Raw genomic sequence first — 124,925 nt, 5'->3', positions numbered from 1 at the left:
ACCGTCTCCTATAGGGACGTGAGAAATGGATGGATGGGAGGAGTACACATGCCTCCTCTAGCCTTATTTAGTTTGTAACTTCATGTGACAGGACTGGCGGAGCTTCCAGCTGCTTTTCTTGGGAATGTCCAAGAATAGAGTGAGGAAAAGAGGAGGAGGTGGAGGGGGAGGGGTTAAGGGAAGGAGAGAAAGAGTGAAGCAGAGGCAGGGTGAAGGCCTAGGGATCAGCTGGTTCCATCTGTCAAGGATAGATTAGACATTTGGACAAGCAGAGGTGACATCAGTGGTCCAAAGGGAGGCAGAGAGAGGAAGCAGAGAGGAAGGAGAGAGGAGGGAGAGAGGAAAGAGAGAGGAGGGAGAGAGGAAAGAGAGAGGAGGGAGAGAGGAGGGAGAGAGGACAGAGAGAGGAATGAGAGAGGAGGGAGAGAGGAAGGAGGGAGGAAAGAGAGAGGAAGGAGAGAGGAAGGAGAGAGGGATGAGAGAGGAAGAAGAGAGGAGGGAGAGAGGAGAGAGCAGGAAGAAGAGAGGAAGGAGATAGGAAGAAGAGAGGACGGAGAGAGGAAGAAGAGAGGAGGGAGAGAGCAGGAAGAAGAGAGGAAGGAGAGAGGAAGGAGAGAGGACGGAGAGAGGAAGAAGAGAGGAGGGAGAGAGCAGGAAGAACAGAGGAAGGAGAGAGGAAGGAGAGAGGACGGAAAGAGGAAGAAGAGAGGAGGGAGAGAGCAGGAAGAAGAGAGGAAGGAGAGAGGAAGGAGAGAGGAGAGAGCAGGAAGAAGAGAGGAAGGAGATAGGAAGAAGAGAGGACGGAGAGAGGAAGAAGAGAGGAGGGAGAGAGACGGAAGATGAGAGGAAGGAGAGAGGAAGGAGAGAGGACGGAGAGAGGAAGAAGAGAGGAGGGAGAGAGCAGGAAGAACAGAGGAAGGAGAGAGGAAGGAGAGAGGACGGAAAGAGGAAGAAGAGAGGAGGGAGAGAGCAGGAAGAAGAGAGGAAGGAGAGAGGAAGGAGAGAGGAGGGGATGTGTTAGCTGAGCGCTCTCCTTGGTATGAGAGGAAGGGGAGATAGATTGACTGCTACTTACGAGGTGCCACTGCAGTTGGGGTGGATGATTAGGGGCCAGCCAAAATGGTGTGTTGTTACACTTTGGGTAGCTCAAAGTCCGTGATGACAGATAACAGAATCTGCATTGAGTACGCCAAGACCTTGGTTTCCCTAACTATATTATACAGTAGTATACCGCATACTTCTGAACCGCACTGCGCAAGCAATAGAAACGTAGATAAAGACTTTCAAATGTGGAATTTACCATTTTCTGACTTTCACTTTCATGCACAGATTAAGATCATTTTCCCAATATTAAGGCATTCCTATGCAACGCACAAAGCATTTCTGGACAAATTGACTTATTTTAATGGATGGTGATTTTTTTTACATGATGAGGCTGTTCAAATGTGTTACTGGATTCAGCCAGGGACCCTCTTGTGTCTGCACTGAACTCTGACTGACGCCATGGATAAGGTTATGGAGTGGTTACATTTACTGTAATGTATGTCTGTGGTTGAATCATGTCAGGATATTATGTCCATTTAAGGCATGTGCAAATTGACTTATCCTTGTAATAAAGAAAGGACTTATTTTATAGTATTAGATTTGGCCTCAAATTCAGTTGTGGTTCTCTGTACTATGCTTTCATTTTGTGATGTAAATCACTTTTTTTTAAAATACTTTAAAGTACTAGACTGAAAACATTATACACACACCATGTGTAGTGTTGGTCCCATGAAACATGAGCTGAAATAAAAGATTCCAGACATTTTCCATACGCACAAAAAAAGCTTATCTCTCTCAAATGTTGTGCACAAATTTGTTTACATCCCGGTTAGTGAGCATTTCTCCTTTGCCAAGATAATCCATCCACCTGACAGGTATGGCATATCAAGAAGCTGATTAACCTGTCTGGGCTAGGGGGCAGTATTTTCACGGCCGGATAAAAAACATACCCGATTTAAACTGGTTACTACTCTTTCCCAGAAACGAGAATATGCATATTATTAGTAGATTTGGATAGAAAACACTCTGAAGTTTCTAAAAATGTTTGAATGGTGTCTGTGAGTATAACAGAACTCATATGGCAGGCAAAAACCTGAGAAAATTCCAAGCAGGAAGTGGCCTGTCTGCGAATTTGTAATTCTCCATTTGCTTCTCTATCGAAACTACAATGCCCGTGGGGTTATGTAGCACTTTCTAAGGCTTCCATTGGCTCTCTAAAGCGTTCAGAAAGCGGATTGAGGCGTCTCCTGTCTCTGGGCAGATAATAGGAGCACAGTTTGTCAGTGGACTGCCTGGTGACTAAGAGATTGGAAATGCGCGTTCACGAGACCTCGCCATTTTTTCTCTTCCTTTTTGAATGAATACAGCATTGTCCGGTTGGAATATTATCGCTATTTTGTGAGAAAAATACCATAAAAATTGATTTTAAACAGCATTTGACATGCTTCTAAGTACGGTAATGGAACATTTTGAAATTTTTTGTCTCGAAATGCGCTCGCGTGTTACCCTTTGGATAGTGACCTGAACGCACGAACAAAACGGAGGTATTTGCACATAACTATGGATTATTTGGAACAAAAACAACATTTGTTGTGGAAGTAGCAGTCCTGGGAGTGCATTCTGACGAAGAACAGCAAAGGAAATCCAATTTTTCTAATACTAATTCTGAGTTTAGTGAGCCCCGAACTTGGCGGGTGTCAAAATAGCTAGCCGTGATGGCTGAGCTATGTACTCAGAATATTGAAAAATGTGCTTTCGCCGAAAAGCTATTTTAAAATCTGACAGAGATTGCATAAAGGAGTTCTGTATCTATAATTCTTAAAATAATTGTTATGTATTTTGTCAACGTTTATGATGAGTAATTTTGTAAATTCACCAGAAGTTTTTGGTGGGAATACATGTTCTGAACACCACACGCCAATGTAAAAAGCTTACTTGCATGAGGCTATTTCCACAAGAAATGTTGTTTTTGTTCCAAATAATCCATAGTTATGTCCAAATACCTCCGTTTTGTTTGTGCGTTCAGGTCACTATCCAAAGGGTAACGCGCGAGCGCATTTCGAGACAAAAAGAAAAAAAAAGACTTAGAAGCATTTTCTCATAAAATAGCGATAATATTCCAACCGGACAATAGTGTATTCATTCAAGGAGGAAAAGAAAAAACAGTGTGCTCGCGGGAACGCACATATCCAATCTCTTTGTCCTCAGGCAGACCACTGAGAAACTGAGCTACTATACTCTGCCCAGAGACAGGAGAAGGCTCAATCTGCTTTCTGAAGGCTTTAGACAGCCAATGGAAGCCTTAAAAATTGCAACGTAACCCCACAGATACTGTGATTCGAAAGAGAATCAAAAGAAGAACTACAATTCTCAGACAGTCCACTTCCTGCTTGGAATTTTCTCAGGTTTTTGCCTACCATATGAGTTCTGTTATACTCACAGACACCATTCAAACAGTTTTAGAAACTTCAGAGTGTTTTCTATCCAAATCTACTAATAATATGCATATTCTCGTTTCTGGGCAAGAGTAGTAACCAGTTTAAATCGGGTAAGTTTTTTCATCCGGACGTGAAAATACTGCCCCCTATCCTAAACAGGCTAGGGATGACGTTGTGCGACGAAACATCGGACCCTATTCATTTTCAATGGAAGGAAAGCGATGAGAGGTAGAACGGGCAGGGGATTGTTGGGCGATTCCAGCATGGGCGAGGGCGTGTGAACAGGGTGGGACTAAAGAGCTTTATGCAAATGGTTGCAATATTATGACGTGATTGACCAATTGAAGCTCACCATAGCTTCCAGACCCTACTGGATTGGTTGTTCATACCTAGCACACTACCAAGCATGCTGTCGGCTTGCTAGCACCCACATGACGAGCAAAGCTAGCGTGGTTAGGCAAAGTATCGCTGTACAGTCAATCATGGCCGTAAGGTTGCGTTTACATAGGCAGTTTAATTCAGATCTTTTGCCAATTTTTTGGCATGTGTGAACAGCAAAAAATCAGATATGGATCACATGTAAAACTGAGTGTGGACAGTAAGAAAAAAAAGGGATATAGAAAAAAAACATCTCATTTGGGTGTAAACACAGCCTTCTGTCCTTCATACTGCAAGCAGAGACATGGAAATGGTATCCACGAGTTCATCTGACTCTGAGAAAAATGTCAAACGAAAATACGGCTTAAAGGGATAGCTGAACCCAATTACAAAATGACAAATTGGTTTCCTTACCCTGTAAGCAATTTAACGTCAAAGTATGACCATGCTTTGGTTTAGTTTCCCTGGCACTGTTTCCACATGCTAACGTTTTAGCATTTGTGGTACAAATCCCATTCCGAGTCATGGGATCGATATTAGCATTTTTCGCACATCATGTCCAAATCATATGAAAGTATTTAACATTGATTGTGAAGCTCAACAAAGTCACTTGTAGATGATGTGGACATAATCTTGCAGTATCCCATGAACAACTACAGAAAACTGTTTTATTTTTTAATGAATGCTAGTCTGTGTCACATGTCATCACTGAAATTGATCTGACAGGTGGATCGGATTTGTCCCTCACTTCCCACTGTGTTTCTCTGTTTGACAGTGTGCTCTGCATCGGTCTGTTTACAGGAAGTCATGACATCTAAAGAGACAGTAATAGATGCCTGGGTCATTCCATGAAATAAAGTACATTTTGTAATGCAACATTGTAAAAAAACATTTTTAAAGAGCTCGTTCAACTTAATAAAAATAAAGAAATCCGATCTCAAGGGGTCAAAAAAAAGACAATTGTCAGTGCCAATGAAGTGTCATTAAAGTAACCGGGTTGACCGTAACAGGGTTGAGGTTTTCATCTTAAATCAGCCATAAATCCCCTTGTGACGGGGGAATGGAAGCTTGCTTAGCGAGTACCATTTCCTCCCGATTCGGCCATACCTGCCGCGAACTCAGGACCTCTGCCTTGCTAGCAGACGTGACCGCCTTCCTGAAGAACCTTACCAGTCCGTGCCAAGCAAAAAGCTAGCTATTCACTGGCTATTCGCTGGCGTAAGTGGGGACACTTCAGGCTGAGGAGTAAGTTTCACACATCCCCATGGCGATACACAAGATTAACAAACAAAATGTAACTGTTAAAACACTTCTAGCCTAGCTATCTATGGGTAACAGGGTTGACGTGTTATGCTTGACACACTAAGTTTTCCACCACAAAACACCAGAAAATGTCCAAAAAGAGTACAACCAGCTCAGCTGCTTTTACACTATGATTTGACTAGTAGATGTTCAATTTTTCTTTTGTAAAATATATTTTTTAAAGGAATTGTCAGTTCACATAACAGGTTTGACCTTAAAATCAGGTGCAGATGTAAATTAATCACTAATCACATGATATAAATAATAATGTTCTGAAATGACTTTGTCAGAGCAAAAATAAAGCTTGGGCTTTACAATGATGGTGAAAACATGAAGACATTTTGGGGCTGAGTGATTTAAAAATCTTCCAAGAAGTTGGAAATACTTGATGAGGGTCATGCTGATTCTTGACACTTAGCAAATTTTTATTCATATATATAAGTCGTAAGTCTGATTACGATTGCCAGTCTATAACACACACCAATGGGCCTTGGGAACAGATACTGTATATTTGCAAAGCCAACGAAACTCAAGATCTTGAAGGATTACTATGAGAGAAACCTGATCGGGCATGGAGAGCCAATGAAGTGGATCGGGAGATTAGTGGCTGACAAGGTCACTCCTTGTGATTGGTCTGTAAGAACAGCCAAAGAGCAAGCAGCGAGAGAAAGATAGAACACAAACACACAGACACGAAACTGATATCTACAGTTAAATTTAAAATATCAAGATATAAAAGTCTTCAAAAAGTAGTTGTTGACTTCTATGTTCTTGTATAATTAGATGGGTTTGATATCCTTGTTGAGACCTATGATCTGTCTGCGTTTTGGCGTTTCTCAATGAGGAGAAAAAGAGATCGGTGGGATAGTTGATTTGATGGCACCGTTGTGCGATGAGAGATCATAACTTCATGTGCATGTCGTTTACAGATGTCACAAGTCCCAAGGCCGTGAGTATAGTGAAGAGTGCAGACTGAGTGAAGACATAAAATCCTTCCCCCTCATGTCCAGCCCATCCCACATACAACCCAAGGCTAGTGCATGTGTATGTGTGTATGTACATGCTTGTGTGTGTGTGTGTGTGTGTGTGTGTGTGTGTGTGTGTGTGTGTGTGTGTGTGTGTGTGTGTGTGTGTGTGTGTGTGTGTGTGTGTGTGTGTGTGTGTGTGTGTGTGTGACAGACAGTGTCCATCTGCTGTTAGATGGTCAATTGAACACTTGCCATAGTAAATGTCATTGAGACTGCTACTCTTGTCCTTTAGCTAAATATGGAGGGAGCTTAAGGAGAGGGGGGGAGTATGAGTGAGGTGGAGGTTTTGTGGCATTGCAAAGTAAGCAGCAAGACGATTGGTTGATGCTAGTCCAGGCGAAGGGCTTCTTGCCCAATCCTGATCATATTCAGACAAAAGTTACCTAGATAAGGGGTACTTATTGGGTAGTCATAGTACTGTGTCTATCAACGGTGTATCAGAAAGCCACTCTATCCCTGGACTTCCAGCTTTCTCTCTGTTGTCTGTTGCAGCGGAGACAGTCACCATGGTAAGAGTCAGTAGAGGGAGAAACCGAGAGCGAACGAAGATAGGAATCTTTAATGAACAGATGTTTTAGGATTGTTTCGCTCATTCTGATTTTTTTCGACAGATGATGTGGGATTTTTTGCTGATATTTTGTTCATTGTGGGGAATAGAGTGGAATTGCTGAAGATGGATTTTACTGATTGATTTGAAAATGGACTAGTCCTGCCTGTGATCAAACAACACACACACACACACGCACACGCACACACACACACCAGCTGGCCCAGCAGTGGAGTACAGCTAGACCAAACAATTTACGTAAAGAGAGCTACTGATTTGACCGTTTAAGGCTCTAGTTTTGTTCTTGTAGCCCACACACCAAGATCTTGCCTTTTTATCAATTTGTTTTTTATTTTTTTATTTTTCTATTTGCTTGTATGAGTGATATTAAGTTGCATGTACCATAGAGCAAACATCATGCGGTATAATATCGACTGTATGTACTTCAATTCACGTGGTAGTGTATGCCGTTGTTAAGGTTTTTCCAAGGCCACCATGGTCACCAAAGGTTACTGAGACAGTGGTGCTGGCTAGACAGAACACGGTGACAAAGTGATTGATAGTGACAAAGTGAGTGATTGACAGGTGGATGGCCAGCATATCTATGTCTATGTGTCACAGTGTAGACATAGACACTAGTAATGACTCTGGCATTATCTTTTGACATGCCAGAGGGAGGCAGGATAATGAATGTGAGGGATTGGTTTGCGGGGGGGGGGGGGGGGGGGGGGGCTGCTCAGAGTGAAGGGAGTTGTTAAAGAGGATGAATGAATCAGTGTAGGGGCAGACTGGTGGGACATGGCAGTGATTAACTATCAACTCTCCCTGGAGGTGTATTAAGTAGCTGTCATATTGTTTGCTGTTGAACCCATATGGTTCAAGGAGCAAAGACAGACAGACAGTCCTATATTCCTTCATTACTTTTCCTGGAAATAATCTATATTGCTTTTCTGCTGCTTTTTAAAAGTTATACAATACGTTCATTAATGACATGTAAAGGAAATAAATAATGTTTTTAGATTCTTATTTTCTACCATGAACCTGTACAAATATGTGCAGAACTGTTGGTTCTGTTTATGGGTCATTTGTTCTAGACTGAAATGCTAAATGAAAATAAGGTGCTAAAAGTGGAAAGTTTGTGAACATTTAATATTTTGTTAAATTGTCATAATGTTGCTGGTCATTTAGCTTGATGTAGATGTGTGAGGAGTTGCTGCCAGTCAATGGTAGGTAGGTGGAGGTGATGACAGATTTATGGGGGGAAATAAGTTGCACAGTGGTTTAAGGCACCGCATCTCAGTGCTAGAGGCGTCACTACAGACACCCTGGTTTGAATCCAGGCTGTATCACAACCGGCTGTGATTGGGCGGCGCACAATTGGTCCAGCGTCGTCTGGGTTTGGCCGGTGTAGGCCATTCATTGTAAATAAAAATGTGTTCTTAACTGACTTGACTAGATAAATAAAGTATTTTTTACTAAATGACCCATCCCATGCAGTGTGATATCATCTGCCTGCAGCTATAGGGTGTCCAGACTGTGGTCTGAATCCTACATGCTCTCTTCAATGACAGATCTACGGCACAGTTGCAGTCAATTAGAATTGAAGGCAGTCAATTCAGGAAGTAAACTGAAATTCCAATTCAATAATTGAAAAAAAGGGCAATCTGTTTTAAATTACTTCCAAAAAACGATTTAAAAAGTATTTCCATTTTTAAAGTTTAAATTCAAATAACTTATTGAATTGACTACCTTCAATTGGAATTGACTCCAACCCTGCTCTACAGTACTTGTATTAATCTTCTCAGAAAGGTTTATTTTAATATATATATATAGAATTATATAACACCACAGGCACAGTGAGCTAGTACATGAGAGAAAACATATATATGAATCCAACTTCCCCTATCCTCCCCCTCTAGCCTACTGAAACACAGAGTGATGCCCGCTCCTTCCTGAGCGAGGATATGATTGCCGGTAAGCCACGTGTGTAATAAATAGCCTATCCATATGTATGCTTGTTCCTAATTTTATTGAGATACATGATTCACAACCATGCTGTGTGTATCACTTGACATTCAGCTATTTGGGTCGTGTTTATGTAGTCATAGTCATACTCCCAATGTCAACAAAATGTGTCACTTTAAAATGCTCTGATTGTACCAAGAGCACATTAAGGCCAACAGGTGAGAATTTCTCTCAGTAAACACCGACTCTCCCCTCCAGAGTTCCAGGCTGCCTTCAACCTGTTCGACAGTGACGGTGGCGGTGACATCAGCACCAGGGAGTTGGGTCAGGTGATGAGGATGTTGGGCCAGAACCCAACCAGAGAGGAGTTGGCCCTGATCATCGAGGAGGTCGATGAGGATGGTAAACTAACTGACTGGGTCAAATGTCAGGAGATCATTCAAATGTCTGGCCATGGTATTTCTCCTATTATTCATACATCCCACGTCCCTGCTTCATCTCATGAGCCCCTGGCTGTCTTCCCCTCCTCCCAACACCAGGTAGCGGCAGCATCGACTTCGAGGAGTTCTTGGTCATGATGGTGAGGCTCCTGAAGGAGGACCAGGCCGGGAAGTCCGAGGAAGAGTTATCAGAGGTCTTCCGTATTTTCGACAAGTATGTCGTCCCCTGAATCATAACTCCTGGAGTCTCCTCCTTATTGACATGACACAGAGGTTTCTCACCCGTGGTTCACCATAACCAACCAGGGATACCATACGGTATCTGGTGGATGGATACTCACAGGACCCAGCCTCGTTCGGAAGCTCTAATGACAAATACAGCAGCTATGTGTTACATTATTCGAATGTATCTCAACTGATCTATCCTCTGCCCAATACAACAGAAATGGCGACGGTTTTATTGACCGTGAGGAGTTAAATGACATCTTGGCCGCCACTGGAGAGCCAGTCACAGAGGAGGAATGTACCGAGCTAATGACAGACGCAGACCTAAACAAAGACAACAGGCTTGATTTTGATGGTAAGACACACACTCCCACACACACAGGCTTAATTTGCTGCAATGTAAATATCATTCACATTCATGTGTTGTGCCAACTGAACATAAACTTGTAGATGACTAATATTCAATGGTAAACGATAGCATAGAAACTTTGACTAGTGATTGGTTTGGGATTAACAGGGGCAATTTGGGTGCACTGTCTGTGGGTAAAAATAGACTGGAATGCACACACACACACACACACACACACACACAGTTGACTGTTTAAACTATGGTAATTTCTGTAGGCAAGTTTATTTCTTTAATTAATATTAATGACCACAAGTCTTGACTAAACTCAACTCCCGCTGTTCTGGGTTTCTCTACAACAAATATTCACAACAGAATACAACGTTGCGGTCTGGGATCACGGAAGTACCACATCCACATGACATAAACATTAACATGAAAGGGCTCATATAACATCGGTCCTCTGGTGACTGGACACATACAGGGTTATAGGGGGATACTATATATTGTGCTTGGGGTAAAAGGTTGTGGTTTGATGATACAGTAAGGTGTTTTCCTATCACACAGAAAGGGGGGTGGATCGGGAGAAAAGTATTCTCAGTAGTAGTTGGTGGGAGAGGATCCAATGAACCCCTTTTTTCTGTGTTCCAGAATTTCTGAAAATGATGGAGAATGTACAGTAACAAGACCAACATTCCTTTGTGACCCTTTCCATTTGTCACTTCTCCTGCTTGAAGAAAAGAACAACTGAATGGAAAATCAAATACAAAATTTAAGCCACATTTTCTTTTTGAGTCTTCCCAACTACTTACAGTAAAGAGCCTACCCAAAAACACTACAAATCAAATCAAAGTTTATTGGTGGCATACACAGATTTGCAGATGTTATTGCAGGTGCAATGAAATGCTTGTGTTAATATCAGTAATATCTAGCAATACAATAAAAAATACAGACTAAACAAAAAGTTTCAAAAATATTAAAAAATTAAGAAATATTTTAAAAAATAGTTAAAGTCCAGAATATATACTGAACAAAAATATAAATGCAACATGGAAAGTGTTGGTCCCATGTTTCATGACCTGAAATAAAAAATCCCAGAGATTTTCCATATGCACAAAAAGCTTAATTTCTCTCAAATTTTGTGCACAAATTTGTTTACATCCCTGTTAGTGAGCATTTCTCCTCTACCAAGATAATCCATCCACCTGACAGGGGTGGCATATCAAGAAGCTGATTAAAGAGCATGCTCATTACACAGGGCGGCTGGTAGCATAGTGGTTAGAGCGTTGGGCCAGTAACCGAAAGGTTGCTGGATCGAATCCCTGAGCTGACAAGGTAGAAATCTGTCATTCTGCCCCTGAACAAGGCAGTTAACCCACTGTTCCCAGGCCAACAATGAAAATAAGAATTTGTTCTTAACTGACTTGCTTTGTTAAATAAACACAGCTGCACCTTGTGCTGGGACAATAAAAGGCCACTCTAAAATGGGTTTTGTCACACAATGCCTGTATTTGTCATCAGTTTTGAGGGAGTGTGCAATTGGCATGCTGACTGCAGGAATATGAAATGTCCACCAGAGCTGTTGCCAGAGAATTTAATGTTAATTTCTCTACCATAAACCCAGGACCTCCACATCGGCTTCTTCCCCTGTGGCATCGTCTGAGACCAGCCAACCGGACAGCTGAGGAAACTGAGGAGTATTTATGTCTATAAGAAAGCCCTTTTGTGGGGGAAAACTCATTCTGATTGGCTGGGCCTGGTTCCCCAGTGGGTGGGCCTATGCCCTCCCAAGCCCACCCATGGCAGCGCCCCTGCCCGATCATATACATAGGGTATAGAGATATATATAGATAGATATATAGATATATAGATATAGTAAGGAGTCTGCCCAAAACAACTACAGTAATGATTCTACCCCAAAACACTACAGTAAAGTTAAAATAGGGTTTGAGAAAAGACAATAACTTAAGGTTATTTACCCCCTCCTCAATGCTGCCGATCTCAGTCATGTTGACTCTGTGGCTATAAATATACGTCCAACCCTTTTAAGACGAAGGGTCTTTCCGCTCCCCGCAACCTAACACTTCCCACCCAGCTGTCTCTTTACACCTGCTCCCTCTCAAGAAATGCTACACCCCTCTGGCCCCTCGCCGTCTCTCCCTTCGCCCTTCTGTGTCTCTCCTCTCGCCCCTCTCCCCTCGCCGTCTCTCCCCTCGCCCCTCTCCTCTCTGCATCTCGCCCCTCTCCTCTCTCCTCTCTGCGTCTCGCCCCTGGCTCCTTTGCGTCTCCTCCCTTTTTGTCTCGCCCCTCTCCTTTCCGCGTCTCACCCCTCTCCTTTCCGTGTCTCACCCCTGGCTCCTCTCCTTTCTGCGTCTCTTCCCTCTTGCGCCTCAACCCTGTACAGAGTACTTTCAAAATAAATCTGCTTTCATCTTTAACATATGTTTCCATCTCCTTGTTGTCATGTTGATCCAGTAGACTGGATCATTGTCTGCTCTTCTGTATCACTCCACTCTACCGTTTCTCTCATAATGCAACACTATCAGCCCTACCCTAATGAAACAGAATGCTCCAGTACCACTCCCCCTCCCCCCACCACAGCTACTACTACTCCCATCCCTTTCCACTCTCCCCCACCCTGACTTATGACTGCAACATCTCAGGTATCCTAGCCCCCACCTGCCTTCCCTTGCCACTCTCCCCCACCCTGACTTATGACTGCAATATTTCAGGTATCCTAGCCCTCCCTCACCCCGTATATTCCACGTTCTCCTCCCCTCTCCTATTCCCATATAATAACTATTCCCACTAGTCAATGTCCTTGGTTTCTGAAAACACCTTTGTTCCAAAGTCCACAGAAGAAAAAAAACGGTCATCCTGATTGGCTCTGCCTAATCCTTCTGAGGTCCTTTGTTGTAGTTTTTCATGTGATGAATCTTGAAAGATTCATGAAAATGGATGAAAGAGAAATAGGCATACAACATTAGGTTAAGAAGCATGCAAAGTCAAAAACAGTTAACCAAAATAAAAAAGACAGTACAGATGAAGAAAACTTTCAGAAGCTTCTAATTGAGTAGCTAATGCAACTTGCAAAATCAATGATCTTTTCATCTCTTGAGAGATGTCATCCATGATGATCAAAGAAAGAGATTGCAGCAGTTAACAGTGACAAGAATGCTCTGACACTGCTCTGTCTCCATGAAGAGGTTACAAATACCATATCTGTATTGTAAGATGCCATCCCCAAGAGCTCTGACACCGCTGCCGGATGCAACAGCGTATCTTGAAGATGTCTGGAATAAGAACCTAGAGGTTTGTAATGTGTAGTAGCAGCACCCCACCAAATCCTTATTTTGGTGGATATCCTCTGCTCCCTGAGTATATAGCCATTATACCCCCCCCCCCCTCGCCACCACCACTAACAACATCCCACCCCCTTCTTCCCCATAATACCCCAGTATCCCACCGCTCCTCCTCCCTCTAAGACATCAGGCCTTATTATCTCTGCTCAGGAAACCACCACCATACAAGGAGAGTCAAATATTGAGTGGTTGGCCTGTTTATTGGATACGATACTGTGATTAAGGGCGTGCTCTGTCTCCGTCCTGTCCCCATACAACCATAAACCGTCTGCTATTCAGGGCATAGCACTGCCAGCTTCCAGCTTCTGCTTTTCCACCGGGTAGGGTTTCACGCACAGAAGGAAACGCCATCCCACAGTCATAACCCACTCTGGGCCCACCCTTCTTTATCAGCAATGCAGAGGCCTACCTTGGTTTAAAGTATGGTAACAGCAATCACCATATTTGCTTGAAATCACAAGTGCATGCTTGGACATAAGCTACACCTTGTTTAAGAATGTAATATTTTCAGAGATTGCTTAAAAGGGCTGGCTTCATTCCCTTCTGGAAATCTGCAAAACATGTTTCAACTTTGAGAGTGGAGCCGGAGAGGGAATTTGTTTAGGTTGATGAGCAAAAACATTGTGTCTGACAGGGAATACATAGGCATACTGTTCTATTCAGGTACCTCAAACCTGCTGCACTTACAACAGGGGTGTCAAACTCATTGCCTGGGGGGTCTAGTCTCTGCTGGTTTTTGTTTTTTCCTTTCAATTAAGACCTAGACAACCAGGTGAAGGGAGTTATTTAATAATTAGTGACCTTAATTCATCAATCAAGTACAAGGGAAGAGCGAAAACCAGCAAACACTCAGCCCTTCGTGGAATGAGTTTGACACTTGACTTACAATCAGAAGAAACAACTGGTAGATCCATACTTATAAAAAGTCTTACTTCAATGCCCAGACATGTTGTGTGCCTTTCAATAGTGACATGTACCTGAAAACTTCCCAAAATGTCCTAATAGCTAAGTTTACCCCATCAATTAAATGTTTGCAGATTCAAGACCACCTCTCTCCACTTTTATTGGCTTGTGGGGGGCCTCAGAACCCTAAAAAGTTCAAGATTCTAAATCTGGAGTCCTGTGAGCATCAGTGGGCGTGTCTTAGGTGACCGGTTTAAAGTGTGTCTAAACTCACTTGACGTCTAGTCTTTCTGTTGAGGTGCACGCGGATCGACCACTCCTTTGGGCTATATTTCCGTGGATATTTAGGGGAAAGCTAATTCGCAACCATGGTAAGAACAATGACTTGAACACACGCAACCAATTACACGAATAAAAACATGATAAATAGCGAGTTTGTATAGGTTAAATGTGCAATGTTAAATTTGGACGGGCAAAGAAAGTAGGGCAATTAAGATTAAATTAGCCTAATTTTGAAATTATTTATTTGAGAATAATTTCAACAATGTATTGTCTCAATATATATAAGGTATAAATCATCTGAAATAGTACAGTAATTTGCTTAGCTCATGATTTCTCAATCATCTTGATAATAACAATCACGAAATTGCTTAACCAAAAATAGTGTGTGTGTATATATATATATATATAATATATATATATATATATATATATATATATGTGTGTGTGTATATTTTTGGTTAAGCAATTTCGTGATTGTTATTATATTTATTTATTTTACTTCACCTGTATTTAACCAGGTAGGCAAGTTGAGAACAAGTTCTCATTTACAATTGCGAAGTAGATATTTATCTATCTATATCTGGAACATGAAAGTTGTGTGGGCGCAGGGTAGATATGGGTACTTGTCAGGCACACAACCTAAAAGGGAGTCCGACAGCAAAGCTGCGGATTGTGCTGATGCGACAAATTCCATCGGATTGTATATCAGTATGGCCATATACGGGGGGGGTGTAATGTGTTGAGCCATAAATAGCATGGCACATTTTCACTTGGCTTAAGAGCTGTCAGTAGGCCTAACCTACACCTTTTGGGCAGGGCACATGTGACTGTCAATACAAACGCACTAATGCTAATAGACAATAACTGTTGCCCTAAAAAAAATATATAAATGTTGTCTTGGAGAGATGGTCACTACAATGACTTGACACATGTGGCGCTGTTTTTCCCTCTAGACTGACGCGCAACAGGAGGCCCGCTCATACTTGAGCGAGGAGATGCTTAACGGTGAGTAGGCCCGTAGCAAACCCATGTTGCCGATAATTTATGTCAGGTCTAATGAATATAATAATTCGTTTCCCGATACTTATGACCTAATCATTCCAGAGTTCAAGGCTGCCTTCGACATGTTTGACACCGACGGTGGCGGTGACATCAGCACCAAGGAATTGGGTCAGGTCATGAGGATGTTGGGCCAGAATCCGACAAGAGAGGAGTTGGATGAAATCATTGAGGAGGTCGATGAGGATGGTGAGAAACTGCTGAATCTAAAATAGACTGTTAGCCTACATGAATGTGTGTGTGTATATAAACCTAAATGGGACGCTTACATTTTGGCGCGTAATTGGGCTTCTTTTGGGGTAACCAATGCCCGTGTTGTGCTCAGGTGACCAGTGTTTCATAAGAACCTGTTTACATTGTCTATAGTTGTTTTATTCGAGCGTGATACATAATCTGGCCCTTCACCTCAGGTAGCGGAACCATCGACTTCGAGGAGTTCTTGGTCATGATGGTGAGACTCCTAAAGGAGGACCAGGCCGGCAAGTCCGAGGGAGAGTTAGCGGAATGTTTCCGTGTCTTCGACAAGTACGTTACAGGCTTGTGGGGAGAAGGGGTTACCGTTTACATGTGTGCAATTACAATCAGCTTTCAAATGATGTCGAAAGGCTGTTTAAACTCCTTCCAATGTGTTACTTATGCAGGAATGCCGACGGCTATATCGACAGAGAAGAGTTCGCCATCATCATCCGCAGCTCTGGCGAACAAATCTCAGAGGAGGAAATTGATGAGCTGTTGAAGGATGGAGACAAGAACGCTGATGGCATGCTGGACTTTGACGGTATGACATAGGGATGATGCCTTTGACAATAATAATTGTGGTGCTGACTGGCCAAATGGCCTATATATGACCAGCATTTTCATAATGGATACTGACGGGACTTTTTAATTGACCCTGAAACAGATTTAAATGTTTTGTTCATAATGGATTATTTTTCAGAATTCCTCAAGATGATGGAAAATGTGCAGTAAAACGGAGACTCATGGACATTCCTCCTTCCTTTGACCCCTGCTGACCTATTCTGATCCTCTATTGACCCACTCCAACCCCCCTCCCCCCCATCTGGTCCATTGCCTCCGTTCATCCACCTCGAAACAACTAGACCTGTTCGACAGGCACCTGGTGGAGGTTACCAGAGCTTTTGAGCCCTTCCTGCTTGTGATTATGACGCCAAGCTGCTTGCTGCCGTTTCCCAAATCAGGTGGGCAAGGCCGGGATGTGAAATTAACTGCAACTCCACAGAATGGCTCAGTGCATCATAGGCACTCAGCACAACAGCCTGAAGCTGGGAGCTTAGTCAGGAAGTACTCTCATGGGCAGCTTGTGATTGCTGCTTAGACCAATGTCAACAGTAATCACATCACTGTAATAACATTGTTTGAAAGAAGAAATTAATAAACACATGCTCACTGGAAGTTGGTCTGTAGCCTATTATTGAGGAATATCAAAATGTTTTTCATTTTCTTTGATTCATACGTCCATTTTGTCTTTGATGCCGTTGTTACTGTTTTGGACCATAATAACCAGCCAGATTAGAAAGCAGTAAAGCTAGGCCTACTTACTCACTGCAAAATACATATATAAAATCAGGGGGAAATCCAGGCAAGTTTTAAAAATGTTGATTATGCAAACTAAGTAGCCAAAGGAGTCCCTATTAAAATAGAGTACTGATAGTGGGTTAAAGGCAAGGTTTCCTAAAGTTGGTCCTTCCCCCCAGGGGTGCGCCTTTTGATTTTTGCCCTAGCACTACACAGCTGATTCAAATAATCAAAGCTTGATGAGTTGAATCAGCTGTGTAGTTCTTGGGTAAAACAAAAGGTGCACCCAGGGAGGGCTCCAGGCCAGAAGATACACTCAGTCCTGCTCTTTTATTAGGACCATGTGCATTCATTTGCAAACAGAATTGTTTATTCAATGATAACACTATATATCCACTGTCTAAAGGTGTAGGAGCAAGTTAAATGGTTCCGGAACCAAAACCCATCCATGGATTCATATAAAGTCTACATTGACCTCCCCTCTGGGCTAGGCCCATGTCCTGAACATTCTCAGTAAAGGATGGAAGACCATGTCAAAAGGTGTGTTACTGTATTCATTTCACAATGTCACTACGCCCATCCTTAGTGATAAATGGGACAATCCTCACATAAGAGCAAAGTTAGCTCACATGACATGATTGATACTGCAAAGCAATATCCTTCAGCAGACATTGAGACTTTAATGAGAACATTCTATTATTTAAAAAAAAAAAAGTTATACACCAGATAGGTGCAGTGAAATGGGTCAGCCATAGTAGGCAGCCCCCCTAAAACAAAATAGGGTTAAGTGCCTTGTTCAAGGACACAGACCGTTTATTCAGTGTCAGCTCGGGTATTAGAAACAGCAAAACGCTCGGCTACCTGCCATCCTGTTATTTGTCTATGCTATTAGATTGCACATGTTCACAAATAATTTGTCAATCCACTGTCCCAACTGAAAGGCAGCAACATTTCATCTAGTCTGCCAGAAAGCCACACAAAGATGATTTTGACAAAGATATGTATAGAAGGCATTTGACATGAGCACAAACATATCTGAAGTCACAAGTGGATGGTCAATTAACATCTCTACGGCCACATCTGCTACAAAATAAACGTTAGATCCTTATAAAAACATGTCAAATAATCAAAGCAGAATAAACAGCACGGACAATGCGAAAGAAAAAAAGAAAAAATCACGTTGAAGCCCATATCCCTCTACAACCACAGGACCTAAGAACCATAGTTTGCTTCATCAAAGGCCTTGCGGGCTCTCTTCAACTCCTCGTTCATCGTCAAGAGGTCCTTCACTCTGGCAAACTTCCTTGGATCTTTCCGGATGAGGAAAACAATGTCTTCCACCTGGACACGGCCCTGGCGTCCGATGGACATGGCTTTGTGTGTCATCTCCGTGACAAACTCGATCACAAGGTCCTCCAGGATGTCCACTGATTCAGTGTAGGGATTCTGGTCGTCTCCAAACCCATACATCATACACCGAAGCTCTTTAGAAAACAACCGTTTTCGCTTGCCGTGGCTCCCATCGGCTCCACCCGCCCCGTCATCCAAATCCTCGTCAAAAACGGTTTCGTCTTCCTCCTCCGCCATTCTACCAGCGCCAAACGGTGTACTAGAGCTAGCAATTGTAGCTAGCGTTAGCTAACTAATTAATGACGTGGCTAACTTAGCTGGCTAGCTACAAATCCCAGTGTCAAAAGGTGTTTCGCAAACGTTGCAGGAAGATGCAATTGGAATCCTGAAACGGTTAGTGTCGAGGTGTTTTTTGTTGTTGCTTAATATCAATGATAAAAACCTAGGAGCACAACAACAACCAACCCCGAATTAACGATTTCTTCTTCGCTGTAGTTGCCACCGGAAGTACCTACAGCAATTGTCTAGGCGTTATTTTGCTTGGAAAAAAAATTAAATACTGCCACCTAGCTGCAGTGAGTGGGGCTCAAATCAAATGTTATTTGTCACTTGCGCCGAATAAAACAAGAGTAGACCTTACAGTGAAATGCTTACTTGCAAGCCCTTAACCAACAATGCAGTTTTAAGGAAAATGTGTGTTAAGTTAAAAACTAAAAACATAATTAAAGAGCAGCAGTAAAATAACAGCAGTGAGGCTATATACAGGGGCTCCCGGTACAGAGTCAATGTGAGGGGGCACAGGTTTTCAAGGTAATTGAGGTAATATGTACATGTAGTTAGAGTTAAAGTGACTATTTATAGATAATAAACAGAGAGTAGCAGCAGTGTAAAAGTGGGGGAGGGGGGACAATGCAAATAGTATGGGTAGCCATTTGATTAGCTGTTCAGGAGTCATGGCTTGGTGGTAGAAAATGTTAAGAAGCCTTTTGGACCTAGACTTGGTGCTCCGGTACCATGCGGTGCGGTAGCAGAGAGAACAGTCTATGACTGGGGTGGCTGGAGTCTTTTTGACCATTTTTAGGACCTTCCTCTGACACCGCCTGGTATAGAGGTCCTGGATGTCAGGAAGCTCGGCCCCAGTGATGTACTGGGCCATATGCACTACCCTCTGTAGTGCCTTGCAGTCGGAGGCCGAGCAGTGGCCATAACAGGTGGTGATGCAACCAGTCGGGATGCTCTCTATGGTGCAGCTGTATAACTTTGAGGATCTGAGGACCCATGCCAAACCTTTTCAGTCTCCTTAAGGGGAATAGGCTTTGTCGTGCCCTCTTCATGACTGTCTTGGTGTGTTTGGACCATGATAGTTTGTTGGTGATGTGGACACCAAGGAACTTGAAGCTCTCAACCTGCTCCTCTACAGTCCAGTCGATGAGAATGGGGGCGTGCTCGTTCCTCCTTGTCCTGTAGTCCACAATCATCTTTGTCTTGATCACATTGAGGGAGAGGTTGTGCTCTGCCGTAATTGAGTGGGGCGCACTTGATTCAGGTCGTCCTGGACCGGGTAGGGAGAGTGATCCATCGCCTCTACCTCTCGCATTGTGACTCTTTCCATTGGACCAAGATCCCAAAATCCACCATGCACCAGCGCGCTTCAGGAGAGCAAAATCAAATGCATCGGTTAATTCGCTTGCACACATCCAGATGATGCTGTGTACCATTTTGTGTAATGATGCTTTCGGTGTGATCAATGCGTCAGTCCACATACAGCGTACGGTTGGTTTGTACTGCAAAGGTTTTCTGAAAGCTTCAGGGCTTTCACCGAATTGTCCCGGAAAACGGTTCATTACACGGAGCTCCATTATCTGTTCACAATGCTGGTCAGCAATAAATAGCAGCGTGTGATTATCAGATTGACGGTTTTTTTCACCACTGTTTTTATCAAAACTCCGTGGCGCAGCGTTGAGTCGTTGCTTTATTTAGGATGCTTAAGACAGAAGCTTATATTATACAAAAAAAAACGAATTATTTGAATAACAGCGCAGAAAGTGTGGTTTCACACAAACAAAATATATAAATAGTGTGCCTTCAAAGGGATTGGATGTTGCCTCACACATACCTACTTATTAAAAAAGTTGATTTTAAAATTATTCATAAATATTATCCTGAAAACCACTATATGAAGAAGTTGGAAAAAAGGCATACATTCAAATTGTACCTTTTTGAAACGACCACCCAGAAACACCGTTGCATCTTTTTTGGCGCTGTATCTGCGGTAAGACACCGAGATAAAGTTGGTTTTATTTTCACACATTACACATTCGGACATTCAACAGACATTCATCAGACATTCGCCAAAAGTAATTTTAAAATGGTAAAAATCAATAACTAATTGATTGATTGATTGTCACAGAAACGTAAAATAGATATGGTTTATTCTATAAATGTCTAGCATACTTTTACAACCTTTGTTTTGAATAAAAATTCCAGTTTTGATTTGATGGAAATACATAAAAAGTTGAAAATGCCATTTAAAGCTGTATAAATCAATAACTAATTCACAGTTTGTCACAGAAACATCAAACTAGGTGTGATTCATTCTGTAAATGTCTAGCATACTTTTACAACCTTTGTTTTGAGTAAAAATTCCAGTCTTGATTTGATAGAGGACATGTAGTCTGTCTTGAGGGTGTGTGGTCAAAGTTCTAACGAGTCTGTTATACCCTATCAGAAGGGGCCTGGCATAAAATTCTGCATCTTCAGTCATATTAAATGACATTACAGGAATAAGCTACGTGATGAAGGGGTCAGGCCTGACTAACAAAGAAGACAGGGGGATGGATCAAGAGGACCAAGACAACCACATGGACATTCCACAGTGGCGATAAGGAAAACCAAGAGTGAACCTTTTTATTGGAATTTGTATTCAAAACAAAGGTTGTAAAAGTATACTAGACATTTATAGAATAAACCATATCTATTTTTATGTTTCTGTGACAATCAATTAATTAGTTATTGTTTTTTTTTTACCATTTTAAATGGATTTTGGCGAATGTCTGTTGAATTTCCGAATGTGTGAATATGAAACCAACTTTAACTCGGTTGGCAAGACATCAGTAGATTTATAGTTGAACATATTTATTAAGATTTTACCCTATTATGGAGAGATGTACTGCTTGGATTATTTACCCACGATAGAAATAATTGTAAACAATTTAATGTAATTAATTTCATTATTCTTTTGGCCACATTTCATATTCACAAGAGTACATTTACAATGAAATTAGACCTAGCTTTACAGTAGCCGACGGGAGCAAAGTATACGGGAATTGTACTTGAGTCTAGTAGGTGGCGGTAATGCAACATATTGGATGCCAACCCCTGTTAAACCTCATCGAAGAAGAAGCAAACAACGGGGACTTTTCAAACTTTGCTTACGTTACCGCCGCCGTTCGCCAGCTGAGCTGGTGAGTTCAACCAGATGGTAGCCACAGTTTTACACGTTTTTATAAGATCTCAGGTGCAGCTAGCTGACAACCGGAGCTAAATAGCAAGTTATCAACTACCAGCCCGGTGGTTTGCCCATACATACTCTGTGTTTTGTGCTTTCCGGTGTCATCAGCAATGCAATCCATTTAGTTTGGCCACTGGATTTTCTGGTGACATCGCTGCTACAATGTTAATCATTCCATTTTTTTTGTAAAATCTGCATGTTCATGTATAGTATTACCATCACACACATTTAAAACCTATGCCTGTGCCAACACAAACATTGGAGTATGCTTACTGATAAGACTGGTCAGACAGATTGTTCAACTCAGTAGTCTGTCACATGCTCGCTGCAACCTGGTCTCAGAGCATTTCGTATTATTCTGTATTTAAACCTGAACTCTTTTGTATGATATGAATTACAAATCGTATTATTTGTTACGATTTTGCAAAATGAACAATATGTTATCAATCTGCAAAATGTATGATATGTTACAAATTGTAGCTAGGTGGCTAATGTTAGTTATCTCGCTAACGTTAGCTAGACTAGGGTTAGTGTTAGGTTAGGTGAAGGGTTATCTAAAATGGTTAGGGTTAGAGGAAGGGTTAGCTAACATGCTAAGTAGTTGCAAAGTAGCTAAAAAGTAGTAAGTACTTAAAGTTGCTAAAATACTAAAGTTGTCCATGATGAGATTCGAACTCACAACCTTTGGGTTGTTAGACGTAAGCGTTATACGCCCACCCCAACAAACCACCCAATGTTTGCCTTAAGTAACCATCTGTCTTATGTAAGCCATACCAGAGATATTAGAGAAAGGAGGAGATAGGAATCCCATTGGGCAATGAATGGAGGAAAGTCAAACGCCCCACCCAGCAGACTAGACCAATCGAATTCACGTTGTCTTGCTGCATCACGCAGTTGCTAAACTGATCATCACGCAATCCCTCCTCAAAGTCAGGGTATGAGTTGAGACACATGGCGATTTTATATATTTTTTTCCCCCCCCCGGAAGTACGTAATTTCACAATTCCAAAAAAACTATACAATACTACATATAGCAAGTTCATTATCACACATCTTGGAAAAGATTTGTAATATTGTACTAATTGTTGACAAAATTCATGCTAGTGTTGGGTTTTTGAGCTAGTGCCCAATTGACTCTTGTTCACTGCTTGAAGGAGAACACTCCTTAGTCCCAGAATCACCCAGAATGCACCACGCTGCCCATTGACATAGCATGGGCAACATACACCATGAGCGTTAATACGATTCCAATGGAGTTTCCCCATCTCCTCAAATGTATCTCTGACGATACCAAACGTACCATATCATACATAATGGAGTGTCTCGGATTTACATACAGAATAATACGAAATGCTCTGAGACCAGGTTTCATGCTCAGCTAGCAGCAAATTATATCAGTTCTCTATTATATTATCAACTACTCCCATCTTTCTCTCTCCCTCTTCCCTCCCTTTTCCCTGTCCAGCCTTCAGCACAGCGTGGTACATTGCTCCCATTTGAAGATGGTGCCCCTGCAGTAGTTCCTGCGGGGAAGAGTGAACCTGAACCATGGCTTGCCCTGTCCAGGTCCTATGCCGGGCAGTCCGCACTGTGAGCCTGTTCCTCTTTTTCTATGTCTTCTCCATCGGCATTACTTTTTTTTAACAAGTGGCAGATGAAGGTGAGTCTGAGGCTGGCTCACACTCCTCAAGAGACATAGCATGGTATTTTAGGGCAGGTAGCCTGTTGGGTCAGTAACCGAAGGTAACTGGTTAGAATGCTCAAGGTGAAAAATCACACCTTCTCATTCAAGGGTTTTTATTTATTTTACTATTTTCTACATTGTAGAATAATAGTGAAGACATCACAACTATGAAAAAACACATATGGAATCATGTAGTAACCAGAAAATGTTAAATCAACATTTATTTCATATTTTAGATTCTTCAAAGTAGCCTACCTTTACCTTGATGACAGCTTTGCACACTCTTGGCATTCTCTCAACCAACTTCACGATGAATGCTTTTCCAACAGTCTTGAAGGAGTTCCCACATATGCTGAGCACTTGTTGGCTGCTTTTCCTTCACTCTGCGGTCCAACTCATCCCAAACCATCTCAATTGGGTTGAGGTCCCCAATCCCCAAAGCCAACACCTCCTTTGGCCGCCTTTCCTTCCATTTCTCTGCTGCCAATGACTGGAACGAGTTGCAAAAATCACTGAAGTTAGAGACTTATATATCCCTCACGAACTTTAAGCATCAGCTATCTGAGCAGCTCACCGATCGCTGCAGCTGTACACAACTCATCTGTAAATAGCCCATCCAACTACCTACCTCATCCCCATATTGTTTTTATTTACTTTTTTTGGTCTTTTGCACACCAGTATTTCTACTTGGACATCATCATCTGCACATCTATCACTCCAGTGTTAATTTGCTAAATTGTAATTACTTTGCTATTGTGGCCTATTTATTGCCTTGCCTCCTTACTCCATTTGCACACACTGTATACAGATTTATCTATTGTTATTCATTGTACTTTTTGTTTATCCCATGTGTAACTCTGTTGTTTTTTGTCGCACTGCTTTGCTTTACCTTGGCCAGGTCGCAGTTGTAAATGAGAACTAGTTCTCAACTGGCCTACCTGGTTAAATAAAGGTGAAATAGAAAATGAAATAAAAAAAGGTTGGGTGATTGTGGAGGCCAGGTCATCTGATGCAGCCCTCCATCACTCTCCTTATTGGTCAAATAGCCCTTATACAGCCTGGAGGTGTTTTGGGTCATTGTCCTTTTGAAAAACAAATGATCTCACCTAAGCGCAAACCAGATGGGATGGCGTATCGCTGCAGAATGCTGTGCTAGCCATGCTGGTTAAGTGTGCCTTGAATTGTAAATAAATCACTGACAGTGTGACCAGCAAAGCACCATCACACCTCCTCCTCCACACATGTGGAGATCATCCGTTCACCTACTCTGCGTCTCACAAAGACATGGCAGTTGGAACCAAAAACCTCAAATTTGGACTCATCAGATCAAAAGACTGATTTCCACCGGTCTAATGTCCATTGCTTGTGTTTCTTGGCCAAAGCAAGTCTCTTCTTATTATTGGTGTCCTTTAGTAGTGGTTTCTTTGCAACAATTCAACCTTGAAGGCCTGATTCACACAGTCTGCTCTGAACAGTTGATGTTGAGATGTATCTGTTACTTGAACTCTGAAGCATTTATTTGGGCTGCAACCTGAGGTGCAGTTAACTCTAATGAACTTATTCTCTGCAGCAGAGGTAACTCTGGGTCTTCCTTTTCTATGGCAGTCCTCATGAGAGCCAGTTTCATCATAGCACTTAATGGTTTTTGTGACTGCACTAAAATAAAAAATTGTTATTTACATTTTCAGGATTGACTGACCTTCATGTCTTAAAGTAATGATGGACTGTCATTTCTCTTTGCTTATTTGAGCTGTTCTTGCAGTAATATGGATTTGCTCTTTTACCAAATAGGGCTATCTTCTATATACCACCCCTACCTTGTCACAACACAACTGATTGGCTCAAACATATTAAGAAGGAAATAAATACCTAAAATTAACGTTTTAACAAGGCACACCTGTTAATTGAAATGTATTCCAGGTGACTACCTCATGCAGTTGGTTGAGAGAATGCAAAGAGTGTGCAAAGCTGTCATTGAGGCAAAGTGGGGCTACTTTGAAGAATCTCAAATGTAAAATACATTTTGATTTGTTTAACTTCTCTAGGGCCAGTGGGACGATTTCGTCCCACCTACGTAACAGCCAGTGAAATCCCGTGGCGCGTTATTCAAATACCTTAGAAATGCTATTACTTCAATTTCTCAAACATATGACTATTTTACACCATTTTAAAGACAAGACTCTCGTTAATCTAACCACACTGTCTGATTTCAAAAAGGCTTTACAACGAAAGCAAAACATTAGATTATGTCAGCAGAGAACCCAGCCAGAAATAATCAGACACCCATTTTTCAAGCTAGCATATAATGTCAGAAAAACCCAGAAGACAGCTAAATGCAGCACTAACCTTTGATGATCTTCATCAGATGACACTCCTAGGACATTATGTTATACAATACATGCATGTTTTGTTCAATCAAGTTCATATTTATATCAAAAAACAGCTTTTTACATTAGCATGTGACGTTCAGAACTAGCATACCCCCCGCAAACTTCCGGAGGAATTTGCTAACATTTTACTAAATTACTCACGATAAACGTTCACAAAAAGCATAACAATTATTTTAAGAATTATAGATACAGAACTCCTCTATGCACTTGATGTGTCCGATTTTAAAATAGCTTTTCGGTGAAAGCACATTTTGCAATATTCTAAGTAGATAGCCCGGCATCACAGGGCTAGCTATTTAGACACCCAGCAAGTTTAGCCCTCACCAAACTCCGATTTACTATTAGAAAAGTTTGATTACCTTTGGTGTTCTTCGTCAGAATGCACTCCCAGGACTGCTACTTCAATAACAAATGTTGGTTTGGTCCCAAATAATCCATTGTTATATCCAAACAGCGGCGTTTTGTTCGTGCGTTCAAGACACTATCCGAAAGGGTAAAGAAGGGTGACGAGCACGGCGCATTTCGTGACAAAAAAAATCTCAATATTCCATTACCGTACTTCGAAGCATGTCAACCGCTGTTTAAAATCAATTTTATGCCATTTTTCTCGTAAAAAAGCGATAATATTCCGACCGGGAATCTGCGTTTAGGTAAAAAGACGAAAGAAAATAAAGCACGTGCATGTGCCTAAGCCCATTGTCCTCTGATCGGCCACTTGCCAAAAGCGCAAATGTGTTTCAGCCTGGGGCTGCCTCGATATCATTCAGGTTTTTCCCGGGCTCTGAGAGCCTATGGGAGCCGTAGGAAGTGTCACGTTACAGCAAAGATCCTCAGTCTTCAATAAACAGAGACAAGAAGAACAAGATCTTGTCAGAGAGGGCACTTCCTGTAAGGAATCTTCTCAGGTTTTTGCCTGCCATATGAGTTCTGTTATACTCACAGACACCATTCAAACAGTTTTAGAAACTTTAGGGTGTTTTCTATCCAAAGCCAATAATTATATGCATATTCTAGTTACTGGGCCTTGTTACTGCCTTGTTCAGGGGCGGAATGACAAAGTTTTACCTTGTCAGCTCGGGGATTTGATCTAGCAGCCTTTCGGTTACTGGTCCAACGCTCTAACCACAAGGCTTCCTGCCGCCCCAATATATTTATTTAATTGCATACATACACACGTACGGTTGAAGTCGGAAGTTTACATACACTTAGGTATGAGTCATTAAAACTCGTTTTTCAACCACTCCACAAATTTCTTGTTAATAAACTATAGTTTTGGCAAGTCGGTTAGGACATCTACTTTGTGCATAACACAAGTAATTTTTCCAACAATTGTTTACAGACAGATTATTTCACTTATAATTCACAATTCCAGTGGGTCAGAAGTTTACATACACTAAGTTGACTGTGCCTTTAAGCAGCTTGGAAAATTCCAGCAAATAATGTAATGGCTTTAGAAGCTTCTGATAGGCTAATTGACATCATTTGAGTCAATTGGAGGTGTACCTGTGGATGTATTTCAAGGCCTACCTTCAAACTCAGTGCCTCTTCGCTTGACATCATGGGAAAATCTAAAGAAAAATTGTAGATCTCCACAGGTCTGGTTCATCCTTGGGAGCAATTTCCAAACGCCTGAAGGTACCACGTTCAGAAGATCGAAGATCGTACTTTTTGGAGAAATGTCCTCTGGTCTGATGAAACAAAAATATAACTGTTTGGCCTTAATGACCATCGTTATGTTTGGAGGAAAAAGGGGGAGGCTTGCAAGTCAAAGAACACCATCCCAACCGTGAAGCACGGGGGTGGCAGCATCATGTTGTGGGGGTGCTTTGCTGCAGGAGGGACTGGTGCACTTCACAAAATAGATGGTGTCATGAGGAAGGAAAAGGATGTGGATATGTTGAAGCGACATCAGTCAAAGTTAAAGCTTGGTTGCAAATGGGTCTTCCAAATGGACAATGACCCCACGCATACTTCCAAAGTTGTGGCAAAATGGCTTAAGGACGACAAAGTCAAGATATTGGAGTGGCCATCACAAAGCCCTGACCTCAATCCTATAGAAAATGTGTGGGCAGAACTGAAAAAGCATGTGCGAGCAAGGAGGCCTACAAACCTGATTCAGTTGCACCAGCTCTGTCAGGAGGAATGGGCCAAAATTCACCCAACTTACTGTGGGAAGCTTGTGGAAGGCTACCCAAAACGTTTGACCCAAGTTAAAGAATTTAAAGGCAATGCTACCAAATACTAATGAGTGTATGTAAAATTCCGACTTCAACTGTATATACACTACCATTCAAAAGTTTGGGATCACTTAGAATTTTTATTTATTTTTTAGTTTATTGCTTCTTTAAATCAGCACAACAGTTTCCAGCTGTGCTAACATAATTGCAAAAGGGTTTTCTATTCAATTAGCCTTTTTAAAATTATAAACTTGGATTAGCTAACACAATGTGCCGTTGGAACACAGGAGTGATGGTTGCTGATAATGGGCCTCTGTACGCCTATGTAGATATTCCATTTAAAAAAATCAGCCGTTTCCAGCTACAATAGTCATTTACAACATTAACAATGTCTACACTATATTTCTGATCAATTTGATGTTATTGGACAAAAAAATTGCTTTTCTTTCAAAAACAAGGACATTTCTAAGTGACCCCAAACTTTAGAATGAATATATATATATAGAATGAATTGCATGCAGTGCCATGTAGCCCAACACACTGTTTGCGGGGTCTTGTTCCCACCTCTCTCCGTCTCTTTCAGTGCTTCCACTATCCACTGTTCATGACGCTGGTCCACCTCACCATCGTCTTCTGTCTCTCTTCCCTGACCCGTTTGGCCATGCAGTGCTGGACAGGGAAGCCTCGGGTTATGGTGAACTGGACAGACTACCTCTCCAAGGTTGGCCCAGTCGGTGAGTGTGTGCATCGCTACATACGATGGCTGATTTTTAAAGGGCACTCTTTGCAGATATTAGGGGGTATTCATGCCAAACGGTTTGAGTTGTTTCTGTTAGTGCAGATTACTTGACATAATCAACAATGGACTTGGTCTACATCACACAAGGCATAGTCAATCTGTGATAAGAAGCCACAATCTCCTATTTTCCTCTCTTCTAATCTAGGCTGTAACTACTTAAATGTCAGATATTACTGTTACAAAATGTCTCTACTGTTGTCATGAATCAAAATGGTCTAATGAATATGACCTAACGATATGTGATTTTGTTTTTGACATTCAAAAGCATACAGTTGTTGACCACCTTCCGATCTCTCTCTCACTGACTCTGTTATTGACGTATAGATGTCATGAAATCCTTTGGTGCTAGGAATATAGCAGTATGCCATGGTGTGATCAACAGTCCTTCAAAATTCAAAAAGTCACTCGCACATCTGAGCTATCTTCTTCTTTGCAGGTGCATAGTAACAGTTGGATAAGATGAGAAAAAAAGCTTATTAAATATCAGTGATACTATCAAGAGCAGTGTGTTGATCAACAGTCCTAAAATGCTGTCTCTTTCAGCCATGGCAACAGCACTCGACATCGGACTGTCCAATTGGAGCTTCTTCTTCATCACAATCAGCTTGTAAGTGTGTGTGTGCGCTTACAATGTATACCTACCTGACTTTGATCTGTGGTTTGCATGACTGGCATTAAAATGTGTCTTTGGCTGTCTTCTCCAGGTACACAATGACCAAGTCTTCTGTTGTGCTCTTCATCCTGTTCTTCTCATTGGTGTTTAAACTAGAGGAGCCGGTAGGCCACCTGAGATAGGATAACGGTTGTTGTTTCTTCTTGGTCATTGTTTATCCAATAGTATTCATGGGTGTTGCACGACACAAAACAGCTTAGGTTGGGATTCAATCCGATCTCGCTTTGTCCCGCGAGGAACGTTTTAAAATAGTACGTTCTTTTAGAGACCACATTCACGGTTAATGCTGAATATGTAACCGCTGCCAACGACTCAATTGGAAATTACTTTCAAATGGTGCATTGTCCAAATCCGCGATCGGATTGAATCCCAGCCTTTGTGATAAAATGCCCCTTGATGTTGCTGAATTTTGAAGGAAATAAGTACAATGATCTGTACTTGTGTTAAAAATAGAACAGGTATTGAAGGCTAATAATGAGTCACACCCCCCCCCCACACTCATAATTGTGCTCATGCAGCTCCTAGGTGGGAATGGTCTTCACATGGCCATTCTCATTAAATGCTTTACCACACCCCCTCCAACATTAATCTTTGTGATAACTGACTTATTCATTACTACAAAGGCAGCAAGACCTGCCTAGTTGATGTCCCTGGGTTTTAAAGCTTTCTATCTAGACACTCAGTTTCCATTGCTAAAGACCTGATTGATTTTCCAACAAGCTCTCCACCTCAACACTCCCTTTTCAATGTTAAGAGCCATAATGATTAAGTGAATGGATTATATTTTTAATGGGTAGGAGGAAGTTTAATTTCCTTTGTGTATTTAAAGGGATAGTTTGGGATTTTTCTCAAAAAAGTTGGCAAAGGTAGTTTTGCGAGTCCCATTACCTTTATGTAAACGGTGAAAGGAAACTGCGTTAATCAATGCCTCTGAGTTTGTTTCTACGCACTTTGTGAAATGTCTGCATGTGGACAAAAGCAAGGCTTCTGTTCTGACCCCCCCCCCCCCCCCCCCGACCCTCCACCAAGTCCCCCCGTTTCTCCAGAACCCATTATGATGATGATGGCATATTCAATGAACTGATGAAAACTAACCCAGCGCTCCAGGACAAGTTGTCCACAGAAATAAAGGAACTTAAAATCAAGAAATTCAACCAAGACAAAAAAAGACAAGGCCGAGGACAAAGTCTACTTCTGGAGAAACCCTGACAAAAGAGGATGTTGACCCCTGCCCATGTCTCCTTGCTTAATAAAGGGTTATATTTTGTGCCTACAACTCAGTGCAACAATTTTGATGTTAATTATGGATAGGGGGCAGTATTTTCACAGCCGGATAAAAAACGTACCCGATTTAATCTGATTATTACTCCTGCCCAGAAACTAGAATATGCATATAATTATTAGCTTTGGATAGAAAACACTCCAAAGTTTCTAAAACTGTTTGAATGGTGTCTGTGAGTATAACAGAACTCATTTGGCAGGCCAAAACCTGAGAAGATTCTGTACAGGAAGTACCCTGTCTGACCATTTCTTGGCCTTCTTTGCCATCTCTATCCATTACAGAGGATCTCTGCTGTCCCGTGACACTTCCTACGGCTCCCATGGTCTCTCAGAAGGCGGCAAAAAGCTGAATCGTGGCTTTGCTGGCTCTGGTTGAAACAAAGTAGCGCGTTTGGGTAGTGGCTGGTTACAGTACTGTGAGACTCAGGCGCGTGCCCGCGTCGACAGAATGCTTTGTTTTCTTTCCTCCGTTTACCTAAACGGAGATTCCCGGTCGGAATATTATCGCTTTTTTACGAGAAAAATGGCATAAAAATTGATTTTAAACAGCGGTTGACATGCTTCGAAGTACGGTAATGGAATATTTAGAAATCTTTTGTCACGAATTGCGCCATGCTCGTGACCCTTATTTACACTTCGGATAGTTTCTAGAACGCACGAACAAAACGCCGCTATTTGGATATAACGATGGATTATTTTGGACCAAACCAACATTTGTTATTGAAGTAGCAGTCCTGGGAGTGCATTCTGATGAAGACAACAAAGGTAATCAAACTTTTGTAATAGTAAATGGGAGTTTGGTCAGGGCTAAACTTGGTCGGTGTCGAAATGGCTAGCCGTGATGGCTGGGCTATCTACTGAGAATATTGCAAAATGTGCTTTCACCGAAAAGCTATTTTAAAATCGGACATATCGAGTGCATAGAGGAGTTCTGTATCTATAATTCTTAAAATAATTGTTATGTTTTTTGTGAACGTTTATCGTGAGTAATTTAGTAAATTCACCGGATGTTTGCGGGGGGTATGCTAGTTCTGAACGTCACATGCTAATGTAAAAAAGCTGTTTTTTGATATAAATATGAACTTGATTGAACAAAACATGCATGCATTGTATAACATAATGTCCTAGGGTTGTCATCTGATGAAGATCATCAAAGGTTAGTGCTACATTTAGCTGTGGTTTTGTTTTTTGTGACATTATATGCTAGCTTGAAAAATGGGTGTCTGATTATTTCTGGCTGGGTACTCTGCTGACATAATCTAATGTTTTGCTTTCGCTGTAAAGCCTTTTTGAAATCGGACAGTGTGATTAGATTAACGAGAGTCTTGTCTTTAAAATGCTGTAAAATAGTCATATGTTTGAAAAATGGAAGTTTTCGGATTTTAGAGGAGTTTGTATTTCGCGCCACGCCCTATCATTGGATATTGGAGCGGTGTTCCGCTAGCGGAACGTCTAGATGTAAGTTAAAGTAGACATGTTTAAGTTTTTTTTGTGAAAAATCCATTTAAGAGAATACTTTAGCTCCCCTAATCGTGGTATTTCTACTGAACATGTAGGTTGCTCACCTGCACATACTCCGACTCCTTTTAGAAGTAAGAGTTATTTTGTACCTCCAGCCAATCACAATCACTCTATGGAGACATATTGCAGACTTGTTGAAAAAGATGTTGTTCATCTCCTTAAGAACAAACAGGAGAACATATCTTTCCATCATTTACCCTAACCCTAACCCAATCTGATACATCAGTCCTTACCCTCCCTGCTGATAAGGGTGGGTCGGTTGGTCAATCTGATACGTCAGTCCTTACCCTCCCTCGGTTGGTTGTACTCATGGATAGGACAGTTTATGTAAATGAGTGTCATAGACAACTGTTTGACAACACCATTTACAAGAAACTCAGAAGTGACCCCACTGCCCAATTTCAGAACACGGTCTTTACTGTCCTAGATGGGGTTTATGTTCTGGTCAGATGAACACGACTTTTTGGCTATTCAACACCCTAAAATTGCTACTTTTTATACTTTGCCTGAAATTACACAAGAATGTTACAAAACCTCCAGGGCGCCCTATTGTAGCGGGCATTGGTGCAGTAACGGCCCCTATTGTAGAGGGCATTGATGCAGTAACGGCCCCTATTGTAGTGGGCATTGGTGCTGTAACTGCCCCTATTGTAGTGGGCATTGGTGCAGTAACGGCCCCTATTGTAGAGGGCATTGATGCAGTAACGGCCCCTATTGTAGTGGGCATTGGTGCAGTAACGGCCCCTATTGTAGTGGGCATTGGTGCAGTAACGGCCCCTATTGTAGTGGGCATTGGTGCAGTAACGGCCCCTATTGTAGTGGGCATTGGTGCAGTAACGGCCCCTATTGTAGTGGGCATTGGTGCAGTAACGGCCCCTATTGTAGAGGGCATTGATGCAGTAACGGCCCCTATTGTAGAGGGCATTGATGCAGTAACGGCCCCTATTGTAGTGGGCATTGGTGCAGTAACGGCCCCTATTGTAGTGGGCATTGGTGCAGTAACGGCCCCTATTGTAGTGGGCATTGGTGCAGTAACGGCCCCTATTGTAGCGGGCATTGGTGCAGTAACGGCCCCTATTGTAGCGGGCATTGGTGCAGTAACGGCCCCTATTGTAGCGGGCATTGGTGCAGTAACGGCCCCTCTCTCGACTTTTGTTGACTTTTTTTATTAGACCACTCTCAGAACAGCTCCCCTCCTAAAGGACACCAGCAGTATGATCTCAGAACAGCTCCCCTCCTAAAGGACACCAGCAGTATGATCTCAGAACAGCTCCCCTCCTAAAGGACACCAGCAGTATGATCTCATAACAGCTCCCCTCCTTTGTAAAGGACACCAGCAGTATGATCTCATAACAGCTCCCCTCCTTTGTAAAGGACACCAGCAGTATGGTCTCATAACAGCTCCCCTCCTTTGTAAAGGACACCAGCAGTATGGTCTCATAACAGCTCCCCTCCTTTGTAAAGGACACCAGCAGTATGGTCTCAGAACAGCTCCCCTCCTTTGTAAAGGACACCAGCAGTATGATCTCATAACAGCTCCCCTCCTTTGTAAAGGACACCAGCAGTATGGTCTCAGAACAGCTCCCCTCCTTTGTAAAGGACACCAGCAGTATGGTCTCAGAACAGCTCCCCTCCTTTGTAAAGGACACCAGCAGTATGATCTCAGAACAGCTCCCCTCCTAAAGGACACCAGTAGTATTATCTCAGAACAGCTCCCCTCCTAAAGGACACCAGCAGTATGATCTCAGAACAGCTCCCCTCCTAAAGGACACCAGTAGTATGATCTCAGAACAGCTCCCCTCCTAAAGGACACCAGCAGTATGATCTCAGAACAGCTCCCCTCCTAAAGGACACCAGCAGTATGGTCTCAGAACAGCTCCCCTCCTTTGTAAAGGACACCAGCAGTATGGTCTCAGAACAGCTCCCCTCCTAAAGGACACCAGTAGTATTATCTCAGAACAGCTCCCCTCCTAAAGGACACCAGCAGTATGATCTCAGAACAGCTCCCCTCCTCCTAAAGGACACCAGCAGTATGATCTCAGAACAGCTCCCCTCCTAAAGGACACCAGCAGTATGATCTCAGAACAGCTCCCCTCCTAAAGGACACCAGTAGTATTATCTCAGAACAGCTCCCCTCCTAAAGGACACCAGCAGTATGATCTCAGAACAGCTCCCCTCCTCCTAAAGGACACCAGTAGTATTATCTCAGAACAGCTCCCCTCCTAAAGGACACCAGCAGTATGATCTCAGAACAGCTCCCCTCCTCCTAAAGGACACCAGCAGTATGATCTCAGAACAGCTCCCCTCCTAAAGGACACCAGCAGTATGATCTCAGAACAGCTCCCCTCCTAAAGGACACCAGCAGTATGGTCTCAGAACAGCTCCCCTCCTAAAGGACACCAGCAGTATGATCTCAGAACAGCTCCCCTCCTAAAGGACACCAGCAGTATGATCTCAGAACAGCTCCCCTCCTAAAGGACACCAGCAGTATGGTCTCAGAACAGCTCCCCTCCTAAAGGACACCAGCAGTATGATCTCAGAACAGCTCCCCTCCTAAAGGACACCAGCAGTATGATCTCAGAACAGCTCCCCTCCTTTGTAAAGGACACCAGCAGTATGATCTCAGAACAGCTCCCCTCCTCCTAAAGGACACCAGCAGTATGATCTCTATCATTGAATCTCTTGATCCTCTCCCTGATAATACTTTTGTTAGTTACGTTTGATGTTGAGTCGTTATACACAAATATTCCACACGAGGGCGGTATTGAAGCTATGGACCATTTTCTTCTGCAACATGACCCTGATGAACTACCTTCCAGTCCTGCATTCTAACATTGGCTGAAATAGTACTCACACACAACTACTTCATGTTTCTAAATGATTTCTTTATTCAGACGAAGTGTACTGCTATGGGATCCCCCATGGCTCCTAACTATGCTGATTTGTATGTGGGTTACATGGAGAAACAGTATTTTCAACCCTCTCAAAAATATTCTCTTGCCTAACATCATTATTTGGAAACGGTATATTGATTATATTTTTGTTCTGTGGAGGGGTGATGCAAAACAGCTCCAGGTGTTCCATGCTTTTCTTAACTCCTGTTCTGAGCATCTTGAGATTTACTATGCAATCTGATAAACGTCAAATCAGTTTCCTTGATCTTCTGATCTTGTGTGAAGATAATGTTCTATACACTGATCTTTACAGGAAACCTAATGATCGTAATAGTTTGAGGGCTGATAGATGTCACCCACTTCCCTTGAAAAACAGTTTGCCCTACAGCCAATTCTGTCAAATCAAAAGAATTTGTAAAAAACAATCAGATTGACAGAAATATGGCTGAGACGCAAAGAAAATTCAAGGAGAGGGGATACAAAAATGGTCAGATTAATACTGCCATTGAGAAAATTCAAAACAAAACATGACCTTTTTCAAGGTCAGTCTCGCAAAAATAAGCATTCTTGCGTTCTAACTACCCGCTATTCAAAGTGCTCTGAACAAATTAAGGGAATCGTTCAAACATTGGCACATTCTACGATCCGATGATAGTATCGGTAATGTGTTTTCAGACCTTCCCTTGGTCGTATTCTCATGGAGCAAAAAATCTCAGAGATCAACTGGTAAGCTCTGATTTACCACCCCAAGATATCCCTGCACAGCGTGTATTTGCGCCCCTACTGGATGGAAACTACAAGTGTAATGGCTGTGCTCAATGCAATGGCCCTTTTATAAATGTAGATCCTTCAAACACCCCCAAACAGGGAAACAGATCCCAATCAAAGGTGTTATCACATGCTCCACTAAGACAGTTATTTATCTTATAACTTGTCCCTGTGGTAAAAATGATGTGGGTAAAACAAAGCGTGAATTAAAAGTACGTATCTCAGAGCATCGTAGCACCATTAGGTGGTAAAACTCGACTTACCCAGTTGGGGCCCATTTTTTTGGAAGCAAACCACTGGATTTCGTCTCTACGTTATATTGGCATCGAACACGTCCCCCTCCCTAGGAGAGGGGGTGACCTCGTCTCTACGTTACATTGGCATCGAACACGTCCCCCTCCCTAGGAGAGGGGGTGACCTCGTCTCTACGTTACATTGGCATCGAACACGTCCCCCTCCCTAGGAGAGGGGGTGACCTCGTCTCTACGTTACATTGGCATCGAACACGTCCCCCTCCCTAGGAGAGGGGGTGACCTCGTCTCTACGTTACATTGGCATCGAACACGTCCCCCTCCCTAGGAGAGGGGGTGACCTCGTCTCTACGTTACATTGGCATCGAACACGTCCCCCTCCCTAGGAGAGGGGGTGACCTCGTCTCTACGTTACATTGTCATCGAACACGTCACCCATTGTATCTATGATCGTACGCTATCCATTTATGTTTTTTTGTATGCTATTTTAATATGAGAATTAACCAATGATATCAGGCCACACCCGGCCATGATTACAGACACCTGTGTGTCTTTTGACACTATATAAACTAGTCACCCCACAGTGTTTGTCATTATACCCTGATGAAGACAGCTTGTCTGTCCAAACATTGGACATAAATATTTTTGCATCTGAGCTCCTAGAGTGTGCGGCTCTCCTTTATTTTTAAAGTGTTCCACTCCGCTAGCCAGCACCTCACCTAAATAGGTGTGCGTTTCTTTCACCTCTAGTTTCTCCAGAACCCATACCTGATCGGCCTCTGTTCTGACCCTCCCAAGTCACCCTGTTTCTCCAGAACCCATACCTGATCGGCCTCTGTTCTGACCCTCCCAAGTCGCCCTGTTTCTCCAGAACCCATACCTGATCGGCCTCTGTTCTGACCCTCCCAAGTCACCCTGTTTCTCCAGAACCCATACCTGATCGGCCTCTGTTCTGACCCTCCCAAGTCGCCCTGTTTCTCCAGAACCCATACCTGATCGTGGTGGTCCTTCTGATAGCCAGCGGTCTGTTCATGTTCACCTTCAAGTCGACCCAGTTTAACATGAAGGGCTTCATCATGGTACTGCTGGCATCGTTCATCGGCGGGATCCGGTGGTCCCTCACGCAGGTCCTGATACAGAAAGCAGAGCTAGGTCAGTTACCACCTAATCTCAGAATTCCAAACCTAGGGAAACCGTGTAAGTCGGGAACATTGTTAATGTGGGAGGCAACCAGTCTGCCTATGGAAGCTAGTTACAGACCGTCATTGTGTTGTTGTTGGGAAGAATTGGCCTTTTACCTGCATATTGGACAATAATTCAACAGATGGGATGAAAAAAGGGAATCTCATGCTCATCTGAACACTTACGGGCCATTTCTCATGATGTCATTATTGTCACAATGTTTAAAATCAACATTTTAAAGCATAGTTATTGGACAGTTGCTCTTTTGGATGGCACTTAATGAGAATTCAGTGTGGAGAAGGGAAAAAAAGACACTTACAAAAAAAACATTTTTAATTTTTTCCCCGCTTTTTAAAACAATAAAGCAGTAATTGTCCCCCCAAAAAGCATATTGATCGTGTTGGGTCTTGGACTTTTCTTTTTGTTCCCTGATTAGGCATTCAGTCCCGTAAACACCAGCCTCTTCCACATTCTACTCCACAGGGCTCCAGAACCCAATAGACACCATGTACCACCTACAGCCGTTGATGTTCATGGGCCTCCTCCCACTCTTCCTCTTCAATGAAGGTGAGGCTTTTACTCTGCTCTCTAACCTGTTTATGATAGTACATGCCTGCCAGTCTGGGCATGACATAGAGGCACTATTTTGTGTGTCAGTGCTGAATGATTTCTCTCCATCTGATTCTTTCGGCAGGACTGAGCCTGAGTACCTCAGAGAAGCTGTTCCGTGTGAATGAGCTCTCTCCCATGCTCTACTCTCTGAATGAGCTGTCTCCCATGCTCTACTCTCTGAATGAGCTGTCTCCCATGCTCTACTCTCTGAATGAGCTGTCTCCCATGCTCTACTCTCTGAATGAGCTGTCTCCCATGCTCTACTCTCTGAATGAGCTGTCTCCCATGCTCTACTCTCTGAATGAGCTGTCTCCCATGCTCTACTCTCTGAATGAGCTGTCTCCCATGCTCTACTCTCTGAATGAGCTCTCTCCCATGCTCTACTCTCTGAATGAGCTCTCTCCCATGCTCTACTCTCTGAATGAGCTCTCTCCCATGCTCTACTCTCTGAATGAGCTCTCTCCCATGCTCTACTCTCTGAATGAGCTCTCTCCCCTGCTCTACTCTCTGGCCACACTGAGTATAGGCGGGTCACTGGCCTTTTGCCTAGTCTTCTCAGAGTTCCTGCTAGTCTCAAAGACCTCCAGTCTCGCTCTCTCCATAGCAGGGAACTTTCCGGTATGGAGGAGAACCCTGTATATCACGTCACTCTCTCTGTATCCTTCTGCACCAAGGGTTGGAACCATACTTATTTTCCAATCGTTTCGTTCTGAACAGACCCGTTCTTTTTTTGGATCCGTTCCACGGTTCTGACCAGCAAAATAAAGTTCTGAACTAGTTCAAACCCCCCCCCCAAAAAGTAACGGTTTATTCCTTTTCTGTTCCTTTTCAAACCTCTGAATTTTTTTGTTTTTACATTTAGCTCGACATTAAATGACTTACCAATAAGTTAGAATTATACCTACGGAGGAGGGACTTCTATGAAGGAACTTTAAATGTCTTTGCACTTAAGAGAGTTGGCTTAACGTTGGACCAGCTAGCTAGCTAACAAGCTTGTGTGTGCAGAGCGCCACCAGAATTAAACTAAAACACATCTTAACTTTTTGTAGTTAATAATTCCAATGTGAAACGGAATAACGATAGTATCCTTAACTAGCATTGAAAAGGTTAATCCATCTCTCTCCCTAATTTCTGAATCACGCTTGTAAAGTCAGTAGGATACTTGACATTGCTTCGGAAGGGGGGGGGGGGGGGCATGATGACGGGGGAGGGGCATGATGACGGGGGAGGGGCATGATGACGGGGGAGGGGCAGGATGACCCACACATGCACACACACTGGTAAAGATTTCCATCTGGCAGGCAGACAGTGGAATACGTTTGAGTAACAGGGTGAGGGCTTTGCATAGGCACTGGTTTTTTTATTTTTTTTTGGACTGGAAAAAAATGCCCAGAAAGTAAAATAATGTTATTACCCCGTTCCCATGTTTTTAATATAACGTTTCTGTTTCCGGAACAGTATAGATCACTTTTGTTCCTGTTTCTGATTCTGTTCCCTGAACCGGTTCCAAACTCTGCTCTGCACACACCTGCTCCCTCACTTGAATTGGTTATTTTCACATGCACCATCTCTCCCTCTGTCTCACAAACACTCCTGGTTTCACCTCCGCTACTCTCTTTAGTCAAAGTGTGTTTTCCATCTCTCCCTAATGTACACTCCCTGTAGGTGGTGTGTACCCTGCTGCTGGCAGAAGGCCTGATGGGGGACAGGATGAGTGGACTGTACTGAATGGGTTTCGCTGTCTGTGTGTCTGGTATCTCCTTACACCTGGGACTGAAAACCTACTATTCCAAAAGTAAGCTGTATGTGGTACCATACACTGTAAAATGAAAGCAAATTGTTGTCAATCTATTCCTGGTGTTGTCGGTATATGAGGTATGTTGTAATTGCTTGTTAAAGAAGCCAGCTCTGCCGACGGTTCCGAGGTTAACAGAAAGGTTAAGGTCAGTCTTTCAACTAGCTAGTCTTCACATACAGTAATTCTGTCTTCTTTTTCTAATGACTTCCAGGTAAAGTTCACTCGTTGATACTGCTGCCCATCAAAAAACAGCCCAGACCTGGAACCGCCGTTATTACGTCAGAAGGAAGACGAGGGGGAGGAGACAGCTACTGCGGACGATGATGAAGAGCAGGAGATTCTACTCTGAATCAAACAAAATGGTGGACTGACTCATGTTCCAGGGACGCCACAGAGGAACAGAAGGGAAGGATTCTTACGCTCTTCTACAGCCAACATTTTGTTCAAAACCTATCACAGAGTTTTACCAGCGGTAAAACAGACAGACACCCTAAACTGTATCAAATGCTGTATCAAATGATATACTGTTGCTGTCTGATGTGAAACAGGAGTTCTAGCGTTATAATATGTGAAGTGACCAAACCTCAGGTTGCCTTAATAATGATGGAAAGGTTTACTAGAAATGAAGGACTACTGATGTTCAATGCACTTTTTCAAATGCAAATGATTTATTTATTTAACTGAGTTACAACAAATTGGTTGTAATTTGTACTTGGGGAAGGGCTGTGATTTGAGATTGAATAAACTGTGTTTTTGTTGACGCTACAATGAGCTGGATGATCTTAATTTAAAGTAAGTAAAACATTTGCACAATTATTCAGACCATTATGAATCATTTCTTCACCGAAGTCTTTCCCATAGCGCCACTCAGGGTGTGCTAAGTGGGGCTCACACCGGCTGGCCGACCATGCAATCACTTTTAACGTCTCTTTCTCATGATGTGCACTGCTAGGCGCCAGCCCTTCAGCCACTTTTATTAGATTTTCTCATTTGGAATCTAATTTCATGTGGAGATACCTCCCTCTCATAAACCTGATTTTAGTTGGCTTAACATTTAAAACCTGTGGCGAGACCTCCCTCTGACACCTGATTGAGTTCACTTAACTTATAAAACTTGTGGTGGTGAGCACTTCCTCAATTCCCCCAGGTGGACTGAGACACGACCAGTCACTGTGAGTTTGGATATGTGGTAACAATGACAACGGGCAGACTGGGACGAGAAATCGGCCCGGGCAATTCTAACTCAAAGGCCCATTATTTTCCTCGAGGCTCCCATTATTAGCCAAATAATGAGCATTCTGTGCAAAACCCCCAATTTAGACAGACCCACTGAGCCGAAGATGGACCAACTCATCTGTTATTTGCCCGAACTGTCCTATGGCCAGTCTGCCTCTGACTGACAAAATGGAAATGGGGTAACACTGACATCTGAATTGGCTTTGTAACCAGAGAACATGAATAAGAATGTTTACCTCTAAAAAATGAATAATATACTTTTTATTTGACTATTCACTTTAGTCTTTGCCATTTACTGCTGTCATTAGTGGTTTGGGTTTTGGTCCTGTAAATGTTTATTTACTTTGACATGGCAATGTAAGAAAGTGCAGCTCTAGTTTCTACACAATTCATATTTTGTGTAAGAAATATTATTCAAGCCTATTCAGAAAGCAAAACTTATTTACATTTACTTTCCTGGCTTTCATACACTAATCTGACAGTTGCCCCAGAGTTTCCCAGGTAACTTGTTACATGCAGCCTGTCAGAAAAGGGGAACTGGTCCCGTGTGGCTCAGTTGGTAGAGCATGGTGTTTGCAACGCCAGGGTTGTGGGTTCGATTCCCACGGGGGACCAGTACGGAGAAAAAATGTATGAAATGTATGCATTCACTACTGTAAGTTGCTCTGGATAAGAGTATCTGCTAAATGATTAAAATGTAAATGTAACTGTGCCTCCTAATCTGCAGTGCGTAGTCCTACTGCTTCAACTAGTTAATTCACTGATGACAATATTCACCGGTAATGACAATGAGGAACTATGCTATTAACTACTGTCATAACCTTTGTTTTCTGGTCTCCAGGTTCATCATGCCTCCGACCTGGCTTCCCAGTGCTGATGGGGCTTTACCTGGTGCTGCTGCCCACCTCTTCCCAGTGCTGATGGGGCTTTACCTGGTGCTGCTGCCCACCTCTTCCCAGTGCTGATGGGGCTTTACCTGGTGCTGCTGCTCACCTCTTCCCAGTGCTGATGGGGCTTTACCTGGTGCTGCTGCCCACCTCTTCCCAGTGCTGATGGGGCTTTACCTGGTGCTGCTGCCCACCTCTTCCCAGTGCTGATGGGGCTTTACCTGGTGCTGCTGCTCACCTCTTCCCAGTGCTGATGGGGCTTTACCTGGTGCTGCTGCTCACCTCTTCCCAGTGCTGATGGGGCTTTACCTGGTGCTGCTGCTCACCTCTTCCAGTGCTGATGGGGCTTTACCTGGTGCTGCTGCCCACCTCTTCCCAGTGCTGATGGGGCTTTACCTGGTGCTGCTGCCCACCTCTTCCCAGTGCTGATGGGGCTTTACCTGGTGCTGCTGCCCACCTCTTCCCAGTGCTGATGGGGCTTTACCTGGTGCTGCTGCTCACCTCTTCCCAGTGCTGATGGGGCTTTACCTGGTGCTGCTGCCCACCTCTTCCCAGTGCTGATGGGGCTTTACCTGGTGCTGCTGCCCACCTCTTCCCAGTGCTGATGGGGCTTTACCTGGTGCTGCTGCTCACCTCTTCCCAGTGCTGATGGGGCTTTACCTGGTGTTGCTGCTCACCTCTTCCCAGTGCTGATGGGGCTTTACCTGGTGCTGCTGCCCACCTCTTCCCAGTGCTGATGGGGCTTTACCTGGTGCTGCTGCCCACCTCTTCCCAGTGCTGATGGGGCTTTACCTGGTGCTGCTGCTCACCTCTTCCCAGTGCTGATGGGGCTTTACCTGGTGCTGCTGCCTCAGGCGGGGCTCTGGTGCGCGCAGTGCTGATGGGGCTTTACCTGGTGCTGCTGCCCACCTCTTCCCAGTGCTGATGGGGCTTTACCTGGTGCTGCTGCTCACCTCTTCCCAGTGCTGATGGGGCTTTACCTGGTGCTGCTGCCCACCTCTTCCCAGTGCTGATGGGGCTTTACCTGGTGCTGCTGCTCACCTCTTCCCAGTGCTGATGGGGCTTTACCTGGTGCTGCTGCCCACCTCTTCCCAGTGCTGATGGGGCTTTACCTGGTGCTGCTGCCCACCTCTTCCCAGTGCTGATGGGGCTTTACCTGGTGCTGCTGCCCACCTCTTCCCAGTGCTGATGGGGCTTTACCTGGTGCTGCTGCTCACCTCTTCCCAGTGCTGATGGGGCTTTACCTGGTGCTGCTGCTCACCTCTTCCCAGTGCTGATGGGGCTTTACCTGGTGCTGCTGCTCACCTCTTCCCAGTGCTGATGGGGCTTTACCTGGTGCTGCTGCCCACCTCTTCCCAGTGCTGATGGGGCTTTACCTGGTGCTGCTGCTCACCGCTTCCCAGTGCTGATGGGGCTTTACCTGGTGCTGCTGCCCACCTCTTCCCAGTGCTGATGGGGCTTTACCTGGTGCTGCTGCTCACCTCTTCCCAGTGCTGATGGGGCTTTACCTGGTGCTGCTGCTCACCTCTTCCCAGTGCTGATGGGGCCTTACCTGGTCCCTCTCCTCCTCCTGCTGCTCACCTCTTGGGTTCACAGCCAAGGTACCATGTACTTCATTACTAATACAATCAATCCTATGTATCAGATCATGTAGCAGCCTTCACTACCACGTGACTGTAGTAATGGATGTTTGGCTGCTCAAGGCAGATTGTGTTATGGATAATTCCAGTTCCCTCATTGATAGCAGTTTGATATAATGTAGGTCTAGATGTGCTGACTAGATAAACCCCCTGGGCTTTAGCTGTAGAAGCATACAGAGTCCCGGGCACTGTACATTCTCTCTAGACTGACATGTAGATGTCTGACATACAGTCTCATGTCAGAAAAATGTATTCCTCATGTTAGCAAAATGCACAAACTTTGTGCGCTGTTTTATTATCAGTGTGCAACAGTGCTCCCTCTCAGAGCACCCAGTGCAGTGATGGCTGATGCTTTCTGGGTCTTTGGCAGCACATGGGTTGTTGTTGTTATTCATGGGAGTGTAGGGCCTTGACCCTCAGTCTCCCGCTCCACTCTGATCCTCTGCCAGAACAAGAAGCAGGGACACTACTTCAGCGTTTCCATATGAACAGAGACCCTTTCCCCTTACCCCTGTCCCAGCCCTCACCTCTCTGAATGACGTGATGCCTAAAGTCAGGCATCAACAGTGAGTGCTGTGATTCATGTCTGCAGTCCCCTGCGCCCCTGCCACACAGTGCTGTTCGGGCCATGACGTCATGCGCATATGGTGCCTTCAAACTGACCTTCGACCCCAGGCCTTAAACGGATTTCCTGTCCCTCTGGACTATCGCAGTGGAGAGAACACAGGGCCTGCTTTGAGCTGACCGGGACAGCTTGAGAGGAGAACAGAGAGAGACACATGAAAGAAGAGGATTGTTAGGAAGTCCCCAATGGAAATTATGGCGATGAGACGAAAACAAGAGACAGATTTGATTGGGGAAGGAGGAAGAGGGAGCGGAGGCTCCTTTTCCTTAACTGGAGGCCTGAAAACGTTTCACAACCTACTCAAAAACCTACAAAGAAAATGCACATCCACAGATACACAGCCCTGCCAACACAGCTCAGTTGGTCTCTCACAACAAGTAATCACTGCAATAGACTTATGTTTTAAAGGTAGATTCAGCGATATGACATAGATGCAGAAATTAAACTGCATACTGGGTCAATTTCCGCAATAACTAAGAGCATTGAAGTGCGAGGCTAAACTTCTCTGCTGTTTTGGTGCCCTGGCTACCAGGCTGTAGCAGTGTAAAGTTAACCCCTGCATTTTAGTGATGGGGGGGGAATGTATACACTTACAAATTAGGAAATTCTTTTGACAATATATGGTATCATTTTGACAATATCGCAATACATTTTTTTGGTGCTAGTTGGCTGTACCTGCACCAAAACTCCAGGATTTTTCCTTCATAGCTTGTTCTCATCTTTTTAAATAGGGAGAAAGTTTGTTTTCAGCACTTTTATTTCCATCACTGATCAAAACTCATTCTCTCATGGCTCTCTCTCTCTCGTTCCTCTGCAGCAGACATATGGTGAGCAATACATTTGGTTCATCGAATCGCATCGGCACCTACAGTAAGTATTGTGATAATATCATATTGAGGTCCCTGGCAATTCCCAGCCCTAGCAAATGCGCAGATGCTGTGTGTGACTGTGTGAGAGAGAAGTCTTGCATCTCGCTCATCTCAATATCTGCAGTGCTGCTCGTGGAAACGTCATTTTGCTGAGTCTACCTTTAACAGAGCTGAGATTTACTTTGAAGTGCAAAGTGTAGCAAGAAAGGTGCAATCAGACATTGACACCGACATGGAAGATTGGAATGCTGTGAACCAAGAGGTTGGGAGTTCAAATCCCAGGTGAGGACATGTTGAATATGAATGACTGTGTAAGTGAACATGCGCAGCGTAAAAGCGTGTGTCATATGTACGCTGAAAACATCATGTTAAAAGCACTGTGAGAGGTTCCACAGTCTTTCTTTTAGATAAGATGCCAAATAATAATTTCTAGTTGAATGAACATATGAGACAATTTGAGCAAACACATAATACATTTTTGCCTACGTTTTAAAATGTTGGAGCTTATTTTGGATACAATATTTGCTGTTGTTGATGTAACACCTTGAGAAGTTGAGTAAACTTTAAAAAGCCCGTGGAACCAGCTACTGAATAATAATTAGTTGAAACAACTAGATTTTCTTTACAGAGTATTGTGTGTGTGTGTGTGTGTGTGTGTGTGTGTGTGTGTGTGTGTGTGGGTGCGTGCGTGTCGGCTATACTGCAGGGCATCTGAAGCTGACAGTGCTACCTGAGGATCGGCTGCAGATGAAATGGAAGGAGTCAGATGGGCCGGTCCAGGGATACAAGGTCCACGTGAAGACCATCTTAGGTGAGAGCCACTGCTGTGGACTGTGAGAGTGAGGAGAGTTGATTCTAACTAAGAGTTGACTGTAAGGAGAGTTGATTCTAACTAAGAGTTGACTGTGAGGAGAGTTGATTCTAACTAAGAGTTGACTGTGAGGAGAGTTGATTCTAACTAAGAGTTGACTGTGAGGAGAGTTGATTCTAACTAAGAGTTGACTGTGAGGAGAGTTGATTCTAACTAAGATTTGACTGTGAGGAGAGTTGATTCTAACTAAGAGTTGACTGTGAGGAGAGTTGATTCTAACTAAGAGTTGACTGTGAGGAGAGTTGATTCTAACTAAGAGTTGACTGTGAGGAGAGTTGATTCTTACTAAGAGTTGATACTGTTGGGTCATTGTGACTTGCTAGAGTTTGATTAAAAAGCACAAACTTGCAAAAAGGGCTTTCAGCATGAACAGTATAATTATCCAAAGTACAGCTAAATAATTCTAGGTAAGTGCCTCAGAAATGATTTTCCATTGTTGCATTTCCTTTCTTTGCTTGTTTTAAAAGGATTTTCCAGAACACTGCATGCATCCACTCAGCTTCCTGTTCTCCTCACAGTAAAGTTGCCATCCATGCTAAACTCCATGAACTCTGGAGCCAGAGCTGATAAAAGCCAGCCATCTATAACTACAGCTCTCCTTTCTTGAAATGATCATGTTATATGTCATATCTCTTATCTCATATTCTCTCTGTCGTAGCTGAATCCAGGCAGGTCTGTAAGAGTATTGGTCAGAAACAGTATGCTGGAAAATAGACATGAGACATGCATGCCTAATCTGCAGCTCTCTGGAGAGAGGGAGATGAGGAGAGGGGGGACAGAGAAAGAGGGACCAATTATGAAGGGGAGGAGGAGGGACCAATTATGAAGGGGAGGAGGAGGGACCAATTATGAAGGGGAGGAGGAGGGACCAATTATGAAGGGGAGGAGGAGGGAGCAATTATGAAGGGGAGGAGGAGGGACCAATTATGAAGTGGAGGAGGAGGGACCAATTATGAAGTGGAGGAGGAGGGACCAATTATGAAGTGGAGGAGGAGGGACCAATATGAAGGGGAAGAGTCTGTCTATCAGCTCTCTGTGTGTCTATCAAGCTGTGTGTCTGTCAGCTCTCTGTGTGTCTGTCAGCTCTCTGTGTCTGTCAGCTCTCTGTGTGTCTGTCAGCTCTCTGTGTGTCTGTCAGCTCTCTGTGTGTCTGTCAGCTCTCTGTGAAGCTCACCTCCCAGACAATCACTGGTACGGCTGATTAGCTGTCCTCAGTCAGATATCAAGAAAAGCGAATATAAGGGGGACCTACTACTCTTCAAACCATCCCATCCTACTACGAGTCTCAAATCACTGTATTCTCCTACCATCATCACCAATGGGAACCGTCGACACGGATGGCTATCTTCCAGTGTGAACAACAGTAGAAGAGACAGTCCAGACCCTTTCAGACAATCGGAGCCTTACAAGCGTGCCGCTGAACGGCCAACCCACATCCTTCCTAAGAAGGCCTGGTTCAGACAGAGATAAATGGCGAACAAAGACACTCGCACAGGCGACGGTTTGTGTGCAAAGTATATAATGGCGAGAATAGTTCTGAAATGTGTCAACAATAAGTGTCCCTTTTTCTTTCTTTCTCCCCCACTCCTCTTCATTTTTGGTGTAACAAGCCGCCATATTTGTCAATCCACTAGGGACCTTTGTCTCATGTAAAGGGTGTATGTTTATTCTGTGTTATTATTTAGTTAGCTAGTAAATAAATAATTAAACACATTTATGTAGTACTTATAAAGTTTCATTTGGGAGATGGTAGCACTTCAAACACCCTCTTCCGTGGTGCCCCAAATCCTAATGAGTTAATTGTTACATGATTCCACACTGCCAAAGCTGACTCTCTTTCCTCTGTTCTCTCCTCCCAATTCTATCCGCTGCCTTTGACACCGCAAACCATCAGATCCTCCTCTCCACCCTCTCAGGGCTGGACGTCTCAGGCTCTGCACAGTCTTGGATTGCATGCTACCTGACTGGTCGCTCCTACCAGATGACGTGGACAGGATCTGTGTCTGCACCACGTACTCTCACTACTGGTCTCGGTTCTAGGCCCTCTTCTCTCTATACACCAAGTCACTCAGCTCCATCATATCCTCACATGGTCTCTTCTATCATTGCTACGCGGATGACACGCAACTACTTTTCTCCTTCCCCCCTTCTGACACCCAGGTGGTGACACATCTCTGCGTGCCTGGCCGATATCTCAGCATGGATGTAGGCCCACCACCCCAACAAGATGGAGCTGCTCTTCCTCCCGGGGTGGGCCTGTACACTCCAAGATCTCTCCATCATGGTTGACAATTTCACGGTGTCCCCCACCCAGAGTGCAAAGAACCTTGGCGTGACCCTGGAGGGCAGCTCCCGCTCAGCCTAGTCAAAGATCTTCTCTGTCCTGGCATCCCAAAGGTGGAACCAGCTTCCCCCTGAAGCTAGGACAGCAGAGTCTGTGTCCTCTTCCGAAAACATCTGACAATTTTTGCCCCCTGCTAGCATTGACTTTGTTGATACCTACTTTATTGAGGAAATATTTTCTTATTATGACTAAGATATGTAGTTGTCCCACCTAGCTATCTTAAGATGAATACAGTAACTGTACAAGGCTCTGGATGAGAGCGTCCGCTAAATGACTAAAATGTAAATGCGTTGATACACTACATGTGTGGACACCTGCTCGTTGAACATCTCATTCCAAAATCATGGGCATTAATATGGAGTTGCACCCCGCTTTGTTGCTATAACAGCCTCCACTCTTCTGGGAAGGCTTTCCACTAGATGTTAGAACATTGCTGCTATAACGGCCTCCACTCTTCTGGGAAGGCTTTCCACTAGATGTTAGAACATTGCTGCCATTCAGCCACAAGAGCATTAGTGAGGTTGGGCACTGATGTTAGGTGTTCCAATTCATCCCAAAGGTGTTCGATGGGGTTGAGGTCAGGGCTCTGTGCAGGCCAGTCAAGTTCTTCCACACTGATCTTGACAAACCATTTCTGTATGGACCTCGCTTTGTGCATGGGGGCATTGTCATACTGAAACAGGAAAGGGGCTTCCCCAAACTGTTGCCACAAAGTTGGAATCACAATGTCATTGTATGCTGTAGCGTTAAGATTTCCATTCACTGGAACTAAGGGGCCTAGACCGAACCATGAAAAACAGCCCCAGACCATTGTTCCTCTTCCACCAAACTTTACAGTTGGCACTATGCATTCAGGCAGGTAGCGTTCTCCTGGCATCCGCCAAACCCAGATTCGTGCGTCGGACTGCCAGATGGTGAAACGTGATTAATCACTCCAGAGAATGCGTTTCCACTGCTCCAGAGTCCAATAGCAGCAAACTTTACTCCACTCCAGCCAACACTTGGCATTGCGAATGGAGATCTTAGGCTTGTGTGCGGCTGCTCGGCCATGGAAACCCATTTCATGAAGCTCCCGACGAACAGCTTGTGCTGATGTTGCTTCCAGAGGCAGTTTGGAAGTCGGTAGTGAGTGTTGCAACCAAGGACAGACAGTACGCGCTTCAGCATTCGGTGGTTCCGTTCTGTGAGCTTGTGTGGTCTACCACTTCATGGCTGAGCTGTTGTTGCTCCTAGACGTTTCCACTTCACAATAACAGCACTTACAGTTGACCGGGGCAGCTCTAGCACGGCAGAAATTTGACAAACTGACTTGTTGGAATGTGACATCCTATGATGGTGCCACGTTGAAAGTCACTGAGCTCTTCAGTACGGGCCGTTCTTCTGCCAGTATTTGTCTATGGAAATGGCATGGTTGTGTGCTCGATTTTTATACACCTGTCAGCAACGGGTTTGGCTGAAATAGCCAAATCAACTAATTTGAAGGGGCGTCCACATACTTTTGTTGATGTAGTGTATCTCTGTCCTCCAGAGGTGCCCCAGCTGGAGCTGATGCTGACGATCACACGCGGTCAGGCCACAGTGGCGGCTCTGGACTCCAGCCAGGAGTACACCCTCCAGGTCCTAGTACTTAATGGCCCCTGGTGAAAGTCATCACCAAGAGACTTTTCACCAGTAAGAGGAGAGAGGAGAGGAGGAAGAAGAACAGGGTTAGACTGAGTGAATGCATTGGACTTAGAATGGAATGGTGGAGGATATTTGCTATGGTGGGGTCGATAATGCATAGGTGTAGTTAAAAAAGGAAGCGAGACTATTTGGGCTGGGAATAGCCAGGCCTCACGATACGATATTATCACCATACTTAGGAGCCAATATACACTGCTCAAAAAAATAAAGGGATCACTTAAACAACACAATGTAACTCCAAGTCAATCACACTTCTGTGAAATCAAACTGTCCACTTAGGAAGCAACACTGATTGACAATAAATTTCACATGCTGTTATGCAAATGGGATAGACAACAGGTGGAAATTATAGGCAATTAGCAAGACACCCCCAATAAAGGAGGGGTTCTGCAGGTGGGGACCACAGACCACTTCTCAGTTCCTATGCTTCCTGGCTGATGTTTTGGTCACTTTTGAATGCTGGCGGTGCATTCACTCTAGTGGTAGCATGAGACGGAGTCTACAACCCACACAAGTGGCTCAGGTAGTGCAGCTCATCCAGGATGGCACATCAATGCGAGCTGTGGCAAGAAGGTTTGCTGTGTCTGTCAGCGTAGTGTCCAGAGCATGGAGGCGCTACCAGGAGACAGGCCAGTACATCAGGAGACGTGGAGGAGACTGTAGGAGGGCAACAACCCAGCAGCAGGACCGCTACCTCCGCCTTTGTGCAAGGAGGAGCAGGAGGAGCACTGCCAGAGCCCTGCAAAATGACCTCCAGCAGGCCACAAATGTGCATGTGTCTGCTCAAACGGTCAGAAACAGACTCCATGAGGGTGGTATGAGGGCCCGACGTCCACAGGTGGGGGTTGTGCTTACAGCCCAACACCGTGCAGGACGTTTGGCATTTGCCAGAGAACACCAAGATTGGCAAATTTGCCACTGGCGCCCTGTGCTCTTCACAGATGAAGCAGGTTCACACTGAGCACATGTGACAAACGTGACAGAGTCTGGAGACGCCGTGGAGAACGTTCTGCTGCCTGCAACATCCTCCAGCATGACCGGTTTGGCGGTGGGTCAGTCATGGTGTGGGGTGGCATTTCTTTGGGGGGCAGCACAGCCCTCCATGTGCTCGCCAGAGGTAGCCTGACTGCCATTAGGTACCGAGATGAGATCCTCAGACCCCTTGTGAGACCATATGCTGGTGCGGTTGGCCCTGGGTTCCTCCTAATGCAAGACAATGCTGGACCTCATGTGGCTGGAGTGTGTCAGCAGTTCCTGCAAGAGGAAGGCATTGATGCTATGGACTGGCCCGCCCGTTCCCCAGACCTGAATCCAATTGAGCACATCTGGGACATCATGTCTCGCTCCATCCACCAACGCCACGTTGCACCACAGACTGTCCAGGAGTTGGCGGATGCTTTAGTCCAGGTCTGGGAGGAGATCCCTCAGGAGACCATCCGCCACCTCATCAGGAGCATGCCCAGGTGTTGTAGGGAGGTCATACAGGCACGCAGAGGCCACACACACTACTGAGCCTCATTTTGACTTGTTTTAAGGACATTACATCAAAGTTGGATCAGCCTGTAGTGTGGTTTTCCACTTTAATTTTGAGTGTGACTCCAAATCCAGACCTCCATGGGTTGATAAATTGGATTTCCATTGATTATTTTAGTTGAATGTGCTGACAACAAAATCACACAATGTAAAGAAAAAAGTATTTAATAAGATTATTTCTTTCATTCAGATCTAGGATGTGTTGTTTAAGTGTTCCCTTTATTTTTTTAAGCAGTATATGTATTGCGATTCTCACGATTCTATTTGTACTGCGATTGTATTGTGATTTGATGTTCCAACTCGCTAATGTTCAGTCTCTAATGAAGTTGACGAGCTCAGGGCAAGGATTTCTTTCCAGAGAGATGTCAGGTATTGTAACATATTCTGTTTCACGGAAACATGTCTCTCTCGGGATATACTGTCTGTGCCAGTCCAGCCAGTTGGGTTCTCAGTTCATCGCGCAGGCAGGAATAAATATCTCTATGGGAAGAAGAAGGGCGTGGGTGTATGTTTTATGGTTAACTACTCATGGTGTGATTGTGATAACATACAGGAAGTCAAGTCTTTTTGTTCACCCAAACTAGAATACCTCACAATCAAATGCCAACTGTATTACCTCCCAAGATAATTCTCTTTGGTTATAGTCACAGCCGTGTATATCCCCCCTCAAGCCGATACCACGACGGCCCTCAAAGAAATTCACTGGAGTTTATGCAAACTGGAAACCACATATCCTGAGGCCACATTTATCGTAGCTGGGGATTTTAACAAAGCAAATTTGAGGAAAAGAATGCGAAATTCTATCAACACATTGACTGTAGTACTCACGCTGCTTAAACACTCGACCACTGCTACTCCAACTTCCAGGATGCCTACAAGGCCCTCCCCCCACCCTCCTTTTGGAAAATCTGATCACGACTCCATTTTGCTCCTCTCTTCCTATAGGCTGAAACTCAAACAGGAAGTACCCGTGCTAAGGACTATTGTCGTCTGGAATGGAGGACCAAAACGCAGCAGGAATGTGGATGCTCATCTTAATTTATTTATAAAATAAAGTGAACACCAAAATAATAAACACGGAAAAATGCCCGAACAACAAAACAGTCTTGTCACGCTTACATACGCAAAACAAGAGACAATCTCCCACAAACACTACACCAAACAATTACCTATATATAGGACTCTCAATCAGAGACAACGAGAAAGCACCTGCCTCCAATTGAGAGTCCAACCCCCCATTAACCTAAACATAGAAATACAACAAACCAGAAAGAACATAGAAATACCAAAACATAGACCAAAAACCCGGAAATAATAAATCAAATGCCCTACTACATAAAACACCACCCCGAACCACATAAAACAAATACCCTCTGCCACGTCCTGACCAAACTACAATAACAAATAACCTTTATACTGGTCAGGACATGACAACTATTCAACGCTGGTCTGACCAATCGGAATCCATGATTGTTTTGATCATGTGGACTGGGATATGTTCCAGGTAGCCGCCGAGAATAATATTGACGCATATACTGATACGGTGACTGAGTAAATCAGGAAGTGTATAGGAGATGTTGTACCCACGGTGACTATTAAAACCTACCCAAACCAGAAACTGTGGATAGATGGACACATTCACGCAAAACTGAAAGCGCAAACCCTCACATTTAACCATGGCAAGGTGACTGGGAATATGGCCGAATACAAACAGTGTAGTTATTCCCTCCGTAAGGCAATCAAACAGGCAAAACGTCAGTGCAGAGAAAGTGGAGTCACAATTCAACAGCTCAGACGTGAGACGTATGTGGCAGGGTCTACAGACAATCACGGACTACAAAGTGAAAACCAGCCATATTGCAGACACCGACGTCTTCCTTCCGGACAAGTTAAACATCTTCTTCGCCCGCTTTGAGGATAACAGTGCCACCGACGCGGCCCGCTACCAAGGACTGTGGGCTCTCCCTTGCCGTGGCCGATGTGAGAAAGACATTTAAACGTGATTACCCTCGGAAGGCTGCCGGCCCATACGGCATCTCTAGCTGCGTCCTCAGAACTCGCGCAGACCAGCTGGCTGGAGTGTTTACGGAAATATTCAATCTCTCTATCCCAGTCTACTGTCCCCACATGTTTCAAGATGTCCACCATGGTTCCTGTACCCAAGAAAGCAAAGGTAACTGAACTAAATGACTATCACCCCATAGCACTCACTTCTGTCATCATGAAGTGCTTCAAGAGACTAGTCAAGGATCATATCACCTCTACCTTACCTGACACCCTAGACCCACTTCAATTTGCTTACTGCCTCAATACATCCACCGACTATGCAATCACCATCACACTGCCCTATCCCATCTGGACAAAAGGAATACCTATGTAAGAATGCTGTTCATTGACTATAGCTCAGCATTCAACACCATAGTACCCTCCAAGCTCATCATTAAGCTTGAGGCCCTAGGTCTGAACCCCACCCTGTGCAACTCGGTCCTGGACTTCCTGACGGGCCGCCCCCAGGTGGTGAAGGTAGGAAAAAACACCTCCACTTCACTGATGCTCAACACTGGGGCCCCACAAGGGTGCTTGATCAGCCCCCTCCTGTACTCCCTGTTCACCCAAGACTGTGTGGCCTCGCAAGCCTCCAACTCAAATCATCAAGTTTGCAGACAACACAACAGTAGTAGGCCTGATTAGCAACAATGATGAGACAGTCTACAGGGTGGAGGTGAGGGCCCTGGGAGTGTGGTGCCAGGAAAATAACCTCTTACCCAACATCAACAAAGGAGTTGATGTTGGACTTCAGGAAACAGCAGAGGGAGCACCCCCCATCCACAGGACAGCAGTGGAGAAGGTAGAAAGCTTCAAGTTCCTCAGTGTACATATCACTGACAAACTGAAATGGTCCACCCACACAGACAGTGTGGTGAAGAAGGTGCAACAGCGCCTCTTCAACCTCAGGAGGCTGAAGAAATTTGGCTTGGCACCTAAAACCCTCAAACCTTTACAGATCCACAATTGAGAGCATCCTGTCCGGCTCTATTACCACCTGGTATGGCAACTGCACCGCCCACAACCGCAGGGCTCTCCAGAGTGTGGTGCGGTCTGCCCAACACATCACCAGGGGGAAACTACCTGCCCTCCAGGACACCTACATCACCCGATGTCACAGCAATGCCGAAAAGATCATCAAGTACAATAACCACCCGAGTCACTGTCTGTTCACCCCGCTATCATCCAGAAGGCGAGGTCAGTACAGGTGCATCAAAGCTGGGGTTGAGAGACTTAAATTCTGTTAAATAGCCATCACTAGCACATTAGAGGCTGCTGCCCTATATACCACTTTAATAATGGAACACTAGTCACTAATAATGTTTACATATTAGGCATTACTCATCTCATATGTATATACTGTATCTAAGTCTATGCCGTTCTGACATTGCTTGTCCATATATTTATATATTCTCAATTCCATTCCTTTAGATGTGTGTGTTGTTGTGAAATTGTTATATATTACTGTACTGTTAGAGCTAGAAACAGAAGCATTTCGCTATACCTGAAATAACATCTGCTAAACATGTGTATGTGACAAATAACATTTTGATTTGATATATCCTGGTCTAGAATGTATATTTGCTAGTGTCGAATGTATATTTGTAAGTCTTGAATGTATATTTCCAACTCTAGAATGTATACAGAACAAAAATGTAAACGCAACATGTAATGTGTTGGTCCCATGTTTCATGAGCTGAAATAAAAGTACACAGAAATGTTCCATACGCACAAAAAGCTTATTTCTCTAAAATTTTGTGAACAAATTTGTTTATATCCCTGTTGAGCGTTTCTCTTTTGCCAAAATAATCCATCCACCTGACAGGTGTGGCATATCAAGAAGCTGATTAAACAGCATGATCATTACACAGGTGCACCTTGTGCTGGGGACAATAAAAGACTAGTCTAAAATGTGTAGATGTCACAAAAAATACAATTCCACAGATGTCTTAAGTTTTGAAGGACTGTGCAATTGGCATGCTGACTGCAGTAATGTCCACCAGAGCTGTTGGTCAAGAATTTAATGTTAATTTCTCTTCCATAAGCCACCTCCAAGAGCATTTTAGAGAATTTGTCAGTATGTCGAAACAGCCTCACAACCTCAGACCACGTGTAACCACGCCAGCCCAGGACCTACACATCCGGCTTCTTCACCTACAGGATCGTCTGAGACCAGCCACCCAGACAGCTGATGAAACTGAGGAGTATTTCTGTCTGTAATAAAGCCCTTTTTTGGGGAAAAACGAATTCTGATTGCCAGGGCCTGGCTCCAAAGTGGTTGGGCTTGGCTCTCAAATGGGTGGGCCTATACCCTCCCAGGTCCACCCATTGGCTGCACCCCTGCCCAGTCATGTGAAATCCATAGATTAAGGCCTAATAAATTTATTTCAATTGACTGATTTCCTTATATGGACTGTAACGCAGTAAAATCATTGAAAATGTTGCATTCTGTTCCTTTAGAGCTCCCAACCACTCCAGAAACAATTAGCCAGAATAATGAGTTGGTGACAGAGAAGACTCAAAGAGGAAGAATGAGAAGGATCGCTGGACAATAAGGAAGAGCAGGGGACAACACAGGGGAAACCAGCAGAGGACGAAAACACAGACAGGGAGAAACTCAGGAAAACGATCCCCACCCAGCCTGTCACAGGTACACTGACTCCTACCCCACCACTCAGGAAGCCCTCAGGAAACCTTCACTTCAAAAAAACACAATTATTATTACTTTTCCAAGATGTACAAGGTAAAATGTTTGTTTTAAAAGCCTCTGATGGCTATTTGTGTATTTTCTGTGATGTAAGTGAAGTACCCTCTTCAGTGCCCTTAGTATACATCCTCGCCTTAGTATACCATCCTCGCCTTAGTATACAATCCTCGCCTTAGTATACCATCCTCGCCTTAGTATACCATCCTCGCCTTTTGTCACGCGGAATGACGCTGGAGCGACGAAGCAGGTACGGGGAGTAACATTTAATAAATAACGGACATATCACGAGACAAGCACAGCGTCAGAAAACAAAGACAAAAAACAATCAATGCAGAAGCGGGGAACAGAGCTGGGAAACTGACAAATATAGGGGGGGAAATAACTGGTGATGAGTGAGTCCAGGTGAGTCCAATAACGCTGATGTGAGTGACGAGGGAGGACAGGTGTGAGTGATGGATGGCAGGAGCGTGAGATGCAGGGTAATCTGGCGCCCTCAAGTGCCAGGGGAAGGGAAGAGCAGGAGCAGACGTGACACCTTCGGCGCTAAAGGATCAAGTTAAGTCCTAGAAGAGGAGTGGGGGTCTTACAGTGTCATCCTCAGCACTTCAATCGTTATGCTAGTGAGCGGCTATTTCAGATCTGAGGACCGTGTTTCCTAAGGAGGGGAGCTCAGAGAGGGAAGGGGAATGATAGAGCCTCCTGTATGCCTCTAGGTCAGAAATGTACTCCCTCTCTCCTGTAATCCTACAGTACTCTCACACACACACACACACACCATACCACACACACACAAACAATCAAAAACACAATCACTCAAACACACAAACAATCACACACACCATACCACACAACTTTTGTGATGTTTCACAAAAGTTCTGAACCTTTATATTTTCATAGTTTCTACAGATTGTAAATTAAAGATACGCTAAGAGTATTGTTATATTATTGATTGATTATGACTTTTCAAATCACCCAGTATTGCAGTCTGCAGCGTCAGTTCTAGGTAAATGTTGCAATTCTTCAGCCATTCCTGGACCTGTGACCAAAAACGAGCTACATATGGACAGTACCAAAACAAATGATCTAATGATTCTGTTTCTTCGCAGCAAAGCTGGGATGGTTGTGTCCCCCATATATATATGACATTCTTTTGGTTGCAATTATTTTGTATAATCATTTAAATGGAGAAGTTCTTAAGTTTTTAATCCGGCTTCGTTTTGTGTATAAGTTCATAAACCGTGTGCCACGGAATCGGTACATCAGAAATCTCTTCCCAACTATTTTGCGACCTGTATGGCACAGCTGTACATTTGTTGGTCCTTAAATTAAGCTGGTATACTTTATTTATCACCATTTTCTTTAACCAGTTTTGGTCTTTAATGCAGGGCCGACAGACAAGTTCCTCACCTTCTCCCCTTCCACTTGCCTCTTCCATTTTTGCGAAAATGCTGTAATTTGTTGTAATTTTGGGTAGAGCAGACATTTCCATATATTTTTGTTAGCTGCATGTGTGACATATCTATGTATGATATAATTTACAAAGATACAGTAAAAAAAGAATTACAAAATTAATGTTCTTTTTTCTCGATTTGAACATTTGAGTTTAACCATAATATTTGTTGTAATATTTGTTTATTATTTGGATTAAAATGAAATTGCAACCAACTTTCTAGGGCTTGTTTTGAAAATAGAGATATTTTGGAGATAATACAATTTTCAAATAACCGAAAGTGAGAGGTCGTAATCTGAATAAAGGGGGAAAAAGGACATTCTTGAACACGGGGTGAGCCATTCTTACTAATTTGCTAGAGAACCAGTTCGGATTTAAGTCTCGTCACACTTTGATCTGTTTCACCTGGCTTTGTGCTTGTCTCCACCCCCTCCAGCTGTCGCCCATCTTCCCCATTATCCCCATTGTATGTATACCTGTGTTCTCTGTTTGTCTTGTCTTGTTGAAGGCTTACAGCGGTTTTCCTGTACTCCTGTTTTTTCCTTTAGCCCCTGTTTTCTAGTTTTCCCGGTTTTGACCATTCTGCCTTCCCTGTGCCTACCTGCCGTTCTGTACCTTTTGGACTCTGTTCTGGATTACTGACCTCTGCCTGGCCTTGACCTGTCATTTGCCTGCCCCCTGTTTTTGTAATAAACTTTTGTTACTTAGAACTGTCTGCATCTGGGTCGTCTCCTGAGCCATGATAAGTATATATTTTGTATGACTGCAGCTTTTAATGAGAGGTCTAATGCTTTAATATTTAATCATTTCTGCCCTCCGAATTCATATTCATTATATAAATAGGCCAATAGAATTTTGTCTGGCTTGCCATTCCAAATAAAATTGAATATTGTTTGTTAATATAATTTAAATACAAGACGTTGGGTGTAGGCAGAGCCATAAACAAACAGGTAAACTGGGATATGACTAGAGTTGATTTTTTTTCTTCCCACCAATAGACAGGTATTTTCCTATCCGTGGTAGCAAGATCTCATTGATTTTTGCTATGTGTGTATTACAGTTTTCCCCAATTGTTAACACACGATTACTGAAACTACATCTCAGGTACTCTAAACACGAAACAGCCAATTTCCCCAAACCCCACAGACATCTTTCAAAATGAAACACAGCAATCAAGATCATGTACTCACTGCTCAACATTAAACTCTACATACAAATGAGACACACACACAGTGGTGGAAAAAGTACCCAATTGCTATACTTGAGTAAAAGCAAAGATACCTTATTAGAAAATGGCTCAAGTGAAAGTCACCCAGTAAAATACTACTTGAGTAAAAGTCTAAAAGCATTTGGTTTTAAATATACTTAAGTATCAAAAGTACAAGTATAAATCCTTTCACATTCCTTATATTAGGCAAAGCAGACTGCCACATTGTCTAGTTTGTTTGTCTTTTGCCAGGGGCACGCTCCAACACTCAGACATCATTTACAAACGAACCATGTGTTTAGTGAGTCCACCAGATCAGAGGCAGTAGAGATGACCAGGGATGTTCTCTTGATAAGTGTGAGAATTAGACAATTTTTCTGTCCTGCTAAGCATTCAAAATGTAACGAGTACTAAAATGTTAATAGTAAAATAAAGTACAGATACCCCCCCAAAAAAATACTTGTAGTACTTAAAGTATTTTTACTTAAGTGCTTTACACCACTGCACACACACACAGCAAATGAATTTAACTTAGTGACAACCGAGATATAACACTGTGCCATATTCAAAACACTACTATTTGAACTTATTTCAGTGTAAAGACTAATATTTTGTTGTTATACTGTAAATTGTTTGTGTGTGACTCAAACAAGGAAGGAACCCAAATGCATCAATCAAAATCATAAGTCAAGAAATAAATACTCCATTGCGAAAACATAATCAGTCATGTCTGTTGTTTAGGTCCAGCAACAGATTTTCATCAACACCCCTGGTGATATTCTCCTTGGCCAGACAGCAGGGAAACATCTTCTGGCATGACTCACCCACCCCTGTCAGGACTCTGCTGGAATGGCACCACAGACCTCCATTTCCTGGAGAAGGGCCATACATTCATGGGGTTTGTGAACATGCACCTTCCACCGCCGTGCTGAAAGCAACTCATCAATGGGGTTGAGAAATGGGGAATATGGTGGGAGATAGAGAATTGTAAACCTGGGATGGTCATGGAAGCTGTTGCGGACCTGAGCAGCCCGATAGAAACTCACGTTGTCCCAGATTAGAACATACATTTGCTGCTCAGGATCACCTGGCCCTCTCTGCTCTGGCTGAAAAAGATTGTCATGTAAGGTGTTCAGGAAATGAAGGAGATGGACAGTGCTGTATGGTCCAAGGGTGGCATGGCGGTGGAGGACCCCATTGTGGCTCATAGCTGGGCATGTGGTGACATTTCCCCCGCGCTGGCCACGTACCTCAATGATGACTGACCAATGACGTTGACCAATGATGTTCCTTCCTTTCCTCCTCGTCTTCGCTAAATGGAATCCAGCCTCATCTATGAATGAGTTTCTGGGGGACGGGATTTGCATCCAACTCCATGATTCTCTGAAATGACAGTAAATACTATAATTGCTGTATAGTAAAGTTCACTGACAACATCAATAAGTCTAATGTTTTAAGAGTGTAATACTAGTACATGACTTACTTGCACATATTCCTACTGTTTATCCTTCACTCTTTGGGAATTCGTTTCATATATGACTGTGTAGATTTGCTTCATCCAGAGATGGTGTTTCTGAAGGATGGGGGCTATGGTTGATAAGCTCACTCTGATGTTATGGAAGATGACAGGATTACAGCCTCCTGTTTGTCTGTAAATACACGTGTTCTACCACCATGTACGTCGTGGTCATCTTTCAGTTCTATAACAACTAAATAGCATACAGTACAGTAAACACTACAGTAATACAGTATACAAGATAAACATGTTATAGAGTAGTATAGCTCCCAGTTTCCTCCATACAGTACAGTAAACACTACAGTAATACAGTATACAAGATAAACATGTTACAGAGTAGTATAGCTCCCAGTTTCCTCCATACAGTACAGTAAACACTACAGTAATACAGTATACAAGATAAACATGTTACAGAGTAGTATAGCTCCCAGTTTCCTCCATACAGTACAGTAAACACTACAGTAATACAGTATACAAGATAAACATGTTACAGAGTAGTATAGCTCCCAGTTTCCTCCATACAGTACAGTAAACACTACAGTTATACAGTATACAAGATAAACATGTTACAGAGTAGTATAGCTCCCAGTTTCCTCCATACAGTACAGTAAACACTACAGTTATACAGTATACAAGATAAACATGTTACAGAGTAGTATAGCTCCCAGTTTCCTCCATACAGTACAGTAAACACTACAGTAATACAGTATACAAGATAAACATGTTACAGAGTAGTATAGCTCACAGTTTCCTCCATACAGTAATACATGAATCATTTACTTTGTTTCCCCTTCCAGTATGTATTGGAATCTACAGTTTTTACTGTGCTTTATGTTGTACTACTGTCAAGTAGTAAAAGTACTAGAGAGGTCCAATGTCTGCAGTACAAACCTCTTCTCATTTTGGAACGTCCGGATGATGGATGTTACAGTGAAGCGGCTCAGATTGGGCTGCACTCTCTGCCCAGCCTCTCTCAAGGTCAAACCATGGTTGATCACATGGTCTGCCCAGCCTCTCTCAAGGTCAAACCATGGTTGACCACATGGTCCACCACAGTTGCCCAAATTTCATCAGAGATTACTCTCCTTGTTCTTGACCTACCTCCACCTCCACTTCCACTTCTGCTTCCACTTCTACCCCTATTTCTACCTCCACCTCTCTCTGCCAAGTTTGCTTCCATTGTTCTCCAAACACAGGAGTACTCACCTGTGGTCTTTTTATCCATACCAAAGGTTTGATTGCAAAGTGAACATTGATGCAATTAGTGTTTGAACATGTGAAGAGTGAAAATGATCAATTGGTAATTGATCTTAGCTTGTTGAACAGTGTTGCTTTTCATTTGAACACGAGATTTTAGTTGTGAAAGTTGTGCCAAATGTAGAGAATTGTGTGTTGTGTTTTGTCAAATGTTTGTGATAGAATTTCAATATCTGTGTAAAGCAAAACATGTGTCAGTAGTATTGCAGATTTGGTGTCTGGTTCTGCTAAATGAGATACAAGTTTGGGTCATTGTGCCTCATGGGCCAGATTTAACAATTGGGAAAACCTGTAAAATGTATTTTTGTGAGATCATTTATTAATTTTGTGATATGAATACCTAATATGTCCACATCCCTGTCAGACCATGTTATTGGTAAACTACAGGGTCCACATCCCTGTCAGACCATGTTATTGGTAAACTACAGGGTCCACATCCCTGTCAGACCATGTTATTGGTAAACTACAGGGTCCACATCCCTGTCAGACCATGTTATTGGTAAACTACAGGGTCCACATCCCTGTCAGACCATGTTATTGGTAAACTACAGGGTCCACATCCCTGTCAGACCATGTTATTGGTAAACTACAGGGTCCACATCCCTGTCAGACCATGTTATTGGTAAACTACAGGGTCCACATCCCTGTCAGACCATGTTATTAGTAAACTACAGGGTCCACATCCCTGTCAGACCATGTTATTGGTAAACTACAGGGTCCACATCCCTGTCAGACCATGTTATTGGTAAACTACAGGGTCCACATCCCTGTCAGACCATGTTATTGGTAAACTACAGGGTCCACATCCCTGTCAGACCATGTTATTGGTAAACTACAGGGTCCACATCCCTGTCAGACCATGTTATTGGTAAACTACAGGGTCCACATCCCTGTCAGACCATGTTATTGGTAAACTACAGGGTCCACATCCCTGTCAGACCATGTTATTGGTAAACTACAGGGTCCACATCCCTGTCAGACCATGTTATTGGTAAACTACAGGGTCCACATCCCTGTCAGACCATGTTATTGGTAAACTACAGGGTAATGTAAAAGTAGTACATTTTTTTGTGATCCAATACGTAATATATTACACCGATCATCATTTGGTTCTAAATGATCTAGATCCTCTTTGTTTGTTTGTTTTTTACATGTTGTTTATGTTTGGATGTGTTTGTCAGTCATTTGTAAGTGTCTGTACATAAATGTCTTGCCGTATGTAGAGAGGCCTGTCCCTGCCTGTTTCTCAGGTGTGAAGAACGCAGACGAGGCAGAGTTGAGCCTCTGGAGCTCAACGTCTATGTGAATGACTTCCCTCTGCTCAGCAAGCTGGTGGACTGACTGGTGCACCTACTCTGTGGGAAGATAGAAGAGCACAGCATCACTAAAAGTGAGTTTGGTTCTTCATTAGACCTATATTCATTTACACACTTAACCCATATAACCTGACAGGCTGTTCGTCACTTCATTTTACAACAGAAAGCACAAGAAACACCCTAGGCTACCTACAGAGAGTAAGGAACTACACCAAGCTGAGCTCTCACTCATTCCCTGATTTCTGATCAGGAAATCAGAGGCCAACAGAGGACCCTGTGCGGTCCTACCCCGGCCCCACAGACCTGGAGTTCTCTGAGCTGGGCCCCAGGGAGGTGCTGCTGAGCTGGACTGGACCTGCCCGACCCGTCCTGCAGTACAGAGTGGTATTGGACAGTGCTGAGGGAAAGAGCACATTGTCATTTGCACAATGGTTATTGTAGTTATGGAGCTTTAGGAATGTAGTCCGGGGAAAAAACGCAGTTGTTTAAACATGTATTAGCTGGTTTGGCTGTGAGCTGAACCATGTTCAGGTGGTTGTGAATGGGTCTCCAGTGTGCTGCTAGCTGGGCTCTCCTCACAGACCCACTACCTCATATACAATCTTCCCGCTAGTTATTATGGAATATTATGTACATTGTAATACAGTTAACTAGAGTACTGTAAGTGACACACACACACACACACACACACACACACACACACACACACACACACACACACACACGAGAATGGGTCAGGTTGTTACAGTGGTTATGACCTCTGCTGGGGTCAGTTCCAGGCAGTGAGAGACGGACGGTACTGCAGACTCTGCTACCTGACGCACGCTACAGCATCCTGGTCACTGCAGACTCTGCTACCTGACGCACGCTACAGCATCCTGGTCACTGCAGACTCTGCTACCTGACGCACGCTACAGCATCCTGGTCACTGCAGACTCTGCTACCTGACGCACGCTACAGCATCCTGGTCACTGCAGACTCTGCTACCTGACGCACGCTACAGCATCCTGGTCACTGCAGACTCTGCTACCTGACGCACGCTACAGCATCCTGGTCACTGCAGACTCTGCTACCTGACGCACGCTACAGCATCCTGGTCACTGCAGACTCTGCTACCTGACGCACGCTACAGCATCCTGGTCACTGCAGACTCTGCTACCTGACGCACGCTACAGCATCCTGGTCACTGCAGACTCTGCTACCTGACGCACGCTACAGCATCCTGGTCACTGCAGACTCTGCTACCTGACGCACGCTACAGCATCCTGGTCACTGCAGACTCTGCTACCTGACACACGCTACAGCATCCTGGTCACTGCAGACTCTGCTACCTGACACACGCTACAGCATCCTGGTCACTGCAGACTCTGCTACCTGACACACGCTACAGCATCCTGGTCACTGCAGACTCTGCTACCTGACACACGCTACAGCATCCTGGTCACTGCAGACTCTGCTACCTGACACACGCTACAGCATCCTGGTCACTGCAGACTCTGCTACCTGACACACGTTACAGTATCCTGGTCACTGCAGACTCTGCTACCTGACGCACGCTACAGCATCCTGGTCACTGCAGACTCTGCTACCTGACGCACGCTACAGCATCCTGGTCACTGCAGACTCTGCTACCTGACGCACGCTACAGCATCCTGGTCACTGCAGACTCTGCTACCTGACGCACGCTACAGCATCCTGGTCACTGCAGACTCTGCTACCTGACGCACGCTACAGCATCCTGGTCACTGCAGACTCTGCTACCTGACGCACGCTACAGCATCCTGGTCACTGCAGACTCTGCTACCTGACGCACGCTACAGCATCCTGGTCACTGCAGACTCTGCTACCTGACGCACGCTACAGCATCCTGGTCACTGCAGACTCTGCTACCTGACGCACGCTACAGCATCCTGGTCACTGCAGACTCTGCTACCTGACGCACGCTACAGCATCCTGGTCACTGCAGACTCTGCTACCTGACGCACGCTACAGCATCCTGGTCACTGCAGACTCTGCTACCTGACACACGCTACAGCATCCTGGTCACTGCAGACTCTGCTACCTGACACACGCTACAGCATCCTGGTCACTGCAGACTCTGCTACCTGACACACGCTACAGCATCCTGGTCACTGCAGACTCTGCTACCTGACACACGCTACAGCATCCTGGTCACTGCAGACTCTGCTACCTGACACACGCTACAGCATCCTGGTCACTGCAGACTCTGCTACCTGACACACGTTACAGTATCCTGGTCACTGCAGACTCTGCTACCTGACACACGCTACAGCATCCTGGTCACTGCAGACTCTGCTACCTGACACACGCTACAGCATCCTAGTCACTGCAGACTCTGCTACCTGACACACGCTACAGCATCCTGGTCACTGCAGACTCTGCTACCTGACACACGCTACAGCATCCTGGTCACTGCAGACTCTGCTACCTGACGCACGCTACAGCATCCTGGTCACTGCAGACTATCATAACCGAGAGGGAGGGAGCAAATCGGCACAGGACAAGACCAGTGAGGCTGTCTTACACTGTAATAATCATTCACAGTTATAGTCATTCACTATCACCTGGGATGTCAGATCACACATGCACTAGTATACTTAAACTGTCTGTCTGTCTGTCAAGTAAAGAGCTTCTGTCATATATTGTGTGTGTGTGTGTGTCTGTCGGTGTGTGTGTTTCTGCACCAGGCTTTGATATGGAGGCCTTTGGTCTGACCCAGAGGGCTCATTCATCTATGGAGGGTCTTGCAACCAACCTTTTTATCTTCAATACTCTACCCACCTATACTGTGTACAGAGACGTCCAACTGGCCCAGAGCACAGGGTGAGACATTCACACACAGGCAAACACACACACACACGTACATCCTCTTACTTAGCGGTCCTATATTGTCCCTCCTGTCCACAGGTTCATCCACCCAGCAGGCCTCTCCCCAGAGCACACCATCAGTATAGTGTTCTGTCTGCTGCAGGACACCCGTAGCTCTCTGGCAGCTCACTGACAACAACTTCCAGCCCAGATGGGCGTGGCACTGGACCTCGAGTCTGAGGAGAGGGAGGGTGTTGGGTTCAGCCATTTTGAGTGGTAGTTTTTATTGTGATAGTGTTCGTTGTTGTGCTAGTGGTAGTTTTTATTGTGATAGTGTTCGTTGTTGTGCTAGTGGTAGTTTTTATTGTGATAGTGTTCGTTGTTGTGCTAGTGGTAGTTTTTATTGTGATAGTGTTCGTTGTTGTGCTAGTGGTAGTTTTTATTGTGATAGTGTTCGTTGTTGTGCTAGTGGTAGTTTTTATTGTGATAGTGTTCGTTGTTGTGCTTGTGGTAGTTTTTATTGTGATAGTGTTCGTTGTTGTGCTTGTGGTAGTTTTTATTGTGATAGTGTTCGTTGTTGTGCTAGTAGTAGTTTTTATTGTGATAGTGTTCGTTGTTGTGCTAGTAGTAGTTTTTATTGTGATAGTGTTCGTTGTTGTGCTAGTGGTAGTTTTTATTGTGATAGTGTTCGTTGTTGTGCTTGTGGTAGTTTTTATTGTGATAGTGTTCGTTGTTGTGCTAGTGGTAGTTTTTATTGTGCTTGTGGCGTGTTGACTCATCACAGTGGATCACTTCCCCCCCAAAAAAACAAATGATGATTATTTAACCGCTTTGTTTCCTCCTGCCACCTTCCTGTCTCTGTGTCCCACTACAGCTGTGAGCAAGATGCTGCTGTACTAGTCTGGATTGCAGAGGGGAGGTTCAGGAGCTGACCTTCGACCTGCCACAGGTCCAAAGGCTGTTCTACGACATCGTCCACAAAGTCAGAGAGAGAAAAAGACTCGATATGTACATAACTAACTGTACCGTCACTAACTAACTGTAGCGTCACCGACTGTACCTAACTAACTGTACCGTCACTGACTGTACCTAACTAACTGTAGCGTCACTGACTGTACATAACTGTACCGTCACTAACTGTACCTAACTAACTGTAGCGTCACTGACTGTACATAACTAACTGTACCGTCACTGACTGTACCTAACTAACTGTACCATCACTGACTGTACCTAACTAACTGTACATAACTAACTGTACCATCATTGACTGTATATAACTAACTGTACCGTCACTGACTGTACCTAACTAACTGTACCATCATTGACTGTACATAACTAACTGTACCGTCACTGACAGTGGCTAGTGTTCAGCAGACCATGTATTGTGTTTGTGTAACTCCTCTAATGTATTTGGATCAGTCTGAAATGGCTCTGACCTCTGACCGTAACCTTTATCTTTTCCTGGTGTTTTTCACAGCACCAGGGGAGTTGAGGGGAACATGGGATGAGTGGACCTAGAGTAAAAATGAATGATCTCTGGTTATCTCTCTCTATTCCCCCCCTCCTCCTCCCCCCTCATCCATCCATACATACCGTACATCCATCTGTGTTTCAGGGCTTCCAGGGTATGCCAGGACACCCAGGGTCTGGTGGGGGGGGGGGGGGGGGGTTAAAGTACTGAGGTATAAACAGAGCAACAACAATCAGCCCACCACAGAAGTTTGGTGTTCACGGTGCTACCTCGTCATCTAGTGATAGTGGTTGATCGTAGTTTGCCTTTTGATTGACAGGGTCTTTCTGAGAATAAGGGTGAGAGAGGACAGAAGGGAAGTTTGAGTTTTAACTTACAAGTCCCTGTAACACCTGACTTTCAGATGGCCAGAGCTCTCTTGTTGACCCATTGATTGACAGACATGCTCTGTGTTTTAGGGAGAGTCTCAGTCCATGGCAATAATCTTCCAGCTAGTCACACAGGCCTGTTGTAACGGCTGTCTTCGTCGTCAGATGAAACAGAGAAGTCATCGTCGGAAAAGGTGGACCAATACGCAGCGGAGTGAGTGTTCATATTCAATATTTAATTAATAGAAACACTTTAAACGACCGACAACCTACAGTTCTGCTAGGTACAAAACTAAACAGAAACACTTACCCACAAAACCCAAAGGAAAAACATGCTCCTTATGTGTGACTCCCAATCAACAACAACGAACTACAGCTGTGCCTGATTGGGAGCCACACGGCCCAAAACAAAGAAATACAAAAAACCTAGAAAAAGAACATAGAACGCCCACCCAATGAAACACCCTGGCCTAACCAAAATAAAGAACAAAAAAACCCTCTCTATGGCCAGGGCGTTACACCTGTGAGCAACTGGTGCACAGTACGTATCATCGTACATTCACAGCATAAGCTTTCCCATAGTTATGTATACTGAACAGAAATATAAACGCAACATGCAACAATTTCTACGATCTTACTGAGTTACAGTTCATAAAAGGAAATCAGTCAATTGAAATAAATTTATTAGGGCCCTATTTTATGGATTTCACATGAATGGGCAGGGGCACAGCCATGGGTGGGCCTGGGAGGTATAGGAGGACAGGCCCAACCACTGGGGAGCCAGGCTCACACACTGGGGAGCCAGGCCCAGCCAGTCAGAATGAGTTTCCCCTACGAAAGGGCTTTATTACAGACAGTAAATACTCCTCAGTTTCATCAGCTGTCTGGGTGGCTGGTCTCAGATGATCCCGCAGGTGAAGAAGCCAGATGTGGAGGTCCTGGGCTGGCGTGGTTACACGTGGTCTGCTGTTGTGAGGCCGGTTGGACGAACTGGCAAATTCTTTAAAATAATGTTGGAGGCAGCTTATGGTAGATAAATTAACATTTAATTCTCTGACAACAGCTCTGGTGGACATTCCTGCAGTCAGCATGCCAATTGTATGCTCCCTCAGACCTTTAGACACCTGTGGCATTGTGCTGTGTGACAAAACTGCACATTTTAGAGTGGGCTTTTATTGTCCCCAGCACAAGGTGCACCTGTGTAATGATCATGCTGTTTAATCAGCTTCTTGATATGCCACACCAGTCAGGTGGATGGAATCTCTTGGCAAAGGAGAAATGCTCAATAACGGGGAAGTAAACAAATTTGTGCACAAAATTTGAGAGAAATAAGTTTTTTGTGCATAAGGACAATTTATGGGATTTTTTATTTCAGGTCATGAAACATAGGACCAACTTTACTTTACATGTTGCATTTATATTTTTGTTCAGTGTACAATGACCATGATCCATTGAGCGCCAGCTTGTCCAGTCTGTGTGGAGCAGACACAGAGACCTCGTTGACGGAGAGAAGAGAGAACGTGCGAAAGGGATAGAAAGTAGTTACTGTGGGAGGTATCTCTACCTGAAAATATATGATCTTAGTGATTGATAGTTGATATTCAGCAGTCATAAAAGTATGCCTTATTTACTTTGAAGAAATACTAAAATAGTGATTTTGTCAGACAGCATAGGCAGCAGCTCTATAGAGATGAGATTATGACTTGGAATGAAAGTCATTGAATAAAACAAATATTTTATTAAAGTAAAGTAATGTGAATAAATGATGGTTACTAAGTGATAAGCAGTAATGGGAAGTCACTACCATCATGGATTTTTTTATGAATTGTTTTATTCTGTGTTGTTACAGCATTCAACCCACATAATCCATAGTGCACTTCATGTCAAAAATAATTATCCAAACCAAATCGAAAACATTGATTATTTTTTAATAATCGAACCAAAACCGAACTGACCTCAAAAAGCAAAGGCATCGCAGGAGCTGTCGGACAGACGGGACCTCCAGGCATCGCAGGAGCTGTCGGACAGACGGGACCTCCAGGCATCGCAGGAGCTGTCGGACAGACGGGACCTCCAGGCATCGCAGGAGCTGTCGGACAGACGGGACCTCCAGGCATCGCAGGAGCTGTCGGACAGACGGGACCTCCAGGCATCGCAGGAGCTGTCGGACAGACAAGACCTCCAGGCATCGCAGGAGCTGTCGGACAGACGGGACCTCCAGGCATCGCAGGAGCTGTCGAACAGACGGGACCTCCAGGCATCGCAGGAGCTGTCGAACAGACGGGACCTCCAGGCATCGCAGGAGCTGTCGGACAGACGGGACCTCCAGGCATCGCAGGAGCTGTCGGACAGACAGGAGAGATCGGTCCCCAGCAGTGGCTGTCATAGAGGTGCTCAACCACAAACAGGTATAACAGCCATATCCGGTACCATGTGACAAGCTATGATCATAACATTTCAACATCCAATTGATTTTACTATTTAAAAAATGTGTTTGGGTAAAGCAGGATACCTAGATACCTGTACAACTGAATGCCTTCAACTCTAATTCCTTAATTATTAGCATCCACATCTTCAGTGCCTGGGGAATAGTGGGTTAACGGCCTTGCTCAGGGGCAGGAAGACATATTTGTACCTTGTCAGCTCAGGGATTTGATCCAGCAACCTTTCAGTTACTGGCCCAATGCTCTAACCACTAGGCTACGGTCTCTTATCTGTTCATGCTTTCATCTGCATCTAATTTTACAGAGGACCCATATCTTCTATATATCAGCCTTGAGCACACTTGAAAGATGGATTTTCTTGTGACATTGGGGTCCATCTCCTATCATCTCCTTCATTTTAAGTAAAACATTTAAAGTGCCAAGAGCACTTATGCCATTAAACCTGATGGACAGACTGGGGCTGACGAAGCACCACAATAGAGCGTATTTGGTGACTCAGAGACACATGCTCCTCTATAAAGGGGAAAAGGAAGTTGACCTGCTCTTCACCCCTTCCTCTTCTCATGAAACACAAATGTTTCAAGTGTTTCCTCTTACATAAAAAATGATTAAATGTACATTTGTAAGTATTTGAATAAGTCAACCAAGTGTGTTAACAAACTTTCTAACATATTGTATAAGCCAACATTTTAATGGAAGCAAGTGGATATTTTGTTAGACAGTATTTGTAGTAGTTAACTGAAGTATGTTCCCAACTTCACACTGAAAATGTTTGTATGTCTATTAATTACGATCCATGTTTTTTGTTTTCATGCACTGTTTGTGTATGCATGCGCAGCATTTGACCATGAGACTGGCTTTCACAGATATAGTCTTAATGTTTCTACAGCAGGATGACAATGAAGAGTAAAACAAACATGTCTATAAAAGTGCACTGGTTCTAACTTTCCTAATCCCCAAACAGTGGGCAAGTTTTTACTTCAATGACATAATGATTATATTATGTAGTTTTTGCAAGACAATACTATTAAATAGGCTACTGTTACTGGGGAATAACATTGGCAGTTGAGTATGATCAGAATTATCCAATATCTCCAATCAAGAGACGTATTCTTTGTTGCAAGAGCGCCACCTAGTGGTAGCTACATTGCTAGGAATCATTATTTTAAGAATTTGTTGCAGGGGTGGATATTTCTGAGAGCACCCGCATCCGGATCAACATTTCAACATGGCAAGCCGAAAAGGTTCACATCAGAGCCGGGGAAATGGTGATAAATATTCGGTGTTGTTGCCAACTTACAATGAACGTGAGAATCTACCTCTTATTGTGTGGCTACTGGTGAAATACTTCGGTGAAAGGTTAGTAGTCGTTTTTTTAGCTACACTAGCTGTAGCCCAGAGTGAATGACAAGATCTGTAGCCCAGAATCGGCGATGAGCTGTCAATAAAAATCAGATTTGCTAGGGGACAGCCAATGGCTTACTTTAACAATCTGCTGCTGAGATTTTCAGCCGGTCATTTGTAATATAATTTTATGAAATAAACCCAGATTTTTTTTCTTTATTTTTCTTTAGAACATGACTTATAAATACCTTAATGAGCTTATTACAAATGCCTTACCTCTTCATAACAACAAAAGGAAGTTGTGGGTGGTCCAGTCAATTATTTAAACATGCAACATTGTACGCCATAGACATCAAGAACTGCAATCACATTTTACATGTTGTGCCTTTTTAAAAGAGTAATTCTTGTAAATTAACTAACTCAATTTGAACAGTTGTCAGATTAGCATTTTATTTGTTGTGTGCTGAGTTGAAACATCTGTTTGCATGTCATTTACAGTGGATATAACTATGAGATTATTGTAATTGATGATGGAAGTCCGGATGGGACACTTGAGGTGGCAGAACAACTGCAGAAGATATACGGAGAGGACAAGATAGTAAGTGATTGGAATAGATATTAGTAGTTGTAATTTGACATTCACATACCTGCTGACATAACACATTCTTGCTGGGTTTTTTTTTTCTCCAGCTCCTTCGACCAAGAGCAAAGAAACTAGGGTTAGGCAAGTGTCACATACTCATTCATCAAAGTGAACACCAGTGTTGCATCTGTATTTTAGCACAATATCTCAGACACACTACACACACATCTGCTAATGTCATCTGATTCTTCCTTCAGGTACTGCCTACATCCATGGCATTAAACATGCTACAGGGAACTATGTTTTCATAATGGACGCAGACCTCTCCCATCATGTGAGTGGATCTCCTGTATATCTGGCGGGGACAATACAATAGCAGACAAACAGGGTGGGATAGTGGCTACGGACCCTGTACATTCAATATGTTTTAGTCCAATACTATATTTAGTTCATTTTACTATTCAGGGGGTAACTTGTGGTGTTATAAAACTTGCTTGATGGAATAGGCCTATTTGTATACGAATGCTTCATAGACAGAATGACTTTTGAAATCATGCATGCTAAAATACATCCTGTTTCTCTTTGTTTGCAGCCTAAATTTATTCCAGAATTCATAGAGTAAGTAATCTATTTGAATTTATCCCAAAATGTGAACGTGTATTTTTCTGAAATGCACACATTCACTAGTCCGCTGCACACATTCACTAGCCCGCTGCACACATTCACTAGCCCGCTGCATCTCTACCATATGATCGTCAGTTGCCAAATAGCTGATGTGAATGTGTTTGTCTCCAAGGAAACAGAGAGAAGGCGGGTATGATCTGGTGTCAGGCACCCGGTACAGAGGAGATGGTGGCGTATACGGTTGGGACCTGCGCAGGAAGCTCATCAGGTAACTGCAGTGGCACACGCTCACTTCTGTTACATTACGATTGTTGGCTGTCATTTCTCCTGCTTGTGCAACCACCAAACTCTAATGAGAGTTTAATTAAATATTCCATTTTCCTCATATCTTTCTGTCCTTCCCTCCCTATCTCTCTTACAGTCGGGGAGCTAACTATGTCACACAGGTGTTGCTGAGACCTGGGGCATCAGACCTGACTGGCAGCTTCAGGTAAGTGGCAAAATGTAAATAAGTTTGAAGAACAGCAGGTACAGTTATCACACCTGCATACCGGTACATCAGCCTCTATCTGTGAACTATTGTCAGATGAAAACCTTGTAACTCCATTTATGTCAAAGAATAAAACATGTTTTACATGTATTGAAAGCAGTACTCTAAACAGGACCAATAAAATGTATTCAAAATAGCTTCTAAAGTTTTGTAATTATATGTTTGTTAACGGGAAAATATGGCTTTTTTTTTTTTCAATTTCCTGAAAAGTTTCTGTTTTGGAGATGAGAGGTTTTCATTCGTCAGCAACGTAGTGGGTGTTATCTCATGCTGTGTTTGTTCTGATGCATGATGACATCAGGCTCTACAAGAAGGAAGTACTGGAGAGTCTGGTGGAGCGGTGTGTGTCCAAAGGCTACGTCTTTCAGATGGAGATGATTGTCCGTGCTAGACAGGGGAACTACACTATTGGAGAGGTGAGGCCTTTCAACCCTTTGTGTGTTTTGTGTCGTTGTACCATTTTGAACGCTTGTCATGTCAATAGGTTGAACTATATTCTTTCCGTCTTCCAAACAGGTTCCAATTTCGTTTGTGGATCGTGTTTATGGGGAGTCAAAACTGGGAGGAAATGAAATAGTATCATTCCTGAAAGGACTGCTTACTCTCTTTGCGACAACATGATTTATGATGCTCTAGGTTTGAACTCAGCAGCACTGCTTATATGATGGTTTCTTTGTCATTTAGTCAGGGCGTTTAGTGCAGTAATTAGCCAACATCAAAATGACAGACTATGCCCTTTTTTATGAATCGTTGATTATTGACAAGAAAAGCACAGATGGTAATTAATTAGAAGAATTAATCTCCCCTCCCTCTAGTCTAGATGTATCTCCAAACCAGTGGAGGCTGCTGAGAGGAGGATGGCTTATAATAATGCCTGGAACGGAGCAAATGGAATGGCATCCAAACCATGTGTTCTGATGTATTTAATACCATTCCACCTATTACGCTCCAGAGATTACCACGAGCCCGTCCTCCCTGGTTAAGGTGCCACCAACCTCCTGTGCTCTAAACAGACAGGTTTTGAAGCATAATTCCAGGTGAATACAGTCACAAGATCCTTATGTATACTTATAGATGGATGAACTTATTTTCACATTTTTCAAAAATTTGTATTCACCCTAAACTGAGAGACCTTTGATTGTTGTAATAAAAACAAAATCAATGGTAATAAATAGTTTACCTTATTTCCTATTATTTTGAATTGGTTGCTGCATGGCTCTTTCCTTTATTGGAATCTATGTAAACTGTAAAATGTGCATAGGCAGCAACAAACACAATACACATTGTTAGTGTGCTAATTAGTCGCATTGTTTAACCTGCACTGTGTTAATCTGGTTTCCTACACTAACAACGGTGAGTGTGAAAGTATTTTCTTTCTTTACCCAGTGATCTGATGTAAAATGCAGATAAAACACAATATAGCAGGATGATTTGGCTCCTGCATGTTTCAATATTGAGAGGACAATATTAGTTTGGAATGTAATGCCCAGAACATGGTGCAATGGGGAGAAGTCAACCATGGCCTTCAATGGGCCTTGCCTTTGCTGCCTTGGAATAAATAATCCTTAAGCATAAAAAAGATGAGACCATAACTAATCACCCATTAATTTAAATCCAGTATTCACATGATATGGTCCCTCCATCCCAATCTCCCAGGGGCCCATGCCAAGATGGGCAGAGAACAATTTGCACTCAGGCTTGGGAAATGCCCCAGACTCGGGAAAGTAGTCCCGGTGAGTTTAGTGTAATGGGAACGTAGCATAGAACAGCGCCACCTACTGTTCTCATAGCACTCTGACGTTGGGCAAGTGCAAAGGCACTGTGAGTACTGAGGCACTGTATACATCCGACCCTCTGCAATGAAGGAAGCCAGATGTAGTCCTATAACGCATGCGTTCATTGCCATGCTAAACTAGAGTGCGCCAGCTGTTGGTTAAATCTGGCAAATGCAGCTCGAGCTTGTTTACCCCTGTCCCTCAGGCATAGAAACTACCGACTACCGACCTGACAGACGTTGAAGAACGACCTAGGACAACAGCTGAGGCCTGTCTTGAAAGGTAAGAGCATATAAAGCTAATTGATTAACACACTAATTGAGTTGTATAAGGCTCGACTCACGATTTCACAATGAGTTTTTTTTTTATGCTAATCAAATACCTATGTCACTTCCGCCCTTTCAATTGCGCCATTTTGGATAGGGCAGTTTCCAGGCTGCTAGGGGTGTATTGTCTCTATAGGAAGAGATGGGAGTGCGTTATCAGTGAACAGTCACAGAGTTAACACATTTTTGGATGAGGGGGTTCCTCGTAATATTTACTACAATGTTAGCCGCACTATATGTTCCTACAATGGGCGTTCTAGGTGTTTATCTAGCTAACTAAATGAGTTTCAACGGCACTTCATACCCGGTAGCCGAGAAGGATAGTCTGTGTCGGACAGTAGTGAGAGGAGTCGAGCTCCCTCTCTCGGTGTGGTGTGACCGCTTGGAGAGAAGACGGCAAGGCGGTTAGCCCCGGTTGCTTATTCGGAGCAATAGGAGTGGACGCGAGAGTGTCTAGCGCATTGTCTCCCGGTTTCTCTGAAGTGATATAATTTACTACAACAAACACCGGATTTCAAACCAGGTAAACACGTCATACTCCGCTGTTCAGATAACCAAGCTAGTTAGGATACACCGCTAACGTTACAGCTAACTGGGTTTAGCTACGGTAACGTTATGATGATGCGTTGTTCGTTCATAGTTACGGTCGGGGAAGAAGGAAAAAAATATATATATATATATATACTCTAACATGACATGGGTAGATACTTGAGGATAACAAATGAAACAACGTGGATTATTACGATATAGTTAAATAACGGTACAATCAAGTTTAAATACAAATATGATAACGTATATCATAAGTTGTTGGTGAACATGACACCGCTTTTTGGCTCACTAAACTTGGGACACTGAGTTGCGCTCAGAATCAGCACCGAACTGAAGAGAGGTTGTACGGGGCACCTTTTCTAACGCTCGGGTTGGCAGCTGCTAGCTAACGTTAGCGCGCTAGTTCGCCGTGTTTTACGTACACTTCCCTTTGTGGTGGCTCACTACTACACCAGCTACTGCTAGCAAGCTACTAGCTGCTATCGATCTGACGTTTAGTTAATAACATATTACCAGATCAGATGTTATTGTGGCGTAAAACCATGAGGTATGATGCATGTAGTAATCGTGTTAGAAACTATTTGTATCCTCTTTCATTGGTCAACCAGATGTAGACATTAAACAGTATTAATCATTGACTTCAATCAAAGCCATAACCAACATCGATAAGGGGGAGATGGTGATAGCTCGTGAATAACCTCCTCTACTCGCTTAGTTTATTACTAGTCACATTTCACCTATATTAGGTCCCTTCTCTTATCAAATGTAACCGTATTTTTCTAACATTATATAATATAATAAAAAAAAAAAAAGTGAACCGGGATTTATAATCAAGTCTGGTAACGTTACCAGATTCATTCAGCAACTTGAGAGAGAGACTAGGTGACACGGGGTTATTATCCGCACATCGCAGGTTTGATTTTGACTGTCGTGATGTCATATGAAAAAGTAGTCTCGCCTCCTTTTATTCACGTCACACAACTATCACAATTGCTATGTAATACAATGTTCCAGCTTTTATTATGTACGTTGTCAACATTGTCTTGGAGGTTAGTTGCATACTCTATTGATTCAACCCTCTGTTCTCATGGTCCCTGTGTGAGGGCAATCAGGAGGAAGACTGGTGGTGAACCCGATTGAACCTTATGGCCATTTAGGCTAGGTGTTCTACTTAAATGCCAACTCTCTTTCTGTGGTGTTTATGGTCATAGATGACCCTTTGCTGACAGGATATGACTGATACAATCAACTTTTGCTTTTGGTAAGCAATGTGAGTTTGGAGGATCAGAGGTGACCAGAGCAAATGTCATCATTGATTCTTAGGACAGACAGAGCTCCGTTGTATATTAGAGATAGGACATAAGGTTTATGGGTAAAATATAGACTACTACTATCTTCCTCTCATCAGCTGTTGAGAGTGGCTATTCTCTGCCAGCTACCCACCCGGCCCCTACTCCCCTGTTGACACATTGTAGATGTTGGGCTCCGTTGCTGACTCAATAGGAGGCGCCATTCCGTGATTGCAGAGAGGCTGCAGAAAAGGGGGCAGGCAGAGCAATGGAGGCCTTACATAATGGAGGCAGAGCTGTCCTCTAGCGCCATCTATAAGCCATGGGAGAAAGCATCGGCAGGAGTAAGCCCAGCCAGCAAGGTAGTCAGGCAGCCAGACAATATTCTGCTCAGCAAGGTAGTCAGGCAGCCAGACAACATTCAGCTCAGCAGCAATGTTCCATCTTCTGTAATATACAACAAGAGCTATGGCATCGGTGGGTGGGTGGATGAAGAGTGTTTGGCCTTGTACTGCTTGTTGCTAAAGCATCTTGTCCTGACCTTTTACCTGAATAGAGAATCAATTCTGTAGTGTTACCATTGTCCAGCATTGACTGGAATATAACAAACCAAACAGCCCAGACAGACAGACGCATAAAGGTGGTGGTAGTAGTAAGGTCATAAAGGATAGAATTGAGTGATGCTGCTGAGGAAAACCACTGATGGATTTATGAGGAAAGGTGACTGACAGGCAGCAGGTATTCTTGTGGCATTCTTCCATAGGAGCAGTAGAGTAACAATCACTGGAGTGGATGTTAGCTCTAGTGTTATTTGGGAAGTGTGTTTCCATCACCCAGGGTTTTTGTTTTGGGTCTGCTGAACGCTGCTCTCTAATGTTGACCTGGGGTGTATTCACTAGGAACTAAATGGAAGCAAACAGAATGTAACAGGGGCGGGACCTAACTGAATTTGCTTTCATTGCGAAACGTTTTCCATTTGGAGTAAACGTTTTCCGTTGCAAAACGTTTAGCAACTGTTTACTACGGTCTTCGTCTAATGAATACGCCCCTGACCTCGCCCGTTGCTCTCCACTGTCCACCTACCTGTGTCCCTCCCTTCTCCAGGTGGGCAGAATGTTCCAGCTCCCGGTCAACAACCTGGGCAGCTTACGGAAAGCCAGGAGAAATGTCAAGCGGGTTCTGGGAGACATTGGTCTGGAGTTTTGTAAAGACCACATTGAGGTGAGCAGCACATAGTTTGATCTGTTCTGCTATCCATGTGTGAGCATGCCCTTGATACACTTTATCACACTGAAGAGATAATAGCTCATTCATTAATAGCTAAGTAATGAATCAGTCTAGAAACATTTCAGCCATCAACTTAGGAGGCCTCAAATTTCTCACGTCTGTTTGACGTTATAATACATGAGCCCAGTCCACAACTATAATAGGTCGTCGACTCCTAGCAAATCATCTCTATCAGACTTGACGTTTTGTATTGATTCTATATGAATTGTGATTAATCGTGTATTTCTCTCCCCTTAGGACTACAAAGACTATGTCCCCGATAATAACGAGTTCTACATGAAGCACACCACCTGGGATGATGTATGTGTGTGGGATCCTTCACTGACCAAAGCCCAGGTGAGTGGCTCACTGCCTGCCTGGGGGGGAGGGCTCACTGCCTGCCTGGGGGGGGAGGGCACACTGCCTGCCTGGGGGGAGGGCACACTGCCTGCCTGGGGGGAGGGCTCACTGCCTGCCTGGGGGGAGGGCTCACTGCCTGCCTGGGGGGAGGGCTCACTGCCTGCCTGGGGGGAGGGCTCACTGCCTGCCTGGGGGGGGAGGGCTCACTGCCTGCCTGGGGGGGGAGGGCTCACTGCCTGCCTGGGGGGAGGGCTCACTGCCTGCCTGGGGGGAGGGCTCACTGCCTGCCTGGGGGGAGGGCTCACTGCCTGCCTGGGGGGAGGGCTCACTGCCTGCCTGGGGGGGAGGGCTCACTGCCTGCCTGGGGGGGAGGGCACACTGGAACACCTTTTATTTTAGCGTTGTTGCTCATTTGTCTCTTAAAAGCTTTTAACTGGGTTATTGTCTGTTTATTTTGAATAAATAACATTTTATTTACATAGAGTAAATGTCATCACACGACTGACCACTGTCTCTATCCCCCCTGTGTCTCCCAGGACTACAGATCAAAGCCTTTCTGCTGTTCCGGCTGCCCCTTTTCCTCCAAATTTTTCTCAGCGTACAAGAGCCACTTCCGCAACGTCCACAGTGAGGACTTTGAGAGTCGCATCCTGCTCAACTGCCCCTACTGCACCTACAATGGGAACAAGAAGACTCTGGAGACGCACATCAAGCTGTTCCACATGCCCAACAATGTGGTTCGCCAGGGCCCCGGGGGCATGCAGGGGGCGGTGGGTGGGCTGAAGGACAGCATGCAGCTGGGCAAGAGGCCTGGAGAGAGCATCGAGCAGGCGGTGTACTACTGCAAGAAGTGTACCTACAGGGACCCGCTTTACAACGTGGTGCGCAAGCATATCTACCGAGAACACTTTCAGCATGTGGCCAAGCCCTACCTGGTTAAGCTTGAGGAAAAGACCACGCCCAACGGTGCCGCAGCAGGTACCACCACGGGCACAGGGAACACAGACCGCAGCAGCAATACTAATACCAATGCTAACGCCAACAGCAACACCATCCACTGCAAGCGCTGCCTCTTTTTGCCACGCACCTATGAGGCACTGGTGCAGCATGTTATTGAGGACCACGAGCGAATCGGTTACCAGGTGACCGCCATGATTGGTCACACAAACGTGGTGGTACCTCGCGCCAAACCTGTCATCGTGGTATCCCCGAAGACGGGGGAGAAGACTGTCATCGGGGTAGGACCTAAAGGTCAGCTAGTGACCACCACAGTGGGGGGAGTCCGCTCCGTTTCTACCCAGAACCTCAGCAGGATCGTCATCCCAAAGTCAGGCCTGAGCTCAACAGGACTCCTGTCTGGGGTTCACCTGAAGCAGGGGGCTTTTGGGTTAAAAAGTGGGACTACCCAATCCTTCTCTATAGGTGGGCAGCAGGTGAGAATCACTCTGCCTGGCAACGCAAAGGTGTCTGTGCCCCAGCATTCTCAAGCAGCCAAACAGAACCTCACTGGTGGTTTGCGGAGCCCCATAGTGGTGAGTTCCTCCTCGTCTACGCTCAACTCCCGGGTCCAGGCGGCTGCCGCCACGGTGGCCTCGGTCACGGCCAAGGGGAAGGGGGGTAGCTCTGTCCTGGGCACGTCGTACACACAGAAGTGGAAAATCTGCACCATCTGCAACGAGCTCTTCCCTGAGAATGTGTACAGCTCGCACTTTGAGAAGGAGCACAAGGCGGAGAAGGTCCCTGCAGTAGCCAACTACATCATGAAGATCCACAACTTCACCAGCAAGTGTCTGTACTGCAACCGCTACCTGCCCAGTGACACTCTCCTCAACCACATGCTGATCCACGGCCTGTCCTGCCCGCACTGCCGCGCCACCTTCAACGACGTGGAGAAGATGGTGGCGCACATGCGACAGTCCCACCCGGACGAGACGGTGGGGCCGCGCACCGATTCCCCTCTGACTTTCGACCTCACTCTGCAGCAGGGCAACCCCAAGAACGTCCAGCTGATTGTCACCACCTACAACATGAGAGACGCACCACAGGAGTCCGTGGCCCTCCATGCCCAGAGTGCCTCGTCATCCACACAGATGGGCAAGAGGACCGTGCCCAGCCAACCCCCAAAGATGCCCTCTGATTCAGAAGACGGCTCGCCTGCCAAGAGTGCACCTCAGGCGGCCGTGCCGTACAAGAAAGACGTGGGCAAGACTCTGTGCCCGCTGTGCTTCTCCATCCTCAAGGGCCCCATCTCTGATGCACTGGCACACCATCTGAGAGAGAGGCATCAGGTTATCCAAACCGTGCACCCGGTTGAGAAAAAACTCACCTACAAATGTATCCACTGCTTGGGTGTGTACACGAGCAACATGACAGCCTCCACCATCACACTGCACCTCGTGCACTGCCGTGGTGTGGGCAAGTCCCAGAACGGGCAGGACAGCAGGCCTGCGCCCTCCCCCAGGGTCTCCCAGGCCCAGGGCACTAGCCTCAAACGGGCCGGCTTCGAAAACTGTGACCCAAACGACCCAAAGCGGCGTAAGTTGCCGCCTGGAGAGCCAGAGAGCCCCGCAGCTTTTGTAGAGAATCCAGACGACCCTGTCAACCTGGTCCTTGACCCCAAAGGTCACGAGGATGAGTCGTACGAGGCGCGGAAAGCCTTCCTATCGCAGTACTTCAACCGCGAGCCCTACCCAACGCGTAGGGAGGTGGAAAAACTAGCCGCAAGTCTGTGGTTGTGGAAGTCTGATATCTCCAGCCACTTCACCAACCGCAGGAGGAAATGCACGCGGGACTGTGAGACCCAGAAGGCTGAGGTGCTGCTGGGCTTCAACATGCAGGACATCAGCCAGCTCAGCCACGAACTGACCTTTGACTCTGAGTGCTTGTTTGAGGGCAAAGGAGACAGTGGAGAGACAGTGGAGAGGCGGACGTCTAGGACATGCATCGGGCGGTCTGAGCAGGCCATTCAGCGCATGGAGGAGAGGGCTGTGGCTAACGGTGCTGCTACTCTCCAGCGGGGTATTTCAAAAGGGTCTGGCAGTGAGGCCAGGGCCACAACCCAGCCCAACTGTGGGGCCAAGAGCGACCAAAACAAGACAATCGGAAGCACCTTAAAACAGAGGGGGCCTCAGTATCTCTCAGAACCCATCGCTATTGACTCAGATAGCGATGAGGATGAAATGGATGATGGTGAGGAGGAGGAGGAGGAGGAGGAGGATGATGATGAAACGGGAGCAGTAGAAGTGAATTCCATGGGTAATGACAGGCTGGCTGCTGGGAGAGAGGGAGAGATGGTAGGGACAGGGGCCCACTCCAGCCCAGACCTAGAGGATATGGAGGAGGAAGAGGAGAAGGAGGATGATGAAACGGGAGCAGTAGAAGTGAATTCCATGGGTAATGATAGGCTTGCTGCTGGGAGAGAGGGAGAGATGGTAGGGACAGGGGCCCTCTCCAGCCCAGACCTAGAGGATATGGAGGAGGAGGAGGAAGACGAGGGTCATGTAGAGAATGGATATGGCTCAACGCTGCTGGAAAGGCAGGCTAAAGGGAAGGAAGCTGTTGCCAAACTGGGTCAATCGGGAAGTGGAAAAACTAGGGTCCAACTCGGCAAGCATCAGGTCTGACCAATTGACACAAACAAATGACGCACACAGAGACGTTACATATGATCCATGCCAACAACTCTGCCTCACCAGAAGTTCAGAGCTAGAAATGGTCAATGGTGTCATGAAGGAGAAGAGGTGAGAAGGAGAGCCTCTTTCCTTTTCACTTCCACAAGCCATCCAATGATGTTTAAACAAGTCATGTCAAAGGCCAATTAAAGCTGCTCAGTCCTAAAGTAGCTATGAGTGATGTAAGATTTGTGAACAAAGTTTATACTTTACCTCCAGGGGTTAAGAGAACCCTGAAATGATTTGCCTTCTATTTACTTTACTAGAAAATTCAGATTAGTACTTATTCTTGTCCATTTGGGCGACGAGTTTCACTGTGGCAAAAACTTGAGTTATTACGATTTACTAGCTTTTAAGAGAAACTAGAGAATCCAACATTTCTCGTTGCAGGAATAGCTAGTGTATATTTGTACAGTCTTTTAGATCTGTTTGGAGAGAAGTTGCTATAGATGTACTCCTCAAATCTTTTCTTTCTGTGTACAAGCTAGCTGTGTATGTTCTACATTGGTTCGCTAGATGTTGCTTTGGTGACTGGTATTTTCAGTATGTTTTATTTTTATTTTTTTAACAAAACCATAGCGTTTTTGCTAAATAATATATCTATATATATATATATATATATATAAATGCAATTTTTAAATGAACATAATTGATTGCTTTAGTTTTTTTTCGCTGTTTGTTTACTATGATTGATTTATCCTTTTATTTACAGTAATAACTTTGGTTCTATTGAAAGAGTTCCTCATATCCTTCTCCCCGTTAGTGAAAGTGAAGGGCCATTTCGACTGATCTCTGTAGCCCTGTGCTTTGTAGTCTAGACTGTACTTTCTTCTCTTCACTCGCCTATTCCTTATTTTACCACCGAGAATAGACGTTTGCTGTCGCCTTTGAAACAGAGAGCATTCGCTATTTAATAGGACATTTCTGTGTGTGTTTTAATTTGTGATCTTCAATTTGATTTCTTTTTTGTTTTTAACTTGAGCATCTATGAACAATAAAGTGTTGCGTTGTGCTTCTCCTAGTCTAACCTCTTTTCTACGTCTTATGCTCTGTGACACACACCTTTTTTTTTAATGGAGACTAGATATGGTTTGTCCTAAGAAGTAGCACCACAAGTTAGGTTTTCCCAAACGTAACCCATGAGCTAGCTGTAAACAGTCACTGGTGGTACAAATCCTATTGTCTCCGGTATTATTACAGTTCATTATGACAGTAAATTACAACCCATTAACAAGGTGTTCGGTGTGGAAAACAAAGGGTTCATGGGTGTAGTCCATGTGAGCTATGTTATTCTGTGAGACTGGAGCATGAGGCGTCTGGGACTTAGTGGACCCACTACTGGTTCAGATGGTGATGGTTGATGACAAATCAACAGTAGATTGCATTAACTCTTTGTTAGTGGATTGTATTAACTCTTTGTTGAGGCCAATCTGCTCGAGTGTGTATCAATCTGGTGCCAAACCCAAAAAATAATGACAGTACCATATTGACTCTGTTTGATTGATTATAGTGATGATTTTATATATGAGATATTCATTATGCTACAAATGTGTTTTGTTCTTATGTTCCATACCGTAGATAGTCTAGCCTCCTGGTAAGAATGATATAAAATGGAGGGAAATTGCCCCTCTGCGAGAGCGCATCCTCCCCCTTACTGGCTTGCTCAGTGTTGCTATGCTGGTATGGAGGGAGGGAGGGAGGGAGGGAGGGAGTGGCAGGGGGAGGCTGAAAGAGAGGCCTAGCAGACTGGGAGACGTGGAGGCCTCATCTGCAGTGTTGTGAGCAGCAGGAGTACTAAGCAGACTGAGGGGGAAGGGAGACTGGGAGGGAGGGGGGGGGGGGGGGTGAGGGAGGGAGACTGAGGGGAGAAAGAGGGAGGGAGGGGAGAGAGAGAGAAGGGAAGGCAGGCAGGTGAGGAGGGAATGTAATGGGAGAAAGCAAGACTGGCAGAGGAAAGAGAGGGTGGGGGAGACAGAGAAAGGAAGGGGGAAGGGAGACAGAGAGGGGGATGGGAGAACAAGAGAGGGAGGGGAGAAAGGGAGAACGAGGGGGGAAGGGAGACCGGGAGAGAAAGGGAGGGGGGGCAGAGAAGGCGAGGGAGGCAGGCGAGGAGGGAATGGAATGGGAGAAAGGAAGACGGGGAGAGGAGGAAAGAGAGGGTGGGGGAGACGGGGGAAGGGAGACCGAGAGGGGGATGGGAGAACGAGAGAGAAAGGGGGGGAGGAGGGAAGGGAGTGAAGTAAGAAAGGGAGAAGAGGGGGAGGAGGGAAGGGAGTGAAGTAAGAAAGGGAGACGGGGGAGGGGAATGGAGTGAGGCAGTGAGGAATTGAAGCTCCTACTGGTGCCCCCTGGAGTTAGAGTGTCTCTGTACTGTCTCTAGTGTTAAATACAACACACTGTAAGTATGGAGTCAACAAGAGCACCAAAGGTTAGGAACAATCAGCACAGTATTTGGGATGAGTTTTTACCTGTCTGTGTTACATCTATTTCGGCAAGGGTGATTTCATGTTGATGTTTCAATGGTGTCATCGTGGCGTGGCTGTTGTCCAATTTGTTCACCAAACTGTGATTTTGTTAGTTAAGAAAATATAAAACTCCAGGGACATAGCCATTGACTAGAGCACATCATATTCAACAGGAGCTTCAGAGGCTACGACCTACGACCTATGAAATAGCCAACTGTGAAGCGCTTTAATGGAAATAATACACCAAGAGTATTAAAGGGAACAATACTATCTGTCGTCAATGTGTCAAACACAGTATTTGAAGACACCAGATAAATCATAAATATTCTGGGATTATTCATATTAGTTGATGTGGACATCACAATCAGATTGAGCAAAAAAACATTTAAATAGTGTTTTAATGCTCTCTAATTGTCAGTGTTCCAAAACGGGACATTATTTGTCTTTTTATCTAAACATGCAAACACCATCAGATATAATTCATAGCAAGCAGTGCACTGAAATAACATTCAGATGAACTGGAATGACATTCACTCTCATGAGATGGGTGGTCCAAAAATAACTAACTGAAAGCCACACTGCCAAGAAGCCATGAGTGTAACTGCATTGAGGCAAATGTCACTGGGCTTCTTTGGCTATGTGCACTGACACTGCCTACTTAATTTGTTCAATTAGCAAACAAGTGTCAACACACCTATGTTAACACAGTCAACACACCTATATTTTAGCTTTAATTAGCTTAAAAATGCAAAGATGTTTCTCAGCACCTATATTGAGGTTTTAATTAACTTAAAAATGCATGGCAAAATGTGTAGAATAGCATTAGATTAGTTATAAAACTGCACATTTTTATCTTTGCCCCATAGCAAAATGTGTAGAATTGCAGGAAGTTAGCAGTTTTCCACAAACAATTGTTTTATAACATTTTTGGGGCCCACCCAAATTTCAGCAGGCCCACCTACCAACGAATTTCAGGCTACGCTACTGATTGACATTTTGTATGTCAAATTGAACTTGCAAATAGAAACTGGTACTCCCTGTATATAGCCGTGCTATATTCTCCTGCCTGTATATAGCCATGGTATTTTACTCTTCTTGTTATTCATTATTCAGTGTGTATTTATTCCTCGTGTCACTATTTCTATTTTTTATATTTAACTCTGAGTTGTTGGAAAAGGACTCGTAAGTAAGCATTTCACTGTTAGTCTACACTTGTTGTTTACGAAGCATGTGACAAATAAAATTCTATTTCATTGTATTTTGCTGAATTATATATTTTGAAGGAAACTGTCTGCGCTAACAACAGATGGCGCAATTGAACAACATACAAACATCGAGCAGCTCAGGAAAGGACCTCACTTTGGTCAAGGTGTATTATAAAGGTTTATCTTCGATATACACGACAGTGACAGAAAACCGAGCCCATTTCCTTATGTTTTACTTTCTTCGTGCTTTAAATACTTTACAACCATTAAACAAGGCATTTTAGACATGTATTCACAATATAGGACAACCTTTTAAAAACCGTAGACAAGATTATGTGGACAAAAGACAAACATTTATTGACTTTTCGGTTGCGTCATATTATCAAAAGAATTGTATAGGACCTTAAAAGTGATCAAGATAAGTTTGACTTGATTCTGAAACCAGCGGGAGTGTTGGGATCGAGGCTCCGGGCAGGGGCCGTTTCAGCGGGAGTGTTGGGAACGAGGCTCCGGGCAGGGGCCGTTTCAGCGGGAGTGTTGGGAACGAGGCTCCGGGCAGGGGCCGTTTCAGCGGGAGTGTTGGGAACGAGGCTCCGGGCAGGGGCCGTTTCAGCGGGAGTGTTGGGAACAAGGCTCCGGGAAGGGGCCGTTTCAGCGGGAGTGTTGGGAACGAGGCTCCGGGCAGGGGCCGTTTCAGCGGGAGTGTTGGGAACGAGGCTCCCGGGCAGGGGCCGTTTCAGCGGGAGTGTTGGGAACGAGGCTCCCGGGCAGGGGCCGTTTCAGCGGAAGTGTTGGGAACGAGGCTCCGGGCAGGGGCCGTTTCAGCGGGAGTGTTGGGAACGAGGCTCCGGGCAGGGGCCGTTTCAGCGGGAGTGTTGGGAACGAGGCTCCGGGCAGGGGCCGTTTCAGCGGTAGTGTTGGGAACGAGGCTCCGGGAAGGGGCCGTTTCAGCGGGAGTGTTGGGAACGAGGCTCCCGGGCAGGGGCCGTTGCTCCGGGAAGGGGCCGTTTCAGCGGTAGTGTTGGGAACGAGGCTCCGGGAAGGGGCCGTTTCCTGGGTGCGTGAAAGCGTCACACAGCGCAGCGTTGAAGTGGTCAGCTGGCGATGTGACGGCGAGTTGGAGAAGATAAGTTCAGAGCAGGTTGGTTGGCGGGCGTTGTCAGAGGAGGAGGACAATCCAAACGAGAGAATTTAAGTATATTATAAAGACACACAGCTAACTGGAATACCTGTGTTGATATAATTTGGGATATAGGGCAGTGCGAGCGGACGAGGGCAGCCCGGTGTTTGCTGCTGTGGCGGTCCTGCTAGAGAAAGATGAACAAAAACCACCGAGTGCCGAGCAACCGAACTCTGGGCGCCGTGGAGGTGAAGAGCAAGGTGCGTTGCTTGTAAAATGAGCTAGCTTGTTGCCAACATAAAACAGCTAGCTATGTAACTATTGTATGTATGAGTTATCGAAGTCTCACAACCCCTACTTCCAAATCATGGCTAAATGTACCCTGCTTATTCGCTTGTCAGCAAGTTTAAGATGTTATTATCTCGTCTGCGCCAGTTTGCAAACTATCTAGAAAGCTAACTAGTTGGCCAGCCAGTTATCTAGCCAGTGAATGAACAAGTGTTACATGTGGATTGGTGTGAGGAAGGCATGTGTTTGGTAGCCAATGCTTGGGATCAATGTTTTACCACGTTATATTATTTGTACGAATTGTAATATTAGGTTGCGGTCGGATTAGTGAATGTTGTGACTACCCAGCCAGGCACATATTCAGCGGATACTCGTCAGCAAACCAGACATTGCTGAGGTTGAACAGTATGTTACACAATTGCATAGGATGTGTTTAGTTATATATTTATGATTACAAACTATTTTAAGTTTGAAATGCTAGAACCATAAGATTCAAAAGCATCTGAGACACCGATTGTATGACCTACTGACTGGTTGTTAATGAATCTGTATTGAAGATTGTTGGCCTAGGACGCTGATAAATCACTGTGGTATTTATTGTCCCTTGCCCAGGTGTCACAGTTCATCTCGGTTACTTCCGCAATGGATCGCTTGTAGTAAACACAAGTTGCGCTGTTTGCGTACATATTTCATACTTATTAGCCACAGTTTACATGATTGCGATATCTTCAATGACTAGCCAGTATCGCTATTGGACTGTCACATAATAATAATAATTCAGGTTTACTTCCAAGTACTAACTTCTCTTTATCAATCAGCACTCATCAATAATGAGATGCTTTCAAGACTAGACATGAAAAGGATGACAATAGTACCAATCTTTAGTTTCCCAAGTGCAGATAAAAAAGAATACAATTTGCTTGTTTTCTTCAGCCTGGTTAGACAAGGGGTCACTAATCAACCGTACAAACTCAGTCCCCCGCACTGTGTAGCAGTAACCACAGCGTTTAGCCAACGTATATCCATTTAAAAGTGCACCTTGGCAGAACAATATATGTGTGTTTGATATATATTGTACCTGCGCAAGGGACAATAAACAGCACAGTGATTTATCAGTGGCCTAGGCCTACATGCACATTCCAGTCGAGTTTGGACACGCTTACTCAGTCAAGAGGTTTTTTTTCTTTATTTTAACTATTTTTTTACATTGCAGAATAATAGTGACGACATCAACACTATGAAATGACAGATATTGAATCAAGTAGTAACCAAAAAAGTGTTAAAAAAAATCTAAATATATTTGAGATTCTTCCTTTGCCTTGATGATAGCTTTTGGCATTCTCTCAACCAGCTTAACCTGGGATGCTTTTCCAACAGCACCATGCTGGTGTAACAGTGTAGGTTCCGTCCCTCTCTTCGCCCCAACCTGGGCTCGAACCAGGGACCCTTACACACATCAACAACTGACACCCACGAAGCATCGTTACCCATCGCGCCACAAAAGCCGCAGCCCTTGCAACGCAAGGGGAACAACCACTTCAGGTCTCAGAGCGAGTGACGTCACTGATTGAAACGCTATTAGCGCGCACCACCGCTAACTAACTAGCCATTTCACATCGGTTACACTGGTTAAGTGTGCCTTGAATTCTATATGAGCCACTTAGTGCCACCAGCAAAGCACCATCACACCACCACCACCTCCATGCTTCACCGTGGGAACCACACATGCGGAGATCATCCGTTCACCTACTCTGTCTCACAAAGACACGGCGGTTGGAACAAAATGTCTCACATTTTGGACTCCTCCGATCAAAAGATAGATTTCCACCGGTCTGATGTCCATTGCTCATGTTTCTTGGACCAAGCAAGTCTCTTCTTATTATTGCTTACCTTTAGTAGTGGTTTCTTTGCAGCAATTCGACCATGAACGCCTGATTTCACCCAGTCTCCTCTGAACAGTTGATGTTGAGATGTGTCTGTTACTTGAACTCTGTGAAGCATTTATTTGGGCTGCAATCTGAGGTGCAGTTAACTCTAATGAACTTATCCTCTGCAGCAGAGGTAACTCTGGGTCTTCCTTTCCTGTGGTGGTCCTCATGAGAGCCAGTTTCATCAGAGCGCTTGATGTTTTTTGCGACTGCACTTAAAATTTTCCAGATTGACTGACCTTCATGTCTTAAAGTAATGATTGACTGTCTTTGCTTATTTGAGCTGTTCTTGCCATAATATGGACTTGGTCTTTTACCAAATAGGGCTATCTTCTGTATATCAACCCTACCTAGTCACAACACAACTGATTCGCTCAAACGCATTAAGAAGGAAAGAAATTCCACAAATTAACTTTTAACAAGGCACACCTGTTAATTGAAATGCATTCCAGGTGACTACCTCATGAAGCTGGTTGAGAGAATGCCAAGTGTGCAAAGCTGTCATCAAGGCAAAGGCTACTTTGAAGAATCTCAAATATGAAATATATATTTTTATTTGTTTAACACTTTTTTTGTTGTTGGTTACTACATGATTCCGTATGCGTTATTTCATAGTTGCGATCTTATTCACTATTATTGCACAACGTTGAAAATAGTAAAAATAAAGAAACTGTGGTATGAGTAGGTCTGTCCTAACTTTTGACTGTGTATATAATCTCACACACATATGCGGATCTGCTGGGCCACTGCTGTATAAGTATAGGTGACACACTACAGGCACACCCACAGATGCATATCAAACATTCCCGCTGACGCACAGATTGTACTCATCTTTTACACTAACAAGCCAAGGACACATACTCATCATTAACGCTCTGGGCTTCTAGACACCCCGATAGTGATGCACAGGTTGACTCAGAACGGGTTTAGGGTTATTCAGTATTGTGTGGCTGAAGGACGGGTGGGTGGCGGGCTGGTTGAGAGAGAAACCATACCTAATGTAAAATAGACTGTCTCCGTAAAATGTATGTAGGTTAAGAACTTTTGTGAAACGGCACAGTTAAAAATATATGGCAAATAGAAAGGAAACTGGATTGTTTTCAGAGAGAGATGGTAGGGGTTGAGGGTAGCTGAAGGATGCGATTTAAAAACAAACAAGATAACTACTGTAATATACATTGTGTCCGTAAAATGTATATAGTATGTAAAAGCTTAAGTGTTGTTGTCCATTAGTTTACTCCAATTAGGGGAGGGGTGAAAGGGTTAGGGGAAAATTATATAAAAAAATATATATATTTACAACAGCAATATGTGGAATTGTTAATGATGCAGACAATTACATTGATGGAAGTCACAATCTTTCTGCAATATTAAAGCTGATCTGCCCCCTGAAGGAAAAAAGGCACCTTAAAAATCAATATCTTTCTTATGCAATTTATATAAGCTTTATTTATATAAAGCTACGTTTATATTTATATAAGCTAGGTAGACTTTTTTCTTAGGCTAAAATAATTGATCTGGTATTAGTGCAAAGGCCTAAGCTTTAAGTCTTAACTCTACCTGTGCCAAATAGCGTACGCAGCCAATCGCCAAATAATGATTTTTGGCGATGGGCAGGCAAGGTTAAAGTCAATCCATGAATGCAGAAAGGTCATTGTCGAAGTTTACTTCAATAAGACAAAAGCTGCTGAAGGAGAGTTTATAATAAAGAGAGTGGAGGGCCAGAAAGGTCATGTTTGGGAAAGATCAGGTGAAGTGGTTAAAGAGGATGATAGCAGTGGTATGTTATGTGTGATGATTGTTAGGCACTGTACAAATTAGACAGTCACAAGATGGGACTTCAAATAGGCCTATTGCACGTAAAGAAAACTGTAGCCTACTGTTCAGATGGGTTAAATGGAAACTGAAGTCTGGACACTGACTGTAGGTCTATAACCTCTCACAGCCTTAATATTAACCCCTGCAGAATGAAGCATTTCTTGATACACTAAATGTAGGCAGAATTTGAACTTGGGGAACAGGAATGGAGAAACCTGATTTGATTTATATCTGAATCTTGAGAGAACGCAATGCTCAGCTAGATACCGTCTGTAGAGGTGCTGTCTTCATCATAAAAGCTGATAGCATTTCAACCACATAAAATATGCATCGAAGCCAAACTGAAATCTTATCAGAAACACCTTGAGTAGTTTTCACAGCTTTCTTTTTCCTTACAATCGGACAAACTGATGTCATTTGGACTTTTGTTTTGTACATAAAATCTTCCCCCTTTTTTTTGTGTTATTGTATTTTCTCCCCGGTCCCTAAACCTCTTTGCTCTGCGGAAGATGACAGATAACTTTACCGATGTCAACTAGATAGATTGATAGAATGCTTCAATTTACATTACTCTGTTGAGCAATGCTTTATTTTGTTTTCTAGGGCAACATATAATGACAGAAGAGAAGATGCATGGATCTAATTATAGACAAGTTGACTAACAAATAGCCTACAGAAATGTTGGAAATTACAAGCAGAAACATATCTGTGTAACATAGTTATAAATAATTTGTACATTGCTAATTGACCGCAAGAAGCCCAAACAGATAGTATTTGACAAAAACAGAATGATTTCAAACCTTGATTACATGGGGATACGATCACATACGGTTTGTTTCTCTATTTATGCGTGGGAATACTTGGGAACAGATTTCCTAAATTAAAATCACTTTGAGCTGATTTCATGGTGATTTTAGTCTTATGTCTGACAATGAAATTTCAACAAAAAACATGTTTGTGGCTGAGAAATCTCCTGTCGGTTTGTGAACTCTGCTCTGTCACATAGCAGCCATGAGTTAATTTCTTTAGAGCTGTGCGCTCTGGAAGACGAGGCCTACTGCTTAAACAAACAGGCAATTTGCCTATGTCAACCACTATGTAATGTCTTTCTGGTTTGTTGTTAACTGTTTGCTGCTAAATTCTTTCTACAAACACCAAGGTCATTATCATTCCTCCAATCCAAAGAGTGTGTCACATTTCTCTGTCTCTCTGTCTGTCTGTGCGTTCTCCTGTGTGTCCCAGTTTGGGGCTGAGTTCCGCCGGTTCTCCCTGGACCGGTCTAAACCGGGCCGGTTTGATGAGTTCTATAGGCTCCTACAGCACATGCACCGGATCCCAAACGTGGACCTGCTGGTGGGCTACGCCGACGTCCACGGTGACCTGCTGCCAATCAACAACGATGACAACTACCGCAAAGCCATCTCCGTGGCTGACCCCGTGCTACGCCTCTTCCTGCAGAGGAAAGGTACAACCCAGCCTCAGGGCAGTTTTGTAGAATTAGTTTTATTTATATCCTTCCATTTTAGTATGATATGTTCAACGTTACGAATGGAACAGAGGTCGTACAACATATCAACGTACGTTTTATTGGTTGAGTACACGTTTTGCAGGGAAATGCTTATGTTTCTAGCTCCAACAGTGCAGTAATCCTCAGTATGGATAATGTGGTCAGACTGAAAGGTAAGGAAGGATACGTATCTAGATACATGGGCCCTGATACCATACAGGAACCGTGCGTATCTATACTGAACAAAAATATAAACGCAACATGTAAAGTGTTGGTCCCAACCGTATACCACGTGTCTGGTGTTGTGTGGGCGAGCAGTTTGCTGACGTCAACATTGTGAACAGAATGCCCCATGGTGGCGGTAGGGTGGACAACAAATACATTTGCAGTTTAATCGATGGCAATTTGGATGCACAGAGATACCGTGATGAGATCCTGAGGCCCATTGTCGTGCCATTCATCCACGGTCATCACCTCATGTTTCAGCATGATAATACACATCCCCATGTCGCAAGGATCTGAACACAATTCCTGGATGCTGAAAATGTCCTAGTTCTTCCATGTCCTGCATGCTCACCAGACATGTAACCCGTTGAGCATGTTTGGGATGCTCTGGATCGACGTGTACGAAAGCGCGTTCCAGTTCCCGCCAATATCCAGCAACTTTTCACAGCCAATCTTTTTTTTAAAGGTATCTGTGTCCAACACATGCATATCTGCGTTCCCAGTCAGGTGAAATCCATAGATTAGGTCCTAAGGAAATTATTTCAGTTGACCGATACCCTTTAATGAACTGTAACTCAGTAAAATATTTAGAAATTGTTGCGTTCATATTTTTGTTCAGTATAGATACCTGGGCCCTGATACCATACAGAAACGATATGTTTTAGTTTCACACGATTCGGTTTGATTAGAGAACGAATTGATGCGATATGACCGGTTAATTTTCCAATCTGAATTAAAATCTGCTGCTGATGGAGGTCAAGGTGATTGTAGTGGATTTCTTAATTGCTTAGTTACACAGGTGTTCCTTGTTCAGGTGAGTTGGCTTGTTTTTATTTATACCAGCTTTCAGTCACATGGAAGATTCTGAGTGTGTAATTCCAGTCTTTCCTCCATTTCCTAAACTATCTTTGAGGTTTCCTTCTTTTCCGAGTGTCCTGTTCCACACTCTATATGGTCATTGCCTTCTGCTATTGTAATAGCCTATACTTTCTGGATTGTTTAAGTATGACAACATGTGTACTGTAAATAGGCCTATCAAGCTACTAACTAGATCGTGTTGAAACGGCACGGGGAGTATTAGATTTAGCCTACTGTCTCACTGCGCTAATGTAGCATCCTAGACATTGATAGTCGTTGAGCAGTGATTTTTAGCCTTAGTTATGTGAGCCCTTTCAGTCAGTCTTTTTTTCTTTTCACCGAGTTGATCATTTCTGTTTTTTAGCGTCGCTGATGAACTCCCGTCTTCGTAGTCTTTTTGTTGTTGTCATAATTGAGTGTAGGGATGGACACGGATAATGGAATGTCCGGATATCCATAAGGACATTAGTATTTGATTACTTGAGTGAGTGTTCGTTATTGGAATCGATTTTTAACATTGAAAAAGCTTTGTCTAAATTAAGTTATCCATGTGACATTTTTACCTACAAGACTATACCATAACATTTGAAATTCTTAGTTGAATAAAACAAACTCTTTTTGTAATGTTGCGTCGCGCTACTGCTGCACTATTTCTGCACATTATATCAATAGTAACGTCTTCGAGGACCCCAAACAGTTTAACGTTGATAGGCCATTGTGGAGAGAATTTACAAAGGATTTAATTTGACACGTACAATCTGATTTCCTGATTTATCAATAACTCTGCCATCTCTTAACCAATTCCTTAGCTTTTCTCAAATGAAGATATATTCCATGGGCCTGTATGCCTATAATTTGGTGTTATTTTGAAGCGGATGGATATGAGGGTTTAATTGAGACTGCTTATAACAGTGGCCCCTATAGGCCAATTGTTGCCATTCTTTTTGACCAAGTTACTCACGTCACAGCTTCCAGTTTGTGTGCCAAATTAGAAAGAAGTGACCAATCTATGCTTGGTATTTGACCAAGTCTAAAAAATATATATAAATACTAATTCAGACAATAACAATATTTATTTTAGAGTATCTGGAATATCTGAAAAAATGGCATGAAATTATTTGAATAGTAAAATAGTTTCAAATGCCCCATTCCTTATTAAATATTTAGTGCGATCTGTTGAATCCAAAGGCACTGGGCTGTTGTCTGCGAGTCTAAGCTGTCTTGCTGTGCCGTATGACCTATAGATGCTAAGCCACTTTGTCAGGAGGGGATTACAGTGGTCTCTGAGTAACACCGTGTAGACCCTGGGTTTCAATTACACGCTAGACACTAACGTCATGCTGGGTCTCTGTGGCTGCAGCTCCCCCAACCACACACACACACGCTTTACATTTTTACCCGCTACCTTTCCCCAACATTGTCGGGAGACGTTAGCTCTAACTGCCTAGCCATAGGGACTTATCTTGATGTGGGTTCACATATTGTCTCCTTGTACTAATGGGTTCTGGACCATTAGGCTAAATGATGTCAGGGTTCTTCCTCTGGGCTCAGCCTGTTTTTTTAGAATGTAAAGAGCAGGTTGTCCCTGTCTTTACTCCCATCTGTTGTGTTCTGCTGATTTGTGTCTAGATTTTATACATTTGTTTGAGAGGTGAAGAACGCTATACGTGTTTAGCAGGAATGTTTACCCTCCAGCCATGGCTGACATTGTCCCTGTGGAAGTAGGCCTAAAGGGATCTTTCTCTATGGGCAGATTTGAAGAATACTGTTGTCATGGTATTGCTCTGTGGGATGCTTTACTGATAAGCTGTTGATGTGGAATATTGTACATCTTCTGTAGACTGTGTATGGACTTAATATGTTGGCAACACACTTATGCTAAACACGCAGTGGTATTCGCATAATCTGAATGAAACATGTTCTCTGTGTACACGTGCCACTTCTGTGTGCTTCGTGACGTGGGAAAGATTGTTTTTGGACAAGATATTTGTCACTGCTGATGGTAATGTATGACTAGAGCTGTGACGGTCATGGAATTTTGAATGCAAGTTATTGGTCAGCCAAATGACTGTGGTCACCAATATAATCATTTGAAGAGTTAATTTTTTTCTATAGTTTATTTTTAAGAGGCACAATTTTCTCCACTGCTCCTGACTGCATGTTCTGCTGCTACAGGAAGGGGGGAGTTGCCCAGGTAACAGGCATCGTCTGCTACAACACCTTGCTTGTTTCAGCCAATGGTAACAAGTTTCACGTTGTAAATAGTCCATGTTACCGCTGAAACGCACTCAAATGCACGGCCATCCCATCTTCAGTCACCTGTTCGTTCCAAAAAATAAATACATGCGTGTTTATTTTCATGAAGGTCTTCCGCCATAATTGGCGGTTACATGATTATACAGTAATTATGCCAGCCCTATGTTTGACAGCATTCTTGGGCAGTGTTGGCTTGTCTTCTTGGGGTGTGTGTGTGTGTGAGAGAGAGAGAGAGAGAATCACTAGGTAATTTCTCTATCAATAGCTTGTCACACTGAAATCGTTTGGACACACACACAAACACATAAAGGAGGAAACACACACTCTTATACAATGTCTGGACGGCTGCAGTGCCACCAGTCCCACGCCTGTTTACCTGTTACCATGGTAACCCCGAAGAGGCCCATTGGTTTAATGGGTATTGTTTAGGGCTGATGGGAGCTGCAAAGCCTGCTGGGGGAAATACCCCCCCCCCCCCCCCCCCCCCTCCCCACACACACAAACAAACAAGAATAGTTTCAAAACTGTTTTGTTGTTGTATCATTTAGTGTTTTGAGGTTTACTCAATGTGTGAACTTCAAGGGTTATGAATGATGCCCTGTGTTTTTCCTTCGCATGACAACTTGTTTGCTATTCACAAAGTCTAGTTGTCTATCTGCTGCATCTGGTCCCAGTGCAGTATGCTCTGAATTCACATTGTTTTTGTTTAGTTTTACTGACTGGGACGAGCACGAGAGCACTGTGCCTTTTCCCATACCTCCCCCATGCCCCACAGGCACACGGGTTCTGCTGAGGTCAGTGTAACACGCTGTTTATTATGTTCAGCCAGAGAATGAGAGCTGTTCTCATACATTATACTCTTCTCAGGTAAGGCTTGTTATCAGTTGTCACGTGGATGGTGTGGTGTACAGCTGACGTGTGTTGGACAAGTGGAACACAGGGTTTGTCAGAAGAGAATTCCTTTGTGGTATGACATCATCTTAATCGGTATCTGTCATACAGAGCAGAACGCTCCTCCCTGCCTTCACCTCCTGTCCTCGCAGCATGAGACTGCCCAGGTTCCCATACTGATTGAACCCAGTCGTTATTCAGGGCCTCTGGGTGGGTGTGTTTTGTTGAACTAATGATGTCATCACCGTCATAGTTTCAGTTGTGAAAAGCGTTTTTATGAGGGCGAATAGAATTAGTAACCATGCCTCATAAAGAGAGAACAGCACTGCATAGCGTTTTAGTAAGCGATACTCTCTACCCACACAGTAAAGAAATCATGATAACTGTGGGTTTTAAGAGTGACCGAGTAGACGGCATGATATGGAGGCAGGGAGACGTAACGGAAGAGAGTGAAGAATTGGGGGGGGGGGGGGTGGAGGTGGAGGAGGAGGAGGAGCTGGAAGAGGGGGCTTCATTGAGTGGAATGTGTCTAGCCTCTGATCACCACTGCTGGGTAGATTAAACTGGACAGTAGGCCATACACAACACTGGAGCCATGGGCCAGAAGTTAGCTGGGCTGCCCAACGAGAGAGAGAGAGAGAGAGAGAGAGAGAGAGAGAGAGAGAGAGAGAGAGAGAGAGAGAGAGAGAGAGAGAGAGAGAGAGAGAGAGAGAGAGAGAGAGAGAGAAAGAATATGCCATTGTTTACCTTGTTGGTCAAAGGCCTTTATGCATTGTACTACTGTAACTTAGTGATGAGAGAGATTTCCTCCTAGCTGACATTATCTCGCTGTAGGGCTGGGCCTTATCCTCATCGTGATATGAATGTTGGAAATATGATTTCATCATTCCCTGATATTGACACTAGTTCTCCACATACTGCAGACTACCATGGTGAAGTTCAGTTTGGAGCTAATGTTAGCAAATGGAGGCTGATGTGCCACATGGTCACATAGAAATACACCTTATTCATATAGATACATGGTCACATAGAAATACACCTTATTCATATAGATACATGGTCACATAGAAATACACCTTATTCATATAGATTAATGCTGATTGACATGGTCACATTCATCATATTGTTATCCAGGATGTGACAGGGATATTTGTCTCCATTGCCCAACTCTAAATGTATATGTGATTATACACTAACCTGTCCCTCAGAGCCCAGATCAAAGTGACAACTGGGCTCCCTGTCTCTGCAGAACCCCAGGAGGATGAGCGATGTCGTGAGGGAGACCGAGGTGTTCTGAGCCAGGCTGCATCACCAGTAAAGTCTTTGTTCAGGAGAATGAGCGACAGGGTTGCCCGCATAGGGAAGGGAATTACTAACCGACGTGCCTGCTCCTCCCCCCCTTCCTCCCCTCTGTCTTCCCCCTCCTTACCCCTCGCCTTGGAGGCTGCGTGTACAGGCCGCAGCAGAAAGCTGAAATTCAGCACAGACATGGCCCAGCAGCAGCAGCATCATCAGTCCCCATCAGACAGTGGAGAGAGACAGGGCAGAGAAAACCAAGCTAGTCTGGATGAAAGGGGACAGAGGGCGAAGCAGAGACTGCAAAAGGCAGGGAGAGACTGAGGGAAGGACTAGGGGGAAAGGGGGAGGGAGGGAGGGAGGGAGGGAGGGAGGGAGAGCAGAAGTGGAATTGATGAAGTACAGTATGTTACAATGATGACAAGGGACAGGGGGAGAAAGTCTGTTCTTTGTCAGTCTGTCTTACACAATAAAGTCTAATTAAAGAACGGAAAGCATTGCCTGTGCACCTCTTATAAGACAAAGCAGTGCAGAAGGATCACTACGCTACAGTACTGTAATAATGCTGGAGATGTAAACAGTTGAAGAGTGATGACATGCTAATTGATTTAAGATTCATTTGGAGATTGTGAATGTTACCGGGCAACTTTTGGCTCATGAATGTGTTGTTGTACAACATATGAATTATATCATTGGAGCTTAAGCTTAGTCAGTGTGTTATTTTGTCCTTCCTCTGGTCTCTGCTCCCTACTTTCCTTTACCATAGACCTGGCTTACCCTTCTCTTGCTCTCTCCCTCTCATTCTCCCCATTGCTTTTCTCCTCCTCCCCCCCCTCTCTCACTCTCCCCTGGAGGGGCGGCAGGTAGCCTAGCGGTTAAGAGCATTGAGCCAGTAACCAAAAGCCGGCAAGGTGGAAGTAACATCCGTTCTGCCCTTGAGCAAGGCAGTTAACCCCTAACGACTGCTCCCAGGGTGCCGATGACGGCCCCCCGCACCTCTCTGATTTAGAGGGCTTGGGTTAAATGCAGAAGACACATTTCAGTTGAATGCTTTGAGTTGTCCAACTGACTAGGTATCCCCCTTTCCCTCTTCCTTCTCTCCTGTCCTCTCCTCTCTCCTCTCCTGTTCTCTCTCCCCTCCTGTTCTCTCTCCTCTCCTGTTCTCTCTCCCCTCCTGTTCTCTCTCCCCTCCTGTTCTCTCTCCCCTCCTGTTCTCTCTCCTCTCCTGTTCTCTCTCCTCTCCTGTTCTCTCTCCCCTCCTGTTCTCTCTCCCCTCCTGTTCTCTCTCCCCTCCTGTTCTCTCTCCCCTCCTGTTCTCTCTCCCCTCCTGTTCTCTCTCCCCTCCTGTTCTCTCTCCCCTCCTGTTCTCTCTCCTCTCCGGTTCTCTCCGGTTCTCTCCTGTTTTCTCTTATCCACATACAGCTCATTATATCTCAGCTGTACCAGGGAGGTATGTTCATTGCTCACAGAATAGAAACACTTTTTTTTTTTTTCACCCCTCCCCCTTATCTTCAGTCTTTAATAAGCACCGTCCCTCCCTCATCCCCACGCACTCCCTCCCCCGTTTTTATCGCTCCGTGCCTGGAACACCATGGTACTCACCATGTGTGGGATATCCAGCCCTGTCGTCAACTTATGAGACCGTTTCCAGAGCAGTTCTTATTGAGCAACATTCAGTCCAGAGCAGAACAGATGCAGAACAGTATTCCCTAGAGTTCGACACAAACCTAGTCATACAATATTAAAATGTACAGTAACTACATCCTTATTAAAATGTACAGTAACTACATCCTTATTCCAGATCTACATTTGGATGACTGACACATTAGTTGTTTTAGCTTCATTAAGTCCCAATGCTCTGATGGTCATGACAGAACAATAGATTTAGAATGTATGGCTCTGGGTGATGGGTGATTGACAGTCTTGTTGCTATGTGAAGGTAATTGTTGTCACCTGATAATGGTGTCCCATTAACGCTGACATGGCCCTCGGCTCTGTGTGTGACCTAGCAACACACAGGATGTCCGGTGGCTCCGCCAGGGATGATGTCACCGGGCAGCACGGTGTTTGGTACTAGGACCCTCCTTTTCCTCAGATATAGATATTGTAACCGTCACTTTTTGGAAATATGATTTAGACCTAATATCTGACTGACATAGGGCCCTGTGTTTTGCGCAATCATGTGACATAGCAAGATGTTATCCTGTATTTTATTAAGCATCATCCAGAAATTTGAATTACACAAAAAGTTTAAGCAATTGTCTAAGGATGGTGCTGGACCATCTGACATAAAAAGAAAATGGGACAGTTTGATGAAAAAGCTTTTAAATAACAGGTTTAAATCCAGGCATGTCACTTGTTTGCTCAAAACACAGGGCCTTATCTAAGGGCCACGAGCTGATCACATGACCTGATTTAGGATAAACACTGCTGGCCCCGTATTTATCAAGCGCCTCGGAGTAGGAGTGTTTATCAAGCGCCTCGGAGTAGGAGTGTTTATCAAGCGCCTCGGAGTAGGAGTGTTTATCAAGCTCCTCGGAGTAGGAGTGTTTATCAAGCGCCTCGGAGTAGGAGTGTTTATCAAGCGCCTCGGAGTACAGAAGGAGTGCTGATCTATTATCCGGTCCCTCCTGTCCATATAATCTTATTCATTATTATCTGAAAGGCTAAACTGATTCTAGCTCAGCATTTCTACTCAGAGGATTTTGACCTAAATAGTGAGGTTTTATGTGTTGTGTTTGGGTAGAACAGGCCGTGGTCAGTAGGTTTGATGTGTTTGGGTAGAACAGGACGTGGTCAGTAGGTTTGATGTGTTTGGGTAGAACAGGACGTGGTCAGTAGGTTTGATGTGTTTGGGTAGAACAGGACGTGGTCAGTAGGTTTGATGTGTTTGGGTAGAACAGGACGTGGTCAGTAGGTTTGATGTGTTTGGGTAGAACAGGACGTGGTCAGTAGGTTTGATGTGTTTGGGTAGAACAGGACGTGGTCAGTAGGTTTGATGTGTTTGGGTAGAACAGGACGTGGTCAGTAGGTTTGATGTGTTTGGGTAGAACAGGACGTGGTCAGTAGGTTTGATGTGTTTGGGTAGAACAGGACGTGGTCAGTAGGTTTGATGTGTTTGGGTAGAACAGGACGTGGTCAGTAGGTTTGATGTGTTTGGGTAGAACAGGACGTGGTCAGTAGGTTTGATGTGTTTGGGTAGAACAGGACGTGGTCAGTAGGTTTGATGTGTTTGGGTAGAACAGGACGTGGTCAGTAGGTTTGATGTGTTTGGGTAGAACAGGACGTGGTCAGTAGGTTTGATGTGTTTGGGTAGAACAGGACGTGGTCAGTAGGTTTGATGTGTTTGGGTAGAACAGGACGTGGTCAGTAGGTTTGATGTGTTTGGGTAGAACAGGACGTGGTCAGTAGGTTTGATGTGTTTGGGTAGAACAGGACGTGGTCAGTAGGTTTGATGTGTTTGGGTAGAACAGGACGTGGTCAGTAGGTTTGATGTGATGTGTTTGGGTAGAACAGGACGTGGTCAGTAGGTTTGATGTGATGTGTTTGGGTAGAACAGGACGTGGTCAGTAGGTTTGATGTGATGTGTTTGGGTAGAACAGGACGTGGTCAGTAGGTTTGATGTGTTTGGGTAGAACAGGACGTGGTCAGTAGGTTTGATGTGTTTGGGTAGAACAGGACGTGGTCAGTAGGTTTGATGTGTTTGGGTAGAACAGGACGTGGTCAGTAGGTTTGATGTGTTTGGGTAGAACAGGACGTGGTCAGTAGGTTTGATGTGTTTGGGTAGAACAGGACGTGGTCAGTAGGTTTGATGTGTTTGGGTAGAACAGGACGTGGTCAGTAGGTTTGATGTGTTTGGGTAGAACAGGACGTGGTCAGTAGGTTTGATGTGTTTGGGTAGAACAGGACGTGGTCAGTAGGTTTGATGTGTTTGGGTAGAACAGGACGTGGTCAGTAGGTTTGATGTGTTTGGGTAGAACAGGACGTGGTCAGTAGGTTTGATGTGTTTGGGTAGAACAGGACGTGGTCAGTAGGTTTGATGTGATGTGTTTGGGTAGAACAGGACGTGGTCAGTAGGTTTGATGTGATGTGTTTGGGTAGAACAGGACGTGGTCAGTAGGTTTGATGTGTTTGGGTAGAACAGGACGTGGTCAGTAGGTTTGATGTGTTTGGGTAGAACAGGACGTGGTCAGTAGGTTTGATGTGATGTGTTTGGGTAGAACAGGACGTGGTCAGTAGGTTTGATGTGTTTGGGTAGAACAGGACGTGGTCAGTAGGTTTGATGTGTTTGGGTAGAACAGGACGTGGTCAGTAGGTTTGATGTGTTTGGGTAGAACAGGACGTGGTCAGTAGGTTTGATGTGTTTGGGTAGAACAGGACGTGGTCAGTAGGTTTGATGTGATGTGTTTGGGTAGAACAGGACGTGGTCAGTAGGTTTGATGTGATGTGTTTGGGTAGAACAGGACGTGGTCAGTAGGTTTGATGTGTTTGGGTAGAACAGGACGTGGTCAGTAGGTTTGATGTGTTTGGGTAGAACAGGACGTGGTCAGTAGGTTTGATGTGTTTGGGTAGAACAGGACGTGGTCAGTAGGTTTGATGTGTTTGGGTAGAACAGGACGTGGTCAGTAGGTTTGATGTGTTTGGGTAGAACAGGACGTGGTCAGTAGGTTTGATGTGTTTGGGTAGAACAGGACGTGGTCAGTAGGTTTGATGTGTTTGGGTAGAACAGGACGTGGTCAGTAGGTTTGATGTGTTTGGGTAGAACAGGACGTGGTCAGTAGGTTTGATGTGTTTGGGTAGAACAGGACGTGGTCAGTAGGTTTGATGTGTTTGGGTAGAACAGGACGTGGTCAGTAGGTTTGATGTGTTTGGGTAGAACAGGACGTGGTCAGTAGGTTTGATGTGTTTGGGTAGAACAGGACGTGGTCAGTAGGTTTGATGTGTTTGGGTAGAACAGGACGTGGTCAGTAGGTTTGATGTGTTTGGGTAGAACAGGACGTGGTCAGTAGGTTTGATGTGTTTGGGTAGAACAGGACGTGGTCAGTAGGTTTGATGTGTTTGGGTAGAACAGGACGTGGTCAGTAGGTGTGATGTGTTTGGGTAGAACAGGACGTGGTCAGTAGGTTTGATGTGTTTGGGTAGAACAGGACGTGGTCAGTAGGTTTGATGTGTTTGGGTAGAACAGGACGTGGTCAGTAGGTTTGATGTGATGTGTTTGGGTAGAACAGGACGTGGTCAGTAGGTTTGATGTGATGTGTTTGGGTAGAACAGGACGTGGTCAGTAGGTTTGATGTGATGTGTTTGGGTAGAACAGGACGTGGTCAGTAGGTTTGATGTGATGTGTTTGGGTAGAACAGGACGTGGTCAGTAGGTTTGATGTGATGTGTTTGGGTAGAACAGGACGTGGTCAGTAGGTTTGATGTGATGTGTTTGGGTAGAACAGGACGTGGTCAGTAGGTTTGATGTGATGTGTTTGGGTAGAACAGGACGTGGTCAGTAGGTTTGATGTGTTTGGGTAGAACAGGACGTGGTCAGTAGGTTTGATGTGTTTGGGTAGAACAGGACGTGGTCAGTAGGTTTGATGTGTTTGGGTAGAACAGGACGTGGTCAGTAGGTTTGATGTGTTTGGGTAGAACAGGACGTGGTCAGTAGGTTTGATGTGTTTGGGTAGAACAGGACGTGGTCAGTAGGTTTGATGTGTTTGGGTAGAACAGGACGTGGTCAGTAGGTTTGATGTGTTTGGGTAGAACAGGACGTGGTCAGTAGGTTTGATGTGATGTGTTTGGGTAGAACAGGACGTGGTCAGTAGGTTTGATGTGATGTGTTTGGGTAGAACAGGACGTGGTCAGTAGGTTTGATGTGTTTGGGTAGAACAGGACGTGGTCAGTAGGTTTGATGTGATGTGTTTGGGTAGAACAGGACGTGGTCAGTAGGTTTGATGTGATGTGTTTGGGTAGAACAGGACGTGGTCAGTAGGTTTGATGTGATGTGTTTGGGTAGAACAGGACGTGGTCAGTAGGTTTGATGTGATGTGTTTGGGTAGAACAGGACGTGGTCAGTAGGTTTGATGTGATGTGTTTGGGTAGAACAGGACGTGGTCAGTAGGTTTGATGTGTTTGGGTAGAACAGGACGTGGTCAGTAGGTTTGATGTGTTTGGGTAGAACAGGACGTGGTCAGTAGGTTTGATGTGTTTGGGTAGAACAGGACGTGGTCAGTAGGTTTGATGTGTTTGGGTAGAACAGGACGTGGTCAGTAGGTTTGATGTGTTTGGGTAGAACAGGACGTGGTCAGTAGGTTTGATGTGATGTGTTTGGGTAGAACAGGACGTGGTCAGTAGGTTTGATGTGATGTGTTTGGGTAGAACAGGACGTGGTCAGTAGGTTTGATGTGATGTGTTTGGGTAGAACAGGACGTGGTCAGTAGGTTTGATGTGATGTGTTTGGGTAGAACAGGACGTGGTCAGTAGGTTTGATGTGATGTGTTTGGGTAGAACAGGACGTGGTCAGTAGGTTTGATGTGATGTGTTTGGGTAGAACAGGACGTGGTCAGTAGGTTTGATGTGTTTGGGTAGAACAGGACGTGGTCAGTAGGTTTGATGTGATGTGTTTGGGTAGAACAGGACGTGGTCAGTAGGTTTGATGTGTTTGGGTAGAACAGGACGTGGTCAGTAGGTTTGATGTGTTTGGGTAGAACAGGACGTGGTCAGTAGGTTTGATGTGTTTGGGTAGAACAGGACGTGGTCAGTAGGTTTGATGTGTTTGGGTAGAACAGGACGTGGTCAGTAGGTTTGATGTGTTTGGGTAGAACAGGACGTGGTCAGTAGGTTTGATGTGTTTGGGTAGAACAGGACGTGGTCAGTAGGTTTGATGTGTTTGGGTAGAACAGGACGTGGTCAGTAGGTTTGATGTGTTTGGGTAGAACAGGACGTGGTCAGTAGGTTTGATGTGTTTGGGTAGAACAGGACGTGGTCAGTAGGTTTGATGTGTTTGGGTAGAACAGGACGTGGTCAGTAGGTTTGATGTGTTTGGGTAGAACAGGACGTGGTCAGTAGGTTTGATGTGTTTGGGTAGAACAGGACGTGGTCAGTAGGTTTGATGTGTTTGGGTAGAACAGGACGTGGTCAGTAGGTTTGATGTGTTTGGGTAGAACAGGACGTGGTCAGTAGGTTTGATGTGATGTGTTTGGGTAGAACAGGACGTGGTCAGTAGGTTTGATGTGATGTGTTTGGGTAGAACAGGACGTGGTCAGTAGGTTTGATGTGTTTGGGTAGAACAGGACGTGGTCAGTAGGTTTGATGTGTTTGGGTAGAACAGGACGTGGTCAGTAGGTTTGATGTGTTTGGGTAGAACAGGACGTGGTCAGTAGGTTTGATGTGTTTGGGTAGAACAGGACGTGGTCAGTAGGTTTGATGTGTTTGGGTAGAACAGGACGTGGTCAGTAGGTTTGATGTGTTTGGGTAGAACAGGACGTGGTCAGTAGGTTTGATGTGTTTGGGTAGAACAGGACGTGGTCAGTAGGTTTGATGTGTTTTGGGTAGAACAGGACGTGGTCAGTAGGTTTGATGTGTTTGGGTAGAACAGGACGTGGTCAGTAGGTTTGATGTGTTTGGGTAGAACAGGACGTGGTCAGTAGGTTTGATGTGATGTGTTTGGGTAGAACAGGACGTGGTCAGTAGGTTTGATGTGTTTGGGTAGAACAGGACGTGGTCAGTAGGTTTGATGTGTTTGGGTAGAACAGGACGTGGTCAGTAGGTTTGATGTGTTTGGGTAGAACAGGACGTGGTCAGTAGGTTTGATGTGTTTGGGTAGAACAGGACGTGGTCAGTAGGTTTGATGTGTTTGGGTAGAACAGGACGTGGTCAGTAGGTTTGATGTGTTTGGGTAGAACAGGACGTGGTCAGTAGGTTTGATGTGTTTGGGTAGAACAGGACGTGGTCAGTAGGTTTGATGTGTTTGGGTAGAACAGGACGTGGTCAGTAGGTTTGATGTGTTTGGGTAGAACAGGACGTGGTCAGTAGGTTTGATGTGTTTGGGTAGAACAGGACGTGGTCAGTAGGTTTGATGTGTTTGGGTAGAACAGGACGTGGTCAGTAGGTTTGATGTGTTTGGGTAGAACAGGACGTGGTCAGTAGGTTTGATGTGTTTGGGTAGAACAGGACGTGGTCAGTAGGTTTGATGTGTTTGGGTAGAACAGGACGTGGTCAGTAGGTTTGATGTGTTTGGGTAGAACAGGACGTGGTCAGTAGGTTTGATGTGTTTGGGTAGAACAGGACGTGGTCAGTAGGTTTGATGTGTTTGGGTAGAACAGGACGTGGTCAGTAGGTTTGATGTGTTTGGGTAGAACAGGACGTGGTCAGTAGGTTTGATGTGTTTGGGTAGAACAGGACGTGGTCAGTAGGTTTGATGTGTTTGGGTAGAACAGGACGTGGTCAGTAGGTTTGATGTGTTTGGGTAGAACAGGACGTGGTCAGTAGGTTTGATGTGTTTGGGTAGAACAGGACGTGGTCAGTAGGTTTGATGTGTTTGGGTAGAACAGGACGTGGTCAGTAGGTTTGATGTGTTTGGGTAGAACAGGACGTGGTCAGTAGGTTTGATGTGTTTGGGTAGAACAGGACGTGGTCAGTAGGTGTGATGTGTTTGGGTAGAACAGGACGTGGTCAGTAGGTTTGATGTGTTTGGGTAGAACAGGACGTGGTCAGTAGGTTTGATGTGTTTGGGTAGAACAGGACGTGGTCAGTAGGTTTGATGTGATGTGTTTGGGTAGAACAGGACGTGGTCAGTAGGTTTGATGTGATGTGTTTGGGTAGAACAGGACGTGGTCAGTAGGTTTGATGTGATGTGTTTGGGTAGAACAGGACGTGGTCAGTAGGTTTGATGTGATGTGTTTGGGTAGAACAGGACGTGGTCAGTAGGTTTGATGTGATGTGTTTGGGTAGAACAGGACGTGGTCAGTAGGTTTGATGTGTTTGGGTAGAACAGGACGTGGTCAGTAGGTTTGATGTGTTTGGGTAGAACAGGACGTGGTCAGTAGGTTTGATGTGTTTGGGTAGAACAGGACGTGGTCAGTAGGTTTGATGTGTTTGGGTAGAACAGGACGTGGTCAGTAGGTTTGATGTGTTTGGGTAGAACAGGACGTGGTCAGTAGGTTTGATGTGTTTGGGTAGAACAGGACGTGGTCAGTAGGTTTGATGTGTTTGGGTAGAACAGGACGTGGTCAGTAGGTTTGATGTGTTTGGGTAGAACAGGACGTGGTCAGTAGGTTTGATGTGTTTGGGTAGAACAGGACGTGGTCAGTAGGTTTGATGTGATGTGTTTGGGTAGAACAGGACGTGGTCAGTAGGTTTGATGTGATGTGTTTGGGTAGAACAGGACGTGGTCAGTAGGTTTGATGTGTTTGGGTAGAACAGGACGTGGTCAGTAGGTTTGATGTGATGTGTTTGGGTAGAACAGGACGTGGTCAGTAGGTTTGATGTGATGTGTTTGGGTAGAACAGGACGTGGTCAGTAGGTTTGATGTGATGTGTTTGGGTAGAACAGGACGTGGTCAGTAGGTTTGATGTGATGTGTTTGGGTAGAACAGGACGTGGTCAGTAGGTTTGATGTGATGTGTTTGGGTAGAACAGGACGTGGTCAGTAGGTTTGATGTGATGTGTTTGGGTAGAACAGGACGTGGTCAGTAGGTTTGATGTGATGTGTTTGGGTAGAACAGGACGTGGTCAGTAGGTTTGATGTGATGTGTTTGGGTAGAACAGGACGTGGTCAGTAGGTTTGATGTGTTTGGGTAGAACAGGACGTGGTCAGTAGGTTTGATGTGTTTGGGTAGAACAGGACGTGGTCAGTAGGTTTGATGTGTTTGGGTAGAACAGGACGTGGTCAGTAGGTTTGATGTGTTTGGGTAGAACAGGACGTGGTCAGTAGGTTTGATGTGTTTGGGTAGAACAGGACGTGGTCAGTAGGTTTGATGTGTTTGGGTAGAACAGGACGTGGTCAGTAGGTTTGATGTGATGTGTTTGGGTAGAACAGGACGTGGTCAGTAGGTTTGATGTGATGTGTTTGGGTAGAACAGGACGTGGTCAGTAGGTTTGATGTGATGTGTTTGGGTAGAACAGGACGTGGTCAGTAGGTTTGATGTGATGTGTTTGGGTAGAACAGGACGTGGTCAGTAGGTTTGATGTGTTTGGGTAGAACAGGACGTGGTCAGTAGGTTTGATGTGTTTGGGTAGAACAGGACGTGGTCAGTAGGTTTGATGTGATGTGTTTGGGTAGAACAGGACGTGGTCAGTAGGTTTGATGTGATGTGTTTGGGTAGAACAGGACGTGGTCAGTAGGTTTGATGTGTTTGGGTAGAACAGGACGTGGTCAGTAGGTTTGATGTGTTTGGGTAGAACAGGACGTGGTCAGTAGGTTTGATGTGTTTGGGTAGAACAGGACGTGGTCAGTAGGTTTGATGTGTTTGGGTAGAACAGGACGTGGTCAGTAGGTTTGATGTGTTTGGGTAGAACAGGACGTGGTCAGTAGGTTTGATGTGTTTGGGTAGAACAGGACGTGGTCAGTAGGTTTGATGTGTTTGGGTAGAACAGGACGTGGTCAGTAGGTTTGATGTGTTTGGGTAGAACAGGACGTGGTCAGTAGGTTTGATGTGTTTGGGTAGAACAGGACGTGGTCAGTAGGTTTGATGTGTTTGGGTAGAACAGGACGTGGTCAGTAGGTTTGATGTGATGTGTTTGGGTAGAACAGGACGTGGTCAGTAGGTTTGATGTGATGTGTTTGGGTAGAACAGGACGTGGTCAGTAGGTTTGATGTGATGTGTTTGGGTAGAACAGGACGTGGTCAGTAGGTTTGATGTGTTTGGGTAGAACAGGACGTGGTCAGTAGGTTTGATGTGTTTGGGTAGAACAGGACGTGGTCAGTAGGTTTGATGTGATGTGTTTGGGTAGAACAGGACGTGGTCAGTAGGTTTGATGTGTTTGGGTAGAACAGGACGTGGTCAGTAGGTTTGATGTGTTTGGGTAGAACAGGACGTGGTCAGTAGGTTGATGTGATGTGTTTGGGTAGAACAGGACGTGGTCAGTAGGTTTGATGTGTTTGGGTAGAACAGGACGTGGTCAGTAGGTTTGATGTGTTTGGGTAGAACAGGACGTGGTCAGTAGGTTTGATGTGTTTGGGTAGAACAGGACGTGGTCAGTAGGTTTGATGTGTTTGGGTAGAACAGGACGTGGTCAGTAGGTTTGATGTGTTTGGGTAGAACAGGACGTGGTCAGTAGGTTTGATGTGTTTGGGTAGAACAGGACGTGGTCAGTAGGTTGTGATGTGTTTGGGTAGAACAGGACGTGGTCAGTAGGTTTGATGTGTTTGGGTAGAACAGGACGTGGTCAGTAGGTTTGATGTGTTTGGGTAGAACAGGACGTGGTCAGTAGGTGTGATGTGTTTGGGTAGAACAGGACGTGGTCAGTAGGTTTGATGTGTTTGGGTAGAACAGGACGTGGTCAGTAGGTTTGATGTGTTTGGGTAGAACAGGACGTGGTCAGTAGGTTTGATGTGTTTGGGTAGAACAGGACGTGGTCAGTAGGTTTGATGTGTTTGGGTAGAACAGGACGTGGTCAGTAGGTTTGATGTGTTTGGGTAGAACAGGACGTGGTCAGTAGGTTTGATGTGTTTGGGTAGAACAGGACGTGGTCAGTAGGTTTGATGTGTTTGGGTAGAACAGGACGTGGTCAGTAGGTTTGATGTGTTTGGGTAGAACAGGACGTGGTCAGTAGGTTTGATGTGTTTGGGTAGAACAGGACGTGGTCAGTAGGTTTGATGTGTTTGGGTAGAACAGGACGTGGTCAGTAGGTTTGATGTGTTTGGGTAGAACAGGACGTGGTCAGTAGGTTTGATGTGTTTGGGTAGAACAGGACGTGGTCAGTAGGTTTGATGTGTTTGGGTAGAACAGGACGTGGTCAGTAGGTTTGATGTGTTTGGGTAGAACAGGACGTGGTCAGTAGGTTTGATGTGTTTGGGTAGAACAGGACGTGGTCAGTAGGTTTGATGTGTTTGGGTAGAACAGGACGTGGTCAGTAGGTTTGATGTGTTTGGGTAGAACAGGACGTGGTCAGTAGGTTTGATGTGTTTGGGTAGAACAGGACGTGGTCAGTAGGTTTGATGTGATGTGTTTGGGTAGAACAGGACGTGGTCAGTAGGTTTGATGTGTTTGGGTAGAACAGGACGTGGTCAGTAGGTTTGATGTGTTTGGGTAGAACAGGACGTGGTCAGTAGGTTTGATGTGTTTGGGTAGAACAGGACGTGGTCAGTAGGTTTGATGTGTTTGGGTAGAACAGGACGTGGTCAGTAGGTTTGATGTGATGTGTTTGGGTAGAACAGGACGTGGTCAGTAGGTTTGATGTGATGTGTTTGGGTAGAACAGGACGTGGTCAGTAGGTTTGATGTGTTTGGGTAGAACAGGACGTGGTCAGTAGGTTTGATGTGTTTGGGTAGAACAGGACGTGGTCAGTAGGTTTGATGTGTTTGGGTAGAACAGGACGTGGTCAGTAGGTTTGATGTGATGTGTTTGGGTAGAACAGGACGTGGTCAGTAGGTTTGATGTGTTTGGGTAGAACAGGACGTGGTCAGTAGGTTTGATGTGTTTGGGTAGAACAGGACGTGGTCAGTAGGTTTGATGTGTTTGGGTAGAACAGGACGTGGTCAGTAGGTGTGATGTGTTTGGGTAGAACAGGACGTGGTCAGTAGGTTTGATGTGTTTGGGTAGAACAGGACGTGGTCAGTAGGTTTGATGTGTTTGGGTAGAACAGGACGTGGTCAGTAGGTTTGATGTGTTTGGGTAGAACAGGACGTGGTCAGTAGGTTTGATGTGTTTGGGTAGAACAGGACGTGGTCAGTAGGTTTGATGTGTTTGGGTAGAACAGGACGTGGTCAGTAGGTTTGATGTGTTTGGGTAGAACAGGACGTGGTCAGTAGGTTTGATGTGTTTGGGTAGAACAGGACGTGGTCAGTAGGTTTGATGTGTTTGGGTAGAACAGGACGTGGTCAGTAGGTTTGATGTGTTTGGGTAGAACAGGACGTGGTCAGTAGGTTTGATGTGTTTGGGTAGAACAGGACGTGGTCAGTAGGTTTGATGTGTTTGGGTAGAACAGGACGTGGTCAGTAGGTTTGATGTGTTTGGGTAGAACAGGACGTGGTCAGTAGGTTTGATGTGTTTGGGTAGAACAGGACGTGGTCAGTAGGTTTGATGTGTTTGGGTAGAACAGGACGTGGTCAGTAGGTTTGATGTGTTTGGGTAGAACAGGACGTGGTCAGTAGGTTTGATGTGTTTGGGTAGAACAGGACGTGGTCAGTAGGTTTGATGTGTTTGGCTAGAACAGGACGTGGTCAGTAGGTTTGATGTGTTTGGCTAGAACAGGACGTGGTCAGTAGGTTTGATGTGTTTGGCTAGAACAGGACGTGGTCAGTAGGTTTGATGTGTTTGGCTAGAACAGGACGTGGTCAGTAGGTTTGATGTGTTTGGGTAGAACAGGACGTGGTCAGTAGGTTTGATGTGTTTGGGTAGAACAGGACGTGGTCAGTAGGTTTGATGTGTTTGGGTAGAACAGGACGTGGTCAGTAGGTTTTATGTGATGTGTTTGGGTAGAACAGGACGTGGTCAGTAGGTTTTATGTGATGTGTTTGGGTAGAACAGGACGTGGTCAGTAGGTTTTATGTGATGTGTTTGGGTAGAACAGGACGTGGTCAGTAGGTTTTATGTGATGTGTTTGGGTAGAAATCAGATTATTTTTGGAATAGTTTACCCTTACCGACACATGAGAAATTTCAAGCTGTTGGATTTGATCCAGTATAGACACAGGTCTGATGTTGAAAAAAACAACTGTTTCAACTAAATGACTGTCAAATTCAGACTTTACAAGCCAACAAATACAACCAAATGGCCGTGTACCCATCCCCAACTCTCACCCTGTAGGCCTTGTACCCAACCCCAACTCTCACCCTGTAGGCCTTGTACCCAACCCCAACTCTCACCCTGTAGGCCTTGTACCCAACCCCAACTCTCACCCTGTAGGCCTTGTACCCAACCCCAACTCTCACCCTGTAGGGTTATGCTGGTGTTTACTTTCTACACAGTTATCACTGATTGTTTGGATTAATTATTAACTCACATATGCTAACGTACTCAATTGCATTCCTGAAGTTTGAGTCATGTACTTAACGAGCATAAAGGTGAACTCATATCTACAGGTGAGATGTGTAGTTTATCAGCCAACCGTTGAACAAAATGAGGAGAGACTGATCAACTGTCTGAAGACAGTGAGCGTGATGGTGACCCCCGGTGGCCCAGCCCAGATGTAACTGTGATATTATGACACTGACCCCCAAAGGGACACACCAAGACAGTCACAGATTATTAGTCTGGGTCCTGGGGCATTAGCGCCATAGTATTGACTATTTACGCCTGCTTTACGCTTGCTAGCTGCTGTATTGAGACTGAAAGCCTTGCTAGCTGCTGTATTGAGACTGAAAGCCTTGCTAGCTGCTGTATTGAGACTGAAAGCCTTGCTCGCTGCTGTATTGAGACTGAAAGCCTTGCTAGCTGCTGTATTGAGACTGAAAGCCTTGCTAGCTGCTGTATTGAGACTGAAAGCCTTGCTCGCTGCTGTATTGAGACTGAAAGCCTTGCTAGCTGCTGTATTGAGACTGAAAGCCTTGCTCGCTGCTGTATTGAGACTGAAAGCCTTGCTAGCTGCTGTATTGAGACTGAAAGCCTTGCTCGCTGCTGTATTGAGACTGAAAGCCTTGCTAGCTGCTGTATTGAGACTGAAAGCCTTGCTCGCTGCTGTATTGAGACTGAAAGCCTTGCTAGCTGCTGTATTGAGACTGAAAGCCTTGCTCGCTGCTGTATTGAGACTGAAAGCCTTGCTAGCTGCTGTATTGAGACTGAAAGCCTTGCTCGCTGCTGTATTGAGACTGAAAGCCTTGCTAGCTGCTGTATTGAGACTGAAAGCCTTGCTAGCTGCTGTATTGAGACTGAAAGCCTTGCTCGCTGCTGTATTGAGACTGAAAGCCTTGCTAGCTGCTGTATTGAGACTGAAAGCCTTGCTCGCTGCTGTATTGAGACTGAAAGCCTTGCTAGCTGCTGTATTGAGACTGAAAGCCTTGCTCGCTGCTGTATTGAGACTGAAAGCCTTGCTAGCTGCTGTATTGAGACTGAAAGCCTTGCTCGCTGCTGTATTGAGACTGAAAGTCTTGCTCGCTGCTGTATTGAGACTGAAAGCCTTGCTAGCTGCTGTATTGAGACTGAAAGCCTTGCTAGCTGCTGTATTGAGACTGAAAGCCTTGCTAGCTGCTGTATTGAGACTGAAAGCCTTGCTAGCTGCTGTATTGAGACTGAAAGCCTTGCTAGCTGCTGTATTGAGACTGAAAGCCTTGCTAGCTGCTGTATTGAGACTGAAAGCCTTGCTCGCTGCTGTATTGAGACTGAAAGCCTTGCTATCTGCTGTATTGAGACTGAAAGCCTTGCTAGCTGCAATTAGGGTAAGTGCCTTGCTCAAGGGCACATGGACAGATTTCACCTGGTCAGCTCTGGAATTCGAACTAGCAACCTTTCGGTTACTGGCCCAACCTCTTAACTGCTAGACTACCACCCAGTTTTCACACCCCTTTTTCCACATTTTGTTGCTACAGCCTGAATGTATTAAATGTTGTTTTGTCACTGGCCTACACACAATACCCCAAAATGAAAAGCTGAAATGTCTTTAGTCAATAAGTATTCAACCCCTTTGTTATGGCAAGCCTAAATAGGTTCAAGAGTAAACATTTGCTTAACCAATCACATAAATTGCAATAATGTTGTTTAAGATGATTTTTGAATGACTACCTCATCTCTATAACCCGCACACACAATTATCTGGAAGGTCCTTCAGTTGAGCAGTGATTTTCAAACAGATTCAACCACAAAGACTCGGAAGGTTTTCCAATGCCTCGCAAAGAAGGGCACCGATTTGGTAGATGGGTCAAAATCAAATATCCCTTTGAGCATGGTGAAGTTATTAATTACACTTTGGATGGTGTATCAATACACCCAGTCACTACAAAGATACAGCCGTCCTTCCTGACTCAGTTGCTATGAGCCAAAGGTGACTTTAAAACAGTCACAGAGTTTAATGGCTGTGATAGGAGAAAACTGAGGATGGATCAACAACATTGTAGTTACTCCACAATACTAACCTAATTGACAGAGTGAAAAGAAGAGAGCCTGTACATATTTAAACATATTCCAAAACAACATGCATCCTGTTTGCAACAAGGCACTAAAGTAAAACTGCAAAAAATGTGGCAAAGCAATTCACTTTTTGTCCTGAATACAAAGTGTTATGTTTGGGGCAAATCCAACATGACATAACACTGAGTACCACACTAGATATTTTCAAGCATAGTTGTGGATGCATCATGTGTATGCTTGTCATCGTTAAGGACTGGTGAGTTTTTCAGGATAAAGATTAAACGGAATGGAGTTAAGCACAGGCAAAATCCTAGTGGAAAACCTGGTTCAGTCTGCTTTCCAACAGACACAAAGCCAAATCTACACCAGAGTTGCTTACCAAGAAGACAGTGAATGTTCCTAAGTGGCCAAGTTAGATTTTCAAGCAGATTTAAGTTGAAACTATTGCAAAACCTGAAAAATGGTTGTCTAGCAATGATCAACAACCAATTTGACAGAGCTTGAATAATTTTTAAAAAATAATAATGGGAGAATGTTGCACAATCCAGGTGTGGAAAGCTCTTAGAGAATTACCCAGAAAGACTCAGAGCTGTAATCGCTGCCAAAGGTGATTCTAACATGTATTGACTCAAGGGTGTGAATACTTCTCTCATCAAGACATGTTAGTGTTTTTATTTTACATACATTTTTTACAAATATTATCATTTTACTTCCACTTTGACACAGTATTTTGTGTAAATCTTTGACCCCCAAAAATTACAATGAAATCCATTTTAATCCCACTTCGTAACACAACAAAATGTGGGAAAAGTCAAAGGAGTGTGAATATTTATGAAGGCCCTGCAGGCTTCTATGTTTACATCGTACAGATTAGCTGAGTTTGGATTAACATATCAGTGTGTTTTTGTGAATATGTAAACCTAATATTTGGTATGCATACAGTTGTAATGTCCGGACAGTAAGGAGGCAATGAACTTATGTTTCAGGAGAACTGAAATGGGATATCCTCTACACTTGATCCTTTGTTTTTCTGGTTGAGGGGAGGGGTATCTGTCAACCTCAGGGCTGGAATCCTTATCGACAGCCTGCCTGCACCCTATCCCAGAACACACACACACACACGGAATTGCTGATGATGCTTAGGTCCAAAGAGTTTATCCACAACACCTGAGCAAATTGCACAGTGTGTACATACACTACAACACACCATGGGATATGAGAACATGTCATTCATTCTGGAACATACATACACTACAACACACCATGGGATATGAGAACATGTCATTCATTCTAGAATATGCATACACTACAACACACCGTGGGATATGAGAACATGTCGACCAGTTCTTATAGCCTTTAGCCGTACCTTTATCCTACTCCTCCTCTGTTCCTCTGGTGATATAGAGGTTAACCCAGGCCCTGTAGCCCCCAGTTCCACTCCTATTCCCCAGGCGCTATCATTTGTTGACTTCTGTAACCGTAAAAGCCTTGGTTTCTTACATGTTAACATCAGAAGCCTTCTCCCTAAGTTTGTTTTATTCATTGCTTTAGCACACTCCGCCAACCCTGATGTCCTAGCTGTGTCTGAATCCTGGCTTAGGAAGGCCACCAAAAATTCTGAAATTTCCATCCCCAACATTTCCCACCAAGATAGAACTGCCAAAGGGGGTGGAGTTCCAATCTACTGCAGAGAATGCGTGCAGAGTTCTGTCATGCTAGCCAAGTCTTTGCCCAAACAGTTCAAGCTTCTACTTTTAAAAATCCACCTTTCCAGAAATGTGTCTCACTGTTGCCGCTTGTTACAGACCACCCTCAGCCCTCAGCTGTGCACTGGACACCATGTGTGAATTAATTGCCCCCATTTATCTTCAGAGTTTGTACTGTTAGGTGACAACTGGGATATGCTAAACACCCCGGCCGTCCTACAATCTAAGCTTGATACCCTCAATCGCACACAAATTATCAAGGAATCTACCAGGTACAACCCTAAATCCATAAACACGGGCACCCCCATAGATATCATCCTGCCCTCTAAATACACCTCTGCTGTCTTCAACCAGGATCTCAGCGATCATTGCCTGTGTCCGTAATGGGTCTGCGGTCAAACGACCACCCCTCATCACTGTCAAACGCTCCCTAAAACACTTCAGCGAGAAGGGCTTTCTAATTGACCTGGCCCGGGTATCCTGGAAGGATTTTGACCTCATTCCGTTATTCTTTGGTTATTGGTTATTCTTTAAAAGTGCTTTCCTCACCATCTTAAATAAGCATGCCCCATTCCAGAAATGTAGAACTAAGAACAGATACAGCCCTTGGTTCACTCAATACTTAACTGCCCTTGACCAGCACAAAAACATCCTGTGGCGTACTGCATTAGCATCGAATAGCCCCCGCAATATGCAACTTTTCAGGGAAGTTAGGAACCAATATACACAGGCAGTTAGGAAAGCAAAGGCTAGCTTTTTCAAACAGAAATTTGCATCTTGTAGCATAAACTCAAAGTTCTGGGACACTAAAGTTCATGGAGAATAAGAGCACCTCCTCCCAGCTGCCCACTGCACTGAGGCTAGGAAACTGTCACCACCAATAAATCTATGATAATCGAATTTCAATAGGCATTTTTCTACGGCTGGCCATGCTTTCCACCTGGCTACCCCTACCCCGGTCAACAGCTCCACAGCAACTTGCCCAAGCCTCCCCCATTTCTCCTTCACCCAAATCCAGATAGCTGATGTTCTGAAAGAGCTGCAAAATCTGGACCCCTACAAATCAGATGGGCTAGACAATCTGGACCCTCTCTTTCTAAAATTATCCGCCGCAATTGTTGCAACCCCTATTACCAGTCTGTTCAACCTCTTTTTCGTATCGTCTGAGATCCCTAAAGATTGGAAAGCTGCCGCGATCATCCCCCTCTTCAAAGGGGGAGACACTCTTGACCAAAACTGTTACAGACCTATATCTAGCATACCCTGCCTTTCTAAAGTCTTCGAAAGCCAAGAAAACAAACAGATCACCGACCATTTCGAATCCCACCGTACCTACTCCGCTATGCAATCTGGTTTCCAAGCTGGTCATGGGTGCACCTCAGCCACGCTCAAGGTCCTAAACCATATCATAACCGCCATTGATAAAAGACAATACTGTGCAGCCATCTTCATCGACCTGACCAGGGCTTTCGACTCTGTCAATCACCGCATTCTCATCGGGCAGACTCAATAGCCTTGGTCTCTCAAATGACTGCCTAGCCTGGTTCACCAACTACTTCTCTGATAGAGTTCAGTGTGTCAAATCGGAGGATCTCCAATCCAAAATTAAATCTAGATTCGACTTCCTATTTTGCAACAAAGCATCCTTCACTCATGCTGCCAAACATACCCTCGTAAAGCTGACTATCCCACCGATCTTTGACTTCGGCGGTGTAATTTACAAAATAGCCTCCTACACTCTACTCAGCAAATTGGATTTAGTCTTTCACATTGCCATCCGTTTTGTCACCAAAGCCCCATATACTACCCACCACTGTGACCTGTATGCTCTCGTTGGATGGCCCTCGCTTCATATTCGTCACCAAACCCACTGGCTTCAGGTCATCTATAAGTCTTTGCTAGGTAAAGCCCTGTCTTATCTCAGCTCACTGGTCACCATAGCAGCACCCACCCATGGCACGTGCTCCAGCAGGTATATTTCACTGGCCATCCCCAAAGCCAATTCCTCCTTTGGCCGCCTTTCCTTCCAGTTCTCTGCTGCCATTGACTGGAACGAATTGTAAAAATTGCTGAAGCTGAAGACTTATCTCCCTCACTAACTATAAGTATCAGCTGTCAGAGCAGCTTAACCATCACTGCACCTGTAAATAGCCCACCCAACTATCTCATCCCCGTATTATTTAATATTTTGCTCCTTTGACATGTTCTCAACTGTCCTACCTGGTTAAATAAAGGTGAAATAAAAATGCCATTCATTCTAGAACATACATACACTACAACACACCGTGGGATATGAGAACATGTCATTCATTCTAGAACATACATACACTACAACACACCGTGGGATATGAGAACATGTCATTCATTCTAGAACATACATACACTACAACACACCGTGGGATATGAGAACATGTCATTCATTCTAGAACATACATACACTACAACACACCGTGGGATATGAGAACATGTCATTCATTCTAGAACATACATACACTACAACACACCGTGGGATATGAGAACATGTCATTCATTCTAGAACATACATACACTACAACACACCGTGGGATATGAGAACATGTCATTCATTCTAGAATATGCATACACTACAACACACCATGGGATATGAGAACATGTCATTCATTCTAGAATATGCATACACTACAACACACCATGGGATACGAGAACATGTCATTCATTCTAGAACATACATACACTACAACACACCATGGGATACGAGAACATGTCATTCATTCTAGAACATGCATACACTACAACACACCATGGGATACGAGAACATGTCATTCATTCTAGAATATGCATACACTACAACACACCGTGGGATATGAGAACATGTCATTCATTCTAGAACATACATAGCCAGTGGGAGGAAGAAGAGACAGAGAGAGAGCGATAAAGGGGGGGACTGGGGCACAACCCAGGAGGGAATGAACGTTATCATATTAATGTTTGGCATCCGTATGCTGGTGGTTAACCATTAGAGAGCCATGGCCCTGCTTCTCGCTCTTCTTAGACCTTTGATCGAGTCTAGAACCCTGTCCCTGCTCTACGCCATGCTCAGGTGAAAGTCCAGGTATGTCTCAGAGCAGCACAGTTGCCGTGAGTAAGCCTCTGAAGAATTCCGAAAGCCCTACCATGAGAGACCGGAGTCGACGCTAACATTTTCTACACATGAACAATAAGCCCAGGGAAGAGAGGAGAAAGCCCTGTAACAAGGCGAGGTGAGGGGCTCTAAGATAAAGGAACCCTCAGGCTTAGAGCAACACCATCGCTTTTGCATAACTACAGTATATTCTGAGGTAGAATGTCAGTAATGATTTATAGTTCCACCATAATGATCAGTAAGCATTTACGGTATGCGATTAGATCCTGTATCATGTGATATTGATATGGTTCTGATGCATTGTTCTCTTCCCTCCCCCAGAGGAAGCCGACTACTCTGCGTTTGGTCTGGACTCTCTGGCCCGTCCCAAGAAGACGGTCCTAGCGGCCATGTTGCTACGGCCTGATGCCAACCGGAAGAAGCCCCTTGTGATCATCAGCCTGCCCAGGGACTTCAGGCCCGTCTCGTCCATCATCGATGTGGATATCCTCCCTGAGACACACCGCCGGGTTCGCCTCTACAAGCACGGCCAGGAGAAACCGCTGGGCTTCTACATCCGAGACGGCTCGAGCGTCCGAGTCACGCCCCAGGGCCTGGAGAAGGTTCCTGGGATCTTCATCTCCCGCATGGTGCCTGGGGGCCTGGCTGAGAGCACTGGCCTGCTGGCTGTCAACGACGAGGTTCTGGAGGTCAACGGCATCGAGGTGCAAGGCAAGTCCCTGGACCAGGTGACAGACATGATGATCGCCAACAGCCACAATCTCATTGTGACGGTGAAGCCGGCCAACCAGCGCAACAACATCGTACGGAGTGGTGGGGGCGGGGCAGCGTCCGGGAGCTCAGGGCACTCGTCCGACAGCGGCACCAGTTTCTACGGCTACTCCTCCCCGGGCACTGCCGTGGCGACGACTCCGGCACACATCATCCAGAACTTCCACCCAGAGGAGCTGGAGAGTGATGAGGATGATGAGGACCTGGTGATAGAGGTGGATGGAGAGGCTGTGCCCATCCCACGGACCTCCTCGGCCAGCTGTACCATACCCTTCATTCCCCGCTACGTGCCCCACCTGGACCTCCGCACCACCAACGGAGCCCTGGCCTCCCACAACCGCTCCGGCTCACTGGGCACGCTCAGCACTGCCGACAGGGGCCTGGAGGGAAGGAGCTTAGAGGAGGAAGGCACCGTCATTACACTGTAAACACATACTGTCGTAGTTGCACAGTATTTATGGGAACGCAAACACATAGTCTTATATACACTGAAGCGCACCCTCATGCATACACAAAGAAGGACAACATCCACAGATGCGTGCCATAGTGTCGACTCCGCCCTCCCTATGTTGTCTGACAGGTACAGTGATTACCCGTGGTGTTTTGTGTGGAGGAGGAAAGTGACTGTGCCTTGGAGAAAGGCCTCCAACTTCTCATTGACAACCATAAAAAGCACTCGTTTCTATTTCTGTAGGGGGAGACTGTGTTTCTATGGTCTTCCACTTGAGGGCAGCAATGAGATGCTACACTGTTGTTTTTTTTCAATTTTGTGAACCATAGGAAAGGACTGATTTTTAATGAACGAATGAATGAATGAATGAATGAATGAATGAATGAATGAATGAAGGATTGCAGATATCTTTAGGCTCTGACCTTTCCCTAGCTCTTCTACTCTGGTTTGTTTGATAGAGGAGACTACATTTCACAATCTGCTTTTGCCTTGTCGCTTTGCAAACGACAGCAACCACTCCCCTAGGCGATTACAGCTTGTGATTAGGGAACAAAATGAATGTCTTCTATCCTACATGTCACCATACCAACTAACAAAGAGTAGAGGTCTGTAATAATACTCCGATTTTAGTCTGAGGAGAAACAATATATATGGGTCTCTCTTCATGGACCCGGACGTTAACCAATATTCCTGTGTTTTCTCTCCAAGCTTTTAATGTTGATAATCACAAGAAAAACACTAGAAGCAATTATGCGAAGCAACTGAAATTACAAAATCTCTTAAAGGGGCAATCTGTAATGGCTACATCCATTTTTAGACTTTTAAATGTATTATATATATATATATATAAGCCTTGTGAGCTTAGTTCTATTGTCGAACCCCATCAGAATCCAAAATATAAGCTTGTTTTACCCTTTTTGTTTGTAGACTAGGTAAATACAAACAAACACTGTATATCCTCAACATGGTTAGAACTATAATTTTGTTATCATGGCTTGTCATTCCTTGTATCTGTAGATCTGTCCATGGGTTTGAGAGTGGTTTCATTTCTCTAAACCCCATCCTTCAGCCTTCTACCAAAATAGTGGCGGGGAGTCAGTTTTGTTGTTTGAACCGCAGATTGCCGCTTTAAATATTTTTCATGCTATTTCTTTTACTGTTTTATTTCAATCTAAAATGGTTTACTGTATGATTTTTATTTTGTTGAAAATAAGTATCTGAATTCACCGTAACGGACCAACACCTCATCTGACAGGTGTGCTGTCATTGCCTGGATGAAGATCTATCTTGTTTTTCATCCAACTTCTCTTGCCTCACCCCACTTCGTGGACATAGTGTGACAGAATGTGATTGTAAATGCGATTCTCTGATTTCTCAGACCATGACGCTTCACTCATCTCAGCATGTTCTCTGTCTCGCTGTCTCTCGCCCATCTGTCTGTCCCTCTGTCTCTCATCTGTCTGTCCCTCTGTCTCTCATCTGTCTGTCTGTCTCTATCGCTCATCTGTCTCTGTCTGTCTCTATCGCTCATCTGTCTGTCTCTGTCTGTCTGTCTCTATCGCTCATCTCTCTGTCTCTGTCTGTCTCTATCGCTCATCTGTCTGTCTGGTTTGGGAGGATGTATTTGTAACAGATGACGTCTTTCTTAGTTTTACAACTCTGAGTTCACTTGGATGTGGCCTGAATCATTCACGTTTGAAGAGTGTCCTCACTTCATGTCCAGTATTTATTCACTATTTCATTCACTATATCATATTTTTTGGAGTACCCCTGAATCGATCTTCAACAGAATGTCATACTGGTATAGATGAAGAGTTGGACCGTGACACTGAGTACTACACAGATGTTATGTAACTTAGAGATAGGACACTAATGAACCCAGCGAGGATGGATGGGACTGTTATAAAACCCAGTCTGCAGGAAGAAGTTGGATTGTTTTGTCTTGCCAACGCTCTCACACTTACCGACTCAGTCTCTGTGTTTGAGTAAGGTGGAGTTTGTCTAGCTCTATGCATTCTGACTTGGATCAGGTGAATACTGGTCCGTTCCCACTTGTTCCTGGTCACATGACATCACCTGACGACTGTACCTACCTGTTCAGGAAGGTCAACACCAGCAAGTTCATTAGAATGTCAGTAGTGTAGAGCCAACAGACTTCCTCAAAACACTAGACAGGATAGTGCTGCACTGCAGAACATCCTCATTCCAATAGATTGTAGTTTTATTCTGTGTTTAGTTGCCAGTGTGCTGTTGTGAAGTATAATGGGAATTTAGACTAAGGCTGTACTCAACATGTAAACATTAATAGACGCTAACAGACTACACTGAGAGCAGATGGTGCATTGATGTCCATTTCTCCAATTGATTTTATTTTTTGCAATACTCTCTGATGGGGAAGCAAAATGTCCTGGGAACAGTTGCCTCACTCACCCCCCTCTCCCCTCCTCAGTCTGACTGCAATGGGTCTTACCTGCAGAAATACCTGATGAGAATCATAAATACTGGATCACCGTAATCACACATGCCATCTACCCAGAGTAGGGTATCATGTGAACTCAACTAGCCCTCTCTATCAGACATGCCATCTACCCAGAGTAGGGTATCATGTGAACTCAACTAGCCCTCCCTATCAGACATGCCATCTACCCAGAGTAGGGTATCATGTGAACTCAACTAGCCCTCTCTATCAGACATGCCATCTACCCAGAGCAGGGTATCAGATGAACTCAACTAGCCCTCTCTATCAGACATGCCATCTACCCAGAGTAGGGTATCATGTGAACTCAACTAGCCCTCTCTATCAGACATGCCATCTACCCAGAGTAGGGTATCATGTGAACTCAACTAGCCCTCCCTATCAGACATACCATCTACCCAGAGCAGGGTATCATGTGAACTCAACTAGCCCTCTCTATCAGACATGCCATCTACCCAGAGTAGGGTATCATGTGAACTCAACTAGCCCTCTCTATCAGGCATGCCATCTACCCAGAGTAGGGTATCATGTGAACTCAACTCCCCCTCCTTTTCATACTGTGAGGTACAGTACTACTCTATTCTCTGTTATGGTACAGGGTGTAGAAGAGTTGATTACTTTCTCCCTCTCATTCCAGACACTTCTGGAACATTCAAGGCACGATGAGTGATGTTTTACAATGGAAAGGTTGTTTTTTAAATCTGTTAATTTATTGTTGTTTTAACTACACAGGACATGGGGATCGTAACCACGACAACTATTTATTTTTTTAATCATGTTTCAGTATATTCCTTTTCAGTGCTAAGTCAGTAAACATTTTAATGTGTTATAACTGATCCACTGTGTTAATTAATGGTTTAATTTCATTTTCTAATCTGTTCTTTCCTTTTTTTAAAGTGATTTTGTTCAATTGCTTTTTTTTCCTGAACAAGCAGCTTCTAGAGGTGTAGATTATGACACTGTTTTTTTTCCGTACTGTGAATTCCTCTATTCCTGGGAGAGACCTGCATGTTTCAGAGAACTCTAAACAGGCTGGGAGAGACCTGCATGTTTCAGAGAACTCTAAACAGGCTGGGAGAGACCTGCATGTTTCAGAGAACTCTAAACAGGCTGGGAGAGACCTGCATGTTTCAGAGAACTCTAAACAGGCTGGGAGAGACCTGCATGTTTCAGAGAACTCTAAACAGGCTGGGAGAGACCTGCATGTTTCAGAGAACTCTAAACAGGCTGGGAGAGACCTGCATGTTTCAGAGAACTCTAAACAGGCTGGGAGAGACCTGTATGTTTCAGAGAACTCTAAACAGGCTGGGAGAGACCTGCATGTTTCAGAGAACTCTAAACAGGCTTCAGAATTTGGTTTGTGTCTGTTCCTTTTTTTTAAAATAATGAGCAATGATTTTATGCTTGTCAGATAAATCAAGGTATAGATTTGTACTGAAAATTGTCAGTATTTTCTTATTGATAGTATATGATGTACATTTTTAGCACATTTTAATGAAAAGTAATAAAGAAATGTATGAATTTAGATGCACTTGTATAATTGTTGATTCCATGAGCTGGAAATATATTCAATGATTGCCACATTTTTGTTTAATGAATAGAAAATACAAAAACATGCATTTAAATAACTTGACACATTTTTCAACAACCAAAATGTACAAGTTCATATCAGTCAGAGGATGATGGGGCTGATGTTACAGAACCCAGTCACACAGGATGGATGACAGTTATAGAACCCAGTCACACAGGATGGATGACAGTTATAGAACCCAGTCACACGGGATGGATGACACTGTTATAGAACCCAGTCACACGGGATGGATGACACTGTTATAGAACCCAGTCACACAGGATGGATGACAGTTATAGAACCCAGTCACACGGGATGGATGACACTGTTATAGAACCCAGTCACACGGGATGGATGACACTGTTATAGAACCCAGTCACAC

At 44.3% G+C, this 124,925-nt stretch overlaps 6 protein-coding genes and 1 pseudogene across 9 annotated transcripts; 6 read left to right on the top strand and 1 right to left on the bottom strand.

Moving 5' to 3' along the window:
- The first annotated feature begins 6,466 nt into the window (after positions 1-6,466).
- On the top strand, positions 6,467-11,576 carry LOC106566456 (troponin C, skeletal muscle). 2 transcript variants are annotated; one of them, XM_082959843.1, is made up of 6 exons: positions 6,467-6,699; positions 8,657-8,711; positions 8,961-9,104; positions 9,242-9,356; positions 9,586-9,722; positions 11,338-11,576. In XM_082959843.1, the coding sequence occupies exons 1-6, from the start codon at positions 6,697-6,699 to the stop codon at positions 11,424-11,426; spliced, it is 543 nt and encodes a 180-aa protein (XP_082815969.1). In that variant the 5' UTR covers positions 6,467-6,696; the 3' UTR covers positions 11,427-11,576. The 2 variants fall into 2 exon arrangements, with proteins under 2 accessions (XP_082815969.1, XP_013989985.1); XM_014134510.3 differs by lacking the exon at positions 11,338-11,576 and adding an exon at positions 10,365-10,495.
- Positions 11,577-14,212: 2,636 nt separating this feature from the next.
- On the top strand, positions 14,213-16,732 carry LOC106566457 (troponin C, skeletal muscle). The gene is made up of 6 exons (XM_014134512.2): positions 14,213-14,349; positions 15,214-15,265; positions 15,365-15,508; positions 15,730-15,844; positions 15,961-16,097; positions 16,257-16,732. The coding sequence occupies exons 1-6, from the start codon at positions 14,347-14,349 to the stop codon at positions 16,286-16,288; spliced, it is 483 nt and encodes a 160-aa protein (XP_013989987.1). The 5' UTR covers positions 14,213-14,346; the 3' UTR covers positions 16,289-16,732.
- Positions 16,733-17,388: 656 nt separating this feature from the next.
- Positions 17,389-18,692, bottom strand: LOC106566458 (transcription initiation factor TFIID subunit 13). The gene has a single exon (XM_014134513.3). The coding sequence runs from the start codon at positions 18,440-18,442 to the stop codon at positions 18,068-18,070; it is 375 nt and encodes a 124-aa protein (XP_013989988.1). The 5' UTR covers positions 18,443-18,692; the 3' UTR covers positions 17,389-18,067.
- A 2,887-nt stretch (positions 18,693-21,579) lies between these two features.
- On the top strand, positions 21,580-70,038 carry LOC106566455 (solute carrier family 35 member H1-like; annotated as a pseudogene).
- A 1,198-nt stretch (positions 70,039-71,236) lies between these two features.
- On the top strand, positions 71,237-74,347 carry LOC106566454 (dolichol-phosphate mannosyltransferase subunit 1). The gene is made up of 9 exons (XM_014134508.3): positions 71,237-71,404; positions 71,888-71,987; positions 72,080-72,113; positions 72,230-72,306; positions 72,565-72,590; positions 72,769-72,864; positions 73,018-73,086; positions 73,448-73,562; positions 73,663-74,347. The coding sequence occupies exons 1-9, from the start codon at positions 71,274-71,276 to the stop codon at positions 73,765-73,767; spliced, it is 753 nt and encodes a 250-aa protein (XP_013989983.1). The 5' UTR covers positions 71,237-71,273; the 3' UTR covers positions 73,768-74,347.
- Positions 74,348-74,523: 176 nt separating this feature from the next.
- LOC106566452 (activity-dependent neuroprotector homeobox protein) lies at positions 74,524-83,403 on the top strand. 2 transcript variants are annotated; one of them, XM_014134507.3, is made up of 4 exons: positions 74,524-75,203; positions 78,190-78,306; positions 78,610-78,708; positions 79,248-83,403. In XM_014134507.3, exons 2-4 carry the CDS (start codon positions 78,199-78,201, stop codon positions 82,332-82,334), a joined length of 3,294 nt encoding a protein of 1,097 aa, XP_013989982.3. In that variant the 5' UTR covers positions 74,524-75,203; positions 78,190-78,198; the 3' UTR covers positions 82,335-83,403. The 2 variants fall into 2 exon arrangements, with proteins under 2 accessions (XP_013989982.3, XP_013989981.3); XM_014134506.3 differs by lacking the exon at positions 74,524-75,203 and adding an exon at positions 75,322-75,770.
- A 2,825-nt stretch (positions 83,404-86,228) lies between these two features.
- On the top strand, positions 86,229-124,498 carry LOC106566451 (partitioning defective 6 homolog beta). 2 transcript variants are annotated; one of them, XM_014134505.3, is made up of 4 exons: positions 86,229-87,193; positions 87,308-87,432; positions 92,449-92,671; positions 119,597-124,498. In XM_014134505.3, the coding sequence occupies exons 2-4, from the start codon at positions 87,370-87,372 to the stop codon at positions 120,472-120,474; spliced, it is 1,164 nt and encodes a 387-aa protein (XP_013989980.1). In that variant the 5' UTR covers positions 86,229-87,193; positions 87,308-87,369; the 3' UTR covers positions 120,475-124,498. The 2 variants fall into 2 exon arrangements, with proteins under 2 accessions (XP_013989980.1, XP_045548895.1); XM_045692939.2 differs by having other exon boundaries at positions 86,230-87,432.
- The last annotated feature ends 427 nt before the right edge of the window (positions 124,499-124,925 follow it).

The sequence above is a fragment of the Salmo salar genome, chromosome 13 (genome assembly GCF_965601325.2).
Source record: "Salmo salar chromosome 13, fSalSal1, whole genome shotgun sequence".
Classification (NCBI taxonomy): Eukaryota; Metazoa; Chordata; class Actinopteri; order Salmoniformes; family Salmonidae; genus Salmo; species Salmo salar.
The sequence above is the reverse complement of the archived record's forward strand: the minus strand, read 5'-3'. Positions and strand labels throughout refer to the sequence as shown.

Excerpts from the sequence above, each read along its gene's own strand:
- LOC106566456 (XM_082959843.1), top strand. Across the intron at positions 9,357-9,585 it reads GTCTTCCGTATTTTCGACAA|AAATGGCGACGGTTTTATTG; the intron begins GTATGTCGTCCC and ends CCAATACAACAG. Across the intron at positions 9,723-11,337 it reads CAACAGGCTTGATTTTGATG|GACCTCCACATCGGCTTCTT; the intron begins GTAAGACACACA and ends CCATAAACCCAG.
- LOC106566457 (XM_014134512.2), top strand. Across the intron at positions 15,509-15,729 it reads TGAGGAGGTCGATGAGGATG|GTAGCGGAACCATCGACTTC; the intron begins GTGAGAAACTGC and ends CCTTCACCTCAG. Across the intron at positions 16,098-16,256 it reads TGGCATGCTGGACTTTGACG|AATTCCTCAAGATGATGGAA; the intron begins GTATGACATAGG and ends ATTATTTTTCAG.
- LOC106566458 (XM_014134513.3), bottom strand. The coding sequence starts at position 18,442 with ATGGCGGAGGAGGAAGACGAAACCGTTTTTGACGAGGATTTGGATGAC.
- LOC106566454 (XM_014134508.3), top strand. The coding sequence starts at position 71,274 with ATGGCAAGCCGAAAAGGTTCACATCAGAGCCGGGGAAATGGTGATAAA. Across the intron at positions 71,988-72,079 it reads TATACGGAGAGGACAAGATA|CTCCTTCGACCAAGAGCAAA; the intron begins GTAAGTGATTGG and ends TTTTTTCTCCAG. Across the intron at positions 72,114-72,229 it reads AGCAAAGAAACTAGGGTTAG|GTACTGCCTACATCCATGGC; the intron begins GCAAGTGTCACA and ends TTCTTCCTTCAG.
- LOC106566452 (XM_014134507.3), top strand. The coding sequence starts at position 78,199 with ATGTTCCAGCTCCCGGTCAACAACCTGGGCAGCTTACGGAAAGCCAGG. Across the intron at positions 78,307-78,609 it reads TTTGTAAAGACCACATTGAG|GACTACAAAGACTATGTCCC; the intron begins GTGAGCAGCACA and ends CTCTCCCCTTAG. Across the intron at positions 78,709-79,247 it reads CTTCACTGACCAAAGCCCAG|GACTACAGATCAAAGCCTTT; the intron begins GTGAGTGGCTCA and ends TGTGTCTCCCAG.
- LOC106566451 (XM_014134505.3), top strand. The coding sequence starts at position 87,370 with ATGAACAAAAACCACCGAGTGCCGAGCAACCGAACTCTGGGCGCCGTG. Across the intron at positions 87,433-92,448 it reads CCGTGGAGGTGAAGAGCAAG|TTTGGGGCTGAGTTCCGCCG; the intron begins GTGCGTTGCTTG and ends TGTGTGTCCCAG. Across the intron at positions 92,672-119,596 it reads CCTCTTCCTGCAGAGGAAAG|AGGAAGCCGACTACTCTGCG; the intron begins GTACAACCCAGC and ends TCCCTCCCCCAG.